We start from the raw sequence: 144,179 nt of genomic DNA, 5'->3' as shown, positions 1-144,179 counted from the left end.
CAGGATAGGAGTAATAGGAGAAATCTACTGGGTGATGATTTGGCAGCCCAAGGAAAGTTGTAAATTAGGCTGTCAGAAGGGAACTTTCTGGCAAACTCAATGAACAAACACAAGGTGTGAGGTGGCCAGAACTCATAATAAGGTAACTTTCTCTCTCACTGGTGGTTTCCTCTTGTTGGCCTTTTTGGTGAAGTGGTTAGACGTGTTAACTATCACCCAAACAGAATCTGAACTGCTTTGGGGTTGAGGATAGTGTGGTGGCCAACAGTGGTAAAGAGGGGAGTACAATGTACAGATTCATAGGCGGAACAGTGTTCCGTGGGCCTGGACATTGGTTGGTGGCATAACTCAGTGATTTTTAACTGGTGTGCCACGACACACTGGTGTGCTGCAAGAATTTTTAACACATGCAATACCTGACTATTTACTCAGGGGCACTGACCTCCTTTCCCTTAGGTTGTCAAATAAAAAAATGACAACAGCCAATACAACAAGAGCCACCTGGTGAGAATGAATCAAAATTATACTTTTTTTTGGGTCAGAATGGCAAACAAACAAACAAATAAACAAACAAACAAACCAAGGGGGGAAAACACCCCAATATATTTTTTTGATGTGTCACAGAATTGTAGTAATTAGTTTATGTGTGCCATGAATGAAAAAGGTTAAAAATTGCTGGCATAACCAAATCTATTTGTGGGCACTCTCCATGAGCAATGGCACACAAACTAAGTTTCCCTGTCATTTTAGTGATTTGAGTGGGATAGTTCCGAATACCCCACTTTCTCTGTTTCCAACTTCACAGGAGGGGAAGGCATATAATATAAAATTATGACATTGACATTATAGAAACTTTAAGAAGGATTTCTCTTTCTTCTCCCATTTAGTGGACAAAGAAGTCCTAGCTATGTATGGCCAATCCACTAGTATAAGTTAACCTCCCTATTGGAACCACCTTCTTCAGCCAGTATAACAGCAATTTACACTGATGTCTGACTTAGAGATGGGTCTGTCTTTCCCACAAAAGCATTTGTCGACATGGCCACACCTACTTTAACTAGGGTGACCAAACATTTTGGTTTGCCTAAGGCAGTCATAGTTTATTATGCCACTTGTCCCAAACAATACATTTTAATAGAACCCCACTTCATTCTCAGAAGTGTTCCAGTGAGGATAATAAATTGTATGCCCCTTCTCCCCCAACATGAATGAAATCAGGGAGGAGCCTTCCTATAGACAGGCCTACTTCCCTTTTCATATGGTTGCTTTGCTCAGAAAAATTTCCAATGCTTCTGTCTGTAAGACTCTTGGTCTGGGGTCATGATCTGACTTCATTTCTCCAGCAATATTCCTCCCAGACTCTTAGCATATTATTTTTCAAACTTTTTTGCTGCAGCAGAATCTGTTTTTTTCAGATGAGAAGTTAGAAGCTTCGATATTTAAAATAGATAAAGTGGAGCTTTTCCTGGTTGAAGTAGGGGTGGGAGCTCTATTGATCCTCAAGGCTTTGTTGAATGTGGATTTAAATCCCCTGTAGGAGCCTATGCTACCACCAATTTAAAGCGTTGCTATTTTATAGGATGAATATTCTTGTTACCTAGTAAAGTTAGGTTAGTAATACAGTATTTATTTAAGCTTGGCAAAGGGTAATAATTTGGTTCTTAAAAAAATATTACCCTGTGTTCAGCCTCTATTTTGTTAGGCTAATCCTGTGGCCTTGATTTTTCAAACCAATCGGCTAACTTTGTTGTTTTCCCACAGAACATGGTGGAGGAACAACCATGCCAACCACAGGTCCCCTGGGTCCTGGTCATGGTAATTCCCTGATCTCACCTTTCCCTTTGGGGCCCTTTAGCTTAATTCTGGATTTATGGCTTCTCCTCTGTAACCTGACCCTTTGTTTGTGATTTGAAATGCTATTCCAGCAGACTTACTTTTCTCTTTCTCCTCTCAACTCTTGAGCAGACCATCCTGTGCCCTCTCTTTTGTTGAATCCCCAGGCTATTTTAAAGTTCCTTATATCCTTTAAAATGCCTCCATAGACCCTACCATCACATCACTGCATTAAAATCCTTCATTCACTGAATCTCAGGAGTCTCTTCCAGTTTTATCGGCTCTATTACTTTAGACATCCTGGCCAAATACAACCTTTCATCAGAAATAGCCACATATTTCAACTACAGTTGACTCACCAGCCTGACGACCTCCATCAATTCTCAATGATTCTGGGGATATGGTTATTTTTCTTGGCAAAGACCCAAAAACATTGAGGCTAGAATTCAATATTACCCTGGGCTCCCTAGGATGTCATTAAGAGGATTTAATTACTGAAACACTAAAGGATATTGTCATAACATAGCAATTTCACTCAAAATGGCCTCATGCTCAAGACCATTGTGACAGTCACATTTTAAAGTTCTAGTGTCCTTGGGGAGGGTTGAATGGGGGGGGGGGGGGTGCAGAGGGCCCAATCAGCAATGGATGCCTTTACTTATTTGTTTTTGTTTTTTTTATTCAAAAATATTTGGAATGAAGTGGGATTTCTGACAGATAATTTGAAGTACTAGTCATTATTTCTAGATGTACAGAAATATTCAAACCAAGGTTTTCTTCAATCAACTATTACATGTTCAGGACATTTATGGAAAAAGAGCCATTCATACTTTAAAGAAAGTATGCGTTCATATCTATTGCACATGTATACAGAAAGTTGGCTTGAATTTAAAGAGAAGGTAATTTTCATATGTTTAATAAATTTGTATCATATAATTCCTCAGATTGAAATTTACACACTCTTATAGAAAAAAATCAAATAATTTCAAATAATAAAAAAGAGTCTTTCGACCTTGGCATTATTGACATTTTGGGCCGGATTAGTCTTTGTTATTGAGGGCTGATCTGTGCATTGTAGGGTTCTGTACCCACTAGATGCCAGTAACACCCCCCCCCCCGTTGTGACAACCAAAAATGTTTCCAGATATTGTCAAATGTCTTTTGCAAAGCAAAATCACTCCTGTTGAGAACCACTGCCTTTAAAATATGAGAAAAGATGCAAGAGAAAGAGTTGGAGATGGAATGGTCCATGTGCTACAGTGACTGCAGCTCCTGTCCCCATCCATCAGCAATGATGAGGATCAAGTGTTGGCTCACTTGCTGAATGGGGCAACATGGAGCTATGAAGGATTTCTTCCAACTGACCCTGGGACCTCTACTAAGTCTCGAATTTACTTCATATGGAAAACAGGCAGTTTAAAATACTAAGTAGCTGGTAATATTTTTCTTTGGGTAAAACTAATAATTCAGGAATGTGCTTATATCAGTTGGCTTTTGCTACTTAACAATTTGGTCCAGAGGTTGGTGGCTAAAACAAAACAAAACATTTATTATGGCTCACTCATTGGATTGGCTGGGGTTCAACTGGATCTGATGGGGCAGCTCTATTTCTCATGGTAGGTCTGTGGGTCAGCATCAGTTGGCCAACCTCTGCTCTCTGCCTGTATCCTCCTCCTCCTGGGAACAGTGGGCTACTCAGGGCATGCTCATCTCATGGTGACACCAGAGGTTCAAGAGGATGAGCAAAACACACGAGGACTCCTATGGCCTAGGCTCTGAAGGGGTACCATCACCTCTACTTCATTTTATAGGCCACTGTAAACCATGTGGCTGAACCCAAAGTCAAAGGGAGGGAAGAACGTATTCTGGGAAGAACATGGCAAAAGGCCTAGGGATATAGGGAGGGGTGAAGAATTGGGGCCAATGACACAATCCATTACAGTTCATATATATTTATTGATCTTAGAGAGAGAGAGGAAGGGAGAGGGAGAGACAGAAACATTGATGTGAGAAAGATCTATCAGTGCCTTCCGCAGAGCCTTGACCGGGATTGAACCGGCAACCTGGGCATGTGCCCTGACTGGGAATGGAACCAGCGACCTTTCAGTGCATGGGACGACACTCAATCAGCTGATCCACAATGGCCAGGGCTACAGCTCATATTTTTAGAGTGGTAGTTTTGCTTTTATATAATTTCAGAACTCAGCTCCTTTATTTTGCTGGACACCTCTGTAATGAGAGAATATAATCATAGGGCCATTTCAAGAATGGCCTCATCTAGTAGGGAAGAGTGAGCCAAACTATCTGAAAATTTATTTTAACTCCAGTTAACCCAGCCTTGCATGAATTAAAACACATTATAGCTCTGTGGTTTTAGAAAATGGAAAAGGCTGAATTTGCTTGACATGGAGGCAGAGAGGAAAGGTATTTTCAAAGATGTTTGTGAGATTAAGATGCAAAAACACCAATTTTTAAGGATTGGCAGATTGCAGATGTCTTAGCCAGAGGAATGTTGAGTGAAAATCTCTGGAATGTTTTAGCAACCTTTTAAATTTATTGCCAGGAAATGTGTGTTGCTTGCCTTCTCTGCATCCTCTCAAAAGCTCTCTTGTGAATCCAGTCCAGTCTAGTCCAGGTAGGGAGGTTTGGAAACGGTGATAAGTGAAAGGTGTTTTCTGCAGCTGTGCCTCAGCGCCAGCCTGACCCAGCACCGTTAATATGTAACCCGAGTCTGACCACTTCTTTTATGTTTACATTTGGTTTCAGTATTATTTTTAACTGGTGAAAGAGCAGTTCAAAGTCATCTTTCTTTCTTGGCACTTACCCATAATTTCTCAAGGTTCAGTAGCAGAATGGCAGTAAGCCACGTCAAGGGGATTTGAATCTGGTGGAATTAAAAATCACTTACTTTATGATACATGTGAGTGCACTGAGGATGGGTGGGTCAGTCTGTACAAGGATAAGACATTATACGAAAAATAATGTTGAATTGTTTTTGCTGATATCCTAGATTTAGAAGATGATCTTCATGCTTGGCATAATTCATAAAAAAATGGGTGTGTAGCCCTGGCCGAGTAGTTCAGTTGGTTAGATTGTTGTCCTAAAATGCCAAGGTTTCGGGTTTAATTCCCGGTCAGGGCACATACAAGAATCAACCAATGACGGCATAAATAAGTGGAACAACAAATTCATGTTTCTCTCTCTCTCTCTCCCCCTCACTTTTTCTACAAAATCAATTGAAACATTAAAAAAAAGAGAGAAGAAAAATTGTCTTAAAAAAATGGGTGTATAGTAGAAGGGCCAAAACAAAACAAAATAAAACAAAAACAAAATGCTGACAATGACAAGTGCTGGAGAGGAGACAGAGCAATGAGAGCTCTCAAATGTTGCTGTTGAGGATGCCAAATGGTTCGGTCACTTCCAAAAACAGTTTGGCAATTTCTTACTAAGCACATACGTCCCACAGGATTCAGACATCCCACCCCTAAATAGTTACCCATGAGAAATTAAAACTACTTTCACACTAAAACCTCTACATAAATGTTTATAGTCACTTTATTCACAATCACAAAATATTATTTAATTGGCAAATGGGTAAACAAATTGTGATTCATCCTACCATGAAGACGTACTCAGCAATAAAAAGAAACGAACTGCTGATATGTGTAATAACATGGTTAAATCTCAAATGCATTATGTTAAGTGAAAGAGGCCAGACTCAAAAGACTCTAAGCTGTATGATTCCATTTATGTATTATTCTGAAAAAGGTACTCCAACAGGGGCAGAGAACAGATTAGTGGTTGCCAGTGATAGGGGCTGGGGCTATCTACAAAGGGGCATGTGGGAATTTTTTAAAAAATATATATTTTATTGATTTTTTACAGAGAGGAAGGGAGAGGGATAGAGAGTTAGAAACATCGATCAGCTGCCTCCTGCGCACCCCCTACTGGGGATGTGCCCGCAACCAAGGTACATGCCCTTGACCAGAATCGAACCTGGGACTCTTCAGTCCACAAGCCGACGCTCTAGCCAATGAGCCAAACTGGTCAGGGCGCATGTGGGAAATTTTGAGGGTGATGGAATTGTTCCAATCTTGATGTGACAGTCATTACATGACCGTGTACATAGGTCAAAATCATAGAACCCTGCAATAAAAAGGGTGAACTTATACCCCAACTTTTAATAAAGTATGTGGTTTGCTGTCCCTCAGAATCTCCTAGTTTTGTATTTGTCAATGTAACATACATGTTGGGGTGGTGACCCAACTCACAGCTGTTTCTTTGGAAATGGCTCCCCGCTCCCCAATCCTGCTGAAAGGGGGGTAGGTCATGCTTCTTCCAGGTGATTCCACACCCTGACCCCACTTCATAGGACCAAGGGTGGATATCTACCCTGGATTAAAACAGAGACATGCTGTCTTTGAGACTTTGCTCTAAAAGACATGGAAACCACAGTTCAGAGGGTGTAGATTTTGGCTTCCAGATATGTTTTGCTTGGCCCGCACAATGTTTAAAGAACTGAATTAATGGCCATCGTTAAAAAAATGGGAGATTTCACATAAAAATCCAGATTTCCGGCTTCTCTTTAAGAAATGGGAGGTTTTGGTAAAATGGACCCAAATTCCCGCCTGGAGACAATGGCGGGAGCATCGACCCCTTCACACCAGCGTGCCCTCTCCATCTGCTAGCTCCCACCACTTCCTGGGGTGGCCACGCAGTGGCTGGGCTGTGCTATTAATGTGCTGATATGATAGTGTTTAGGAAAATATGAAATATTTCTTGTACCTTCTTTTTCTATCAAAAGATCATTTTTAATGAAAAACAAGAATGAGTATATTACATTGTGAAAGTGGCGATTATTTTAGTGGCTTACAATAGGCAAACCAAATGTGTCTGTACTGAAGAAACACAAATTAAGATTCTTTTCTGAAACAAACATGAATCTTTACACTCATCCATGTTACCTGCCTGGTCTCCATAGGCATTTGAGTTTGCACCACTCTCCCAAATGGTTGCATAAAATTAAATGGGGACCTCGGGACCTATATCTATGGGCAAACTGGTGTTATTGGGTAGGAGAAATGGAGAGCCTCTACAAAGAAGCAAGTCTGCAGAATTTTTTTAAAAAGAGAAAGCGAAAGAGAGAAATTGGGAAGGGGACAGATGTTCAGCAAAGAGGACGAGTGAATTTCCTTCAATCACAGTAAGGAAGTTGGGGGTAACCCAAGTCTCCAAACTGGTGCTTCTCAAACTTTAATGTGCACAGAAATCCTGGGAGAGCTCGTGTAAATGCCCTTTCTGACTCAGTAGGCCTGGAGTGAGGCCTGAGGATCTGCATTTCTAGCAGGATGCCAGATGATGTCCCTGCTGCTGATCAGCCGACCATGCTTTGAGGTACAAGGCACCAAGCCATACTGTCTACAAAGAAACAGTAAAACTTTACCAGCCTAAACTTTGTTTTCTAACCATCTGCTCTCCATGGAAGTACTCAGTAACATCAGTTTTTTTGCCACTTAACCAAAGAACATCACTCCTCTTGAACATGGGGCTATTTAAAAGGTAGTGCAGGCTAGCACTCTGGGAAGCAAGAATAATTGTGATGAAGTGGCTGGCATGAAGCAACTGGGGTGAGCAGTCCAGCTAAGTGACTGTGCATCTGGCCTTCTTAGTCTTGATGGCTTTGCTCTGTGGCTTTAGGCAAATCAGCAGGTCTCTGCCCTCTCACCAGTCAAAAGGAGGTGAGGTTTTGACCTGGCAGGCTAAGGAGGTGAGGTTTTGACCTTGCAGGCTATTGTGAAAGATGTAATTAGCATTTGTGAAAGCTTGCAAGATCTCTGGAGGAAAGGTACTTCAGAAGAACAAAGTAATTTATAGTCACTATCATCATTTCATTACCGGTTTAGCTGATATGCCAGGCAACTCAGTCCAAAAGAAGCCACTGCTCCACGATCTACAACTCCCTCCTAGTTGAGAATACTGCAGGGAGGATCATTACAGCTGTGCAAGGAGATAAATTGTGCTTCTTTTTCACAACCTTCATATTACTCGGGTGTCTACCATTTCAGGTTTTCATATAACAACTTTTCATGTAAAGAAGAAAGATTCAGCTTTCAATTGTCTCCTTCTACCATGGGCCATGGTGATGTCAGTCTAAAAATTACAGGCTCTGGTTTGAAAGAAATATGTTTTTTTCATTTTCTTCTCTAAATCAACAGTCTAGAGAAAATGTCCAAAAAAATATACTGTGGGCCACATATGCAACGAAAAAGTGTCTAGCAGCCACATCAAAGAGAAAAAGAAAAAAACTAATTTTAATAATGCATTTTATTTAGTCTAATATTTCTAAAATAGTTTTTTAATGTGTAATTAATAGAAAAATTATTAATGAGAAATTTTGCCTTTTGGGAGCACTGTCTTTGAAATTTGGTATATGTCACACTTGAAATGGGATGCTAAAGTTTCATGAAGAAATAATCCATGTTTAAACTTCCTAAAATTTACAGCTGAAAAAGTAATTCCACCTACCCAAGTTGTTCTAAACATACTTAAATTTTCCCCGAATAACTGTATTGAGTATCCGTTTTTAAATTTGAATGTCAATGATAGAATGAAATAACACTTACAAATCAGTTCCTTGGTCACACTGGCCACATTTCAAGGGCCACATGTGGCTAATGGCTTTATGGCATTGAACAGGGCAGTGTTGGCCTCTTGGGTGAGGACAGAAGGCCCATGCCCACCCCACCACTGGCCCTGTATGTGTGTCCTTTGTTGAGGGAGTGGCCTAAGAGCTGACTAGCCCTGTGAATGTGGTGAGAAAGCCTCCTTCCATCAGTACACATTATTTGCCCTCTACTCTTCAGAGTACTGCTGTTTATGGCCCATCTGTCTCTCAGAATGACCCACATTCCCCAGAGGGAACTTGCAGAGAGCCAAACTGGGCGCCACTAGACTAAAACAGCGTCTGTCCACCCAATACTCCACTTATCCATTCAACAAATATTTATGAAGCAAGTTTCTATGCCCAGCCCAGCTAAGCTCCAGGGACTGCTTCAGCCATGAGAAAGGACAACAAGGTCACTGCCCTTATGAGACTTAATGTCTAGAAGTGGTAGGCATTTAATGGAATCACACAAATAATGAGTTAAAAACAATATGATTTCTACAGAAAAAAAAGCAGAGATCTCCATGAGATTAGGAAACCTAATCCAATTTGGAGGTTCAGTAAATCTTCTTTAAGAAAATGACATTTCCATTGGGACCTGAAGGGGTTAGGCAGTGAAGATCGGGGAGAGGGGCCTATTCTTGGCAGAGGAGATAGCGTGTCAAGAAATTGGCAGAAGGTCAGGGTGGCTGGAGTCCGCGGAGCCCGGGAGGATGGAGAGAGGAGTAAGGGCCTGATCTGAAGGGTTTGGAAGGCTTTGAGAAGGAGCTCAGTTTTTGGTCTATGCCAGGCAACTCAGTCCAAAAGAAAAACTGGAAGGTCACTGAAGGGTTTTAAGAATGACCTATCAGATTTGGGTTCCCCTTTTGGATTTTACAAGATGCCATGTGGCTGCAGATCTTCTTTGGCATTGTCACCTTCCGTTCAGCCCCAGTTGAAACTGACTGTGGAGGCAAAATGACACCTTCATTTAATTGTCCTGTTGACTGGCAATGGGCCTCAGAACTCTCTGAGGAAGAACTAACCCATTGACACAGTGAGGGGAAAGGCAGTCTGATAGCTCTGAAACAAACAAACAGGAAATCCCGCACCAGGCAAAACCCTAGGTATTCCAATTCAAATTTAAATAGAATCTTCAGGGGCTAAGACGCATTATTATTATATTATCAACAGTGGCACTAATTGTGATGAGCACTGCTACTATTTACTAAGGGCTCATTGTTTGCCAGTAGTATTATCCATCCATCCATACATACATACATACATACATAAATGTATATAAAATATTACAAACATACATACAAATATGTACATACATAAATATACATATTAGTTCTAATCCACAAGAAAACCTGCTTGCAAGATAGATATTATTCCTATGTCATTTGCTATACACGGAAAAAGAGTTTCACGAAGTTTAAGCTACTTGTGAAGGCGTTAGTAAGGTGGAGACAGGATTAGAACACATATCTGTCTGACCTCAAAGCTATGTGTCCACATCATCAGGCTGACTTGGGCATTTGAGAAGCAATACGCAGGCGCTTAGATAGAAATAACACTGCTCACTTCTGTGACTAGCCAAGGAGTAGCAGTTAGTTTTAGGATATTTGCTACTTACTGAGAGTTTGCATAGAGACCAGTGATGGAGAACCTTTTGAGCTCGGCGTGTCAGCATTTTGAAAAACCCTAACTTAACTCTGGTGCCGTGTCACATATAGAAATATTTTGATATTTGCAACCATAGTAAAACAAAGACTTATATTTTTGATATTTATTTTGTATATTTAAATTCCATTTAACAAAGAAAAATCAACCGAAAAAATGAGTTCGCGTGTCACCTCTGACACGCGTTTGCTACTTACGGAGAGTTTGCATAGACTCACCCTCAAAATGTTCTTAGCAGCATGTGTCTTTTCCAAACGCTGTGTGTGTAGTTCTGCTTTTTCTCCTCCCCTCCAACTTTTTAACCTTTTCTTTCTCCCTCCTGCTGCTCCACAGGTCAATCTGCTTTTGTTGACTTGAGTTGGGCTTCCTTTCTGTAGTATGTGCATTAGCTCAGCCATCTCTGAACCTGGGCACAGCCTCCTTCGTCTGCTAGGGTGGTTGGTGTGGGCATCTCCAGACACAGGGTAGATACATGCTCTAGGCTCTAAGGCAGAACAGACAGAGCTGGCAGAGGGCACGAAGGAATGGCCCCTGAGCACCAGGAGCTGCTGAGTGCCTTTGTGCAACACCTCCTACCAGCAATGCAGAAAGCTGTGGCTCATTGATCCATTAATCTCGTAACATTGTTCTGGGGGGCGAGGGGAGGGTTTCCACCATATCCCCACAAAAGGAAAGTTGCTTGATCCAACAGTTAAAGATGTAAGTCAAAAGGCTTGTTCAAATCTCATTTACAGCACAAAACATTATTGAGCACCTAATATGGGCCAGAAATGGATCTTGGTGCTGGGCTATTGCAATAAATTAAACTGATTAAAAACAAACAAGCAAATAAGAGAGTAGATTGTAAATGTTCTCACCCCCAAAAAGAAATGGTAATGGTGATGGAGGTGTTAGGTAATGCTCTAGTGGTAATCATTTACAACACATAAGTGTATCAAATCAACAGATTGTACACCTTAAACTTACACAATGTGCTATGTCAATTCCATCTCAATCAAGCTTGGGAAAAAAACAAGCAAGCAAATAAACCAACCACAAAGAAACTCCATCTAAATGGAGCTTTTATTCTTCTGGGGGAGACAAAATAACAAACGATGGGGAAATCTGGGGAGAGAGCATTTCAGGCAGAGAAAATAGTAGGTGCAAAGATCTGGACAGGAGGGTGTCTGGTGCGTCCAAGGAACAGCAAAGAGGCCAGTGTGGCTGGAGATGGGGCGAGAGAACGGGAGGGTCATTGGGCCTCACAGTTACTCTAAGACCTTTGGCTTTCCCCCCAAATGACATGAAAAACCACTGGAAGTTTCTTAGCAGAGAGGGAGCATTTTTTAGGCCCAACAGTTTAGAAAAAAGCCTGGGCAAGCACAAGGGTGAAAGCAGGAGAATGGTCAGGAGGCCAGTGGTGAGTGATGGTGAAGCTTACACAAGGTGAGCGGGGGAGGTGGCCAGAAGCGGTGGAATTCTACACACATTTTGAGAAAGAGTTAAATGGATTTGCTGATGGGTTTGTCCAATGGTAAATAAATTGTTTGAAGTCATTTATTCCCCTCCTACCAAGGAGTGGTTTTGGCCATTTTCAGGCCTAGATGGGAAGCTACCTACGTCATTTATTACCCTTGTTTAGATACTTCTTATATGTTTTAAAAATAATGTTTCCATGTTAACAAATTATACAAGTAAGCCAATATTTTATTCTGATAAAACCATGTAGGGCAAATTGACCACTCCAATTACTTATCCAGAGTTCTCCTTTCCAAGAGATAATCTCCATTATGTTTGACTTTTTCTATGCATTTACATGTATAAAGATTTATAGTTTCCTTCTTCTGTAAAACGGAGATCCTGTTGTTGATATTGTTTTCTGTTTAAAATGCCTTAAGGATCTTCCCATAGTGGTACAGAGAGGGTGGCTTCATTCTTTTTAGTAGCTTAGAGAGTCCTCTAGAAATGTAGCAGACTCCTTTCGCTCCTCTCCGAGTGACTGTCTAAGTGAGGGGATCAGAGACAGGCATCCGCATGCGTGCCCCGGGAGAGTTTCTGCTTCCACAGAACATCCACAAGATGACATTTTAAGGTTGAGAGAGAGCCTAGCATGCATAGCCAATCGTTTGAAATGTCTTCCCGGCTCTCGGAGGCGATCAGAGTTGCCTTGAGTCATTTCAGTTGGAAAGTGCTTTTGCTGTGGAAAACTCCTGGGGCATTTCGTGCCCCTGGTTTCCCGGCATCTCACTCCCTAGCGTGCAAGGCTGGAGAAAGTTAAAGGGCCCAGGGCAGCAGGTTAGCCTGGCCTCATACGGTAAGCAGATTTCCCCAACCAAAATGAAAGCACCTGATTCAACAAGCGTAAACGATGTTATTGGCTGGAAAGAAGTCTCTATGTATGCCTGCTTTCCCCCCTAATTAGTACAATGTTGCATTTTGCTATATATTGAATTGAGTAGGTCCTGCACAAACAATGTAGGAAATTTAGGAAAAACACAGGAAAAGATTGAATAATAATCAGAAAGCTCCCACCTAAAAGCACCGTTTTGCTGTTTACAAGAGGATTGGAAATGGGATTTTTTGTGACATATCTGGGTTACACAGTCACCGAAGTACCACCACTAACTTTGCTTGTTCCTCTGCCTGTGCAGCAATGTCATGAGGGGGTGGGGGGGGGGGAGCACAAACATGGCCTATTGGAAAACCAACCCCAGCAGTCTGCTTTCCTATCTGGGGCCTCTTCATATAGAAAGCAATGATTTCGTGCTAGAGGTTCAATAAAACGATATGACCGGATGAGCCCTGGCTGGTGTGGTTCAGTTGGTTGGGCATTGATCATTCCACGCACCGAAGGGTTGCCGGTTTGATTCCCGGTCAGGGCACATGTCCAGGTTGCGGGCTCGATCCCCAGTGGAGGCCCTGCAGGAGGCAGCTGATCAATATTTCATTCTCATCTTGATGTTTCTCTCTCTCTTTCCCTCTCCCTTCCTCTCTCTCTAAAAAATCAATGAAAAATATACTCTTCTGAGATATCTATATCCACATCCATATTAAAAACAAAAACAAAAACAAAACCCCCCTGATATGACTGAATGAGATCTCCAGCAATGAGCAGGAGAGAAACCTGGTCTCAGTCTTGCTAGGAGGTGGAAGGAAGACGTGGACATAGCAAAAGACATGGGGTACTGGCCCATGTGACAACAGAAATGGAATCTCAAGAGAATCACTGTTTCCTTCTTGACTGCCACAGAGAAGCCAGGGATGAACCCTGGGAATGAGCCACTGAACGTGGCTGTTGAAGTCATGGGCAACTCGAGAGGGCCCCTCAGCTTGGTAGGTGTTTGGAGTGGGTGGTGATGAAATAACTATAGGGAGGGTAGACCGATGGTTTTTAAACTTGGCTGAACATCCTACTCACCTGGAGGGAACCTGGGAAATACAAATTTCTAGGCCCCAGGTTGGACCTTCTGAGTCAACTCTTCAGTGGTTGGTTGGCCTAGGAAACTGAGTTTTCATTGGGGGCTCAGATGAAGCCAGCCCACAGATCAGCATTCATGAACCCCATGTAGGCGATGAAAGGTGAGACTTAGGATATATTGGAAGGGAGAGTAGGGTTGAGGAGTTTCCTTGGTAGTTTTTCTTTTCCCCCTTTAATTTTGTTTTTAGAATAGAGGAGACTTGAGCTCTTTTTCCAGGCCATGGGGAAAATAATTTGATAGAGGATACAAGAGAAATGGGAGAGAGGAGGTCAAGTGCGCCCTTGGAGAGATCAGCTGTAGAAAATAGGAGAGGGAGCTCCACGGCAGGTGGGTGAGGAGCAGCTGGGAGGAGATGTAAGGTAGTAAGAGGTGGAGACTCAAGTGAAAATTTGAGGAAGTGGAAGGCAACGCCAGCGTTCTTAAACTGACTCCGAATCCGGCGTGGTGTATTCTCAACAACGGACTCAATTCACCTAAGAAACTTGTTGATTCCTTCTGAGGACTGTGAGTTGAGCAAATTGCATGGCACTTTCATCATGCCAGCTGTGCCCAGGAAATGCAGGTTATGAAAGTTTAGAATTATGAAGTGACACAGGTTGTGCGGTTAAACATGAGCTTATCTTTTGAAAGTTTCTATTTCACAGCTTCCGAGGAGATGCACTCTGCATGACACTTCATACCGGCGTTTTCAGGAGCCTGGAGCTCAGAGGAAGAATTCACCAACCACCTGTTTTAGCCCCAGGCAGCAAAGTCCAAGAGTTCAGCTTGAGGGTGGGAGGGGGGTGGGGTGTAGAAGAGGCACCCCGGGTGCTGTTCCCATGGAGCGTGTTGAAAATGGGTTCTCAGCATTGTGGCAGGAAGTATGGGGCCACAAATCACACCTCACACCTTTCTCTGGCTGTCAGTCTGGGCTCTGTGTGAAATCTGGGCCTTTAACCTTCTCTTTCTATCTTTTTCCTCCCTTCCACCCATTGTCTGCCCAGTCCCAACCGTCATTTGTGGATTATCTTTGCATCCTGTAAGCACATATCTGGTGTGTTCCTTATAATAGTAATGAACTTAGTGGTCCAGGTAGTGAGTAACAGCCACTATGCCCTTTTGAACTCTTATGTGCATTTTATCTAGCACTTCCCTTTGAACTGTGCTTTGGATCCATTTCTATTTTAACATCCTATTACAATTAAATAATTGCTTTTTATTTTAAAAGAGACAGTACTAATTTTATTACTAATAATGATGCTCCCTGTATACCAGACTAATTATTTTAGGTATCTTGTTGTCTTTAAATCTCACAACTCTATGATGTAGTTATTCTGATGCCCATTTTACAGATGAGGTCATCGAGGCTCACAGAGGTAAGTTATGTTGCTCCAAAATAACGTAGCTAATGAGTGGTGGCCAGGGATTCGAACTCACATCTGTCTGATACCAAAGCCAGAGCTCTAACCCATGGATGATTAAATAAATTGAAATGTAGTTAACTGTAAGGGGAAGTTGTCTTTGTGAGTTAAAACTACATGTGCTGGTTGCTTCCTGCTCTTTCAGCATCCTCTTGGCTAGACATTCTTCAAGTAATCTCAGCTGAAATGCCTGCTGAAAGGACTCAGGCACTTCATATTCATCTTCCCTGTGCTGCTCAGGTATAGAAAAGCAACGTGGATAAGCTTCTGAAAGCCTGTAGTACCTTCCATGAGCCCTTGAACGTGAGAGTGAGGCAGAGGTCAACCCTGACTCATATACTACCTCAGAGATTTGATAGATAGGGAGGCCACTCATTCATTTAAGAAACAGTCCACATATTGCATCCCTGTGCGTGCCATGCCCTGTGTCTGTGTTATGGAAACAGTCGCGGGAGCACATACTCACAGAGACAGAGAGGACCGCTGGGGTGACAGATGGCGGTACAGAGGAGGGCCCTGACCCAGACACTGTGAGGTGAGTGGGAGGTGTTAGTTCCTGTGAACTGACGTGTAGCCCATGAGTGACGTAGGGCGAAAACCACAGATGGCAGACTTTCAGGATTCAGGGCAGGAGTGTCGTATGTTCCCATGATGCCAGGCCACAGAGATTCGAGTGACTGCAATTTCTGCCTCACATCGGGGACAAGTGTGACGGATGAGGTCAGTTTCCCCAGCAGCCACCTCGTGAGAGCCTGGTTATCTGGCAACTCAGAAAGAGCTGGGGACAGAGAGCCAGGCTGACCTTGATTGGAAATCCTCCCCTTCATGTGCTGGCTGAGTGACTTTAGGTAAAGCGTTTATCCCTCTGAACCTCAGTTTCTTTCCTTACAAAGCTGGAGATAATATCTAGCTCCTGGGTGTGGGAGATTAAGGTGCTAATAAATGTCTTGTTCAACATTACTTTTCGCAAATGCTCAGGACACAGGGCTGTTCTATGTTGGTGGGTCTCAGAAGGGGGTAGATTTGCCCTCCAGAGGACATTTGACAATACTTGGAGACATTTTTGAGTGTCACCATTAGGGGGAGGGTCTACTGGCATCTTGTGGGTGGAGGCCGGGAATGCTGCCACATGACACACGCACAGGCCCCCGCAACAAAGAATTATCCTTCCCACCTGCCCACAGTGCCAAAGTTGCAAAACTTTATTCTGCATCTATATTAATGCACGTAATCCTCATAGGAACCTCATGAGGTAGTATTATTTTTATTCTCTTACTTTCGATCAGAGAATATTGGAGAGATCAAGTGACGTGGACATGAAATGACTTACCCAAATGCAGACGGCTAGTGAGTAAGGCTGGGATTTGAGCTCTGGCGTCCCAGCTCCAGAGTTCTCACATTACCCACTCTCCCTGGTTTGCCCTCTGCAGGAGTGGGTCCCAGGCAGTGTAGGTAGGGCTTCCTTCCCCCTGGGCCAGGGATTTTTAAACTCCAGTGAGCGTCAGAGTGATGTGAGACATGCAGATCCCAGCATCCCACTCTGGGCCGTCTGGATGCAGCTGTGCCCGGGGCCCAGGCTCTATACTCGATCTGGTGAAGACGTTCACATAGACTGGCAGCGTGACACAGACTTAGCATCTTTCAGGTGGTTGTCTCCATCTAGATTTTCAGGAAATACTGTGTGAAGAGCTTAATGTGATTTTAGCCTGTTGTCAAAAAAAAAAAATTAAATGCAAAAGCTTTTGAACATGGTCATGACTATCTCTCCTTAAGGAGGACCTGGCTCTGTTAATTCATTGCTAGACTCTTATCTCTAAATGAGGACACAGTGATTGCAATGGGCTGTCCTCCCATCACCTTCAATGCTCAAAACTGGACTTGTACTTTGCCCTCCCTCCCTTCACCTTTGCTCCTTATGATGTTGTCCTTATTGCTGTCCCAACCGATTACCCAAGCACTTTGGAATCTGCCTTCCTTCCACAATGCAGCTGATCGCCAAGTTCTTCAAGTTCCTCTGGCATCACCTTTCTCCTGGGGGTCACCAGCTCTTCATGGTCACCACTGAGCTCCTACTTCAGCTCTCCAGCCCCTCGGCTCGGACTTGCAGTACTTCCTACCTGATCTGCCAGCCTCAACTTTTTCTCCTCCAAAGCATCCAGCCAGATACATCTAAAAATGCCATTTTCTTTTCTTTACGGATTCACTGATTCACTCACAGGAATTAAGGAACACGACCCTGGGCCAGGCTCTGTCCTGTGGATACAAAGCTGAATATGACCCTGTCCGGTCCCTTTCTTATTCAGTGCTCCCAGCTCCTTATATCATCACAGCCTGACCTCCTACCCCCCCCCACATTTCCCCACACAGCCTCTCAGCTCTGTTCATTGCCCACTGTCCCCAGTTTGCTCGTTACTACCTCTGTAGCTTTGCCATGCTCTAACTACCCAAGACATCCTCTCTCTCTAATCCACCTCTCTCACTTCTATTCATCCTTCAAAACACGGATCAAATTGCATTTCCTTAGTGAATGCTTCTCTAACCATCCTACTTCACTGCCATGTCTCCTGTCCTGTGGTCTTGCAGTATCCAATGTCGCTGTTATTTTTGGAACTGCTACTTAACGTACACATATGGATTCATTTTTATGCCTGTCTGGTAAGGGAGAAAAGGTTGCAATCTGGAACAGTTTATTGTAAAGGATTTAGTCACTCTGGGCGGCATGGTAGATGCAGACACAAAATAGGCATCAGTCTGCCAAATGTAGTTTTAAATTCCTGTGGATGGATCTTAGAGCCCAGCTCTGCAGGCTGTATGCCTGGCTTACCCACTTGGACCAAGTGTTGCTGCTCAGAATGGCCAAACCCACAGAGGCCCTAGTTAGTATCTGTGTCTGGCAATAATTCCAAGAATTTCTGGATTTGTCCTTCAGTGATTCTTCCCAGAGTTCTGACAGCTAAAGAGAAAGAGGAATGCTTCAGCAATGGCTGATGTTTATTGAGTGCTTACTATGCGCCAGGCATTGTGTTAAGCGCTTTACATGCATTGTCTTATTCAACCATCAGAGTAACCAGCTAAGGTGGGGACGGTCAGCTCTCTTTTGCATGTGAAGAAACAGAGGCTGAGAGAGAATCAGTAACTGGTAGCAGCTGTGGTCAGGGGAATGCAGGGCTGTCTGCTTTTAGTCTTCACTTTTTTAACCCTTCTAGGCAATCCACGGTTGGGTATAAAAAATACTAAGGAATCCAAGGCTTTCCAATTTCTAAATGAACCCCGGGACGTATAGCCTTTGTCATCTGAAAAGCTTTGTATTGAATGAGGATTATATTAAAAATGATGTAGTTCCAGCTAAAAAGATGTTTTCTCAAATTCTATAAAAAAAAAGATTTTAAATAACTGCTGTTTGGTCATTATTCCATCACATCCTGAAAGCCCGGTTCTGGACAACTGGGAAGCTAGTGTGCGAAAGGACACATGCGTCACGATGTTTTCTAGGAAAACTGGTGGGTGAAAGGCTTCCTGAGAAAGCTCCCACTGGAAACGAATACTCCTGTGGGCTATATTTCAAGGCAGATAATGAAATCTTTTCTTCTGGGGACATGCTCCTTGCCCTGTGTTTATAGTTTCGCTAGTTCGGGTGGCCTGAAATACTCCTGCCGTGGTCATGCAGGGTGAGGAACGCCTCCTACTCTTAGAAAGAATAGAGTTCCACAACTTAGAGAGATGGACTTTGTACCCATTACCAGAGGTATAATTTTCATGTTTTTTTTTAAAAAATATATATTTTATTGATTTTTTTACAGAGAGGAAGGGAGAGGGATAGAGAATTAGAATCATCGATCAGCTGCCTCTTGCACACTTCCTACTGGGTTGCACACCCCCTACTGGGGATGTGCCCGCAACCAAGGTACATGCCCTTGACCGGAATCGAACCTGGGACCCTTCAGTTCGCGGGCTGACGCTCTATCCACTGAGCCAAACCGGTTAGGGCTAATTTTCATGTTTTTTAAGTGTCTATTTGAAGAGGCAGTCTTGATGAGGATAGTGGTCGCATAAGTTAATCTTTTTAAAAACATACTCACCCTGACTGGGGATTGAACCCACAACCAGGCATGTGCCCTGACTGGGGATCGAACTGGCGACCTTTCGGTGCACAGGACGATGCTCAACCAACTGAGTCACACCAGCCAGGGATTACTGCATGATTTTAAAAAATGTGCTTTTGCTGTGTTTTATAAAAATCTAGATTTTGAGAGGCTGTAGCTGAGGTGACATGCGCTAACATGTTGGTCCAGAAAGAAATACAGAAAAGAAAGAAGCTCTTGGTGATTCTGAATATTCTCTTTTCTTGGAGTCATAATTTTTGTATCAGTTCTTATTAAAGAAATAGCAGACACATTAATAATGACACTTTATTAAAGGTAGACAAGTCCCTGAGAGAATCACTAGCAGTAAGAGGAATAATTAAAAATGCTTCACTAAACCTGCTTTTAAAATCTCCGATGTTTAAATTCTCATCGTCTTTCAACATGCAGCTTCTCCCAGAAGAATGCCTCACATTTGAAATATTTAATAATGTGATGTAAGTCCAGTGACTCTGCAGTGTAGCTCCCCTCTTTGTGAAGACTGCTTCCTTGTACGGCCCCTCCTTCTCAGCAGGTGGCTTCTGGGATGCTGAGGTCAGGGAAGATGTAACTGGAGGGTCTCACATGGCCCTTTCACTACCTCAGCATGGAAGTGATACACATCACCTCTGCTTACAGTCATTTGGCCCAAAGAGGTCATAGAATCCTTTTCCATTATAATGGGGCTAGGAAGTACCATCTTCCTTATGCACCACTCAGTTCTATTCTCTAACTAAGCCAGTTGGATTCAATGGGTCCTAATGCAATGTAATAGCCTGTTTTTCAGCAACCATTTATCAAGTGATTACCATGTACCAAAACATGTTGTCAGATGCTCAGGGTATAACTATAAAAAAGACTCAAATCCCCTTTCAAGGAACTCATTGACTGATAAAGAAGATGTAAGCATGCCTGGAGAATAATACTGGCAATAATAAAAGTAAAAATCAGGTGCTTTTGGAATTAAAAGTTGGGAGAATTTCTTCTAGTTAAGGAAGATTTTTGGAGGAAGGGATATTTCAAAGAGTTGTTGACAGGTTAGTAGAATTAACCTCGGTAATGTGGTCCAATCAATACTCTTTCTCAAGGATTTTTTCTGGGATTAGTAGGAATGTTAGGTTATAATTTCAATACTGCCAGGGTCTAGCTATTTGATCCTGGACAAGTCTCTCCCTTCTGTAAGATGAGCGAGTTGTATAAAATGTCTCTGTTGCCTCTTTCACCTCTAATAGTCTGGGGTTCTCCAATTCCTAAACCAACATTCTAAAGCCTAATGATGTGGTTGTGGGACATACAGACAATAAAACTTTCAAAACAAGTACAGTCAATGCTCATGGAAGTCACTTGGAAAGTAGAAGAAAATAGAAAAGAGAAAAAAAAATCTATTAGGCAATATGCACAACCATTCTCTCATTTTAGTGCAGTTTCTTCCAGGTTTTTTCATGCACAGGTTTAAATATGTTGTTTGCTTTTTTTTCTTTTGAACATTGTTGCAAAATAGAGCATGGACTATATGATAGCATTCTTTATTCTCTTAGTTTACTACCATGGGCATTTATTCCATGTTTTTTCTAACTCTTTAGAAACATGAGACAATATGATATTCAGATCCATTTCCATGCCTCCTTTTGATGAACTATTTAAAGGCCAAGTTTCTCTCATGTGCTAGTGAAACTTAGTAAAATGAACTAATATTGTAGAAACTTTAATTTTGTGTGAGCAGGCATTGGGTTGCTTTTATTATAGTTTGTTTATTTAAAAAAATTACAGCCAGTACACGGCAGCAACTTGAACAAGTGCCTTGGATAGATAGGGACTCATTGGTCTCAGCAGCAGATATTATTGCTCCCATTTTGCAGATGAGAAAAATGCAACTTTGAGAGATTAAGGTCTCCTTCCCAGGAAGTGGCTGAGCCAGGATCCACCCTTCATTCCTGTGTTCTGAGAGTCGGCATGACTACTGCACAGTACTGTCTGTCTCATTGCAGAGGACAGAAACTGAACTTAAGCTGATGTGAACAAAAAGGTTGGATGTAACTAAAGCCCAGAGATGGATCTTGCTTCAGGTAGGGCAGGTTTCAGTTTCCCCCTGGGTCTTCCTGTTGCCTGTGCTATTCTTGCTGACCATCACCTGGCCTAGCTCTGCGTTGCCTTTATTTACAGGTAGGCTCTCCAGGTGGCAGCCTCTGGCGGCTCCTCGCAGCTGGCAACAGAAGTGGAAAGAGAGCTTTCTTTCCCCAAATGCACAAAGTCTGAGAGTAGAGTCTCACTGGACTGGTTTTTCCACGTGGCCGTCCTTGACACAATCACGGTTGTGGGGCATAAAATATGCTGACTGCTCAAGTCTCAGTCATATGACCACCCTTGATGTTGGTGGGGGGTGGGGGTGGGGTGGGGAAGGATGGTAAATTTGAGTTCTGTCCAGATTTCATGGGCTGAGAGGGGGTGGGTATTCCCCAAAGTAAAACTAGATCATTTTTATCAAAAGAAGGCAAAATGAGTGCTGTGCGGGCAAAACCAACCACTGCCCTCCATGTTGGCCTCTGCCTTTTCTCTTCATGAAGTTGTTCCCCCCACCCCCCCGCCTCCAAAAGAGCTTACACTTTGCCATGTGGTATTACCTCCCAAGAACACTTCACTTATGTCTTAGAAAAATAAATACACAGCCAATTTGCAGATTATACTTTCCTTAGTTCTGCTATAAATTATATGACTTGTTCTTGGCAAAGCCTGAAGTAAAAACTGGCTTCCCCCCTCCCACAACCCTCCCCTCCAACTTGAAGAATGAGTGGCATTCACTAGAGTTGTATGTCCAAGGATGAATTAGCCCACCTGAAGGGGAGAGCTAAATTTATGGGAAGAATTGCAGCTTTTCAAATAGTTCCAAGCATCAGTTCCAGGGTGAGGAGCCTATGGGCAAGTAGGAAATATTTTTTTTTCTATTGAATTTGGGCCAAACCTTCACTTAAGGTATTTATAAAATTCATGAATCTGGAGGAAACCCATTATGGTCACCTTAGCCACATTAAAATTCCAAAATTTTCTCGGTGTGTTCTGTATAGTTGGAGAACATGTATAGAATCTCTGTAGTGGAAAAGCACAAACTCAGAAATCAGGCAGTCTGGGTTCTAGGCTCAACTTGGACCCTAACCAGCAGGGTGGTCCCAGACTGGTCTCTTCGTGTCCCTGGTTCATGGTTTCCTCTTATATAAATGAAGGATTCAGTTTATATGAGTTACTAAGTGTAGGCAGATCCAAGCAGTCCCAGTTTGGGTATCAATTAGAAATACCGTTCACTGGGCTGTTGAAACTATTCATGAGAGTTGAACAAGTCTCAGGTGAGTCCTTTCAATATTGTTATTCCATATCGTTTTGGGGTTTCTACTCCTGGCTGTGATTAGCCTGCTTAGTACTATGCCCTACTCTACCTAAACGGGCTGTAGAGAATAGATTGACTTTAACCATTTAAGGAAGTGCAGTTCATTTTATTTGAGAACTTTTAGATTTCAAAATTTCACTTGCTCTAACTGAAGGCATCTCAAGGCTTGAAAATTCCTGGTTCAAATAATTCATCGAGTAAAACTCTTGTGGTTTCACACTATTCTTAGGACTTAAGAACCCCTAAGGCCAGGAAGCGGGTGCTTAGCCAGACTCTACCTTGGCCACTATCCTGGGATTTGTTGATTCTTTATGATTTTTGAAGCAAAGTCTGTCAGGCTTTCCTGCTGCCATAAAATGTATTTTTAAAAAACGTGTCTATTAAGAAATGGAACTTGGAGTCCTCATTTATATTCAGTCACTTGCCATTTATTGAGTGCATATTATCTACCAGGTGCTGTAAAAGGAATATGTTTATGTTTCCTGACACAAGTTTAGATAAATGGTTCTGGCAAGTGAAAGCTCATTTTAAAGTGGAGGAGGCATCACTGGAAACTAATTTCTTTAAGGCTGATTCAATAAAACATAATTCTACTTGTCACTCCTAACTTCCCTGCTTCTTACAGCCTTTCATATTTAAAATTTTTTTTACATTGAGATATAATTCACATACCATTAAAACCACCCCTTAAAGTGTGCACTTCAGTAGTTTTTAGTATATTCACCATGTTGTACAATCATCCCACTCTGTAATTCCAGAACGTTTTTGCCACCCAGACCCATACCAGTGAGTTATGGTCCTCACCTCCTGACCCTCTGACTTTGTTTCTATGGAATTGCCAACTCTGAACATTTTTTAAAATTTTATTTTTAAATTGTAGTTGATATAAATATTATATTTATTCTGGACATTTAATGTAACGAAAGCATCATACAGTATGTGGCCTGTCTTGTCTGACCTCTTTTACTTAGCATAAGGTTTTCAGGGTTCATCCATGGTATAGCATATAACAGTACTTCATGCCTTTTCCTTGCTGAATAATATTCCATTATAGGGCTATAGCACACTCACCAGCTGATGGACATTTGGGTTGTTTTCACTTTTTGGCTATTTGATATAATGCTGCTATGAATATCTGTGTACAGCCATTGGGTGGAAATATGTTCTCAGTTCTCTTGTGCACCTATCTAGGAGTGGACTGCTGGGTTATATGGAAATTCTGTTTCCCCTTTTAAGGAACTGTCAATCTGTTTTTCCAATGTGACTGTTCCATTTCACCTTCCCACCAGCAAGGTACCTCTTTGGTTGTTTTAATAGAAAATATTGTGTGTGTTTGTGTGTGGGGGTGCAATGGGGGGAGAAGGACACATATGTAATACCTTGATCAATAAAGAAAATAAATAAATAAATCAAGAAAATATTTGTAACCACCCCAGAGGTTGGGCTGATAGTTTTCTTCCCAGTTTATCCATGAGAATACTAGGACAATAAACTGAAAATGCTTTTCAGGGCCAAGACTGTAAGATTATTCATTTACTCAACGTTCTTTGAGCCCTTATTCTGTTCCTGGCTTTGTTATCACTTCTGTGGATACAGAGATGAATAAAATATGTTGCCAGTGAGGTGTTGAATCTTGAGACCCTGAAACTTCTTTTGGAATCTTTAAAAATGGGAAAGACTCCATCCTGTAACCTGGTTTCGGCAGAATCTGCCCAGAATCAAAGGATCAACTGAAACCAATGTCCTTCATACTGGACAAGTTTTGGATGGTGGTCCTTAAATGTAGCTCTAGCTTCCTAGTCTCCATGGCAAACTGTCCATTCATGTTTCATTTTTCTAATGGAGAAGATGTGTGAGCACCTGGCTTTTGCTGTTTCTCTGAAATGAACCATTTTATAGTACAATCATCTAATCCCAGGAGTTGGAAATAAGTACATAACTGCAGTTGAGAAAGAATAACAATCCTGAACATTTGTCTAATTCTTCACCTTTTCCAGAACCATTTTGTGTATGTTGCCATGTATCATTTGACCACGGTCGTGTGAGGTAGGGCAGGCGAGCACACATTATTTCCATTTCACAGATGATAAGGGAACCTCTAGGAAGTGGAGTAATTTGCCCCAGGTCACATGAGTGAGCCAGAAGGAGTCTCTTCACTGAAGCGGCCCTTCCCCGGACGAGAGCCAGTACAGGGCAGAGTTTTCACTGATGCAGGAGGAAATGAGAAAGTAAGGGCAAGGTAGTGTGGGTTTCACATTACTAAATTCATTCAATTTTAAGAACTGTCTTTTATTCCGAAATGAGGTATCTCTTATTTTTATGTTGGTAAAAGATCTCTTTCTTTATTGAAATGTGGTGATAGTAGATAGCAACTTTTCTTTTTTAAAAAATATATTTTTATTGATTTCAGAGAGGAAGGGAGAGGGAGAGGGAGATAGAAACATCAATGATGTGAGAATCATTGATCGGCTGCCTCCTGCATGCCCCCCACTGGGGATCAAGCCTGACTTGGCATGTGGCCTGACTGGGAATTGAACAGTGACCTCCTGGTTCATAGGTCAACACTCAACCACTGAGCCACGCCGGCCAGGTTATAGCAACTTTTCTTTTAATTTTTATTTAGAAAAAAAAAGTTAGCAACCTCAGTTCATTTTTTTTTACCTGTTTCATGAAATCTGCTTCAACATTGATCAGCCCTGGGCTAACCTTTCCTGATTAGTCACTTGGCTATTTTCTCCTGAGCATCTGTAAAGTAGAAAATATGTCCTCTTACAGATATGGCCCTATTTTCTATGTGTGTTTGTCACATGCAGCTTTAGTATCCAGTCTCCTGGTTTTCAGCTGAACCCTCGTAGGCTACCACGTTCACAAATCCACAGACTGGTGGGAAAACACACGATCATGCAGCAGAAAGACTTAATCAGTCTTTTGGTTTCCAGTTCTGAGTAAATATGTCTTATTGTTCAGTTTGTTAATTATTCTTGTGATTTTTGGGGGGAGGGGAGGGGGTTAGACATGACATTTCTAGCGAAGTGTAATTGGCTATATTTGAAAGGATGTAGCAATTATTCATTTTATGCATGGGTCTCCATCTGGTAGGAAGCAAGACTCAACCCAGACAGGTTAATTAACTTGCCCACAGTACATACCAATGAGAGGAACTAGAAGAGGAACGCGTTTCACTTCTAAATATTACTCATCAACTTTAAAATGTAATCGTGGGAATGACATGCAAATTACCCGTGGAAAAATCCACTTGACTTTAGGAACATGGAGCAAAAAGATGCAGTGGGATCAAAGCATTCTCAAGTGGCTCTTGGTGGTTGCTTCCACAGGGATTATGTGAGGGGAGGAGTTGCTGAGCGCCAGATGCCCCCTGCCCCAAAGCCGCCTTCCCCAAAGTAGGAACACTTGCTGCGGTCTTAAATGGAATAGGGGCACTGCACTCAAGTAAGTCTGGAGAAAGAGTAGGTAAATTTTAGTTCTGTGGAGTAGGATTTTGGATTTAATTTATTAAAGGTATGGTAAATGAGCTGCAACACTCCTCAACCTCTTTGATTAAAATCTACCTCCTTTTAGCCCTAGGTGGTTTAGCTCAGTGGATAGTGCATCAGCCTGCAGACTGAAGGGTCCTGGGTTCGATTCTGGTCAAGGGCACATGCCTGGGTTGCGGGCTCGATCCCCAGTAGAAGGGCGTGCAGGAGGCAGCCGATCAATGATTCTCTCTCAGCATTGATGATTCTGTCTCTCTCTTCCTCTCCCTTCCTCTCTGAAATCAATAAAAATATTTAAAAAAATCTACCTCCTTTCTCTTGCATCTCCCTCCCTCCTCTGGTGTCTCTCAGACCTAGTCTTCTGTAGAAGGTAGTGTTTTATGTGTGCTGTACTTATCTTCTTTTTTGATCCTCAGAGCAACTCTATGGGCAGCAATATTCTCATCCTCATTTTACAGATGGAGAGCCCAAGGCACAGAGAGGTGAATAAACTTGCCCAAGATCACACAGTGGCAGGGTGCCCTGTGAACACCTGTGTTGTGCTGCCTCTTATTGCTCAGTGGTTTTCTTTCTTGTCATCTTCCTTTCACTTAAGTACAGTGCATTTCCTCATGTAAATGAAGTTAATGATCTAAACTGGAAGCTATACTGAAAGTTTCCAATGTCCTTGGCTTGCTGGTAAGTCCATTCCAAATGTAATGAAGAGACTTTGGAGTGAAACATCTGAGCTCACCTGTTTTTGGTGCCATTTCAATTTTTAGAGCCTTAACTGACTCATTTGTACATGATGCTTTCTGTGAAGGAGTCAATCTGAGAATGTAAGAAAGGGCTCAGAAAGAGGACGGTGTCTGGCCTACTCCATGTGCTCAACAAGTGTATACCATTTTCCTCCTTTCTTCCTTCCCACCTCTCTTTCTCCTACTCAAATGCTCATGTATACTTGGTGTTTCCTCCAGTGGAGTGGATTTTGCTCTAGTTGACACTCATCTACAGTTTTATATGGACAGGGAGAAGGGTAAATCCCATGAGAAGCTGTATGGCATAGAACAATGAGTTCAACAAGGAGGCAAGTGTCAAATGTAATGTTTTCCTAGGAGATTAGAAACACCATTAAACCAGGAGAGACAACCCGGAAATTGTTCTCAATGAGCATTTATACTAAAGGGAAGTGAAATTTTGAGATTAAAGGACAGACACTGAAAACTAGATCCATTTCCTACATGCTATTGACTGAAGAAGTAGGAGAACTATGGGCTGGTGAGGCCACCCCAGGGGTACGATCTCACCACCCAGGCAGTATAGACCTCCAGAATCCATCCGGGGCCCTCTTCAGATAGCCTTAGGAATTTACCAAATACAAGGGGATACCCTTGCTTCTCCATTTTTGTTTTAAAGTATGTGAATATGGAGTATAATTCTTCCTATTACTAAAACATTTATCATTATAGGGAGAGACAGCCTTATATACTCAATACCTATATTTTCTTATGTCCCCTGGGCAAAAATGAATATGTTTAGTAGTAACTAAATAGAAAAGGTGATGATTCAGAAAACCCAGCATTTAAAAAATTCTTTAATGCTTTAATTCAAAGGATGAAGCAATAATATTAAAGACAATTTTGAAAATAGGATTAAGAAATCAACATTCCTATTATTATTTTTGTGTTTTAGATTTTAGTCTTTTCTTCTTCTACTTGCAGATATTTTGCATGATTTCAGTCAGAGTATATATGCCATTAGGTATATCATGGTCCTAGGAATTTGCATCTATGTTATTTATAATTGTTATTTTTTAAAATATGTTTTTATTGATTTTTTAGAGAGAGCGGGAGAGGGATAGAGAGATAGAAACATTGATGAGAGAGAAATAGCATTGATTGACTGCTTCCTGCATGTTCCCTACTAGGTATCGAGCCTGCAACCCAGGCATGTAACCCGACTGGGAATCGAACCAGCCACCTCTTGCTTCATGGGTCAATGTTCAATCAACCACTTGGTAACACAGGCCAGGCTTTAATTGTTATTTAAATGGCTTACATGGGAGAAGATAGTCCAGGTCCCTTTTAAGAATGAAGAGAGACTCCCAGGCACAATTTTAATGATGTGACATCATTTGTTAAACCATGCCCCTATTGATGATTGTTACCAGTTTTGTACAATTATAGATAAAGCTGTTTAGCAGCTCAGAATAGCTTATAGCCACTCAAAACAGAGACCCAACTCTAGTATCTTAAACACATTAAAAGGAAAAAAGCCAAAGGTAAGCTGTTCAGAGCTGGTCTGGTGTTGCAAGAAGGCATGAGTGGCCCCTAGGCTGCTTCTGTTTCTCTGCTTTGGCATCCTTCTTGCATGGTTCCAAGTTCAAAATTACAAAGTGGTTGCTTGAACTATAGCCCTAATGTCTGAATTTCAGGCAAGAAGTGGAAAGAAGAAAGAAAGGCAAAAGGTGGCCTTTCCCCACCTCCACTGTATTCCCTTTTAAAGAGCCGCCCTAGAGTTTCCATGTTAAAGCTGCTCATTAGCTGTGTGATCTTGGGCAAATAACACAGACTCTCTGAGGCTCCATTTCTTGGTCCCAGGTTCGATTCCGGTCGGGGGCATGTACCTTGGTTGCGGGCACATCCCCAGTTTGGGGTGTGTAGGAGGCAGCTGATCGATGTTTCTCTCTCATCGATGTTTCTAACTCTCTATCCCTCTCCCTTCCTCTCTGTAAAAAATCAATAAAATATTTTTTAAAAAAAGCTGCTCATTAGCTGTGTGATCTTGGGTAAATAACACAAACTCTCTGAGGCTCCATTTCTTGATCTATGAACTGACAGCAATAATTCTTCCATCACAGATTGTATTTGAAAGGATACTGTAAGTCCAAAAATGTTATGTGAATGCAAGGGTTAAATTCCAATAGCACTTGCAATCCAGTGCAAGTTGCAATAGCTGAGGTATCTCATGTCTGTGTTCTTCCCATGAAGGACCACATTATAATCATTTACCATCATGCTCTTGCCCCATCCTGAAGTACATTTGGGAAGGAGAGAAAGCAGAACTGGACCATGTTTGGTTCATGCCAAAGGGAAGTTTGAGAACAATGAGATTCCAGACAGTGGTTGAAGTGATCAAATCCCAAAGCTGCCTCCATATTCCTCCATGCCTTTGCTGTCTGGGAGGGGAATATTATGTTGCAGAAATGGGCGACCCTGAAACTCAGAGGCTGAAAAACTTGACACAGGTAGTTCCTCAAGAACTCACAGGCCTCCAGGCCAATGAACAAACTCTGTTATGAGTGGAGTGGACCTGACCACAGTAATCAAAATTGTAAGCTCCCTGAGAATAGGGTCCCAATCTCTATTGACTGTGGCATTTCAATGCCTGGCACCAGAAATTCCTCAGTAAAAATGTATTTATGACTTCTAGCCCCATCCTGAGAGTCTTTCTTAAGTGGGACTGACTTAAGCTTGTGCCTCTCAGCCTATTATTGTTGATTGAAGCTGTGAAAGACTACCTTGCGTTGAGGCATATTTTTGAATAAAAATAATTATGATGCCAGTTATAGGTAACCTCTTGGGAATTTACTCTGTGTAGGCACTTAGTACTTCACATGATTTAATGAATTTAATCCTTCTGATTATAGTAGGTATTATGCTTATTCTATGAAAAAAGAAACAGAAACTCAGAGAGGAAGAGTAATTTGCCCAAGGTCATAAGGTCATAAAGTTAAGAAAAGGAGAAACTGGCTAAAAATTACAAAATCTGAACATAGATATTCCTTAAAAATCACTGTTAAATTTCTCAATAGGTTATAAGTGTCCTTCAGGAACTTTTATTTCATCTAATCTATTTATTCATAAATGGACCACTTTAGGTAAATGACTTAGTTTCTTTAATACTTTTCCTCATCCAAAGAATGGGAAGCTAATGCTGACTACCTCATAGGGTTCCTGTGAGGATGGAATGAGATAATGTATACACAGGGCCTGACACGTAGAGAATGTCCACTATATTTTAACCACCATCATTACTACTAGTTTTGTTCATTTGATGAGCATTTATTAATTTTTCACGTAGGTCATAATGGTCAGTGGATGAATACTCTTCAAAATCTGGGTCCCCACTGGGATATTTTGAAAGAGTTCCCCAAGTGACTGATTCATATGCCCTTGAGAATCACTGCTGAATGTGACCAATATCCATAAAGGGACTATTTTGTTCAAGACACTGCATTATCTGCTAAGAGGGATATAAGATGTATAATAATAGTAAATGTCATATAAAAAAACTACATTAGATATTGGGGTGGTTTCCCCTCCAGCGGGGGCAATAGGAAGGCCTCATGGAGGTGATCACTATTGGGCTGGGCTTGAAGGCTCAGCAAAGTTAGCTTGCTAAGAATGGTGGCAGGTTAGTGAGTGAAGGCAAGGGGTAGAGATAGTGGTGACACTTTTGGCTGGAAGATAGGATCTTCTTTGAGGAGAGTTGGGAAATGAGGCCAGATGGTTGGTTGGAGTCAGAGAGTGGAGGATCAAGTGAACTCTTGAACAATTGGCTTTGGGCTAAATTTGGAGGACCAGGACAAGCCACTAGTGAAATGCTCAGAACTGTGCTCTCAGCAAATGCATCTGGTGCCCTAATGAATTAGAAAGTGAAGGAAGGTAAGAGATAAGCAAGGACAGAGGCATCTATTGCATCAGCCAGGTCTCAGACGTCTATTGCATCAGCCAGGTCTCAGTACCAGGCAGGGTACTGACAGGCAGTCAGGTGAAGAAACAGTTATACAAACCTAGAGACTGGTGGGGGAGGGGTGGTAGGGGAAGAAGAAGTGAACATGACTATGAGATTTGAGCCTGGGTGATGGGAAGAATGGTGGTGTGACCAGAAAAAGGGAAGTTGGGGTATGACCTGGATTGGGGGGAAGTAAGAATGTGCTGAATCTGAGATGCCCAGGGATGAGGTGCACTCATCTAGGAGTTAGGAGGAAATGTGTAATTCAAAGGAGAGGGTAGGGCTACACACAAACAAATAAACAAAACAAAATGAGTCATCTGAAGTGTGAGGTGTTGCTTGGAGCCTCAGCAATGGATGAATTCTGTGGGAAAGAGAATAGAATAGGGACTCTTAGCTTATGTCTGTGGATGGGCTCTTCGGGGTGAGGAGATGTCTGTGGACTCCTTAACATTTTAAGCAGAATATTATGTATATGAAAGAGTCCACAATTTCATTGGATTATTTATCCTAAACAAGGTTAAGAACCATTGGTATATATAGAAAGAGGTGGACTGAGATGGTGCTGTTAGAAGTTTTACACAGCAGATATTGTATAAAATATCCTAGCCAGTCTCTGCATTCCTGACTGCTATATCATGGGCTGTGGCGGTGTTTACTATGGCAGAGTGGTTGGTTAGGATTATCTTATAAATGTTTCTTCTAGATAAGACAATTCAATGGGGAAAGAATAATCTTAAACAATTGGTCCCGAGAGAACTAGACATCCACCTGTAAAAGAGCAAATCTGGACACTCTACCTCACACCATATACAAAAGTTAACTCAAAATTGATCAAAGGTCTAAATTTGTAAGAGATAAAACTATGAAATGCTCAAAAAGATTTACCTTCTATGATGTAAATCTTTGTAATCTTGGATTAAGCAGCAATTTCTTGAAGTTTTCCAGGGAAAGAGGAGGACCGAGCTGAGGAGAGTCTAATTTCCAGGCCAGTGGATCTGGACTGAATGTGTATGGTGGTCTTTACACTCACCATACAAGGCTCTTTGCAGTGCCAATCTTGCCCAAACATCCTGCACTGCCAGCAAAGCAGGAGCAGGAAGAACATTTCTTCAACAGCGACAGTTTGTGGGCCCTATTCCAAGGAGCTCCCTGTCGTACTTCATCCTTCCAGATGTTTCTGGAGAAGGACACGCGTGACCTGTCATGACAACATGAAGGACCAGCACAGCAGGCCTCTCTCCCTCCTCTGTGCTGAGGGCAATTAAACAGGGCCCTTCCTGGCTTTTTTTCTTTCCCTTTTTGGTCAGGCAGATAGAAAAATTATCATGCAGCTTCATGTTCTAAGGTCACTTCTTCCCCTTGAATTTGCCCCTTGAGTTGCAGAAATGTGTGTGTGTGTGTGTGTACCTGTGTCAGGGAGAGGTAGAGAACAAAATTGAAAACAATATTATCAAACAAATCTCCTTTTCCCTCCCCCCCGGCTCTGTGTGAGGTTCTGATGGGGGACACACAGATGAGGAAGACATGTGACTCTGGACACAGGGAGCAGCCCATCTAGTGAGGGACACAGGTCTGACACAACTATTACATGTACCAAGGACTGTGGGAGCTCAAGGAAGGGAGAGGCTAATTTTCAACACATAGAAAGGAAAAGTATTGCAGTGGGCAAGAATTCCCAGGTCAACTTCAGATCTTCAGCTCCTTAAAGACCGGGGCTCTATTTTCCCTTTCATCCTCAGAGCCTCTGAGAGGCCCCGTGGCTCCTCGATGAATTCGCTGACTCACTGACAAGTTCTGCAGACCTTTGCCTCCTAGCACTGCCTGCATGCTGGTCACCGAAGGCGCTTCTTTCACCCCAGACAACTGTTTCTAGGGACAGTGCTTGTTAGGTTATCTGGAGAAATTCTCGCCTTTATTAAAAAAAACAATAACACATCATTGCAAGGACATCTTGGTGAAAATAGCAAACACCCTGCCTGCTTTTTCATTCAGCTCCTCTTGCTTCTCCAGCCTCACATTCTCACCCACAACATCACCGAGGGTTTAAGTCAGTGGTTCTCAACCTTCCTAATGCCGCGACCCTTTAATACAGTTCCTCATGTTGTGGTGACCCCCAATTTCATTGTTACAAATTGAACATAATTAAAGCATAGTGATTAATCACAAAACAATATGTAATTATATATGTGTTTTCCGATGGTCTTAGGCGACCCCTGTGAAAGGGTTGTTTGACCCCCAAAGGGGTCACGACCCACAGGTTGAGAACCGCTGGTATAAGTTCTTGAAAGCCACTACTTCCTGGGCAAGTGGGCTCATTGGAGAGTTGGAATTTGGCCTGGGCTACTGGAATTCCTTTCTTCCTAGGATTGTCTGTTTGAAAAGGAGGGTGGGCAAGCCAGTTGGGTTGGACACAGTACTTTGAATAAGTGGGAGCTTGGGAATGGAGCTCTAGGACCACCTTGGCTAATGAGTTGCCTCTGTTAGCCATCAGGGTGCAAACATGTTAAGTCACATGACTGCCCTATTGTACTGGTTGCTATTGGTTCCTTTTTTTTTTTTTTAAGTAAAGTGGCTGTTTGCTAAAGAAGCTTTTGTTCAGTGTGGAAAAAGGGCTTCTACCTTGGAACAGGAAAGGCGTCAGCAATGGTAGGAGAAAGTGCTGGACAGTCTTGTTACAGAGCCACCTGGTGGCTCTTCACTGTCAGCGCTGCTCCTGGAGCCGCCTCCATGTGGGCTGGGCTCTCTCAGTGCTTCTCATCTAGGAGAAATGACTCCTCTCCACAGCAGTGCACCAGCTGGCTGCCCTCTTTGGTTTTCCTCACTGTGGCTTTCAAGGCACCGCAGGCCCGACTCCTGGGCTTCCTGCTCACTCTTCTCCCTCCATCCCCAGACGTGATTCTCCAGCTCCGGTCCCACTGGCCCTCCTGCCTGCCCCAGGGCCTTTGCATTTCCTTCCTTCTGCTCAGGAAGCCTTTCTCCAGCATCTTCTCAAGGCTGGCTCCTTCTCATTGCTCCCATTGCAGCTCCAATGAACTTTCTTCAGACAGACCTTCCTTGACTCCTCTCTCTATAGCAGTCTCTATACCAAGTTATTCTCCATTCTACTCATAGGCTATTTAATAACACCTAAAATCATCTCATTAATTCATGTACCTTTTCCTTGTTAAGTCTACAAGAGCAGGGCCTTGTCTGTTGGTTTCATCTTTGTATCCCTAGCATCAAACAAAGTGCCTAGCATGTATTTGGTGTTCAGTAAATATCAGGAAAATGAAGTAGAAGAGGTAGAAGCTAGAGAGCCCATATGGCTCTGTCTGAGACTTGCTGGACTCCTCATTCCTTATTTCTCTCCTAATACCAACTTATCAAAGGGCCTATTTCCAGGGCTAGTTCTATTTTTCTATGGGATTCTATTTTGGTTGCCAGGAATTTGGTTTTCTCACCATCCAACCCTGCTCTCTCCCTTTCTTGATTTACTTTTTCCTAATGTACATTCACACACTCTTGAATAGCTTCAACAAGGGCTGTATTTATAAGGAAAATCCATGTTCTAGCTGCCACAGTTTTCAGACATTTCCAAGTATTCGATGTAAAAGCATTGAACCATCAAGAGAAATCCATAACTCATCCGGTCAGTTTCCCTCACTGTAGAGAGAACCTGGAGTGCACATCCACACCCCTTTGCAGCTGCCTCTTCCTCTGATGGTGACTTTTCATTTCCTGGCCCGGCAGCCAAGACTCTACCAGCTCAGCTTCTTTAAGAAAAAGTTCTCAGGTCCCAGAGGCACCAGCTGATTGTTAGCCAGGCTTCCCCTGTGTCTGGGCCCAGAGCTGGCCAAATGTCCTTCTTCAACCTCTTCTTCACCCCCCCACCCCCAGTTGTGTGTGTTTGTGCGTGCATGTGTGTGTGTGTATGTGCGTGCACATGTGCACATGCACACATACACACACGGTATCTTCCTTCCCATTGACATGGAGAAAAGATGGGCTTAAAACCACCCATTCAATACACTGTGAATGTCTAGAGATTTCTCCAAATTTGGGGGGTATTTTCTTGTAATGACCCCTGGCTTCTAACTGTTGTTTTCTTTTTGGTGTGGCTCTGCTTTTTCTGTTATTCTAGTCTACATTTGACTCATACCTGAAATTGAGCCACCATCACAAACAAATAAACAGGCAAATAAACCGTCTCCCTCATGCATGGTGTTTTGTAGAGAAGATTTTATAGCAGATATGAAAGGAAGAGGGAGTAGCTTTTATTGTAATAGGGTACAACTACCTATTGAAAAATGACATCTAAGTCCTGGATTCCCACCTGGTATTTTTTTAATGGTCAGTCTACCCCACAGAGAGCCCCAGGCTCACCCATTTTTCTGGTCACATTTCTTCACTCACCTCTCTTTTTTTCTCATCCCCTCCTTCCTGAGTTCTCCCCACCAATTCCAATTCTTCTTATTAATTATGCAGAGCAACTCAATTCTACCCCAACCACTCTTCCCATACTTGCCTGGGCCCATTTTGCATGTCCAAACCCATCAAGATACTCAGCCGATCCAAAGGGTTTCCAATTTATTGAGAACCACTCTCCTTAGAAGGCAATTGGTTTAAACAGCATTTTCCCTCCTTTGCAAATGAGTTCTCCAAGGAAAGGCCAATGGGAATCAAGTACCGTGTGTGTCATCCAAAGAAAGGCTCCACAAAATACCAAAGCCGGCGTTGGCTTTTCTGAGGCCCACTCATGATCTACTTATTGCTCTATTCTGAGATGGTAAATGGCTTGTGGACCCATATGAACTGCTGAAATCAGACCACCAAAGTTTCTGGAGTAGCTTTATCTCCAAAGGCTAGCTGAGAATCTGCCCCCTGAGGGCTGTTTGCCTTTGACTGGGGATGTCTTCCCCCCAGTTCATCTTGGATGAACTAGCAGTTTTCATGGGCTTTTCTCAGCCTGGAATTTAATGAAAGGAAGAAAGCAAGCATCTTTCCACCTTTTATACCGGCAACCGAAGAGCTGGGCTGGTGGCAGAGGATTTATCGGGGCTGGAGAAGTGTGTGTTGAGCAGGCTGTGCTGTGGAGAGAGCCCAGGGATGACAAGGAAATCAGAGTCACAGCACTTGTGAGCTGAGGGTCTGTGGGGAACCTGAAGAGAAGCAGCCCTCCCTTTGCAGCTGTGGGCTCCTAAGCCCAGAGCAGTAAGTGACTTCTGTGCTCCAAGTCACACGTCTAGGCAGTGCCATTGGTGGTGCATTGTTCAGTTCTCTTAGGGAAGGAAGAATCCCCTTGGTCTGCCCCAGCTTCAGGATCAGGCCCACAGAAGGGGTACCGGCTCTGCTCTAGAGAACCCTCAACTCTTTGAATCAAGGAAAAATGAGTCAACTGTTCATTCTTTTCAGCTCTTGAACTTTAAAAATCTGAGTTGTGGTTTAGTATTTGAGGTGGTATATGCATTTGGTGAGGGGGTGGAAGATGACAGGGAGGATTCAGAAGATGGTGATTAGGTGCTTTGAGATGTCTGGCGGAGGAGGAAGAGCATAGAACAGAAGTAGGCTCTCTTGAGCTGCTGGAATAAAGAAATGTAAGTGGGTCAATTTGATGTCAGCTCTCTCCATCCTGGACTACAGTGCAAATTGTACCCAGTCAAGTTTCTCTTTGGCAGAGTGACTGCTATATAAACTGGAATCAGAGGGGGAAGATGCTACATAGGATTGCTTGTGACAGAGAATCTGTTATGACCATTTTAATTCAGTTCAACAAGTACTTCTCAAGCATCTAGTATATGCCCAATTTAAGGCCAGATGTGTTGTGAGAACAGGAAGAAAAGCTTTACTATATCCCAAAACAGATGATCTTAAGAAAGCAAGACCCATCTATGTGGAGCAAACAGAAAATGAAGTTGAGAAGCTTCAATGCCAAAAGTCCAGAAAATATATGTTCTGGAAAGTCATGAGAGAAAGAGGTCAGGAGGAGGGGGTGACAGGGAGGTAGAACTTGGGCACAAAATGAAAGCTGCTTGTTTGGGGGGCTGTGTCTTCCTCCTGAATGTAGTCCCTAGCATGAGGCTTTGCCCATAGCAGGTGCTCAATAAAACCCTCCTTAGTGATGGAGGGACTGGAGGGTGGATAAGAACAGAGGAGCAGCTGTGGAGATGATTAGAGGTTTTCAGGAACCAGGTCAATCTAGCAGAGCAGAGAGGGTGGATTTGCAAGGAGGGTGGGAGGGCAGGAATGTCACCAGATGCAGAATTTGCACTTGTTCTGAAACCAAGGGCACCATAGGAGAGGCAAGGGGCTATGCTTTGGAAAGCACGCTGGCCTGTAGGTTAGGAAGATATGCTGGCCTCTGCCTTTTCATTCTCTTGGCCTTAGCGTCTTAGCAATCCAAGTTCACAGTTGTGCATTCTCTTTCAAGTCAACATTCTAGAGAATGCAGCTAAGGGTGATATGCAGGCAGAGAAACCTTTTGGTTCCAGGAATTCAGGGACTGAAGTGGTGACAGAGGGAACAACAAGGAAAGGGAGGATTCAGGAGATTTGGAAGTGACTCTTAGGATGCTTTTAGGTGACTCAGTGGAGTTTGAGTTAGCACAGTTGGTTTAAGGGGAAGAGATATTTTTTGAGGGAATGGTGGTCTTTGGGATGTGAGATGTCTGTGAGATGTCTTAGGAGCAGACAGAAAAAGGATAAGAGGTTGGTGGGCAAGGCAGAGTAGGTAAGAGTGGGGGCCTTGAAGTTAGACAGGGGGTGGCTTTGAACCCCATCTCTAATGTATACCAGTTGTGTGACCTTGGGCATGTGACTATGTAGAGTGACAAAATCATCCAGTTTGCATGGGAATTTCCCATTTTAGTATTCAAAGTCCCATGACCCAGGAACTCCCCAGTCGCTGGCAGACTTGGACAGCTTGCCTGGGACTGTCCTGGTAAAAGAACTGCAAGTTCCATGTCCTGGGAACTCCTCAGAGGTGTGCAGTGGGGTGGCTGGTAAACCAAGTTTACCTCAGTTTCCTCATCTGAAAAGTAGTGATAATGATTCAGAATGTTGTGTGGATTAAATGAGATAGTACATGTAGAGTACTCAGCATAAAGATGGGCACCAAAAGTATAAAATCAATATTTATTGAACGGGTGAGTGAGGTGAATCCAGCAGGTGAACAAGTTGGGTGCAAAGGGGATGAGTAAGTGTACGATGTCACCACGGGACGGCGGCAGATTCAGTGCTTTGTGTACACAACTTGCATATTGGTATTCTACTTGTATGTATAAAAGGGGGTTTGCCAATAAAATTAGCAATGTAAACAAGGAAAACGTTAGCCCCATTGAGGAGGGCAAACCTTAACAGCAGCATTTACATTTGAATAACGCTTATGCTAATTATTAAGTGAAAATGTACCTTCACTAGGGATTGCTGAGGTTCTCAAAAGACCAGCACCTCTGCTCACTGGCTCAGTTGACACTGTGGCTGTTTGTGCTCAATGAAATAAAACCACATTTTGTTTCAGTATTCATTCATTCATTCATTCCCTTGTTCAACAAAACTTTTTTTAGTTTTAGGTGTTTTTTTTTTTTTGGTGCATGTGTGTTAGGCACAATGCTAGACTACCAAAAATATGAGAAGTAGTCTGTATTCTTAGAAAACTGTATAATTAAAAGCATTATTTAAACTTCAACTACCATCTCCCCTCCTTTATTCTTTCCCCACCAGCAGGCCCGCCTTTTGATAGCCACACACAAGACTTCCTTTAAAGTCCTAGAAGCCACAGAGAAATCAGAAGGCCCCAGTGCATCTTGAAGAGGTGGGCTGGAAACAGAAAGCTAGGATAGGAGAGAAGGTGAGAGGATGAGGGAAACTGAGAGAGGAGGGGAGCAGAGAGGAGAGGGGCAGAGGAAGGGGGAGCAGAGGGGAGTGGGGCAGAGGAGGAGTTTCGAGTGAAGGGGTCTGAGAGGGGGCAAGCAGAGGGAGCAGCAGGAAGACAAGGACAGGAGACAGGAAGGACCAGTGCACAGGGAGCAGCTGGGGAGAAAGGAGAACCAGAAGAGAGAGCAAGAGGAGACTCAAGGGAAGTGCTCGCCAAGCTCTAGTCACCCCCAATTGAATAAAATGTTGAAATTACACACGTGAGGAGTTTTTTTGTTTTAATTGTGATTTTGTTTTTTCTTTAACCACAGCTAAGAGGAACCAGGGTAAAGACCAGATGGGGTCCACTACCCCTCCATCCCCCCACCCCCCCTCCCTGTGTCAGTTTTGTCTCTTCTCCATGTGGCCTGAGGTTGTATCTCCTACTCCAGCCCTCACTGCCTACAGCCCCGTTTGATACCAAAGGAGCAGGACCCTGTGCCCTCCTGCCCCCCTCTGGCCAGTAGAGACAGCCTCCCCTGATGGGATGCCACCTCCTCTAGGAGTTGACAGCTCCCCTGAGCTTTGCAACCGCTGCTTCCCCAAACTGCTTCCTCCTCGGAGCCGCTCTGGTGCAACCTTGACGCCACCCTTCCTCTTCCTTCACCTGAGGAGGCCAAGCAGGGGCAGCGAGAACATTTGCTTCCTCCTCCTTTCTTTCATCTGCTCTGTCAGACTCATTCCCCTGTTCCATTTTCTGTGTTATATGTCCCCGAGGCTCTCATCAAATAAGAGATTCAAGATGAAAGTGCATCACACACCCCAGGCCTCAGAGGCCAAGAAGGAAGGGTTGTGTGCAAATAATCAGTTCTCTTGGCCTTGGAGAAGGACCAGGCTGGAAGGGCCTGCAGAGAGCGTCACTGTTAGCCAAGAGCTGCGGACCAGAAGGTTGAAAAATTCCATGATCTGAGCCAAGTGATCAGATTGCTGGCTGCCTCCATCAGCAAAACCCGAAGGCGAGGTCTGGCCAGCCCAAGAACGGCTGCCCTGGTGGTGCGTCTCAGCCACCCCACATAATCGCCTGGATTATGGTTTCAAGGGACAAAACCATTATAGACGCTAGGCCTGAGAGGAAGCTGTGCTATTGCATATTGATTGAGGCCATTGAAGAAATATATAACCAATCTATTTGAAAGATGCTAGGCTATTAAGTACAATCCGTCAGGCAATTCCTTTCTGAACACAGCTCTGCAGTACATCTCAGACCCTTTTGAGTTCAGCTTTACACATTTCTGTGCCGCATTTTTGCTTTGTATCATTAGACTCTTAGGATGCTTTTAGGCATTAATCGGCTGCCGGGACAGTCTGTATTCCGAACAAACTCGCAGAGATGACATCTGCCTAGAGTTTCCAGAGGCTTAGGGCTAGCTGGGAGATGATTACATTAAATTATGCTTGCATATCACGTAATAGTTTGCAAGCACTTCCCCCAAGCAGTAGTTCACTGAAGCCTGAAGCAACGCTGCCAGATGGGTATGATTATCCCCAATTTGTCGGTGATGGAATAGAGGTCCAGAGAGGCGAACTGACTACCCCAAAGTCTTAGAGCTAGCGGCAGATCCAGGTTTCCTGACTGAAATTGTGTGCTTTTCCACCAAACCTGCTGCCTGTCAATGACATAAAAATAAAGACATTAACTAATATGAATGGAGCTTTTATGTTCGCCAGGCACCATTCTAAGTACTTTAATGTGCATTATCTCATTTAGTTTTCCCAGCAGACACATGAGAAAGCTGATGTTATTATCTCCATTTTGCAGAGGAGGAAACTGAGGCTTAGAGGGATGAAGTAATTGCTCACTGTCATCTGAAGAGGGAGTAGTAGAGTAGGGACCTAAATCCAGCTAGATTGATCCCAGAGCTGGTGTTCTTAACCCTGGGCCACTCACTGGCAGGCCAGGGCAGGGCATCCAATCAAACTTGGGCCCTTGTATTTAATCACTTAATCAGTGTCTTTGTCTCCTGTTTAAAATTTTCAATGCTTTGCCCTGGCTGGGTAGCTCAGTTGGTTAGAACATTATCCTAAAATGCCAAGGTTTCGGGTACAATCCCCAGTCAGGGCATATACAAGAGTCAACCAATGAATGCATAAATAAGTGGAACAACAAATCAATGTTTCTCTCTCTCTCAAGTAAAAAAAAAATATTTTTCTAAATTTTCAATGCTTTGGGATTCCAAAAGCCCTGTTAGCCAAATAATTTGCAGACAAACACAATTAAATTGGCTGAAGGTCTCCTGGGGTGAGAGACATAGGAGGACCAGAGGTTTGGGGGGCGGGGGGACATAGGGGAGCATAAAGCTGGGATGGAGAAGGAGGAGGGATTTCCCATTCCACTATGGCCAGAGTGACAGGGACCGAAGGGCAGGATGTGTCAGGCATGTGCGGGGACAGTGCCATCTCTTCTTTCCAGCCATATGTGCTGTTGCAGCCTTTTTTTAGTGCCACATATGGTACTTTCTTAATTGAATTTTTCATAATAATTATCTGACCTGTATCATTCTGTTAGCTTTAGCAAAACAAATCCTGACAGGTTTTGATATTAGAACTAAAAATATGTTTCCAACTAGCTGAGGAGCCATAAAGCAGGCTGAAATCACACTAATGATAATGTACAATCTGTTCGCTACCATAACATTTTTCTTATTTACACGTAGCAAACCATCCACACATGATGTGAGCCTTGAGTCTCCTTCCAGCTTTTACTGATATCCTCTAATTTACCAAACAGGGGCCGGGAGGGCTGCAAGCGGCTCCCCAGGTGTGCCCTTGAGGCGCCCTTTTTGATGCCTCAGTGTGTCACGTGGAGTCTTCCCGGTGCTGCTGCTTGCGAATCTCTGGGACACCATCCCCAGTGGGGTTGGAGGGCCGTTTCCGTTAAAAAGCCTCCAATGGAGGGAGCGGAGATGCATACTCATTTTCTCAGGTGTTTCTTTTCATGCATCTTCCCTGAAACAACCCTGGCGTTCTGAGGGGCTGAGCGAGCTGCTTGGCCTTCGCATGGGCCCCTCCTTCAGGGCAACGATTCTGCAGCGCTGAGGGAATACGTCCACTCGGAGCACACGCCCCTCCATACTTCAGGTACCTAGAATCCCCCATTTTTGCCCAAAATAGCCCTGAACTCACCTCCACACACAAACCTCTCCTCAGGGTCTGACTTCCTGAGAGTTCTCCAGGCTGTTGGTAACGCACTCTGAGCTCTGAGTTCTGGGGAAGCAGCCAGAGGTAGCTGTGGCAGGGGCTGTGGAAGGAGCCCGGACACTGTGGCCAGAGGGGTCGATATACATGTAAACAAGGACCCTCCCAGGGTCGGACAGAGCCAGGGGCGGGAAGGGCTAGGAAAAGACCGGGCTTGGCCTCAGGCGAGGGGCCTCATTTTCCTCCTATGTCATGTTCATGGAGGAACTCTAAGCGGTTCAGCGTTTGAACCTGGCCTTCCAGGTCATTGTGAAGGCTCGTTTGCCAAGGCAGGAGAGTAGAACACATTTCCTTTAGCAGCTTGTGAGCTTGACTTGTACCTGTCATGTACTTAGACATAGACTGTATGGGTCTCCATTTGTCTTCTTGCTCTAGCCCAGGAAAAGGTAACAATGGGCCTGAGAGGGTGGACTAAATGGTGGAATGTGGGGTGGGCAGAGCATAGGACTTCTTTCCACATCTCCAAGGAGACTAAGTAATGAGGTAGCAGGGGAAATGTGGGTTCTTCATTTTGAGATCAGGTAACTGTATGTCCTGAGCCAGTTCTCTTTGGCAACATTGCATCAGCAGCACTAGTGATTTAAGCTTGGTTTTCCTTTAACTTATGGTTCTGACACCTTCCTGCCTGGTCTGTAAAAGAGAAAGGGGATAGAATAGCATTTCCTATGTGTATCTGGACAACTGGACCTGCCAGATGACCTTTGGAAAAGGGTTCCACGGTCAATTACATTTGGGACACAAATTCTTTCTTCTTTGAGAGTCTTTTTTTTAAAAAAGAGGTTGCCTTTATTTATTTATTTATTTGTTTGTTTGTTTATTTATTTATTATTTTAGAGAGGGAGGAAGGGAGAAAGAGAGAGAGAGAAACATCAGTGTGAGAAAGATACATTGATTGGTTGTGCCATGACCTGAAATCAAACTCACGACCTTCCAGTGCACAGGACTATGCTCCAACCAAATGAGCCACACCAGCTCGGGCTTCTTTGGGAGTCTTACTGTACATTTACATGATAAAGTCTTCTAGAAGTCCTAGCATTAAAAAAAAAAGATGAATTTTAATTAACCTAGTTTCCTACACCAAACATTTATTGAGTGTCTACTGTGTGCTAGGAGCTATGCTTTATGTGCACATTTTACTTAATTATCACACCAGCTCTGGAATGTAGGTATTATTAGTGATGAGTGACTTGCCTAAAGTCAGGACCGAAGCCTTGCCACTTAACCTGGTGCTGAAGTCCTCACTCATCCCTAAAGCCAGGCTCATGAACTCATTTTTTCTTGTATGTCATTAAGACATCTTTTTGTGCTTTTCTCTTTTGGTGGCTATTACCACAGGCTCAGTGTGAACTCCTATATACTTAATATTTATTAGAAAGACACTATTTCTCTTTCTCATTCTAAACATTTTTCTAAATTGAGAAAAGATCAATATCAAATATACAAATGGGCCAAAAAGCACATAAAAGGATGCTCAAGGGTTTACCATTTGCTACTTAAATGGGCTGTGCTAATTGATACTCTCTTTATTAGTGCAAGATAAGTAGGAACATTTCTTTATTTTTCTGCCTTCCTTTTTTTTGGTTAAGGGAACTTCTTTCTGTGCATATTATTTGTCTAAATTCACTAGCTAAGCTGTCGGAAGGCTAAACTATTCATCATATCTTAAGTATGACATATCAAAAAGAAAGAAAACCACATAGAGTGTGAGACTATTAGTCAGGAGTGGAATCTTTGAAGAAGGAAGGTGTCAGAACCATAAGTTAAAGGAAAACCAAGCTTAAATCACTAGTGCTGTTGATGCAATTTTGCCAAACCAACCTACCCTATACTTTTCTGTTGGAATTTAATCCTCCCCCCAGATCCATAGTTGCTTATAATTTTTTTTTCTATTTTGGAGCCTTTTGTCCATCAAGAGAACCCAACAGGGAAAGGCATTTGTCTTCACATAATAAAAGTCTATCTAAATAGAATGTGACATTAATGCCCTTCTCTGTCAAAATAAAAATGACATGTAAACATCCTTGCTACTACAGCACATACAAAGAGAATTATCTCTTATTCTATGGAGCCCTGCAAGTAATACCATTTTTATAGCAGGGGTAGCAGTTACTTTAGCTGGGTTCTTGTTTGTCTTTAGCAGGAGTACTTGCTACTCTACTCCTGCCGGTAATTACTTCATTTAGTATCTTTAGGGCCTCGGGCAAGAAACTTTTTGAGTCTCCTGATAAAGTCCACATGGATTTAGGGTAGGAGAATAAGAGATAGTTTAGTACTTACATGAAAAATGATGTTAAATTCTTCCTCTTGATTGTCTAAACTGTTGGCTGAAACGTGTCAGCAGTGCCTGGGGCCTCCCGTGCTAGGCCAGCCTGCTCGGGAGGCTGAGGGATCCAATAATGGAAATGCTTGATGAGATGTAGTGTGGAGCAGTAGAAAGAACATAATGTGGGCATTAGGAGACTTAAGTGCTGGCATGGTTGGTCTTCCCCGTTATTAGAGCTGAAACATTTCAAATATCTTCTCTGACTTTTAGGGAAATATTCTCAATCACCAAGTTAGCTGGTTTTGTTGACTTCCTTCCAGCTTGGGCACTTGGTGGTTCTATGATTTCTTTCTGAGGAAGTTCTAGCCTCTACATTTATTTCCACATGTAACTTTCATGGCCTTCAATGGACCAATTCCTAGAATCTCATCCCAAACACTGTCTAAATGTCTGTTGAGTTGAGGAGACTCCCCGGTGCTGTTTAGATGTACCCTGAAGTGCAGTTGTGATGGCATATGTTATCATTTGTTGTCAAGTGGAAACTACTTTTAGAAACAGAAAGAAAATGACCACATTCATATTTCATTCAGCTTTCTACATGGGGATACAAGCAGTCCAATGACTGGAGGGCTTGGAGAACTAAAGATAATTGTGTAGTGGCAGAATGACCTGTTTTGTGACATAAACAGGGTATCAATAGGGTATTCAAAGATTGGTGGTTGGAGCTGAGGAAATGTTTCAGGTGGTTCTGGGGGAAGACCTATGCTCTCTACTTTGTTGAAAAAGAGAGACTTCAATTAGTGTCTCCTCCGGACAGGATACAGGAGATTTCAGGTCATATGAGCACAAATTACTTTTGAGACATCATGTTCATTATTTGACTCCCGTGCTTTGTCTTGGTGAGTATGTACTATGTAAATATTGTCTAACCAGCCCCTTCCTGATGCATGAGCTGGTTATAGGTGCTCTGTACTTGCTGGTGGCATGATTGAACCAATATAATGGAAACTGTCCTTTCATTATATTCTTTATTGCCATTATGATTTCCTTTTGCATATAATTAGATTTTATTCAAATGTCATGGTTGTTTTGGAAAGGAAATGTCTGGGGCTTTACAACCAGCTTTGTTTTGGGAGGATGATAATGGAAGAGGGATAGGGAAGTGAGGAAGGGTCATTTTGTCCCAGCTAGATCCTTCTCCTTAAAGAAAATTTAGATGTAGAATTAAAGATTTGAGCAGAACCTGTACATCTTCTTCCCTTGTTTTCTATTCTCTGTTTCTATGAAACCAACTCACTAGTTTTAAACTCCAGCTCTAAGATTTGAAGCTTAGTGTTGAATTTGTAAAAAAATTTCATCTTGAATATATTCTAGGTTGACAGAGCTCAGGTCAACAAAGAGCACAACTTTCAAACAGCTTCTCTGGGTTCTCATGGTTTTGCAATGTGGAGTTTGTGTTCAGACACTGAACCTTCTGCACAGGTTTAGGGTGGCAGGTCACATTATTTCTTGGCCAAGGCAGGAGGTTCTTCCTATCATTAGTACAGCTAAACCGTAATAGTAGGAGGCTTAGATAATGTATTTCATGTACCTGTGGTTTGTCTTTCTGAAGGTGGTTAGCATCGGGGAATCCCTGGGATTTACCAAATATTTTCTCTATGCAGAAGTCAGTCGCTGATTCAGGGGAATGAAGATTACACATGATGGTGATTAGTTTTACATGTCAGCTCATCTAGGCTAAGGGATATTCAGCTGATAAACATTTCTGGGTGTGTCTGTGTGGGTGTTTTTTGGGATAAATTCACAATTGAATCAGTAGACTGAGTAAAGAGAATCCCTCCCACCAATGTGGCTGGGTGTCATCAATCTTTTGAGGGTCAGAATAGAACAGAAAGGTAGAGGAGGGGAAAATTTGCTTTCTGCTGGAGCTGGGACATCCAACCTCTCCCATCCTTGGGCATTATTGTATTGCTTCTGGTTCTCAGGTCTTCAGACTCAGTCTGGGACTTACACCATTAGCTCTCCTGGTTCTTAGGTCTTTGGGTTTGGACTGGAGTTATACCAGCAGCTTTCCTGGGCCTCTAGCATGCAGGTGGCAGATTGTGGGACTTCTCAACCTCCATAATCAAGTGAGCCAATCCCTCACAATAAATCTCATTCTATGTATTTTTCAGTATCCTACTGGTTCTGTTTCTCTGGAGAACTCTGACTAATATAAACATGAATATACACACCAGACTCTTCAAATTATTATTACATCATTACTTTAATTAATGCACAAACATTTATTTTCTGAGCACCTAAAATGTCTCAGGCATTGATGATACCTACAAATCAGATACAGCCCTGAACCTCAAGGCACTCTCTCTCTCTGGTGGGGAGATCAATGAGCAACTCCCAAAGTGCATTAGTGTAATGGGAGCAGAGAGGGTTACTTTTACTCAAAGGGATCAGGGTGGACCCCCCACCTCCTCAGAGGAAGTCAGAGTTGAGCAGCCCCTTGAGGAACCTGTAGGTGTCAGTAGGGGAAAGACCTGGAAAAGGCATCCAAGCTCAGGGACAACGTTTGTGAAAGGGCAGCCGTACAAAGAACATACCTTTCTAGGAACCATACACCATATGGGATGGTTAAAATACAGGCTGTACATGCAATATTTTGGGGTCAGGTAGAAAGGATGAGGGGTGAGAGATGAAGCTGGAGAAGGAAGCTGAGACTGAGTCATAAAGGCTCTGCCTTGTGTACCATTTGAAGGCGTTTCACCTTTATTCTTTGCTAATATCACAGGGAAGCATCCAAAGATTTAAAGCATGAGAATGACCCTCACTCAGTAATTCAACAAATATTATTTGGTACCTACCTTGTGCCAGTGTGGTTTTAGATTCTGAGGTTACAGCCATAGTTAAGACTGCTGGGTTCCCGTCAGACACGGTCTGGTGTGCATTTTAGGAGCTGTGTGGCAGCAATGGGGAGATAGGTTGGCTTTAGGAACAGGTGAGAATTCTAACCTCTAACTTTTTTTTTTACTTGCATTGAGACTGTTGGGATGTGTCAATCATTATTTTCAGCAGTTCACAGAGCAGAACAGTAGCTTATTTGCGGTATTTAATTTTTTTTTTCACCTGAGTAAATACTAGTGAGAAGCCTGATAAGTCAGCAAGGAGGACATTTATAGACATAAAAGTCTCAGTTTTTGTATGTTAGGTTACTCAAGGAGAGAAACCCAGGAAAGATAAAGGAAGTTGTGCAAAATGTTTGGGAAATGATCCTAGGAAATACCCATGGGGGAACAGGAAAGTGAGGGTAGGGAAGGGCTGTGTTATACAGTCGGCTACCACTGTAGGCGATGGAGTTTGATCTCACTGGGGGATTCTAGTATACACCTCAGGACTGTCTCAACTAATTGGCTAGGAAGCTGGGGTGTTTACCCTCCAACTTCTCGTCTATCCACTGATAGGGGTGCTTCCAAGGGCAAGTTCCAATTTGCCCTGTTCATAGACTAACCATATTCTTAAGGCCAGGGAGTCCCAGGTGTTAATGGGAAGTGGCCATCAATGTGTTGAGGTGGATGCTGAGGGGATGTGGGGCGGTGAAGGGGGGGGGGGGAAGGGTGAAGGGGGGGAGGGGCAGTGATAGCATCTGCTAACAGAGGTGAGGGAGCTTTTTTCTGCCAAGGGCCATTTGGATATTTATAACATCATTCGTGGGCCACACAAAATTACCAACTTAAAAATTAGCCTGCTCTATATGGTAAAAATTTAATTAATTCGCCCCTAATACATCGGCAGGGCCAGACCAAATGATTTTGTGGGCCTTATATGGCCAGCAGGCTGGATGTTCCCTACCCTTGTGCTACAGGAATGAATAATTCTTGGGTCTTTTAATTCATCCATTCACAGGTACCAGACTCTCTAAATTTGCAATAACATGTATAAAACAACAATCCTAAGAATTATGTTAAATCACTGGTTCTCAACTGGGGATGATTTAGCCCCCCAGGGAACATTAGCCAGTGTCTGGAATTATTTTTGGCTGTCACAGTTGGATGGGGAGAGTGGCACTGGCATCTAGTGGGTAGGCTGGGATGCTGTTAAACATTCAATAATACATAGGACAGCTCACCCCCTTCCCTCTGCCCCCCTGCCCCGCCATCCCTGCTCCAATGCCATAGAAAAGGACCCAGTCCAAAGTGTCTGTGCTGAGATTGAGAAACTCTTAGATGAATGCTATTTCAGAAATAAGAACCCCAGGTCCAGAGAAGTTGTATAATCTTTTGGGGCTTATAAACCTAGTCCGTGGCCCAGCCAGAATTTGAATCAAGGTTTATGGGCTTCCAAAGTCCATGCTTTTTGATTTATGTTGGTCTGCCTTCCAGAGAGAGAAAGAAAGAACCCAAATCCCAGAGGCCCACTGAAATAAACCTCAGCATCAGTACTGGCCATGCCTTCTGGCCCAGGACTTCAAAGGCCTGCAGCTGGCTGGAACCGGAAGGGGGTGAAGAGTGAACACCTTTCCCATCTTTCCCTGGCCTCCCTCACTCTCCTGGGCAAGTTGGGGCAGGCTCAGCGGGCACAGATCCCGGATCTGCATACCAGGGCTGGCGAAGCGCCCTTAGCTGGAAGCCCTGACTCCCTCCCAATGCACAAGGACGCCCTTCTCTGCCAAAGCTGGCTGTTGGTTCTTTCTAGAATGGCAACTCTCCCCATCCCCCCAGGCTTGGGACGATCTTCTGGCAAGCATATGCACTGAAGAGTTACAGGTGGTGCAGACACGGTTTGGAAAGAATCCCAGCTGGGCCTCCTCCCAGGAGCCTTCTGATCACTCACCAGATAACTCTAGCTGCTTGCAACATCCCAGGAATCTTAGCTGCTCCAGGAAACCAGCTTCAAGGGCAACAAGAGCTTCTGAGAAGCTGGAATAATTTTGGAAGCTGAAACGGCTCTGTCCTTTTGCCTCCTTAGGGTAGACATATTTTTGCAATGCCACCGGATTCTCCATTTCTCTCTTCTTACGATGAGGAGTGAATACCAGCATAGAAGAGGGGTGGGAAATAGGAGGGGAAGAAGGACAGGTTCAAAATCTGCGGACTTGATCCAGACACCTTTGGGTTTCTGAACTTGAGTTGTTTCTTTTTCAGAGGTGAAGTGTATGTCATTTTTCTTTGGGGCTAGTTCATCGGCTCTTTGGGAGAACTTTTAGCTCTGCAGTGTCAAGTCTTCTGGTTTCCAGACCAACATCCTGCCCCGGGGGAATTCCCATCTATCACACATGCTGTTCTTGGTCTGTTTAATCAAATTTTCATTTGATGTTGGTTATAATTTCACATGTGGACCAGATATAGAAAAATTAAGTGATTCCAGCAGCTTAGGTCTAAAGGGAAGCATTAACCTTTGGTATTAAATAAATTAAGACAGTACTTTTTGGTACTATATTTCTGGAGGCAATGCTGCGTAGTAGCTGGTTTACTTGTTTATTCATTTTCTTTCACTCATTTAACAAGCAGTTAGCAAGTACTTACCCTGGTTAAGGCTTTTCTAGGTGCTAGAGGGGTATTGAGGTAATTATGATAAGTTCTTACCCTTGAGAAGCTTAAAATCTGATGGGAAAGGAGAAATAAATAGCTCTCCCACAATGCAGGGTATAAATATTACAGAAGTATAAGAAAGTACAGTGATTTTCTGTCCTATGCAATAAAACATAGTGACGAGGCAGCAAATATGGGTTACATTTTTAAGAAAATAGGTCCTAAAAAGGAAGAGAAAAGTAGTCCTTTACTGTGAGGGGTTGATAAGATTTGGGGAAAATATATCAACTGAGTAGGCATGGTTCCTGAATAATTTCTTTCCTTAAAAACTTCTTGTCCTGTTCTCTCATTATTGTCTTCATTAAAGCAACTAACTTATTGTATTACATATCAGCACTACTCAAAATGCGGCCTGTGCACCACTGCTGGCCTGCACACTGTTACTGTTCTGTGAGCCAAGTACAGAAACTGATGGTATTTAGAAATAGTCACAGTAATTTGACAATAATTTTAAGTCAGTTGTCTCTAGTAATTATAAAAAATTGGGGATTGTATTTTATATATCTTTAAAATTTTTCATTTTCTGGTAGGTTCCTTTTATTATGCTTTTCAAAAGTATCAGTCTGTGACATATTGGAAATAAAATAATTAAAAATCTTATTCCTTATCATCGATGAAGGTTGAATGAATAAGGGCTTGCAGCTTTCTTCCCGCTGCGCAAGCATCCTCAGGGCAGGAGCTGTGTTTTCCATGCCTATATTTCAGTCCTGAGCCCGTGGGTAGGTGCTCCTGAATTAGCTGTTGAAGTAGATGGGAGCGTCATCATCGGTGAGTTCTTTTCAGCCGTTGGAAAGCCTATTGGTATTTTTCTTCTTGCATTAGCTCTTGGATTCATACACTCATTCCTGATAGAAGTAGTACTTGATTTTATTGTCCTAGTAATGCGTTTAAGCTTTAAAGTTGTTGCCTGAGTTTTAATTTTGTGTTATTTTGTAAATGTGCACTTGCTCACCTTATCCGTGTTCTCCAGGAGCCTAATGATTGAAGTCTTACCATCCCTCTTTTTCTCCCTTATCTTCAAAATTTAGTACATTGGACCTTTTACTGCCTTTGTGCTATTGGTGGGCATTTTAAGTTTTGCCTTTTAGGTTATGTATTAAAATGTTTAACAAGATTATTCAAAGAACAAATCTCTAGAAAACCCCAAAGTGAGCAATTTTTGACACAATGAAGTGTGATCATCCCAGTCTGTTGGTTCCTACTTTAAAACCCATTTCAGAACCTTGAGATAGTCAGTACCTGATGCTATGTGACCTAATAGGACTACAGGAATGGAATTTTATTAAGGATTGTTGAAACTCTCAAAGCATTATATGCTATCAGTTATGCTTTATTCACATACTTATATCAAATATTAAAGTGAATCAGTGATAGAAGTGAGGATTGTGTCCTTGAGTATTTATTAAGTATCAAAAACTGTGCCAAACACTTAATATGCATTATCTTGTTGAATTTTCTCAACCAATACCCCCATTTTTCAGATGAAAATATTGAGGCTCAGGTTGAATTAAGTTGCTATAGGTCCTACCTACAGTAAGTAGAGCAGCAGGGATTTTTTTTAAATATATTTTATTGATTTTTTTACAGAGAGGAAGGGAGAGAGAGATAGTTAGAAACATCGATGAGAGAGAAACATCGACCAGCTGCCTCCTGTACATCTCCTACTGGGGATGTGCCCGCAACCCAGGTACATGCCCTTGACCGGAATCGAACCTGGGACCTTTCAGTCCGCAGGCCGACGCTCTATCCACTGAGCCAAACCGGTTTCGGCATGAGCAGCAGGGATTTGATCACTGCTCTGGGCGCCCACTGAGCCTGCATGTTGATGCCATTATGCTTAGAAACAGGACTCAAAAATAAGAGAGTGGAAATTTAGAGAAAATGTCAACTTTGCAAATGGCCCTACCTTCCTGAAGTGTTTATTGTATTTGGGCCTAGCTTTCAACCGCCTGTAGAGACAAGGCAGGGGAAACACCCAGAAACATTTCCCATGCCCGAGAGTCTCCGAGCCTCTCGGGGTGGTGCCGGCTATCGTCCCTGTGGTTTCATAATGCACTTTCCCTCTCCCAGCCCACATTCAGACACTGCTCCAAACAAACAGCATGTCTCTTGTCCTGCCATTAATGGGTGAAGTCGTCGGCTTACTCTATCTTGACAATTAGTGTTTGAAAGAAACTTCTAAAAGTTTAATCATTGGGAGTGCTTAGTCACTGCATATAATTTTTAAGGGACTTTAAAAAACAATCCTGCCTGACCTCATGAGACCAAATGAGATGATGTCTTAGTTTTTGAAAACTATATGCCTTTGTTCAAATAAATGTAGGAGACGTTATTAGAACTTGACTTCTGTGCCTTATAAGCAAGAACCCTTTGGTGCAGTCATTCGGAAAGAAGATAAATAGTCAGGGTAGGGATGGTGCGGAGGAGGGACAGACAGTGGGTATGTTGTTACTCAGACATGGCAGCTTTCTAGTTCTGTGACCTTGGGTTAATTTTCTAAAATCTTGAAGTCTCAGTTTCTTTATTTGAAGGATAGAGATCTAATAAAAGCTCCTCCTAGCCTTAATGAGACTATTAAATAAGCTAATATGTGAAAAGTACTTAGCACAGGAACTGCCACAGCGTCGCAGCAGCAGAAATGATAACTAGTCTATTATTTTTCTTAATCACTGTCTTGATGTATCTGATACTCCCATCTACCCAGACCAGGTGGGCGAGCCCCAGGTTGAGGACTACTCTTTAGCATCACTGTTCTGAGAGAAGCCTAGAAGGCTGGCTGGTTGCTGACCAGGGGTTTTCTTTTGCCATCAAAGTGCTACCCTTTTCTCTGAGCACACTGTAAACACAATGGCAGGAAAGAGGGCCCGCACCCAGTAGGTCTCCACGAGTGTGGTTCCCTGCAGCAGGAGCTCAGGACGCAGAGGTGTGGTTTCACCTTATTTAGAGAGAAAAGATTCTACTGGTTTTGTAAGTTGGGAATTCTGCAAATTGGTCAGAGTGCTGTCCCTTTCATCACCCATGTTCTCAGGTAAAAAAGAAAAAGGAAAACTAAACATGGAGAGGGGAAAAACTCAGCTTCTCTTTTTCCCCAGATTGCTTCTTGAATCGGTAGGTTTAAATGTGTCCCTTTATCCAGTGGTTGCATTAGGGTTAATGACTTGGTCAGTTGTTTGCACTAGCACTTGTCCAAGTTATTCGATACCTTTTGCTGTAGGTCACAGTGACTAGACATTCTGGTTTTGCAGGGACTGTCCCCAGTGACATGGCTCAAAGTGTTTCTTTTTAGCCACCGGATGATGTAATGTGGCCTTTTCTTATTCCCTGAGCCTCACACACACTGGAGACATAAAGTGATTGCTCTTGCAAAATGTTAATTGTAAGGATTAAATATCACCCCCCCTTTTTTCTTTCTTTAAATGGAGTCTGGAATTAAAATAGAGAAGGTCCAGGGTAGCCAGTAATTGCAATTGAAAAGGCTGGGGGTTCTGAAAAATCTGACCGCAATGAATTTCTACAGAAGGAAGAGGCACGGATTTGGTCAAACTAGTTTGGAGAGACAGGAGAGAGCTTATTAGGACAAGTTGGAAATTAAGAAAATTAATGAGAGGAAAGCATTCAGATCAGGGCAAAGAAAGTGGCTGTGTAAGGGGCAGCTCCAGCCTCGGCACTCACTGCAAAGTTTTGAGTCAACACTCTAACTGGATTTTGCTTGATTATTTTCCATGTGGATTTTGGCATTTTAAATGTGTGATTAGCCAATGAGATTCTAACATTCTAGGATTAGAAGGGATGAGGGCAGTCATCTAGACTCCCAGATGCGGGTATTTTGAAAGCATTTGTATAGGCCAGGCTGTAGCTATGTCGCTATTCATGTTTGTTATAACAAAATCTAGAGGATTGTACTGGAAATTTGTTGCCCATTTGCAAAGTTTTAATTCTCCCTGATTAGATTTCTTTCCAGAGCACTTTTTATATCATTAGAATAAGATAAACTGTGGTAGAGGAAGGTTCTTTAAGGTTATCATTGAATAAACTATCTGCCTTTGAGACGTGGCAGTTTAAATGGTTCAGTTTGGACAAAGTGAGCACCTGGGATTGTAGAAAATGGTGCATAATGTTGTGCTTGTGTGTGTGGGGGGGGGGGGGGGCATCTGGCTCAGCCTAGATAGTCATGGTCAGCAGAAGCTCATGAAATGTTGAATTAACTGGTAACCATTGTATAACTTGTGATACACTTTCTTGGGCTGGACTTTTGATTCTCATATCATAGGAGGAAAGAATAACAGTCTAATAATAGCAATAATAAAAATTATTATCATGGCAGCTTACCAAGTGCCAGACTGCATACCAAACACACACACAAATATACACGTACTTTCATATGTATATACAATTACTCACTTAATCTTTATAACATTTAATCTTTATATCATCTTTTGAGGAAGAAACTATTATGCTCAATTTACAAATAAGGAAATTAAGGCACAGAAAGATTGAGTGACTTGGTCAAGGCCATTCAAGTTAGATGAGACCATATAAAAAGAATTGTTTAAGCCTCCATTCACAAGTAGGAAAATTGGGATCACAAGGAGGTAAAGTGGTTTTCTCAATAGTAGAGAAATGTTTAACACAAAATTCTGGAAAAGTGGTTATTCTTACTGTATGTGAATGGCTTGTTTGTGTATGACTATCCTCTTAAGTATCTTTCAAGGTAAAACTGTGCCTTTCAGTGTTGTTACCTCCATTCTTAGTAGAAGTGCCTAACTCATACTATTCACTCAATAACCGACTGTTGATTGAATCAATTAATCCAAGTCATTAGGCCACTCTGCTTTCTGAGGGATGGAAGGGCTGTAGTCAGGGCTAAGCTTTTGGTGTATACCTAATTTGTATTGTGCTAAACTTTCTCTTAAAGAACACTTCTGCCTGCCACAAAGAAACTAAAGATTCTAGGCATCCTGCTTCGACTAGCTGGTTTATTCCTGAAGGTTTTTTTCCCTGCAGAGCTTTGGGGAGAGAGTCTGTTATTGTGATGAGGTTACAAGATATATATATTTTTCTATTTCAAAAAAGGAACATTCATCTGACACTAGAGTCTGGTTTGGGCCAAGGCCTGGCCTTTGGCCTCTGGATCTCTCAGGAAGGACCTCTGCATACCTTATCCCTAGAGACTGAATTACTCATCTCTTTCTCCCTTCAGAGTTAAGGCCACACTTTGGGATGAGGGTGATTCTCAAGAATTTTCAGCATTTCTTGGGGATCTAAAACTTATAGTGGTATCTTCTTGGTGGAAATGGTTAGGCAGGTGTTTTTACTTGCAGACTCTGAAAATCCAGATTATCTGACAGGTAACATAAAGTCCTTCCTTCTCTCATACATTCTCTTTTCAAACTGGTGACAGCTTTCTGATTTGGGGTCCAAATGAAACACAAAACAAAACAAACAAAAGCAACAACAAAAAACAAGGATTCAACAATGAAAGAGATCTTGGCAGTTATTGGGTCTGGTCATTTTCTTTTTTCTCCCTTCTTTAATCTTTTAAAATTATAAAATATAACACACATACAGAAAAGTGCACAAAAAGATGTACAATATTGTGAATTATTATAAAGCAACACCCACGTTTTACCATCTAGATCAAGAAATAGAAAATTGCCAACATTCCAGTTTCATATAATCATCTTCTGCTCTTCCATGTTAGTTGACTATCAAATGGGCATCTCTAGCATTTTCTTTATATTTATTTTTGCTTATTTATTTATTTATTTATTTTGAGAGAGAAGGGAGAGGGAGAGAGACACATCGATGTGAGAAAAATATATTAATCGTCTGCCTTCTGCATGCACCCCAATGGATGCTTTTATATAAAGCATTTCTTTATATAAATAGGATTATATGACTTATTATTTTGTGTCAGCATATTTGTAAGATTCATTCAGGTTTTTGTATGTACCTATCATTTTCTGACTTCCATTTCTCTTTAATTTTCCAGTGAAGTAATATACCATAATTTATGTATGCATTATACTGCCAATGCATGCTTGGACTGCCCCTTTTTGGTTATTAAACCATGCTGTATAAGCATCATTTTCATCCATCCTGGTGTAATTGCACACAAGTTTCTCTAGTTCAGAGCATATGCCCAGCAGTGGGAATACTGGGTCATGGGGATGTGTATATAATGTCAAACTATTAGCTAAAGAGGGCGTATCATTTTTCACTCCCATCACATTTTGGCCAACTTTTGGGCTTAGCAGACCTTTGAATCTTTTGCCAATCTGATGGGTATATATGAGTCTACTGTGGTTTTGATTTTCATTTCTCTGATTAGTAATGATGTTGAACACTTTCCCACATGTTTATTGACTATTTGGAGTCACTCTTTGTGAAGTGTCTGTTTATGAATGTCATTTGCCCTTTTGCAGTTTGGTTTTCTGTCTTTTTACACTTGATTTGTAGGGCTTTCTTACCTATCTTGTAGCTTACATGTCTTTTAAAGAATGTCTATCCTTCTGTGGCTTGGTCTTTTCACTTGAAATATGATCTTATGATAAGTTTAAGTTCTTAATTTTAATGTAGTCACATTTATCAATCATTTCTAATCTGGGGATTGCCTTTCATATCTTATTCAAGGAAGCATTCTCTACCTCGAAGTCATAAAAATTTCTGGTATTTATAGTTTTTCCATTCACATTTCACTCTTTAATTCTCCTGGAGTTTATTTTTATATATAATGTAAATTAAGGATCCATTGGCATTTTTTCTCCATTAATACCCAATTTTCCCATTACAATTTATTGAAAGTCAGTCCTTCCCCCGCCCCTAGTCCATATGCCACCTCTCAGACACAAAATTCATATAGTGTGTTTCTGAATTCTACTGTTTTATTCATCTATTCTTGGGCCAATACTACGCTGTCTTAATTACTATAGCTTTAAAATAAGGCTTGGTATCTGGCAGAGCTAATTCTCTCACTTTGTCTTTCTTTTTCAAGAGAGGTTTGCTCTCTGCCCCTTTTCATTTCCATGTACATATTAGAATCAACCAGTCAAAAGACACAAAGATGACTTGTTGAGATTTTGATTGGAATTATAATGACTTTTAGGACAATGTGGGAACTGATATTTTTGCAATATTAAGTTTTCTCATCCATGGGCATGGAATATATCTTTCTTTAATGATTTAAATGCAGTTTCTTTTGGGTTTCCTATGTTGAAAATAATATCATAAGTTGTTTTTATATTTTGGCTAGTATAAATAATACTCCTGCAATGAACATGGGAATACAGTTATCTCTTCAAAATAGTGATTTCATTGCCTTTGGATAGATATTCAGTAGAGGGATTGCTGGATCATATGGCAGTTCTATTTAGAATTTTTTGAGGACTATTCCATACATAGTGGCTGACTGAATTTACATTTCCACCAATAGTGTAAAAGGAAGACTCTACACTTTGAGTGTTATCTAACTTACTCACAAATCCACCACAACTAACGTTTAGATTTATAGCTTTTACTTTATATTAGCAAATACCCTTAGGACAAAGCAACTTTGAAGGTTGGACTTTTAGCTCTCTGGGTTTCGCCTTTTCCTGAATGTTAACCTAGAAATTCCTTACTATTTTGTTTGTTCTTAACACTTAAATATTTTTTTAACTTTTCAATTATAGTTGACATTCAAAATTATATTAGTTTGTTCTTAATACTTTTAATATAATGTTTTATTTTATATTCTATCGAGTTTTTAAAATTAATCTTAAAAAGAAGGTTGTTCTGTTATAATGGTATTCATCTAGTATTTAAAAAAAATATTTTTTTCAAATGCAATGTTAGGTAGAGTAATGATATGTAAAACATGTAAAAAAGACAGCCATGCTTAAAGTTATTCAGGAACCATCCATTTCTCCCCAGAGCCATTTTTCTTCTGGGGTCAGGAACTACTTCCTGTTTCCTGTTTGGCTCCTGACCGGTCTATACTCATTTGGAACCATTATACCTCCAATTTCCACCTTAATGGCATATAACCATGGCCACTCAGAAGTCCAGTTATACTATAATATAAACAAGGAATTGAAAAGGAAATCCCAAATATAATGACTTACTGAAATTGCTTATCTAACAAATTAACTCTTTGGTAAAAATGTCAAATGTTAATTCTCCTCCTAAACACTAGGCCTGTCTAATGCTCCCCACCTGCATGGATATGTCCTGTCTTAACCTGATCACTTACTATAGTCTTTTGCTGGTATGAACCCTGCTCATTGCCCATTGCCTTCAGAAAGATGAATTTCATACCTTGCCAGCCATGTGACCTTTTCTCCCTCCCTCCCTCCCTTCCTTCCTTTCTTCTTTCCTTCCTTCTAGCCAATTATTAATTTTTGCCATTAGTCTTACAAGCTAGTTTTAAACCACTTTAGTATCAAATTTCTCTGAGGCTTTGCTCTAAAAGAACTGGTGAATAAGAATTTTTAAAGATGATGAATTGGGGAAGGAGGAAGGAGAGTGGACAGTGGCAGGGAAGAAGGCATATGTGTAGTTGATGGCTAGGACCTATTTTCATTTACATGAAATCAGAGGTAGATGTACCAGACATTCCTGCTTTATTAAATGGGTGTGTCCTATGCTTTTTGCTTCCCAAGTTGAGTGGAACCAGGTGGTCATGTAGGAATCTTTAACAACCCATTAGAACATAATTTATTCATATTTTCTCTCTCCCAGGCCATTTAGGGAGAAAACTTTGGTTTATTTCCCCTTTAAGTGAGGAAGATGAAAAATGAAACAAAACTAAACATCAGAAATCCAGTCACTAAAATAATGACTTCAAGTTTGTAAACAGTACAAGTCTTTGCATGGATTTGAGAACTTGGCGATGGAATTGAGGCTGAGGGGTAAGCCAGTATATCCCCAGTCCTCTCATATATATGTAGCAGCATTTCTTTTTTATGCTAGTGATCCACCAGCAAAGAAGTTGTCAAGCTTTACCTTCAAAACTTGTGTTATGAAGGCAATGCATTTTATTTTCTAAATATAACATCATATTTTAATATTGAGTGCTTTTTCAAAATACTGTTTCTTGTCCTCTACCCCAATATAGTCCCCTTCTACCCTTCACCCTCTGCTCGAGGATCACTGAACAACACAATTTAACTGACCTACTCATGATACTATGAATTTACAGCCAATTCTGGCATTGGTGCTCAGGGTATTCTTTATAGGAAGTCCAACAGGAATCTTTGTAATGTTAAGTAAAGTAGGGGAAGGTTTGGTATTTATTTAAAAATATAATGCACATGCAATGGCTCAAATTTCTTGATGAGACACTTGTAAAAATTGTCACTGACATAAATTATGTTGTTTGGGATCTATGAGAGTTAAAAAGGCAATTAATATTGTTATGATTTTTGACTGAACAAGATCTTTCATTTAGCTCTTCCCTAAGCCTTAAAAAGAAGCTTCCCATTTCTGTATTATGTCCAGTAGCTAAAGAAATAGGTCATTGGCAAATGTGGGAACAGAACACAAAGAGGCAAATTTTTCCCAAGTTAAGAAATAAGCCAAAACCAAGAATTCTTCTTCACAATTCCTCAGTGTTTAATATAGTGCTGGGTGTGTAGGTGATAATTAACAAATATGTTTAGACCAACAATGGAGGTTTCCTGTACAGACATACCTCCTTGAGGGCTAGTCTTGTTGCTTTGGGGGAAGATGTTGGATGAAGTATAAGAGATACCGAGGAAATAGGAATAAGACATTAGTTTTGGTTTTATTTTATTTTATTAAATATATTTTATTGATTTTTCACAGAGAGGAAGGGAGAGGGATAGAGAGTTAGAAACATCAATGAGAGAGAAACATTGATCAGCTGCCTCCTGCACACCCCCTACTGGGGATATGCCCACAACCAAGGTACATGCCCTTGACCGGAATCGAACCTGGGACCCTTCAGTCCGCAGGCCAATGCTCTATCCACTGAGCCAAACCAGTTAGGGCTAGTTTTGGTTTTAAATGTCATCTCTGCCTCTCATTATGTGACCTTTCTGAGAAAAATTCGTTTCTGAGCTTCAGTTGCGTTATATGTAAAATATGAATTGTGATACCTGGCAGCATTATTATTTGTAAGGATTAGAAATAGTGTACATAAAGTGCTCAGCACATTCTTGTCCTCATTAAGTGGTAGCCACTATTATTATCTATACTAATAAAAGGGTAATATGCAAATTGGTCAGGATGCCCTCACAGTAATGACTGAACAGCACGGCTGTGTGGGGTGACAAGGTCAGCAGGGGGGTTAGTGAGGGACAACCAAACGACTGAACAGCAGGCTGTGTGGGGCGACCAGGCCGGCAGGGGCGGGGCAGTGAGGGGCAACCAAACGACCAAACAGCAGGCTGCATGGGGTGACCAGGTTGGCGGGGGGGGGGGGGCAGTGAGAGGTGACCAGGCTGGCAAAGGGGGGCAGTGAGGGGCAACCAGGCCAGCAGCGGGGGCAGTTGGGGGCGACCAGGTTGGCAGGCAGGGCCGTGAGGGGTGACCAGGCTGGTGGGGGGGGGAAGTTGGGGGTCACCAGGCCAGTGGGGGGGCAGTTGGGTGTGACCAGGCCGGCAGAGGGGGGCAGTTGAGGGCAGCTAGGCTGGCAGGGGGGCAGTTAGGGGTGATCAGGCTGGCAGGCAGAGGCGGTTAGGGGTGATCAGCCTGGCAGGGGGGACAGGTAGGGGTGGTCAGGCAGGTGAGCAGTTAGGTGCCAGCGGTCCCGGGGATCGGGCCTAAACTGACAGTCGGACATCCCCCAATGGGGTCCCAGATTGGAGAGGGTGCAGGCTGGGCTGAGGGGACCCCACCCCCATGCACAAATTTCATGCATTGGGCCTCTAGTTGGTAATAAAAGAACAACAGTGACTTCAGAATTCTTTTATTTAGGAAAAAGCTTCCCTAAGCTAACTCTCTCCTAAATCCCTGTTGCAGAGTCTGGCTTTACTCCAAGTTTCTGAAACATGTAGCGTTGGCGTGAACTCTGCACCCAGTCCCTTTTCTGTAATCCCTGTAGACCCCAAATTCAGCTGACCCCAAAGTGCCTTCATCAGAAGGGAATTAATGGGACATTTGGCCAAAAACTTTGAATGGAGATCTTCCAAGGACAGAACATTCTGAAACCCACAGTGTTTTATATCTTCTTCTCACAGTGGCTGGGGTCAAAGCAAAGCTAGACGGAAAGATGTCCTAGGAGACCCAGACCCCCAAAAATCTAGGACTTTTATTTTTAATTTGTGTATTATAAATAATATGTATTGGCATCATTTTTAGATTCCTTTTGGCAAACGGGCTGGTCTTATTAGCAGTGAAGTTAATTTGAAAAATGAGACAATTTTTAGCAGTTGAAAAGTAAGTCTTCTGAAAAACTTATTTTCGTTATTTTAATATTATTTTTTAATGTTAATTTTATATGCTATGGCTCAAGTGAGAGCAGTTGTCCCATTTTAAATTTGATCATCTCATTTACAAATACACGTTTTAAAAACATCTAGAGCCATATAATTGGTAAAGTATTTTCTATTAGATTCCCTGTTGGGGTGTGGGGGGGGATGTTTTCTTAAATTATCTTGGTTACAGGGCAAGTACCCTCTTTCATTCATCTTTGGATCAGTAGAACTATTTAGCGTAGTGACTGCTATACAAAGGGTAATAAATAAATGTTTGTTGAATACATGGAAGCACAAACTAACGAAGGTGCAGCATGATATTGTGGAAAGGATACTCTACAGAAAACCAGAAGACCTCTATTTTGGCTGTGTGACCTCTCTGAGGCAGACTTCGGACTGGGAGGCAAAGCAGTGTCCTAATACGTAAGGAATTGTTCTACTTGCCTCACAAGACTGGAATGGGTGCAAATGAGATCATGAGTATGCTTGTAAATGGAAATACATGGTACAAATGAGAATTTAGAAAGAAATAAAACTCCCCGCTGTGTCTTAAGTACTTAATCAGGATGCCCACAAGTTTTGGAGAGGTCAACCAAGTTGGGAATAACTGATATTCTTACTTAGGCTATGCTGTATAATGACGTACATAATAGTAATATTAATAATGACTATCATTTATTGAACAATTTTTGTAAGTTAGAGCCTATACTAGACATTGTACATTATTTCTAATTTTCACAACAACCTAGTCCATCCAGTAAGACAGGACTTATTATCATCTTTATTTTACAGACAAGAAATGGGGGCTCAAGTTATCTCCATCACTTGGCCTCTCCAGACCCTCAGGCTCTGACAGCACCATTTTGTATGTTGCCCAGTTGTGCCATCGCTTCCCAGTTTCCAATTAGAAAACAAGGTCTCAATCTGAGCCGATGTGAGTGCTGAGTTTTAGTGTTGATAGGGCTAGCGTTAGCGCTGTGATTTAAGGAGGAATGAGGCCAGCAAAGAATAGCCATTTAATAACAATGAGATCCTTACTTCAAGTATAACTGGGTACTCTTTACTGTGGGAGATAAGCCTATTCACTAGAAATACTGTATTTGCTGGACGGCATGAGTGGCAGAGCCTGCCCCTCACGGCTATGCAAAAAGGAATGGGTCCTCTCAGGTTAGGCCTTTGAAGATATAGTCCCTCCACCTGGATTGACTACCTTTCTGGCTGGAACACCCTACTCATCATCCATCATCTTGCTTAAATGGCACTGTCTCTGGGAAGTCTTCTCTGCTATACCTACTGAGCAAAATACCAGAGACTTTGTGGAATCCATCAAAGCATCTAGAACTATTGTTGATAGTCAGCACTTAGTAATTGCTTGTTGAATACATGAGCTAAGGCCAAGAAAGAAAGGGTTTGAAGAGACTCGTTCTCTGATTGTCTCAAAGAAACCATTCTGCTCTTTCCTTGCATCATTGTCTCAATCTCCACCTGTTAGGCCTTGGGGACACAGCCATATGTCCTGCTTTGGAAGCTTAGATTTCAATTTCCCATCATATCTTTTTTTTTTCCTGGCAGAACATTCCCAGGATTGTGGAAGATGAAGTCATGCTAGATGCCAGTAGTGGCCCGGTGGGAGACTGTGTGTATGCGTTGGGAAGATTGCCGAACTGTCCTTCCCTCTATGTCCCACCTCACCAGGCACCCCTCCATATCGCATATGATAGTTAATTTGTTTATATTTCAGGGCCAGGGCAATGTTGCCTTCTAGGAAGCTGTGGAGAAGAACCTATACTCTAGAATGCACTGAGCCCAAGTGAAGCATGCCACAGCACAACCAGGGGTAAACCCAGGAGCAAAGTTCTGGTCAATTTGGCTTGGAATTAGGCAAAGCCCCTTTCTGCTTCCACTTCTGGGGCGCCTCTAGGAAACAGGGGTTGCCCCATGGCTATGTTGGGTAGTCTTTTCTTCCTGACATCCCTGGGGTGTAGACTGCGAAGGAGACCACAGTGGACACAGCCTGTACAAGCACTCGGCTCATTGTTTAGGCTCAGTAATAGCAACCACATGGTGCTACAGAGGCCTTGTCATGCCTCGAGGGCTGGGACCCTGTTCTTATCCGACAAGATCTGTGACTAAAGCCAGGCTGAAAGTGACATGGCCTGCTTAGAAACCCTAAATATCCTCTTACAGGATTCTCTGACTCAGAAGTCACAGACAGGATGTGATCTCAGTTCCTCGCAAATCTTCGTGCACATGGGCACGGTTGCTTATTTCCTCTAGTTTTAATTGGGGTGGGAATTATACCGTTGTAATGAACTAGTTATGAATAATAGGAAAGGGGCAAAAGGGAGGCCAGACATTATAAACATGGCCATTTGGGCAGCTTCACCAGGAAGCTGCAATTTCACACTACCCAGGGAACCACTGGCCCATTCCCCACAGGTCACTGGGGATAGGGGTCCAGCAAAGGGGAGATAGATGCATGTGCAGTGAAGTTGGGTGACTAGGGAAGATGCCTGTTAGTCAAACCTGGGAACAGAGATCATTGGCCAGAATGAAGGGGGCCACTGCAAGCCTGCAAACATTTGGGGATAAATAATTCCCCAAAGGAGTTTGCTCTCTCTCTTAGCTTCCTTGCATTTGCCCGTGTTCCCTCCAAGCTATGTGGCCCTGCAGACCCCACATGCAATGGACTGATGGACTGCAGCAGGGAACACAAGCCTGATGCTGGACTGAACTCTGCTCCAACATGGAAAGGAAATTCTCAACATGGCTTTGATTCTAGCTCTTCTGAAGCCACAGCTACACTTCTTCCTTTGGGAGATGAAGGGAAATGGGACCTTGGAAACTCAGGGGTTTGATTCCACAGAAATAAAGCTTTCTACAATACCTCATCCTCCCATGGGGAGTCTCAGAAAATTCCTTTTCTCGGAGTGTAGCAGGAAGCCCACTCCCACAAGCAACAGGTGGGGACGTAGACCTCTCCCCACTGATAACAGAAATACTAAACAGTCATGTTTGCAGGAGATCAAGAGGAGTTTCTTAGGGGAGAATTTTGAATAGATCCTTGAGAAGCTCCAGAGGACTTTTTTCTTCCTGACTTTTTGTCCAGCTCTCAGCATTTTACCCAGGAGTGACTACCCAGTAGGTTCCTAGCTGGTTTTCCTTCCTTCAGTCTCTCAGTTCCTTATCACTTGCACAGAGATACCAGAGCCACTGTACTTAAGCTTCCTTATGTTCAAGTCTTTCTGTCAAACCAAGTTGTCCCTTCTCCATCAAGTTTGGTCAACACAGTTATTCAACAACTTACCTGTATTCCCATCTTCCCTACCTCTTACCATTCCTTCCTTCTGCTCCTCTGCTACTAGCTGGTCAGTTTCATTGTAGTTTATCTCATATATCCTGTTTGTTCCTCCAACTTAGAGTTGAAGTTTATCCTTACTGGAAAGGCCTGTGTGTTCCCCAGAGACCTTCCTGAAGGTACCACCACCACCATCTCAACACCATCATCACACCATCAACATCATCTATTTAGCACATCCTTTACATCAGGCACTGTGCTTAGGGCTTTACATGAATTATTCCATTTACTCCTGATGATTCTGAGATAGGTACTATTAATATCCCACTTTACAAATGAGAAAACCAAGGGTCAAAGAGATTAAGTGACTCATCAAAGGCCTCAGGGTTACTTAGCTTATACTACAATGAGATCTGAACGTAGATTTGTCTCCTTTTTTTTTTTTATTTTGGCATTTTTTTTTTTATTGCTTAAAGCATTACAAAGGGTATTACATATGTGTCCTTTTTTTCCCCCCCGCCCTTGACAATACCCCGGCTTCCCCTACCCCCCAGTGTCTTATGTCCATTGGTTATGCTCATATGCATGCATACAAGCCCTTCAGTTGATCTCTTAACCCCCTCCCTCCTGCCCCCCAACCCTCCCCGGCCTTCCCCCTGCAGTTTGACAATCTGTGTGAGGCAGCTCTGCCTCTGTATCTATTATTGTTCAAAAGTTTATAATGGTCTCTATTATCCATGAATGAGTGAGATCATGTGGTATTTTTCCTTCATTGACTGGCTTATTTCACTTAGCATAATGCTCTCCAGCTCCATCCATGCCGTTGCAAATGGTAAGAGTACCTTCTTTCTTACAGCAGCATAGTATTCCATCGTGTAGATGTACCACAGTTTTCTAATCCATTCATCTACTGATGGGCATTTAGGCTGTTTCCAGATCTTAGCTATGGTGAATTGTGCTGCTATGAACATATAGGTGCATATATCCTTTCTGATTGGTGTTTCTGGTTTCTTGGGATAAATTCCAAGAAGTGGGATCACAGGGTCAAATGGGAGTTCCATTTCCAGTTTTTTGAGGAAACTCCATACTGTCTTCCATAGTGGCTGCACCAGTCTACATTCCCACCAGCAGTGCACAAGTGTTCCTTTTTCTCCACATCCTCTCCAGCACTTGTTGTTTGTTGATTTGTTGATGATAGCCATTCTGACAGGTGTGAGATGGTACCTCATTGTTGTTTTGATTTGCATTTCTCGATGATTAGTGACTTTGAGCATGTTTTCATATGTCTCCTTCTTAATCATAGTAATATACAGTCTCCCTAATGAACCGTATGCTGCTCATTTTCTTTCCTTGAATCTCATCAGAATTTTTGTATGTAGTTTAGGATCCATTCTTGGGCATTTGGGTATTGGACACAAGGAGGTATCTTTTAGATTAGATAGTTCAACAGCTTTTAAAGAATAATTAATTTTTTTCAATAGTTTAGGACATTGTACAGGGGCAAAAGGGCTTGTCTAGGAGTGTAGGTTTACAGAGGAACCAGAACTGGTCCCAGATCTCCTGACTCGTGCACATCCAGTGCTCGTTCTAGTATAGCACATATCGTCCCTGTGTGGTCTTGGAAATTAGTTCTCCAGCTACTTCAAAATGATATATCTTGCCTTCTCAATTATAGTATTAGTTTTTGGGTTTTTTTAAAGAATGGAAGTCATATTTTGTACTTTAAAAATACGTTTCCAGGCTTATATAGGTTGTAAAAACTAAGTGTTAAAGGAAAACAAGCAAGCAAGCGGGTTGACATGGGAGGGATGCAAATGTTTACATGGTGGTCGCTGAATAGAAAATGCGGAAGATAGTAAGCACTCAGTACGCACTTTTTAAGTAAATGAATGGATAAATGAAATGGTGTCTGAAAGACTAGAGCTGAACTTGAGCTGGGGGTGGAGGCGAGTGTTTCCAGAAATATGGAAGTTTTGCAACAAAGGAAAAATACCCAGCTTTGAATGCTGCTGAAAAGCTGGTCTTTAAAGAAAATTACAACACATGTGTATGAAGAGATGAGTCACTAGAGAAGAGTTATTGAACCTGACAGGCGAGTGAAGAGAACAGCAGTGGTCTCTGGCTGCTCAACGAATATGCTGAACATCTGCTCGGCATCATCATGATCATCTCTGCCTGCTGACCAGTGGGATGTGCCTCTGTGTCAAACAGTGGCCTCTTGTGTTTGGCATCATTCACCTACGGGCTCTGAAAAATATGATTACTGCAGTGGGTAAAGTGCCAGGTGTTTCAGGGATGCTTGCGTGCAATATTATGTAGCTCAGTGCTTTTCAAACTTTAATGAGCATAAGAATCACTTGAGCAACTTTTTTTAAAAAAAGGCTGAGTGTAATTTAATAGGTCTTGGGTGGAGCCCAAGGTTTTTTATTTCTAACAAGCTACCATGTGATACTGACGCCGCTGGTCTGAGCAACCACACGTTGAGTAACAAGGTTCTAGATGCTCCATGGAGAAGTGCTAGAGGCTGCAACTACGGAAAGCAGCTATGTTCACATCTCAGCATTCTTCTCTGATCAAGGATCCCCACTCCATGGGCTAGCTTTCCAGCAATGGGCTGGTCTTCCAGTGGTTGGTTATGATGCTTCCCTGGAGACTGACTGGATTTGGAGTCATGGAGCTATTATGGGAACACAAATCAAGGAAGCATAAAAACTCAAACTAAAATCCACACAAGATTTACACCTAAAATCCACACAAGAAAGTCCTGACTCACTTAAAGATTCAAGTTTATTTCTAGGGTCTAGCACATAGTAGGCCATCCAAAGACGCCAAGTGAATAAACAAAGGATAAGGAAGGAGGCTTTAATCAAAGACTCTACAGTCATACTACATCTTACTAAAATTAACTTCACTCACAGGATTAAGAACTAAGCAAAAAAAAAGTCAAGTAAACAAAAATAGATGTTTCAAAGACCACACCTTAACCCTTGGGCATATTCCCAATGGAAGAATTCTAAGTCTTTACTGAGAGCTTTTTAATTTTTAAATAAAAGAGTGAAATAGTTTAGCATCAAAATAAACAGAGTGATGTGATATCTCTTCTTTTTTGTAAGTTTTCTAGTCTGCACTGAACTTAAAAATAACTTTATTGAGATACAATTCATGTAACATAAAATTAACATCTAAAAGTGTTATTTGTACTTATTTTACAACCTATTTTACAAGTGAGAAAAAGCAAGTTAAATGGGTTTGGAGAGAAAAAGAAACGGCTAGAGGCAGGCAAGGGGGAAACAACAAAGATAGTGCTCATGGTAAGAGAAGAGACTAAAATAATAGTAAGAGAGGCACAGAGAAGTACTAAGAAGTGCTGGTAATCTGCATCTATTTAGTTCAGTGGAAACTGCTTTCTAACATGCTTCAAAACACTGCAGGAGGATGACTGTATACAACCCAGTGTGGAGTGGATGCTCGTGAAGATGTCCTTGAGTTGTCAAGGAAAGGCTGAGTTATACTCAATGTACTCTGCTTAAAAAGCCAGGGAGAGCTGTGATCCATTAACACATTTTCATTTCAATAGTAATATATTTTTTAAAAGTTTTGTGTGCCTGAAGGAGTAAGTCCTCAGCTCTCTCCACAATAAGTCAGCCCATGGGATTCCAGAAAGTCGATGTTTTACAGTCTGAGCTGAGAGATGTGACCAGAGGGCAGCCACATTCGCTGGGCCCTGCCAGCTCATGGGAGGGAGTCCTCACCAAGCACCGTGTGCGTGAGTGAGGCGTCCAGGCTTCCCGGCACATCTTTCTCCCATCGGCAACATCCTTCCTTTCCCCCTCTGGGCCTTGCTGTCTCCCGAGATCTTCCTGACCTTAGAACTTAAGTCTTTCTGAGTGGGAATCAGCATGGATCTGCTTTTGAGATGCAAAGTGAACACTGGAAAATTTTCTGTCAAATTTTCCTTTGGTTTGAAAATCTGAAACTCATTTGCTCCCCTGACCTTCTCCAGCTGCGGCGGGGTGCAAACACATGGAGACACAACACCAGGATGCCACTGTTCAGCGTGCTCTTGTTTCTGATTGGGCAATACAATTTCTAGCGTCTTTCTCTGAGGCCCTACCCCCTGGCCACACCAGGCAAGTCACTTTCTGAGCTTTACTTTCCTCTCCTGTAACAAGAAGCTGGTAATACCTACCCTGAGCACCTCACAGGGTTAGTGTGGGGTTTACTAATAATTTTAAAGAGTAGATAATGACTATTGATGCTTACTACTTTCTAGGGCACCATATGGACGGCTTTGTAAATACTGTCTTTTAATCCTTACATGAATGCTTGGAAGTCAGTAGTTTTATTATCCCCATTTCGCAGATGAGGGCACTTCAGCTCACTGAGGTGACTGGCCAAAGATCACCACAGCTAAGAATTGGTGAAGCCTGAAGTTGGAGCCAGGCCCTCCAATTCCCGAAATTAAATGGGATAATGCCTACAAAAGTGTGTTGGAAGCTGCGAAGGTCTCAGGAATGTATGAGATTAATACTATGTCTAGGATTATTTTACAGACCACATTAGAATTCACCTCCTGCCTGCATCTCCCTATTTGGCCTTCCTGGCTGACCCCCTTTCCAGCTAACATGGACTCTAGACCTTCACAGCTACATATGCTGCTTTTCCTGGGAGCTTTTCTCCCGATTTGGGAGATCACTGCTGGGATTTGAGTCTTTGACATCACTGGTATTTATACATATTTTTGGTATTGGCTTGATTCCTCACTGGGAGAAATGTTTCCCCCTAATCCTATATAATAAAAGCCTAATATGCTAAGTGTCCAGTCATCTGGTTGGCCATTCAACCAATCAAAACATAATATGCTAATGATAGGCCATTCAGCTGCTCACTATGATGTGCATTGACCACCAAGGGGCAGACACTCTGACCAGTAGGTTAGCTTGCTGCTGGGTTTCGGCTGATCAGGACTGAGTGAGATGGGCCGGACACGCCCTGGAGCCCTCCCTCTGTCCCTCCCTGGCTGGCCAATCTCCTTCATTCCTCCCTGGCCCCTATCATGCACCGGTGGGGTCCCTCGGCCTGGCCTGCACCCTCTCACAATCCAGGACCTCTCGGGGGATGTTGGAGAGTGGGTTTCAGCCTGATCCTGCAGGCTGAGGGACCCCAATGGTGCATGAATTCATGCATCGGGCCTCTAGTATTTGATAAGGAAGCTTATCCAAACTGTTTTCTCCTTTATTTCACATCAATAGGAAATGCATCTGCTTTGCTTCTGGGGTCAAAATGACCTTGATGACACCTTGCCCAGATCCCCAAGGGCTGCTGTTTTTCTTTCCTCCCCTGGGCACCATCTCAGATGGAAGACTTTTCCTGGCAGGGAACATGCTGCCCATGTCTAATCCCTGGCGCTCTGAGGTAGGACGTACTATGCTGATGGGGCTTCTCTGTGCTATTTGAATAGTTTCAGAATTTACAAATATTTCATTTCATTTTGGACTGCCCCTTTAATGTAAAAAGTCTGTTTTGTTGGGTAAGCTCACTCTACATCAAGGAAAATATCCTCAGCCTCAGGTTTCTTTCTGGCTACTTCCTGTTTCTTTCCAGTGGTCAGTTCTAGTCATCTTTGCCCTAGTATGTGACTCAGTCTAAGAGTGTCTCAGATTCATCTAAGTTTATCCAGCTTATAACATCAGTGACATTTTTCTATAATACTTCATACAGCCACAGTGTTTATAGACAAACTAGTGACCTGGTGCATGGATTCATGCACATTGAAAGAAAATTGATTAGAAGGTGGCTGGTGGGGCAGGATTGGGTGAGATGCGCTGGACACGCCCTGGAGCCAACCTCCCACAGTCCCTCTCCTGTGTCTGTGGAGTGAGTGGGGTCCCTCTGGCAGGTGGGGTCCCTCGGCCTGGCCTGTGTGGATCGGGCCAAAACCAGCTCTCCAACATCCCCCAAGGGATCCCAGAGTGCGAGAGGGCACTCTACAAAATTGCCATTGTACAGGGTGTGGAATACAAATGCAAGTGTGCAGTAAACCAGATTCGGCGCCAACAGTGCCCCAGCAACAACATAAACCATGGCTGAGGAATCGGGCTCCCTCCTCTCTGGTTTTGGGGTGCATCACCTGAGAACCACCACTGCCAAGTCACTGTAGCTCAGCAGTTCCTGCATTGAGTGTCTGCCCCCTGGTGGTCAGTGTGCATCATAGCAATTGGTTGGGCGGGCAGAGAGACACTTAGCATATTAGCCTTTTATATGTATAGATTTGTGCTTTGATATCTCTTTTAGCCCTTTTTGACTTCCACCAATCAAAACCTCTGATGATATTCATCCTTTGCCAGCTACCACTGACATTAGAGAATCTTTCTGACTGCCACAGCCGATTCCTCTTGCGACACCATCTCTATAGGTGCCATCAGCTCTATATCTTTACCATGTTCCTTCCATCCCATCACTCCAACTTTTATTTCTTCCTGCCTTTGACTTGATGCATTTGCTTTTCAGAAGAAGGTTAGGAAGAGCAGGTGGTGAGCACACAGCTGGAACCAAGAAAGCAAACAAGGCACCCAGACGATAGCTTTACTCTTTCTCTAATCAATAATTCATTTTGAACCAGAGGAAATGGAGACTCAGCCTGACATAGCTCTTCACAAACGAAAGAAAATGAGCAGGAGTCTCAAACAAAATACAATTTGGGACATGGACCAAACAAAATGAAAACATCCTGCTGAGTGATAAAGGCTGTGTAAACTTCTTTATGTTTCCATAGGATTGCTTGTGCAAAATGCAAGGGCAGGACTTATATTTTGTTTATGGCTTTTACTTAAACACCATAACTGTGGCTTTTGACTTGTCCTTGTATGAGTGAAAGTAGCCTAAAATATTCCATAATTTTAATGCTGCAGTTAAATGAAAGACAAAGGCTTGAGGGGCTGCAGCACAGCAAATAAAATGCCCTGCAAGGGTGGCTATCACCCACACAGAGGAGAGCAGGTCCTGTCTTCCTCTGGAGAAGGCCACCAGGAGTTTCAGAAATGATAAAATGGCTCCAGGTGTCCACGGTGCCCCCAGTGAGAATACTTGAGCCCTTCTTCCCAAATGTACCTTTTGTTCCCCACTAGGCCTATTTCCTGCTTTTTCTGTCTCTTGCCCTTATTTTAGTCCATTCATGCTCACAGGGGCTCACAGTTGCTTGGTAAACCTTGGCCTTTCTCTATTCTTTCCATGACAGGTAAACAGTCAGCAGTCCCCATGGCCCCTCCCAAGTGAGTCTGTCCACCAGTTTCCCCACAGAACAGCCCACTGCCCATTCCCATTTTACCAGCTTCACTCCTGTGCCCTGTGTCATCATTGCCTGGCCTGCTCTTTGAAATCTGAGAGCCCGAGGTCTGAGAACTTGCTTCAAGTTCCTCCTGCTCAACCCATCTCAGCTGGATGCCCATCTCTGCTGTGGAGGTTCATTCCCTTCATTACCCCCCAATTTTTTTTTAATTTAGAAGGGTTTTCCAGAACTATTGGCAGGTTTCTCACTGCACTTCCTCTCTGACCTGAGAGAGAGAGAGAGAGAGAGAGAGAGAGAGAGTGTGTGTGTGACTCATAAAGTCCCACACATGTGTGTACCTTATATGAAATATCTGCTATGAAGTAGTATTGTCACTTTATAGTAATTTAAAAATTTTCTGTGAATATTGAAAGGGACCAGAGCTTGAAATTCAGGAAATACCTAGAATCTGAGGATGTAGAATGTAGTTCAAATGGGCAAGGAGATGTGGAAGAACACAAGAACGTGGTTTGGACCTAATCCCCCTCTCACTTCTCTCCTTACCTTGCTCTCCTCCATTATACCTATTATTTCAACCTATAGTTTTTATTTTCAAATTTTATTTATTTATATTTATTTAGTTATTTAGTTACTTAGTTATTTATTTATTTAATTTTCCCATCACCATTTATTCCCTTTATGCCCTCTTCCACTTTTACCTCCCTCCCCCAACCTATAGTTTTTAAAAAGCCCCATCTCCACCCCTCTAGGCAGTACACACTCTGCCCCAGGCCCAGCACAAATCAAAGCCCTTTCTAAAAAGCAAACACAGACTGACTTTCACAGCAGGACAGAAGAATTTAAGAAGTTAATTATGCTTCTATTGACATTTCTACTTCCAAGGGTAAACATTTCTTTAATTATGGCCGTTGAGAAAGTCTTTGCTAAGACAGGCTCCTGTTTATGGAACACGAGGCTTGTAGATCACAAAGACCAATATTCTCCTCTGATGACTATAAGAATGGCAGGATGGCAGGGAGTGTAATTTAAGAAACACAAAATAAAAATTTTTTTTGAATGTATTTGGAGGTAGAGACATATATTGACGTAGTTTGCTACTTGGTCTTCCCTACTACAGATGTGCCATGGTCTAATCTAAAGTGTGTTTTACATATATGCCTACACATAAACACTCAGGTATCATTCCTTTTTGTGGATATTAGATTCACTGGCCTTGGATTCTCTCTGACAACTATTTGGCAATATAATTTGGGGGAGGAGATTGTAGTATTTTCTTGCAGGGAGAAAAAGATTCTACATCAAAGATGGTACGGTCTAAGTTTTAAATTGTCTTTACTAGAAGTGACACACTTCTGACAGTTTGGATGACTTTAAAGAACTTTGACAGGGCTGTTATAAATATGTTTTTAGTCGCATTCATCATGAATATTCCCATACCTAGAATAGATTTGAAACAAAGAAAAGTACTTTGCTATGATGGGGTCTTAGTGACACTCACTTTTCATTCTTGACCAGGTTTGTCTGTCTTGTACACGTCTTATCTCTTGGTCTCAACTTTTCTTTGTGTTTAGATTTAGCTGTTGGCTCTGCAGATCCTAATGATAATTTTTAGTGTATTTCATTATTGTATATCTAGGAACTGCTAAGAAAAAAAAACCCCAGCCCATTAATAACAAGATCCTCCCACAAGATTGTATATCTAAATAGCATTTCATTTGCCACCACTTCTCTCGATATACAGTGATGTCTAAAGGCGCCATGGTTCACCCCAGGTGACACATGCCTTTCAAATTCCAGTTTGACAAAGAAATCTATTTTTTAAAATAGAAAAGCAACCCAAACCATAAATTCAATAGCTCAGTGCTGTTTCTTGCAGTGTTATCATTTTAGAAGTGATTGAACAGATATTGTTCAAATTGAGGTTGTTTGATTTGTTTCCTGCCTAGGATCTCTGTCAGTCATTACAGATTTTTTGGCCTTATTTGTCATAGTTCTATGGTCTATCAAAAGAGAAATTTATGATGAAAATAATGGTGGAGTTTTAGAAAGATATTTTATTGTATCTCTTAGAGTGCACAAAAAAATGATTTTTGAATTACAGATGATGGAAAAAGGAAAATTAGCAAAATGAAAATAAATAGACATGTTGTTCCTAAATAGAAGATTATTGAACAGGAATGTTCCTGAGTAGAATATTGAACTCTCTCAGAAGGACTCAGGGTACTATACTGAAGGCCACAGCCATGAACAACCTAGCTGTGGTTTTTGAAGAAATAATCAATTTTGCCTAAGGCAGTGACCTTCTATCGCAGCATTATCAAGTTATATCTGTACAACATTAAGTCCTACAAGGTGAGTAAAGTTTCTATGGTCAAAGGTATTTGAGACACAAATTCATAAACTTATTAGCATCAGGAATCAATTAAAACATTGGTTACTAGTAACCCCATATTTCTCAAAGTTAACCTGTTATCCCTCCTTTCCCATATCATGCCTATTGTTATCCCAAAAAAGTAGAGTCCCAAAGGTCAAGCTTTGGGAAATGGTTGTCCTGCATCGCTACCTGGTTGTGTTTATGAAGAGGGGTGTTCTTAATGCCAGGCAACTTTCTGACAATTTAGATTCTTCCACGCCTGGCAACATGGCATTTATAAATTTTAACTGAAAAAAAAGGGAAGAAAAGTTATGATGCCCTGATGTTATTCACGAATTATGAAATCCTCATTGAATCACTGAGCTCTCCATTTTCTCCTTCTTCAACGGTAATTAAGAAGGCTGAACACCAGATTCTTTCCTTTCCCAAGGATTCTCCCAGCTCCAATCTCCTGTGATTCAGAGGTATTGTTTCAGGCTCCTCCTCCCTCCCAGCAGCCCCTGCCCCATAGCTTCATACCTGAAAATCATCTCCAGGATTAACAGTCTGGCCAACCTTTTCTTCTCCTTGGACTCTCCAGCAACTGCTTAGAGGAGGTCAATGGGCCCTCGCCATGTCTTTGGAGACCCTCAAGTGCAGTATTCTTGCTGATTTCTAGCCCTTAGCCTGCAATATTCTGAACCTCTTTTTTCTCTGAGCCTGAGGCCTAAAGTTCACTTGTGATATAAATGGGCCACCAATCGAGGTGTGGTGCATCCGATGTTAAGGTGGATTTTCTTTCCTTTTCTTTCATTTGTTTGTTTTATTTGAAATATAACCCTGAATAATTACTTAAAAAAATTTTTATTTTAAATATGTTATGTACTTGAAGAAAATGTGAAAAATTATATATCTACACACACACAAACACACACACACTTCTATATATTTATGGAAGGAGATAGAAATCAGCCATAATTTCACCACCCAGGAACAACAACTGTTGACCTAGGGCAGTGATGGCGAACCTTTTGAGCTCAGCGTGTCAGCATTTTGAAAAACCCTAACTTAACTGGTGCCGTGTCACATATAGAAATTTTTTGATATTTGCAACCATAGTAAAACAAAGATTTATATTTTTGATATTTATTTTATATATTTAAATGCCATTTAACAAAGAAAAATCAACCAAAAAAATGAGTTCACGTGTCACCTCTGACACACGTGTCATAGGTTCACCATCACTGACCTAGGGTCTTGACCCTCTGTATGATCTGAGGACCAGATGCAGTTAGTGCTAAAAACATGCTCCCACCTCTCTCTTCCCTTGGACTCTATTTGAACATTATAATACAAAGAGGGTTTTGTTATATTGATGGATGAGAGGAGAGTTTGGATTGATGGGGAGAGGAGAAGAGCTGGTATGAATAGTATAATGTCTTACCCCTGCCCAAGCCTTTTACTGGATTTGAACATTTATGATCAGAGGCATGAGGGCCCCAAATCACCACTCTGGGTTATGCAGAGCTGCTTTGGGTCCTAGTGACAAAGTGTGGTCCCGAATTGGAGAGGGGAACATTTTTCCAACCTTGGAATCAAACTCAGTGTTTTGAAACTCCCAAGGACTGGAAGTGAACCCTTGACAGGGTTTTGACTGTAGGCAATAGTAATAGTGATGTTTCATGATCAGAGAACATGGATAAGTGGACCAGGTGAAACAAGTGGGAGGATGCTGAAGCTGACCAGGTGGGAATACCTGAGACACACCTTTGGAGATATCCCTGATTTACTGGGGAATATTTTGAGAGGGCCCGATTTCTAGGAATTATCCTAATAAGAGTCTGGGTTGCAACAGCCATCTATTTATCTGATAAATATTTATTGAATACACTAGAGGGCCAATGCATGTAATTCGTGCAAGGGGCTCGGCCCTCACAGCTCCGTCTTTGTCCGGAAGGTCGTCTGGAAGGTCATTTAGCTGTTGGGTCTAATTAGCATATTACGCCTTTATTATTATAGATACCACAAGCCAGATATTCTCCTTGGTTTTCAAATATGAAGGTGAACAAGATAGATAAAGTTCTTTTCTCCTAAGGAACGTAGACTCTAATAGGGGAGCTAGGGAGGTAAATTTGATGATGATGATAATTACTTTCATTGGTCTGGGACATCTGTGTATGTCTATATGTGTGACATTTATACACATATATGAATAAATGTGTATGAATACATATATACACACATGCATTACACACTTTTTAATAAACTCAAATATATCTTAATCATTTTTTGTAAATAATGTACTAATGCAACATTTTAAATGCCTATATAATATTTCCTGAGATGGCTACTCCCTTCTATAAACCATCTCTATGTTGGACATTTGATATATGATATTATAAACTGTGATGTTTAATCCCAATCACCTGACTCTAGCCCCACTTCTCAAGTCTCCCAAGATTTTTTCTGCATCCCTAGAATCTGATTCACCTGTGTCCCCCTGTCCCTGCCTTCTCTGATGCTCAGCTGCGGTGGCCTCTCTTCATGGCTTGAGCAGAACTACAGCCACTCCCACTGCTCCAAGAACAGAATTGCTTAGCCCGTGGCTGCCTGGGGCTGTCATGGCGCCAAAGCTGGGCAGGATCTCCTGGCAAAGTGAGAACAGCTCTCTCATTCACATGACTTGCCTTTTCCCAAAAGGTGGCCAAGGCAATATCTAGAGTGTTGCATAGTTCAGTGAAATGACTCTTTCAGTTTTCCATAGCCCCCTCTTCCTAATCTTCAAATATGCCTCTGGGGCATGGGAGGGGACAGGTGCTAGGTAATCACTTTTATTCTGCTTTAACATCTCTACACCCCTCCAGGGCCAAGCCTTTATTCCTAGGCTAACCTTGCTATGCCTGATTTCCTCCCTCTGGTTGAGCTGCTTCCTAGAATGCTTTTCAGTCCTGCCCTCACCTCTCTCAGCACCCCCAACCTGGAGGTGGGTGCCTGTACCACTCTCCCAGGGCTCCAGACAAGCCCTGCTCTTTCTAGACGCCATACAGCTCAAGATCTCTTGCAGCCAGTCTTACCACTGCTCCAAACCTCCCTGAACCCCTGGAAATAAGTGAACAATGATGGCAAGATGATAGGCCTGGTACAATGAACGTATTGTTATTCATATTAATCTATGTATCCTGCTTGTTTTCTTAAGCTAAAATTCCTTAAAGAAAATTTCTGGGTTCAAGAATATGAAGATTTTTAAGGTTTTTGATACATATTACTGCATTTGGCCTGGTGTACAGGGAATGGACCAGGCTTGCTTTCACATTGAAAGCACAGAGAATAGAGGCCCTGTTTTGTTTGGAGCAGGAAGGCACAGAAGTTATGTAAAAATGTCAGCCTCAGACCTCTCTTTGGTGGAGTAACTCAATCATCCAAACGAACAACCCCCAAGAGCTCAAGGTCATGGGGGGTGGGTGGGTGGGTCACAAACAAGTTTTTTATTTTTCAACTTGTTACTCAACCCGCCCCCCTCCCAGTGGTCACACAGTCCAGCCAGGTGGGAGGACTGTTCTCCGCCTGGGAAAGATGGTTTCCGACGTATGGGTGCTGGGCACACTCTGAGGAGCAGAGCCACTGTTTCTTTAGGACCATAGGACAGGGCTGCTGAAGGGTTCCTGCGTGCCCCATGAAAAGATCAGGCCCTTCGATGCCTTCATCTTTCTGGAAGCATTTGCTATGGGTGCCTTCTGGAAAGAGTGCCCATTGCTTAGATGTGGTGTAAGCTGGCTGAAGGGGAGCGTGGTTAGAATAGGCCCCATTGCCCTGGAAGTCCTCTCAGTTGTAGCACTGAGAGTCCCAGGCATAGGGGAATGGTTGGTCGCCCTTTCCCCCAAAAGTGCCAGGCCTAAAAGTCCCACCTTTGAGAGTCCAAACAAGTTAGACAACCAGAAGTTGAAGAGGGTGAGTCTGGAGGGTCTGGTTAACATGTGGTGGCATTTGGGGGCGGGACACCAGAAGCCCTGGTTGAGCTCCTCTCTTCCTCTTGTAATGAGCTCCGAGACCTTGAGAGTGAACCCTCCTTGCTGGGTTTCATTTTGCTGGTCTGGAAAGCCTTAGTAGTAAACTGCCCTGCCTGCGTCTGGGGATGGCTGCAAGGAACAAACACGACATTGCTGAAGAAAGCACTCTGTAAAGGGTCAGAACCTGGTCAGTGTCAGGTGGGTTTCTTATTCTAAGGCCTTTATGGTCAATGATACGTGAGTTTCAGTGGTGATTGATTCTCTTTATTCTGAATTTCATTACTCAGCCTCACATTTAGTTCACGGTAAATAGACACACATGTCAAATGCCGTAGACTGTGACTGGGGCAGAATCTGAGATGGGGGCTGAGGAGGTGGGCTTCCGGCAGAGCGGGTGTGAGCCTCAGAAAGCGGCTTCAATGCCTTTCTGTGAAAAGGCAGAGTCATTACTTTCCTGCTACACCATCTGAGTGTCTTCTCCCCGCTGCTGTCTCAGAGGAGGAAGGATGAGTTAGGGTGAAGGTAGCCTGAAGATTAATTCAATTCTGTCAGTCATGGAACAAGCTTCTCCAAAGAGCAATTGGTAAATGACTCAAGAATGACAAAAAATAAAATAAATTAATAAAAAATAGGCTGCTTTTTCCCCTTCTCTTCTCTTTTTTTTTCTTTTCCATTGTGTAAGAGCCCAATTTAGTGAAATGGGCCTGTAGTGGGATGTGTTTTAAATAAGACACTCTCTGGAACACAAAACATGAGGGGCCATGTGAATTGCTTTTTGTGTTCAGAGTTTTTGGTGCCCACATTTGCCTGACTGTAGTTCGCTACTTGAGAGAGAGGAGTAGAATGGAAAATGCTGTAGGCACTACAGAGGGCCCATTATCTCAGAATAATTCTTCCCTTTTAGAAAGTCACCGCAGCAAGGCTGGGGGCAGAGAACAGATGTGGCTCGGACTCAAGAATACTTAGAACCCAAACCAGAAATCCAACTATGGGAATAGCTGACATCCAGGACGAAAGGCCATCCTTGGCTTAGTCCTCACTGAGCCATAGTGTCTCTAGCCCCTCAAAATGCAAATGCTGTTGTTTGCAGCACAAAAGCCCTGACTTTCCCTTCAACAGAGCTTGTACTATTTAAATAGCTCATCTTGTGTGTAGTTGCTGCACATTCTTTCCTCTTTTTTTTAATTTTTTTTTTTGGTGTGAGTCAGAGTGCAGATTCTCGACAAGACGGAAAAGAAAGCCATCTAATTTACATGGGCATGGAGTCGCCACATCTGGATAGAGTTAGAGCGAGCGGGAATGACTCGCAGCATTTAAATAGAGGCGTGCAGAGCTTCTTTCTCTTGACCATATGAGGCATTCACATATCCTTCCATGAAAGCAAAGCCTAAAAGTCTACTTCTTATTAAAAGGGACTGTGACTAGTATGATTCAGCCATTACAGGAACTCACCCAACTTACAGGAACTGACCCAAACCTGAGGGCTGACAATGGGTGGCATCAGGCCACCAGGCACTCACCACCCTTCAGATACCCAGAGTTACATGCACATCACGGTTGGAACCCACTGTGTCAGTGCCAGGATGCTGGCAGGATCTGAAATCTGTCCCACTTGGAACTTCCAAGCACAGTGGTGAGATGCAGATGCTGGGGAAACCAGATGGAAATCACGGATGGTATCAGGCCTCGGGTGGAGGGATTTTGTGCATGTTAATGCCGGCATTGACAGACATGTTTTCAATTCAAATAAAATGTGAAGAAAGAATATGAAGAGCAGATACCCAGACATGAAAAGAGACTATGTATTGGTGGTAGAAGCACTAGGAAGATGAGGGGAAAGAGAAATGGCTACCTTCTAAAGCTCATTGATACCAAATCACTGGCATCTAAGGAAAAACTATGTGGATTTTACAACTGAACAGGTATCCTCATGGATGTCTGGTTGGTGGTAATATTGTTAAAGACCTCAGTGAGTAAGCAGGTAGACAAATATAGAAAATGATATTGTTAAAGGGCTAACGAGGCAGAAAATAAGTATCATTTTATGGGCCTCTTCTCAAGATGACTCACAAAGTGTTAAGACAATGCTCAGTTTGTCGGATTTGCTGAATCCCAGTCTCTGCAGGTTAGATGTCTGTCAGGTGACAGCTGGTAGAATTTTAGGCATCTGGCCTTGACTTCTAGATCCTTCTCTGGGTCCCCTGACAGTCTTCAGAAGCAGCATAATAATATTATTGTCCTTACAGTTGACTCCATCAAAATTCCTTTTATGCTGTCTTGTTTAAGCCACTGCAGTTGGGTTTTGTTGTGATAGCAGCTTATGCTATATCTTACCCAACACAGACTTTGCTGTTAGAAGTGGGGTGCTGCTGTGACAAAACCAAAATAAGGGGCTTAGTGGTTGGGTAGCAAGAGGCAAAGAAAAACATTGCAAATTGGAAATCTGGTGATTGCTGTTAAGAATGGCAAAATATTTGAAAACATTGTCTGTAATGAAACCCCAGAAGACAAAATGCATGGTGCCAGATCCAGAAACTTTAGTGAAGCTGGTTAAGAAAACTCAGAATGTTGATTTGTTCTAGAAACTTCTTGCCACTTAAAGATTGATGACCTCTGGCTAATTTTAAAAGGTTTCATATTCTAAAGGAAACACTTAGCAGGTGATAATATTATAGCCTCAAGACCTCCCCAATAAGACTTCTGGTCCAGAGAATGGAACCACATAGCCAGAAACCTGTAATTCTTCCATCCCTAATCCCCCAAATACATCCCAAGCAAGAAGTGCATTCCCAAAGCTGCACAGCTCCCAAGGAAAGCTTGTTCTTCCACACTCGCTTCAGATGTGACAAGTGAGAATAATGGAGAGGGAAGAATATCTCAGCGGGCAGAGCAGGATCAAATCAAGGAAATTTATTCAGTCAGGGGAGGAAAACTTTGGTAATTGCTATGGACAAGTGACTGCTGTGTTTCGCCATTTTCCCTTTTCCTAATGGGAGTTTTAAATTGCAGTTTGTTCGTTTCTACTCCATCATTGTATAATAGGGAGTGTGTGTGCATGTGAAAGGGGCAGTAGCATTCTACCAGACCCCAAGAAGCTGCATCTAAATGATGGAAAAGAGTGCTCCTCTTTTTAGAGAGCTTGATACAATAACTAGATGGGACATTGGGTTGTATCCCACAGAGATCGGGCGAGCTATTTGTGGGAAGAAAGATGCAAAGAGATACTTGAGTGGCTGAAGAGGGGGACTATGCTGGTTGTCTGCCATCATCCATTATTTTCTCATTTTACTGATAGATGTTCATTTTTGTAGCTAGACCTGTGACAACCAGGTAACAACTCCAATTCCAAGCTGCTTTTGAAGCTAGTTGTGCAAACGTTATAGGTTCTAGACATTGAAACGGGAGCAGACATGGTATGTGCTTTGTGCCTTTATACGGTGTGGGCTTGAGCTCTGCATGCGATTTTTCTCCACCTGCTGCCTGGCATGCAGAGGTGATGGCAGGACCTGGACCATTCAGTCACCTTGAACTCAGCCATGTGCATTGAAGATGGCAGAGTGACTTTACCTTTCTCTGGACCATGACAGGAGAGAGATAAACTATCGTATTTAAGCTGTTTTGAGTCCCTTTATTATAGCAGCTTAGATTGGACTCTAAATAATATAAGTGGTAGCCAAAAGCATGCCCACCCCATGAATTCATAGAAATCTGGTGGAGGGCTTCTGCATTAGGGATTAAAAAGCCAAATCTTATCTATATTTCAAGGGACAGAGGAGGAGAAAAGATAAGATTCAGATCTCCTGTGGACCTCCCATTTCCCAGAACAGACCAGATAATCTAGACAGGAAGTGGAAATGCTAATATTGCCACAGCAGCAGAGAGCTGGCCAGGAGGCAATGCAAATCTCATTCTCTGCCCAAAGATGTGGGTGATTTCCATATGCCAAGCGTCATTGGCCCCCTTCTGACACCATTGCTTATAAACCAACACTTTACTTCTCCCTGGGAGAGGAAGAGCGGCAAAACATTTTTTTTCCCCCAGCAGAAAAATGCATCCAATAGATTTTAAACAAAGAGAAATGCAAAAGATGTTTTATTTCTAAACTTGTCCATCATTGCACTAAACCTAGAAAGTTCTGTTATGAGTTTTTTGAGAGATCTTATATGAAACAATAATTAACATTTCTCGGGATTCTTGGGGAGCAATCTTTCTATATAAGGCACAGGGCTGCTCTTGCCACAAGTAAAATGGAAAATTTAACTTGCTTTGCTGCCTCCAGCCAGGCTCTGGCAGAAGCCTTGCTAAGGGCAACTGAAGCAGTCTGAGTCCATGGGCATCAAATAAATGCTGACCCAATTGCTTTTCTCCCCATTCTACTCACAGAAACAGTTGGTTTTATATCCTACGGAGCCTTGACCAAGCACCTGGTTCTTGTTTTAGATTCAAGGAAAGTTGAAGTGACTTGACAGTTAAGGGCAGCAATGGAACTTCAGCATGGTCTCCGGCATCCAGCCACTGTTCCATCTCACCTGCTCTTTACAACTTCCATTGGGGACCTTGCCAGGGGAGAGGCTCACATGATGTAGGACTCCATTGCATTCTCAGCAGGTTACTTAAGGAGCTCTGTGCTCAAGCTTTGCAATACCCACTCCTCCTCTTTAGATGAATCCTCCACTCTTTAAAAATTTTTTTTATGAATTTATTGGATGACATTGATTAATAAAATTATATAGGTTTCCAGTGTGCAATTCTATAATACATCATCTGCATACTGTATTGTGTGTTCACCACTCAAAACCAAGTCTCTTTCCCTCACCATTTATTCCCCCTTTACCCTCTCTACCTCCCTCCACCCCCCTTTTCCTCTGATAATTACCATACTGTTGTCTGTCTATGAGTTGTTGTTGGTTTTTTGTTTTTTTTTTTGCTTAGTCTCGTCACCTTTTTCACCCAGCCCCCCAAACACCCTCCCTCCTGACAGCTGTCAGTTTGTTCTCTATATCTATGAGTCTGTTTCTATTTTGTTTGTTAGTTTATTTTGTTCATTAGATTCCACATAGAAGTGGAATCATATGGTACTTGTCTTTCTCTGACTGGAAGCCTCTACTCTTGAAAGTAGGTGGCCATCCATGCATCAAGCAAATATTTACAGACTAGTAACTACAAGTTTGGTGCTATTGTAGGTGTTGAGGATACAGCAGCAAGAAACACTAAATTCTTTGCCCTCCGGGGACTCACATAACAGTAAACAGAATAACTAAATTATATAAAATGTTAAAAACGTAGGAGAAGAAAATTAGTAAGGGGGATAGGGAGTGTCACACTAGCGGTGGTGATATGATTTTATATGGGTGATCAGGGTGGGCTGCACTGAGAAGTTACTATTATTGCAAAATCCTGAAGGAAGTAGGACAATGGACTCGGGGATATTTCAATGAGGAAGCATCTGATCAAGAGAAAAGCCAATTTAAAAGCTCTGAGGCATGAGGGTGCCTGGATAGTTAGCATAACTTGAGCTTGTTACACTCTTTGTAAGTGATCATGATTCTCTGAGAGATTTCTGTGTGTATGTATATGTGTGTGTGTGTTAAATGCTTTATATGTTTAATTCATTGAAACCTCACAACAGTCCTAAGATGTAGGTAATATTATTATATTCAATTTTACAAATTAGGGCACAGAGACTAAATCCTTGGCCCCTGATAACACACGTATTAAGATCAGAAAGAAGATTTGGACCCAAGGATGTGTCACCCCAGGATTTTTGTAGGAAAGCCTATACTTTTTAACCATAATGCTATAAGGTACCCACCAATCCGCTACTAATAGGACAGAGTGTGCAGTCTAGTCATAGGTAGGGGTCAAAGTCTTTGCTGGGTCTTCTGAGAATTAAACCCACATTTGGTGACTGATTCTAAGTGGGATCCCCAGGGTAGAAGTGCATCTTCCATAAACAGAAATGCTTGCTGAAGGGGGAGGTGGGTGGGGACCTGTTTTCTTTAGAAAAAGAACATCCAAGTTGCATGGGAATGCACCACATGATTTTTGTGAATTGAAGTCAATTTGGCACCAACAGAAATAACCTTAGGAACAAAGTTTGTATACAGTATGTTCTTACGGAAACCACAGTTAGAATGTAGAGTAAACTGTTAAAGATAGACCCTTCTTTCTGGAGTTGCATTAGCTGTCTTTGGGTGGAGACAGCAAATTGTTTCGTTTATAAGCTTTGTACATCAAAAGCTAGATCTGCTTACACTTTAAAACCAAAAGGAGGAGAAAGACTTATTTTTAGCTATCTGAAATTTAAACCAAACCCAACACTGACATATGGATGTTTCAGGCTGCACAATGTCAGGACATTTCTCAGCGATGACATTAAACAACAATACATTACTGCAGCTGTAAGAAAGTCCGTGTTATAAGGTTATAAAGTCATAAGGTTCTTCCCCTATAACTTGACTCAATAGCTACTGGGCCACTGGGCTAAAAATATTGGATTTCTCAGAATTAGGAAAGGCTGTCTGGGATTGGGGTTGTCACGTGGAAACTGAGTGCAGTCCCATGAGAATGAGAACATCACTGTCTCTAGTAGAAACAGCTTTTGGTATTTGGGTTGGGTCAATTGGCTGGCCAAAGGGCTATTTATTGCATTCAACTTGTAAGAGAAAGGTTTAATTTTTAAATTTTATGTGTGCGTGTATTGTAGATGATATACTTATTTGCTTAGGTTAGTTAAAAATTGTATATTAATCTGCAACTTAAATCACCACTCAACATTTTTGGGTAGACCTTTCTATGTAGATATATAAATTCTGAATAGATATAGATACTTAGACATATGAAACTATAGATTACTTTTACTCTATAAAAATGGGATGAGACTATCCATATTCTTGGGTGCCATATTTTTTAAAAATTCTTATTTTAATGTTTTTCAGTGTGACATTTCACTTAACATTTTTCCATACTATTAAATATTTCCTCACACCATTACTTTTATTTATATTCCATTTAAGTTTATTGTGGTAGACCCGCAAACATCAACATGCCCTAATCCTTGGAATCTGTGACTATTAAGTGATTAAGGAATTAAGGTTGCTGACTTTCAGATAGGGAGAATATCTTGATTATTGGCTGGGCCCAATGGAATCACATGGAACCTTCATAGTGCAAGAGGGAGGCAGGAACACAGGTACAGAGATGTGGCCTGAGAATGACTGGCCCACTCTTGCTGGCTTTGAAGATGAAGGGTGGGAGCCATGAACCAAGATATGTGGGTGGTCTTTAGTATCTGGGAATGGCCCTCAGCTGAGAGCCAGCAAGAAAATGGGTACCTTAGTGCTACTACTACAAGGAAACAGGGACCTATGCTCCCCAACAGCCTCCATAAGGGGATGCAGCCCTGGTGACACCTTGATTTGAACTCAGTGAGATTCAAAGCAGAGAACCAGTCTAGCCCCCAGACCTACCAAACTGTGAGATATGAATTTGTGTTGTTTTAGCCACTGAGTCTGTTGTATTGCGTCAGAACAGGAGTAGAAAACCAATATACCGATTGTTCTATTTCTAGGTAATTTTTTTTTAAATCTTCACCCAAGGATATTTTTCCATTGATTTTTAGAGTGAGTGGAAGAGAGAGGGAGAGACAGAGAGAAACACTGATGTGAGAAAAACTCATTGATTGATTGCCTCCCACATGTCCCTGAGCAGGGCCGGGAGCCTGCAACTGAGGTACGTGCCCTTGATCAGAATCAGACTTGGGACTCTTCAGTCCGCAGGCCGACGACGCTCTATCCGCTGAGCCAAACCGGCTAGGGCTAGGTAATTTTTAATTAATGAAATAATGTTGCAGTGAACATCCTTGTAGCTAAGCCTTGATGTAGCTAAATCAAATATCTTTGATTATTTCTTTGCAATAAGATCATTAAAGGGGAACTCCTGGGTAAGTGGTATAGGACATTTTCAGACTTTCGATGTGCAGTACGTTGTCAAATCTAAAGAGTATGCTTTTCTGATTGGCAGTAGGGCAAAGGGATAAAGAAAGGCCACCATTCCTTTCTTTGGGTTATTGGTTTCCTCAGTGTGTACAGTATCTCTTTCCTCTTCTGAGCTTAGCCACAGCAGCCTTTGCATTTTCTGTGTAGACTGGAATAATTGCTGCATTAGTGGAATAATGGCCAGCTTGAGAACTGCTTGAGAGATCTCTATGGTGAAGCGGCTCCTTAAAATTTGGAACGTTACTCGAAGAGCATCAGACCAAGTGTTGGAAGCAAAATGGAATGTGCTTTGCTCTTCAAATAACACTTGTGCTGGCATTAGGGAAGGGTGGGGGATAGGTCAAATATCCATTACTAGGCAAGCAGCTTGAAGTATGTTTATTTTATGGGGTTCTCTCCATATATATTAGTCAGAGGTGGTCAGAGGCTAACTGCCTCCTCTATGAGCCTCAAGAGTAGCTGTTCTCAAATACATTCAACCACATTAGAACTCAGAGTTGTCAATTGGAAGGCTGCTGATGTGGATGAAGAATTTAGAAAAAAAATCTCACCCTGGTGACCGGATGTACCTCAGCTATGTGCCCTCATCTTTAAGCTAGCACTCTAAGCTAGCACTCATCTTTCATGTTTACGATGGCTTAAACTTTAAAACAGCATTAGGTTTCAGATAACATAGTTAACATTTGGGCAGTTTATTATTTTTCTGGAGCCACACACTGATCACACTTTTTAAAAATTCAAAATGCATGGGGACAAAGCTTTAGGACTATTCATCTATATTCTTATGTGAAATAATGAACAATAAATAATAAAGTAGCCACATTAAAAAACTTCACTTTACAAAGGGACTCACTGCGGTATTCTTTTAAATAATGAAAGTCTCTGGGGAAGCTAACATCACACTTAATTAAAACCAAAATGGTATGTAAGTAGGATACATTGGGGGTCTCTCTCTCTCTCTCTCTCTCTCCTCATTTTAAGTTCTCATAATGTACAACAACTATTGCTTTTGCAACCCAGAAACTCATTCCTGACAAGTAACTTCATCAATAGTGAAACCAGTAAAACATTTTAAAAAAATTGGAACTCTAGTCAGAGTCTTGGAAATGATACAGTTCAGTTGAGGAAAGGCAGCCTGGAATAGTGGAAAGAACATAGCCTTGGATTTGGACAGACTGGCTTTGAACCCTATATGCCAAACACTTACTATATGTCTCTTGGGGACATTTTCTTTAAATACTTTGAACTTCACTTTACTCCTCTATAATATTCACCTTGCAGAGTGTAAACATCTCTTAGCACACTACTTGACATCAATTTGGTGTTTGATGAAGAAGGGTATTAGTCATCTGTTATTCCACGGTATTATTCAGATTCAGAGAGCAAAATCCATATTTCCCTTTGGATACAAGGGTTTTAATGTCTTGCATACAGAAGGAGGAACACATAAATAAATAAATAAATAAATAAATAAATAAATAAATAAATAAGTGTTTCTTTACTTAACCTCACCTTACATTCATGTCAGATAATATGTGAATTAAATCTAGTAGAATTAACTTGTCAACAGACCTTCATTTGCATATATTTTCATAGATATTTAGAGAATTTACTTGTTGGTATATAAATACTCTCAATTAAACATGACTTTTCCATAAATATGTAACCTTAGTGCATTTAATAAATTTTCTTCTCTGTGAAAGAGCATTTTTAGTTGGATATTTGAAATTAAAGTGTCATTTGAACTCAAAGGCCATTGCTCTGTTAAAAAATCTTCAAGTTATTTCCCATGTTTTACAGTATTATTATTCATCTATTTCATTACTTCCTCTTACTATATTTTTCATGATTCCAATAAGATATTTTTTGTTGACCTCAAATTGATCTATACAATATCTGGATGCATTAATGCTATAATGGCCACCTTTTTTTTGTCTTTTTAATAATAACATATAACAGCCAGTTATGTTTGGCCCCAGTCCCTGGATCTACGATAAACACATAATCCAGGCTTGGTTAGTCAGTATATTTTATCCTCCTGACCACAGGGATTGGTTCAAGGGTGGGCAGCTAATCCAAGACAGTCCAATCAGAGGCAATCCTGAAATTTTTTGATGGATCAACTGCAGAGAAGTCATATTTTTTACTGCTCTATTGGGATGGCCAAAAAGTGAGGACTGAGCCTCCAGCCAATGTCAGCATTTTTTTTTTTTTGCAACATATTGAGAATCTTCTTGAATGTAAAGTCAATACAGGAAAAAGTTGAACGAAGAGATGGAGAAAGATGCCAGTGATGGAATTTTAAGTCCTTCAAGATGAACCCTTGTAACTTTTCAGTGATATGAGCCAGTAAACTCCCTGCCTTAAGTCAGTTCAGTTAGATGTTTGCCTGACCAACACAAATACTTTCTTGCTTAAATTCATGCTTTTCACTTCCCAAATACTGTCTCTTTTTCTTTAGTCACTTAAAAGCTACCATTACTCGAAGTCCTTGTTTCAGCTTCAGATCCTTGATCAGACCTTATTCAACTACCCAGGCCCTGGGACACTCTCTTCCTGTAACCCACTGACAATGCGAGCATGTTTCCTTGAATAGTCATTTAGCTTTGAGTATATATTCTGCTTTCTGATCTCAGCAGTATCTTCCATGTTCTTCCATGGGTGTCTACTGGGGAGACAGGAGAAGGGAATAGTTGGAATATGTCTCTTAAATTTGGTTGAATAATCATGCTGGAGGACAGACAGAGATCCTTTTCTTTATTTTCCTTCTCTCAGCCAAATGCCTGAGAAACAATACTGAATTTAGTTACAAAGTCTTTCTACACATTCATAAGAACACTTATGTCTGTGACTTTAGTCCACTGAGTTATGATGACCCAATTTTATTACTTAAGGGACCCCTCTCTGTCCTGAGCAACAGCCCAAGAAGATTGCTCAATAATTGCTTGTAATTGAAGATAAACTCTAATGTTCTTATTATTTATGAATGTCATGCTAAACTAATCCAGTTTAGTAATCAATAGTAATAGTAACCAATAATGTATCCAGGTTCATCTCTATAGCTCAACATTCGGGAATGCTTTGTTGCAACCATACATCTGCCTCTGTGGTCCTGAGGCACTCCAGGTCTTAGGTGTGTAGGTAGCTCTTTGGTCACCAAGGTACCAATGCTCAGAGGCCGTGGAGAAGAGTCAGAGTGTTTTCAATAACACCATGTTCTTCTTGTATTGATGCCCTGCCCTTGTTCAGTCTTGAGGCTATTGAGATAATGGTGTAACTAGATTTTAAAAATCTCTTATTGCTCTGCCTTTCCATCAGCATCAATTAATTAAAAATATAGTTACTAAAGTCAAGGTTACATGCAGATCCTTTTCTCTTTATTCTATTCTACCATTCTGTTCATTCATTCATGTCTAGCTCTTTCTCTTCATTCTCACTTTCACTGGACTAGCTTTGGTCTCATTTAGAATACTGCCCCCTTAACTGGTCTTTCCTCTTTTATATTATTTTTTCAATCCATTCTTCATATCAGAAAGGTTATTTTGTTAAAATACGGATGAAATAATTTACTATCTGTCTTGAAGCTTCTAAAAGAGCTCCATCGTCTACTTAACACATTTCAAACTCTTCACCATGGTATTTAGTATCTTCCATGATGTGATTCCAACTTACCTTTTACATCTTATTTGGTCAACTTTGCCACATAAGGACATAGTATAAATTAAATCCAAAAGTAAATAAATAAATTTTAAATCAGCTTTTAAAATGTGTTGTTTTCTTTATTCAGTGGAGCCATATAAACCAGTAAAATATTTGTGCTATCTGAGATATTTCAAGACCTGGATATGGAGAGGAGTTAGAGAAAAAAAAAAGAATGTCAGGCTTAAGGTAACGTAGAAAGGTAATCTAAAAAATACAGTATTAAATCTGCATCATTGGGTTACAAAAACCAATGCAAATCTAGTCAGCATCCTTTGAAATAAAACATTACTAAGCACAATGAAAAACATTGCCAAAAGCATCTCCTGGTCTTGATTTTACTAATTTTAATGGAAAAGTCTTTTCTCACCAAAGGTCTGTTGATATTTCCAGGAAGCAGGTCCCCACACTCTTCTTTCTTGGAAAGTATTGCTCAACTTTGTATTTTTAATATAATGAGAGAGCCCAGAGATGACGAGTAAAGACCAGAGAAGATAAGGAAAGTCACAATTTGAGGAATCCCTAAGTAAATAAATAAAATTTAAATCATCTGTTACTAGTAAAATAAAATAAGAACATTTTCCAGCTTGGTTAAAAACCACAAGGCAGAGGGTTTGAGCAGTTTTGAAGCAAACCCATAATTCTTTAATAAATGAGCAAAGACTAGGAAGTAAAGTAAGGATTCTGGGGATTGGAGCTGATGGAAGAAGGTATGTTAGAAGACCATTCTTTTTTTTTTCCTAAATATATTTTTATTGACTTCAGAGAGGAAGGGAGAGGAAGGGAGAGATAGAAACATCAATGATGAGAGAGTATCATTGATCACCTTCCTCCTGCAGGCTCTAGACTAGGGATCGAGCCTACAACCCTGGCATGTGCCCTCACTGGGAAGCAAACGGTGACCTCCTAGTTCATAGATTGATGCTCAACCACTGAACCACACTGGCCAGGCTAGAAGACCAATCTTATTTCATGTATCTTTTTAATAAAAAAAGAGTTTTTTTTAATTGATTTTAGAGAGAAAGGAAGAGAAAGGGGGAGAGAGAAAAACATTGATGTGAGAGTGAAACATGGATCTGCCTCCTGCATGCCCCCTATGGGGATTGAGCCCACAATCTGGGCATGTGCCCTGACCGGAATTGAACCAGCAACCTTTTGGTGCATAGGATGTTGCCCAACCAAATGAGCCACACTGGCCAGGGCTATTTCATGTATCTTAACAGAATAGTCAGAGTAAAATCTGCTAATCCCATCTTTTTTAAACCATCAGGATGGAGTTAACATCTCCCATAAATGATATATAACATATAAATGCATAGCCAACTACTCATGTCTCACTATTAAATTCACACAACACCCTCCCTTTTCTCAAAGAACATGTATTTTACACATGTCATCTCTGTTCATGTCTCACCTCTCTGTGGAAACCCAGAGGAAAAATGTTGAGTGACTCAGTCAAGGTCACAGTGTGATGAAAGTGCTTGAGAGCTGGAAAGGAACCCACGACACCCCATCCAGTGCCATACGCCCGGGTTCACACTGCTGGGTAAAACTCATCGCAACTGCGTGCGTGTTTAAGTGATATATCAGTGCTAAATGGTAACACATGTAACACTTCCCACTTAGGATCTGATCTTGGCTAACTCTGCTGGAAAATATTATATAGAGATTTCTCCACGGTAAAAAGAAAAATTTTTTGAGCAAAATTTCAACAAAAAAGAACAAGATCTGAAGTTCAGAATATTCCCATTTTTCCAAGGATGGCAGTGGCTCCAGCAACCTCATTTCACTAAGTGTAAAGTTAAGCATGAAGGCAGAATTGCACAGATCAGGTATTCTTTGTAGAGAATCATCAACTGAACGAAAGCAAAACCATGTTTTGCAGTGGAAAATAATGCTGCAAAGCAAACTCTGCGTGGAAAAATACAAAACCCTTTTTACAATATCGCACACTCGAGTCTCATAACTGCTTAAGCAGGGTGTCCTCAGGCTGGGAAATGTGTTGGCACCAAAGGAGTTGACAGTTAGCCAGCACATTGGACCCCAATCCTTTTGCAGGCTGAGAAGCACTGAGGTCTGCTAAGAAGACGTTTTTAAAAAGAGATGGGACTTGAGTATCTCATGAAGGTAAAGAGATTACTGAGTAATCTGTTGTGGATATGGACTAATCAGTTCCTAGCATTCATGTAAGAATTAATCAAAGTCTAACAAATTAAAAAAGGGCTGGAGAAAACCTCCCGAGGAGAATTATTGGGATTAACCTTCAACTTCTTCTAGAATACATTTTGTTGGAGGGAGATTAGGGTCATGTGGTAGGACAGACATTTATTCCTCACTGAATATCCATACGTTCTCTACATCTCTCAGCCCTTTTATAGGCAGGTGGCCAATGAACCGAAGCATTTAAAAGCTGATGCAGTACCTTGAGCTTTCTCATCTGCAGCCATGGTGACCTTAAAACTATGTGTTCCAAGTTTCATAGCTATAAAATGCAACCAGATTGAGTTCCTGAGCTGCCCTGAAGGACCCCTGCACAGGCAGAGGTTCTTGTGGGATTAAGAAATAAGCCTTTTTGTGTGAAACCACTGAGATTTAGAAAAGTGTTTGTTAATACAGCACAACCTCGCTTATTCAGACTAATGCACACAGGGACCAATAACTTTCTTGTCAAAAGCGAATTTGACTAATTGTGATTACTGTCTCACTTTTTTTCTGATTCAGCTTGTTTCTCAGTTTCTTGCTCTTAGAACTGGGGATTACGATTGTGAAATCTTAGTCAATCCTTTCCCATGGACAGTAAGACCATGCATTTGGAATTAAATTTGCATAAAAACACTCAACCTTGCAATATTGGCCCTGAAATATTGGTGTGTCTCTATTCGACACATGCCTTGTTCTTTACTTGAAAATAAATCATCAGCTTTTTACCATAGGCAGCCATCAGTCAGAGCACAGGCCTGACTGGCCACTTGGGAGGGGCAGGCCTTCCGGGGGCTGCACAGAGGACAGGGGCTCCCCCGGATGTATGGGCACTGTGTTCAGTGCTGGGAGGTGGACTGACGACTGCAGCATTTCCCGGCTCCCTGACATCAGGTCCTGCAGGCCTCCCTCTCCTGATGACTGCAGACAGTCAGGGAGCACCCAGGAGTTTCCCCATTGGCTAAGAGGGTGCAGAGGGAGGTTCTTACACCCAGTGACCAAAAGCTAGAGAGATGAATGGACAGGGCCCCAGAAGCCCAAAGCTAGCAAGATAATTGGGTAGAAAAAAAGCCCTCCCCTTGCTATCCCTGTAAGAACTGTGGGCTTGAGCAGGGAGGGGAGATGGTCTTTGAGACCATTCTTCCGGGTCTTGGGGCACCTGAATAAACCTCTTTCCTTTTGGCCTAGCATCTGTCTCACAAATTTGGCTTTTGCTGCGGCAGGCAGCTGAACCTACTTGTTTGGTTACAAGCTGTTTCTCTATCTTAAAATCTTTAAAAATGCACTTTGATTTACTTGACATTCACTCTTTCTTTTTGATAAACTATTCATCCATGGTATCTTTGAATACATCCCTTCTTACCATGGAAGCACTGAGGAATATTTTTTACTAAGCTGTTAATATGACATTTCTAATGTCAGATGTATCTCCTTACAAAAGCTATTTTTAAAAGTCAAGCTTTACAAGCAGAGTATTATACCATAGGTGATATAAAACAGAGATTGTGGCTACATGGCTTTCCCTTTGGAACAAACCCCAAAAGCACTAGAGCTACAAGGATGCACTGTGTTAAAGGCCAGACAATGTAACCAGTAGCTGAAGTCTCACATAATTACAGTTCAAACACTAATTTGTATGTCTTTTTGGGTTTATTTTAACATGAATTATTTAGCTTTTTAAAAAGCCAGCTCCATTTTTTAAAAAAGAAAATGTACAATAGAGACAATTATTACTACAACTACCAGCTGAACTGTATAAGTAGAATATTTTAGAATTCATTGTTCATTTGACCTTTATTTTACTAGTTAAAATTATTATACTTTTGGAGTCTCTTCTTAATTGCTCTGTGAAAGTTCTGTACCTTTTCTCTGTGCCAGAGTTTTACTTTTAAATTTGATGAAACCCCTAAAATCATGTCGATAGAAACATAACTTTGCTAGTACCTAAAATGAGTGATTGTGACCAAGTGATTATCTGGAATTTAATTTCATCATCTCAAAAATTTCCTTAGAGCCCATCAAGTTTTAACATTCTATGCTTCCATGATATTGACATGTGTTTGAAGGACACAAAGAAAACCACCTGTATGTATATCTATCTATCTATCTAGATCAATGTATGTGTATAGATAGATAGATAGATAAATAAAAGCACACACAATTTCTTAACATTGGAGGTATGACTTTAAAAGCTCACATTTGAATATCATTTTCCTAGGTTATTCATTTTGTAATTACTTCCATTTTTCCTTTTGTGATTTAGAAGTGTCAATAACATACCCTTTCACTCTATGTATTTTAGGTTGAGCAATAAAGCAGAGTAACAAGTTGAATCTTTACAAGATACAGTAATAATTTTGCTATATAAAAACTTGTATTGAGATTGTGGAGATAAATAAACAGGAACCTCATTTAAATTGGAGTTAAGAGGTGATATCACCTATCGCCACTTACCCCAAACAGGAAGAGATGTATTTTCCATCTCCAACAGGAAGATGTTTTCTGCTCTCCTGCTCCACAGGAGGAGGTAGGAGGATCTTCTCCTCACCCAGCAACCACTCAGCGAATGAATGACAGCCAATAAAAAGCCACTACACTTTGAAATCCCAGTTTCCTCCAATGGACTCTTTGTTTACAACAGCCCCTCTGAACTCTCTCTTTTTTTTACTTTGTTCTGTGGACTTGCATGTGGTTCACCATTAGATTGCATGTCCCAAATTTCAATTCTTTGTTGTCCCTGAATAAATCCATTTTGCTGGAGAAATATCTGGGTGTCGATTGGTTTAAGGTCAACAAGATTTAACCTTTAACGATGAAAATTATTCTCTCAAGACAATAAAAAACATACCAAGGAAGGAAGGAGGAAAGGAAGAAAGAAGGGAGGCAGATAGGCATGTGGTAGGCTGGATGGGAAACTTGATATTCTGGGGACTGGTTGTTGGTCCTATTTCCCACATATTCATGGGGACTTGCACTGTACCTGGTGAATAGTAGGCAGTCAATAAATATTTGTTGACTAAGTGACAGTTTTAGAATGGTCAACTGCAACAAAAGTTTTAGCATTTAAACCATGAATGATTGATTTTAAATTACTTTATTTAAATTTTCAAAAAAATATATTTTACTGATTTTTTTACAGAGAGGAAGGGAGAGGGATAGAGGGTTAGAAACATTGATGAGAGAGAAACATTGATCAGCTGCCTCCTGCACATTGCCTACTGGGGATGTGCCCACAACCAAGGTACATGCCCTTGACCGGAATTGAACCTGGGACTCTTCGGTCCGCAGGCCAATGCTCTATCCACTAAGTCAAACCGGTTAGGGCTAAATTACTTTTTAAACAAATATTTGACCAGGCACACAAGGCAGCAAAACACTGGGAGATAGAAGTTTATGACATCTATGTTGTTCTCAGGTTTTAAAAAAAATGATTTTCTGTCTATTCTTTGCACACTATAGGTGTCCCAATCAAGAGTGGTGGACAGATTGAAAATACTGACTGGCTGCCCTATCAACTCCCCAATCCCCTCACTTTTCAAAATATCATACCAAACCAGTGTCTCCTGAAGGCCAGGGATGACTAAATGATAGCAGGAAGTGTGATCATAAACAAGGGCAGAGAGATAAGGGCCTCCTCCCCTAAATTTGGGGTTCCCACTCTTGGAGACTCTTTCTTCAACTTCTCTGACCTGCTGTGCTCTGGATCTTTCCTGCCTTCATCTTAGATATTTGTCTAAATCCTTATATATTTATCACTCTAAGTTTTCAATCTGCTCTGATATAAAGGAACTGTCTTATTCTTTCTCTGACCTGGACTTCTCATTCCCCATCTGTTCTAATCTTGGCAACTTGATTGAGATTTGAGCCATGTCTGAATCCTTGGCTGTACTCTTTTGCTGCCTACATCCTGGCCTGACCCAAGGAGATAGAACAAGCAGGCAAATCAATTAGAGATCATGGCACAGAAAGGAGAGGTCTGTGTGGATTGCAGAGATTAGGAAAGATTTTTTAGGGAAGGTGAGATTTAAAGGGTAGATGAACTCTGTCTTTCCTGTTACTGTTGGTTAAAATGTTGCATTAGTAAAAATGGAATTTTTTTTAGTGTGCTATGATATGGAGGCTCTTCATTAATTCACACCTTTTCTAGTTTCCATATATTATAAGATCTTTCTGTTTCCCTTGTTGCTATAAACTCTTTGTGATTTGAGTTGGTTGGCATAGGATTCTGTCTATGTGTCCTCCCCCACCCCCTTCCTATTTTGCTCATGCACATCTGTGCTTGCTTATTTTCCATCTTCTCAGATCATAGGTCACGGTCCGGAAAGCTCATCTCAGAGTTGGGTTTCCTCATGGGGAACAATCGAGTCGGTCACGTCTGCCATAGTGTGTGCAGCCATCCATGTTACATACTGAACAGGCCTCTCTTAGCAGTGAGGTCCAGGGTGGGTCTGGTCCAGGGCAGAGGCAAGCTCGCAGGGCTGCCCTGGCTCTGCTTGGCCTGATTTGGGGCTTGGAAGGGGAGGCACAGAACTGTGCCAGGAGCTTTCTCTAAGGGCTCCTGTTCTTAGACCCAGCAGGCTTGGCTCAGTGACAGTGACATGTGTGGGGGCAGGACATGCGCTCCTTTACCAGGAACTTTGGCAGCTCCTGCAGCTGAGGGGGTGGCTCCCTAGTCTTCCCACCCACATCAACCTTCAAAGGGGGCTCATCTCTTGCCTCTCATTGACACAGCAATTCCCTTCCTCTGAGGAGCATTGTGTAGTGTGTCTACCTCCTGTGGCAAGTAGGAGAGTTTTGGAGAAAGTAAGAAGTTAGAGCCAGAGCTCTATAGGGTGCTGAGTATTTTGTCTTTAATTAAGGCATGTTAGATCACTTGATCCCCCCCCCCCCTCATTTAAGGAAACCAGATACAGAGGTGGGGGGCAAAGAGGTAAGTTAGCTGGGCCGTGCTCCTGGGCTGAGGCATCCCCTGCTAACTCCATGTCAGCAGAGATTAATTTTTGATTGCTTCTGTCATCAGAGTGGTTCTGCCTAAGCTACTCTCAACCTTTAAAATTAGCAGCAATGTAGTTATGTGTAGGAAAAAGTCCTAGACCAGGAAACAGGTGCCCAGCTGTAACCACGAGCCCTTGGGCAAGACACACACTCTCTCAGGTCCAGTTTTTTTTCACTTGTGTGTAAAATGAGACACAGAGATGATACGTCTGAAAGTCCCCTGGGGACTCTGGCTTCAGTGTGCCTCTGAGTTCACACTGTTCTCTGATTTGTACATTCTGTTCACACTTTCCACTGTGGCACTGTCAGCCTGGGTTGGCCAACTTGTCTCCTTGCCCACCTTTGCTTCTAGCCCATTATGAAAGAGAGCATTTGTTCAATCAAAACACAGATACTCATGGGGTACCTAGAAGTATTCACAAGTAGATGAGGGGGACTCTGCAACAAAAGAGCCAGGTCCCCTCCACATTCTTTCCCAAGACAGCCTCTGTAGGACACTGTATTTTTCACACCATGTTCCATATATTGGTTAAACATTGTGCACTGTGTAGTCTTACTTCCTGTTGACACAGACAACATGACCTCCTTGCCCCCAGCTGTCCCTGATTGTGTATCTGAGTTTTCTTATCTATAAAATAAACCCATACTATCTGCCTTGTAGGTGCATTATGAAGATTAAATGAGCTAATGTTTTTTAAAGTGTTTACAACAGACCCCAGGACATGGTAAGTACTTGTTAAATATCCACGAAATGTTGGTAGGAATGAATGAATGAATGAATGAATAAGTCCCCAAATAAAATAAGTTCATTTGGAAAATCTGGGTTGATCAAAGTCAACTACATTTTCTTTTCTTTAGTCCTCTGAACCAGGGAATTTTGAAACTTTGCGACTATGGAAAGCATAGGGTATGATTTGGAATTTTCCAGGCTTACTTGACTATGGGGTGAGTTTTATGAAACACCTAATATTATTTCAGGGAACTCAAGTGCATCTCATGGAACACATTTTGAGAAATGCAGCTCCAGGTACATGGAAGCTGCTCTCCAGGGCGTTCAACTTTCATCAAAGGTCTCTTCTGCGGCAAAGTTCTCTAGAGCAGTGGTTCTCAACCTTCTGGCCCTTTAAATACAGTTCCTCATGTTGTGACCCAACCATAAAATTATTTTCGTTTCTACTTCATAACTGTAATGTTGCTACTGTTATGAATCATAATGTAAATATCTGATATGCAGGATGGTCTTATGTGACCCCTGTGAAAGGGTCATTCGACCGCCAAAGGGGTCGCGACCCACAGGTTGAGAACCGCTGCTCTAGAGGAATGTTGGTTACTCATTGTGCTGTTTTCTATTTATACTTTTCATATTTATATGAATTTCTTATTTGAACAATTACTTTCTAATTTTAATGATTGAAGATAGCTTAGATGGAGCCACCCTATTGAAGAAGCAACCAAAAATTAGTCTCTACTGAAATGGAGTTAGCATGAGCTTCCAGAGCCCAAGAGCCTGGCCCCACTAACTTATCTCTACCTATCCCTGACCTGAGGGGATGCCTTTGTTAAGAAATAGAGGTTGTCTGTGAGCTCCTGGGGTATATGAGAACCAGGAGCCTGGCTCCATGGTGCTTAGGATGGTGTTGTTTTTCTAAATCCTTCTTCTCATCTTCCTGGATAGAACCTGCAAACAACCAAATGCTCTTACCTGTCACCCAGCTCAATATTCAACAGGCTGCCCAGAGAGCCAGTCTGCAGCTGAAAAATGGATACTGAGCAAGGGAACGTATAGGGCTAGACCTCTGGGGCAAATATGTGCCCTATGTCCATTGACTCTGCCCAAGAACTAGAGCAACAGGGATTGGATTAGGGATTAGAGCCTCTTGTCACCAAGGACCTGGTGGTAGCCCTTTGTTACAGGATAAAGCCCAACACATTGGCTAAGCAGTCAAAACCTTCCCAAACGGGGCCAACCTCGCTTTTCTCCTTCACATAAGCAATGAAAACTTCTTCTTTTTCCCCCCCAAAGTTTATTGGATCAAAAGGATTGACAGTTATTCCTGTATTATGGCAATAAAGTCACTCTTAATCACCTACCTGCCAAGATGAAAACTTCTTGTTCACTCTTCTGGGACCACCCATCCCCTACCAATGCCACCTGCATTTCTTGTGCCTCTGAATCTTTGCTTGAATAACCTTGTTTTCATGTCTTCTGTAAGAATCACACCTATCTTTAAGACCAAACTAAAAAAATATCACACTTCTCTCCCCAATGCCCACCTGCCCCATCTCATTGAAGCGATTCAGAATTCCCCTCTTCTGTTAACAATGGTCTCATATGCTCTATTTTGATTCCACATCTCTCTATGTTATGGCTCTTGGAATAGATATAATATACACTCACAAAAAAATAATTTATTTGAAGTCAGGGACTGTGCTGCTTTCATCCATGTCCCCAGCTTTTGTGTCAATATTCAACATACACATGTCTACTAAGAGCTATTTATTTTGCAGGGTTATCATGACTTAGTTTCCTCTGGGCTAATTGGTTGGCAGGTAATTTTCCTTATTCTTCTAAGTTTTCTAAATATGAAATAGTGTGTACATGCCTAAGAATGGCATTCAAGATCCTCCACCATCTGGGATCAATATACCTTTGAGCACATGGAGAAGGAGTGTAAACCGTCCAAGTTTTCTTTGAAGAACAGCTGGGTCGAAATCATGGTTTCTCACACCGGCACGGCTAACATTGTGTGCTGGATAATTCTTTATTGTGGATGCCCGTCCTGTGCATTGCAGGATGTTCAGTGGCATTCCTGTCTCTCCCCACCAGACTCAGAAGCACCCTTCTTACTGCTCTTTCCACCCCGAGATTGTGATAAACAAAAGCATCTCCAGACATTGTTAAGTGAGGGTTGGGGGTAAAATCACTCCTGGTTGAGAACCACTGATCTAGAGGTTTCCAGTGTTTTGTTCTGAGTCTTGCAATAAAGAGACCATGTCTTCCTGTCTGACATCTCAGGTGGTATCTCCCTCATCTGGAAACTACAACAGATAAGTGTAGGCAGGGTTAGGCAAAAGCTTGAGCAGGAATAGGCAATGCTCCGTAATGTTCCATGGTTCACTGGTGCAGTCAGGAACAGATGGTGACCCAAGTGACCTGGGGTAAACCAAAGAAAGCCAGACAGGTGGTTAGATGAGTGCTTTGCAAAGTCTTGTTCATGAACCACATCTTTTGGAGAGAAGATGAAAGATTCCTCGACTATTCTCTGTGCCTACTATATTGAAATTTAGATTTTTAACAACTCCCAAGGAGATTCTTATGCATCCAAGTGTTTGAAAACCACTGTAGTGCTTATTTATTTACTTATTTAGAAATCATTAATTTTAAATAACCTGGGACTGTGTATTAATAGCACACACAAAAACTGGAACTTAGCCTTGATATAACAAAAAGTACTATCTATACCTTAACTTTGTTTTCTCTTTTTCTTTCTTAACTTAACTGCCTCCTAAGCACTAACACCATCCGTATGTTCATGGGAACAACAAACCCTCACCAGAATATGAGACCAGTCAGGCACACTTGAATGAATCTATCCAACCCTGAGACCTGGCGGGTGCTGGATACAAATTCCCTCTTCAGCGCGATGTGGGCACCCAGTACACTCACCACTCCCTTCTCGGATCGGCTTGGTCTGTGCTGCTGCTTTTTTCCTGACCCAGGAGGAGATATTTTTTGTGACTTAGAAGGAAAAGTAAAAAGAAAAGCAAGCTGAGATAAGATGCTCTTTGGCAAAAGAATAGGATAAAGTGCATTGTAATTAGTTCCAAGTTAGGTATCTGATTTGCGTCTGTGTACTTACAAACAGAGCCTAAAACTCAACCCACAATTCCCCAGTTGTAATGCAGCTAAAGTCACAAGGTGCACACCTAGTGAATGGATAGATAGTAACGACTTTCTGTTCTGAGAATATAGTCTTTTCTTCCTTTGCTACCTTCCATTGCCCGGCAACAGTGCTAGGAACACTGTAGGACATCTGTAACACCTTGCTGACTGGAATTCAGGGCTGCACAACCCTGTAGGACCTATAGGTTGGCGCAAAAAGGCATCTGGATATTGACCTATGCACTAAGCTACATGGATGGTCTTATAGCCCATACGAGTCTGGGAGCAGAAGAGACCCAGATACGGACTGCATGGACCCCTAGAAAGAGCTCATTCAGTGTCCTTGCTTCTTGGAAATTGAAATCTTGACACCGTGGAACTTGTCTGGATAAGAGAGAAGACAGAAAATGATGCCAGGGGGAATCTCTACTGAAAAGACAGAGCAATCCAGGTTTCCATTGGAACTGTGTGTCCCACTTCAAAAACACCCCCATTGTCAGAACTGCTGAGCCAACACAATGAAATGTAAATACAGCTATATCAGTAACGTGATACCGCTAGAGGCCTACCCGGACTTGCTGCCATAAAATCTGGCCCCAGTTCTTTCAGATTTATGTTTCTAGGGGCTTTCCTTTTTTTGTTTTATTAGCATGCTTGCTCCTATTTGTCAAGCAGTTAGGCTGGTGTCTTCGCGTTTGCAGATTACAGGGGTGGAGATAAAACACCGAATGGGGACTCTGAGACCTCAAAGCAGAGGCGCGCATTTTCCACAGATATTTGCCAGAAGCTTAGAGATGGTTGAAACTTGAGACTACAGGGATCTCTCTTTTTAGCCAGGCTTGCCTAATATTCTGGCATCCTACAATTTTTGTGTACTTTTTAAGGAAAAGGAAAAGGAAAGTGGGAGGGTGGGAGGGTTTGTCTTTCATTATCTCCATTGGAGAAATAAGGAAATGTGGTGTTTTATTCATAGGCAAAGTTCTTCCGGCAAATGTTTTGAAAGTCAGTGGGATTTGATAGATCCTCTCTACCCACTCCACCCAGTTTATGTTAGCCACTCCCACCCCAAATCAGAAAATGTCTTTGGTAGATGGAATTATTGGCCTCAATTCCTTATCCACAACTTTTGCCAGGTGACTTTGCAGCCTCTCCCACAAAAGGCAAAGGGAACTTCCTCATTGGTTTGAGGCTTGCCTTGGCCAATGAAGTGTGGGTGGCAGTGGCCCTAAGAGGCATCACTACTCCCATCTCTATGAAGAGAGATTTTCCCATGTAGCCTGGGGCCTAGATGAATACATGGGGAACCTCAGCATGGAGCCAAGTGCAGCCAGATCTATATCTTGATGCAGAGCCACCTGGCTGAGCCCAGCCTTGATGAGCAATGCCCAGATGGCCTGCAGACCTGTGAGCAAGTATAAACAATTATTGTTTTAATCTACTGGATTTTGGAATGAATTACTTGTTATACAGTAATAAGGTATAGCCAATTGATAGGATGTCCCGAATCCCTTTCTTTTTCCAATTCATATATTAATTATTAGCTCAATATGTTTTGGGACAAATGGATGATTTTTCTAGCCCTTTCCAAGTGCTGCAAGTAGAGACTAGCTCATCTTTCCAATTAATAATGACTCTGGGGAAGAAACTACATCTTCCGGTCCTTTGTGTCCACAGCCCTGAGCTCCTGCATCAAACAGTCCAGCCTGGGAGGAAAGGACCTGACTTTGGGATTCAAATAGTCTTGGAACAAGTCAAACTCTTGCCACTTAATAACTGAAATTTTGGCGAGGCCCTTTAACTTCTCCAAATCTCAGTTTCCCCATATGTTGAGGTTGTTGGGAGATAGTAGAGATAAGTTACATAAAGTGCTCAGCACATAGTAAGTGTTAAATAAATGGCAGTTGTTATTAAGTTTGTGGCATAAATCAATAAATGCTGTTTTCTGTCAGTGTTGGGGACTGGTCTTCCTCGAGAGGCTCCTACCTCTTTCCTTCTGCCAAATATGGCGCCTTCCCTGGGTTCTTTCTGGCGCCCGTCTGTCTAGGTCTGACACTGCAGGTTAGCACATGGCTTCCTTCACTGGTCCCTACTCAGTAAACTCCTTTCATATTGGTTGTCAAGCTGTAGACCTGCCTGTCCTGGTCAGGTGGTGCTCTATACTCTTAACAACAATAGCAGCAACTATAATAATTATAGACATTATTGAGGGCTTACTGGGTTCAAATAGTTTACATGGATGATGATGATGATCTCATTGAATCTTTAAAGAAATTCTGTGCTATGGACTGAATTGTGTCTTCCCCCAGCACCATTCATAGGTTGACACCCTAACCTCCAATGTGACTGTATTTGGAGATAGGGCCTTGAGGTAATTAGGTTAAATGAGATCATAAAGGTGGGGTCCTACTCTGATAGGACTGGTGTCCTTATAGAAATAGGGGAGACACAAGAAAGCCCTTCCCACACCCCTCTTTGTGTTCACATAGAGGAAAGGCCAGGTAAAGACACAGTGAGAAGGTGACTGTCGAGGAGCCAGGGAGGGAGCCCTCATTAGAAACCAGCCTTGCTAGCACCTTGATCTCAAGCTTCCAGCCTCCAGAACTGTGAGAAAATAAGTTTCTGTTGTGTAAGCCACTCAGTCTGTGGTGTTTTGTTATGGCAGCTGGAGCTGACGAAAACTGCCTGCATAGTTGTTATTATCACTTTCAACATTTAGTGAAAAGGAGGTTCAGAGGATGAAGTAACTTCCCCCTTGTCCCACCTGCAGCAAACGCTAGAGCCAGCACTCCCACCTCCGCAGCCCTACTCCAGAGCCCATGCATGGAATCATTCTGGGTCTGAGATTGCATGTTAGCACATGTCTTCCATCGCTCGCCCCTACTCAGTAAACTCCTTTCAGAGTGGGTGTCAAGCTGTAGGCACCTGTTGAATTACTTGTTCTGCTGCTGTTGTCATGATCAGCTCTGGACCACCTCAGTACTGCAGGAGGCTTTCAGGCCTGAGACAGTGCCTGCAGCCACCAACATGAGAAGGTGGGATGCTTAGAGGACTGAGGTGGGCCCTCAGCTCAGGTTCCACAGGTGGGAGAAGCAAGAATTGATCTACAAAGAGGGCTTCTTTGGTCACAGAAAAACTTCAGACAGCAGCCCAACACTATCGAAGGGAGGCCACCTAGGAAAAAAGACTCCCCCTCCCTCCAAAATTTTTTTTGATTTTTTAGGTAGTAATAAATACTTTATAGTATAAATTATTCCATTCAATGCATATTTTATCAAGTTACTGCCTGACGTTCAGAAAAGTAGCTGATTGTATAATATTTATAAATATTAATAAACCAACAATGAAGCCATTTTGAAATCCCTCTCAGTTTATCTTCCCTCAGTGAGAAGTCAGCTTCTCTGTCGGTACTCACTTCACCCTTTTGGCCCAAAGGAGGCTCAAGGGCAGATGACATCTAGGAAAGGCAGAAGAAATGACATGGGGAAATCTCTGTCACCAGGAAGGTTCGCGAAAGCCTGCTGTTTCACCCCCAGGCAGGGTGGAGAGACAGGCGGAACAAGGTGGTGAGGTACCCATGTCCCTACCTCCCTACTAACCCCAATCTCAGAGTACAACTCCCGGCTAATGGAAGAGGGAGGCAGTGCAGTGTGGTAGAAACATCTCCATGGTTTTAAAGAGACCTGAGAATCTTGAATCTAGTGGCCTGCTTTCCTCATTGTGGCCTGGGGGTGCTGGGAGCCTCTACGACAGATTTTCTCACCTTTGGCACTGTAGACATTTTGGGTAAGCTATTTTTTAATTTTTTTTTGTCTTGAGGGGCTGTGCCATGCACTGTAAGATGTTTAGCCTCTACCTACTAGAGGCCCTAGTATTTCCCTAGTTGTGGCCATCAAAAATGTCTCCAGATGTTGCCAATGTCAGATGTTGCCAATGTCTCCTGGAGGTAAACTTGTGCCCTCCCCCAAAGGCTCAACATTTGCCCCCATGTTGGAGTGACAGTGATAGGGTGGTTCAGGTTGGGAAGAGGTCATGGGTAGATGAGCCTGAGGCAGGGCTCCTGGCTCCCTAGGGCTTGTATGTGGTGAGCAGGAAATCCAAAAATTCCAGTTTTCCCTGAAGACAGGATTCAGGGGTGCTGGAGGCCAGTGACACTGCAGAGATCTGGAAGCAGATGGCTGGTTCTGTGGTTGTCAGCATAGGCAATGTCCCTCCAGGACAAGACATATCCCACTGCAGAGACAAGCAAGAACCGAAGAGATATGTTGAAAATCTTCCCTCCCCAACTACCCAGGAATATGATATCAGTAATGAATAACATTAAGAAGCCACATTTCCTTTGCATATCTAAAGAGCAATGTGAATATGTGTGGATCCATAATGTGGCAATAATAGTAATAATAACAGCACAAACATGTATCAAGAGCTTACTGTGTGTTGACTACTTAGCAGGAATCATCTCATTTAACCCTCAGAAGCAGCCTTCAGAGGTAGATGTTTCTCTTGTGGTCTTTTCTTTACCTCTGAGAAAAGTGAGGTGTAGCTAAGCTCCGTTATTGGTCCGAAGGGTGGGAAGTGATAAGGCGTGGATGCAAACCCAGGCAGGATGACTCCAGAGCCCAGGTGCCTCACTGCTCCACCATGCTGCCTCATGGCTGTAGCACTTTGTGTCTACATAACCAAAGTCACCCAGTTATTCCTTTTACCAGACATGTCAAACAAATGGTGGCATTTCATTTCTTTTCCATAGCAATGCTTCAAGAAAGCATTTCTAGCATTTAGTTCCTATTGAGCAATAATTTCTTTCTCTTGGGAGCTCAAATACTCTCAGAACTGAGAGGGAACTAAAGGGAGCATTTGTTGTAGTAGATTATTCATGGTAAAGAATTTGCTGCACCCAGAGCAACAAAGATCTGTCTGTGTGTGGACTGCCAGGGTGGCATCTGTGCCGCACTGAGAGCAGAAGCAGAGCACTAAGCAATGAGCTTGTCCCCTGGCCCCATGAAGTGGCCCTGTCACAAGGCTTTGGAGATAGAGTTAGTGGGGACTTAGCAACCCCCATGCCATTCTTTCTGAAAGAGCCAGGGACTGAGGATTATCAAAGATAAAAGTCAATTACATTAAAATGAGTCTTTTTTTTCTTGTTTGTTTTTTTAACAGCAATCAGTTATTATTTAATCGTACCTTTTTTGGTCTGTGAACAATGTCTTCATGAACCTGACCTTCCTCTGCAATCAGCTTCTTATCTGGATAGAAAGAGGCTATAGAACAATCACTGAATACCCCAAACAGCCTTCTTGTTTAAGAAAGCGAAGTCTTTAGAGTTTTGTGAAAGAACAAACATTTTTTTGAGTCATTGCCTTTGGGTAGACTTCATCATGTTGGAAAATAATTTCTATAAAATGCTGACTGTTGCTGATAGAAGATAGCTTGACATTTTCTGATACTCTTCCCATTGAGGGTTCTGGTTCTACACTTGATTCTGGGTTGGCCTGGGTGTTTATTGGCAACACAAGCCCATCTGTGTTTTGCCCAGTAGAATACAGTGAAAGTGATGCTACAGCAGCTCTGGGCTTGCCTTCAAGAGGACCAGCAGCTTCTGACTTGGTCTATGGGGGACACCAAGGCTCCCAGTGAGAAGTATGACCAACCTGAGGTTGCCATGCCATCCTGAGAAGCATGAGTCACATGGAGGGGCCCTGGAGGATGAGTTGCCAAGTAGAGACAGTGTGTCAGAGAGGGAGAGAGAGAGAGAGAGAGAGAGAGAGAGAGAGAGAGAGAGAGACCGGAGCATCAGATAGGTGATGGGTCCTCCTGCCCCAGCTGGAAACAGAGGTGACTTATCCAGCTGAGCTCTTCCTAAATTCTTGACCTACAAAATCATGAGCAGAATTAAATGGTTCCTTTAAGCCCCTAAATTTTGGAGAAGTTTGTAAAACAGTCATAGATAACCAACTTTTCAACTACTCAAGAGCATTGTAGCTAATCCTAAGAAATTCCTCAGGTTAGAGCTGGAGAGGGTCACAGAATCATCAGCTCCAATACTTTTATTTCACAGAGGAAACTGAATCCATAGATGTTAAAACAGCAGGACTCACAGCTGCTTTGTCGAAGAGCAAATAGTTAACTTTTGTTCTAATAGCTTTGTGACAGCTTTCCCAGAGAAGAATATTTCTTGGTCTTCAAATGTCTTATGAGGATTTTTACTGCTGCCACTAAGTTCATAATCATCCTCACCCCCTTGCCCCACCCAGTGCCTGCATTCCATGGCAGGGGCCGGTCTGCTCCTGGGACTCAAGAGCCTTCCTTTGTCCCTCCTTCATCTCATCCATGAGCAGAGTTGATCCAACTTCAAATGCAGCTGGACACAAAGGATATTGTGATTCATGTTGCCAAGTTGCCTTCCTTCAGAACAGGCTCCATTGGAAGCCATTAAAGGGCAAATCCCAGGACGGCAGGATTAGGGCAGGCTCCCGTGTTATCTGCCTCTGGGCGGGCCCCTCTGGTTTGCCTCACACTTGCGCACAGCTGCTCACGCACAGCAAACCATCGCCCTGGGTTCCCCATGGCATGCAAGGCTGAGTTTCTGTGGCCATGTGCTCTGTGCAGAAGTTGACCACATAGCTTTTAAGTTAACAGGGAAGAGACAACTCACAGAGCCCTTAGTTCAGCTGACTTTCCTCTGTTGCAACTGCTCTTGGTAGAAAACCCTTGGAGAGAAAATCTTTCTGGTAGTCTTTGTCATTGTCCAGCTGAGGTTCAGAATAAAGCTGTCTCCACTCCATTTGCCCCAGCCCTACTCAATGCAAAAGCACTTTAGCTTTCAGACACTAAATAGTTTCCAAAAAAAAAAACACCAAAAAAAGAATCTACCTGAGCCAATGATGATAATCTTATGCTTAGTGAGAAAATTGGGGAAAATAGTTAAAAGTTATTCTCAAATGAATATGAGAGCAGAAAAAATTATGAAGATAAAAACATCAAGCTTAGACTAGCATTTTTCAGAGTGGTTCAAGTACCATTTGCATCGGATTACATGGGATGCTTGTTAAAAGTATAGATTCCATACTATGGGCTGTAAAAAGGAAGGAGCTCTTACCCTTTGCAACAGCTTAAATGGACCTGGAGAGCATTATGCTAAGCAAAATAAGCCAGTTAGAGAAAGACACATATCACATAATCTCACTTATATGTGGAATCTAATGAACAAAATAAACTGATGAACAAAATAGGTCCAGACGCATGGATGCATGGAACAGACTGACAGATCTCAGAGGGGAGGTATGTGGAGGGGATGGGAAGAGATTAACCAAAGAACATATATGCATATATGCATAATCCATGGACACAGACCATGGTACGGTGAAGGCCTGGGGTGGGGCAGGGGCTAGGTGGAAGCAGGGAATGATGGGGGCGGCGTGTGTGTGAAAATGGGAGACGTCTCTAATACTGTCAATAATAAATAAAATAAAATAAAGTACAATAAGATACAATAAAATAAAAATAAAGGTTCCAGATTTCCATCCTGGGCCTACTGAATCAGGCTCTCGGGGGCTGGAAATAGAAATTTCCAGCAGCTCTCTAGGTGGTTCTTGTGCTCATTGAAGTTTGAGACGGGCTGTCTTACATTTATTTTTACAAACAAATTTCACGAAACATTTTCTGCGAAGTCAATATCAATCTCAGCTCTGACTTATTGCGCCCTTCCTAATGCCTGCATGTGCACGTGTGTGTATCAACACACACAGACACACACAGATGTACACACATCACACTGCTTAATAAGCTTCTAATGGGAATGGGGAGAGGGAGGCAGGCTAATTTAAATCTTTATGTGTGGTTTTTAGACCTCAAGAAACGCCCCCCCCCCGCTTTGCCTTATCTTCTCCCTGTAACATTTCTTTTATGCATGAAACGTTTCCCCTTCTGGTTTTCTGGCCACAAGGGAAATTCCCAGGTGCAAGAACATTCAGTCCTCAGCCTCAGGAAAGACTCTGATGTGGATCTTTGAAGATGGGGGAACTTAATTATTAAAGGATCCACCAGGTGCCAATAGAGTTGAGCAGGAGTCCCAAAGGGGAGTTTGTTTTCAACATAAATACTAATAATCTAGTAATTGTGAAGCGAATATTTATAGTGTGTGGCGGACTCTGATCTGCATCGGCCTTGCTCTCCTGTGGGATGTCAGGGTGGGGAAAGCAGGCAAATGTGGGAAAGCACTGACCTGGAGAATTTCTGCTGAGCATGCATCCCCTCCTCCTCCACCCCTGATACTAGCTGATAATAATAAGAGCTACAACAATAATGGCCAGGGTGTATTGAGCATGTGTCAGGCATTATGTCCAGCTACAAGTATGATCTCACTTAATGCTTACCACCATTCCGTGCAGGGAGGACTCTAGGTGCTTTCACTTTGTATATGAGGAAATGAGGTTCCTCTCAGCCAGAAAATAGTAAGACAGTGACTTGAACCCAGAGCCCACTTCCTCCTCACTCACCCCCTCGGGTCCAGACCATGCTCTGCACTTTGGCTGGAGTACTTGGTCACCACCTGCCCTTCCTTCCTTCCTTCCTTCCTTCCTTCCTTCCTTCCTTCCTTCCTTCCTTCCTTCCTTCCTTCCTTCCATCCTTCTTCCTTTCCTCCCTCCCTCCCTTCCTCCCTCCTTCTTCCTTTTTTCTCTTTCTTTCTTTCTCTCTTTCTTTCTCTCTTTCTTTCTTTCTTTCTTTCTTTCTTTCTTTCTTTCTTTCTTTCTTTCTTTCTTTTAAAATATGTTTTCATTGATTTCAGAGATTTACATGGATTACATGGAAATTCCATGGAGAGGAAGAGAGGGATAGAAACATCAATGATGAGAGAGAACCATTGATCAGTTGCCTCTTGCATGCCCTCCACTGGGGATTGAGCCCACAACCCAAGCATGTGCTCTGGTCTGGAATTAAACTATGACCTCCTGGTTCATGGGTCAGTGCTCAACTACTGAGCCACACTGGCTAGGCCACCTGCCTTTTCTTAAAGTGATATCTGAGTTGTGGCTCCAGTAGTGCAGGATGTGACTTATGTCTGAATGCCTAAGAACCCTTAGCCCTGTGCCTTGAATATACAGATAGGCACCGTTCAAACCCCTCCCTGAATTGGTTAAAATTCCATATACTTCCCACAGGGTCAGGCTTGCTGATGACGAGGGTAGCCCATCTCCTCCAGCATACAGTTCCAAGATAAGTGCTGATTGCTTATTTCTAGTAATAGCAGAAGGTAATTTCTGCATGATTTCCACACCCGTTTCATCCAGCAAGGACCAAGGCAATTATTAATCAGATTTAAGATGAGTTCCATTAAACTATATAGTAATAATGAGAACAGTGATCACTGAGCGCTTCCTACCTGCTGAGAACAATGCTAACCCTTTTACAAAATTAATCTCACAATCCTATCACACTTCTTTAAGGTGGATATCACTATTGCTTTTCCATAGATGAAAGTTGAATAACTTGCCCAAAGTCACCCAGCTAGTCAGGGTTTGGATTTGAAATTTAGTTTGACTCCAAATCTGTGCTTTTAATCACTTCATTACTATTCTGATGAACCTCTTCTTCCCTACCTTCCCTCTTTCTTTCCTTCCAAAAATGTTTATTGAAAGCTTCCTCTGTACTCGGCCTGCGTCAGGTGGATAATGCAAAGGCGAGCAAGCAAGCCATGGCCCTTGCCCTAGCGGGGTCTTGGGGCAAGTCAGAGATGACATAAGCAATTAGGAAGCACGGTGGTGAACGCTACCATAGAAGCTACAGTGCGGTGAGAGCAGACGCAGAACAGCCGCAGCTCCCGGGTGCCTTGCTCAGCTCCTTGAAATGCAGAATCCCCACAGCAGCCCTCTGGTCTGCGTGTCAGTAGCCGCGCGCGCGCGTGTGCGTGTGTGTGTGTGTGTGTGTGTGTGTGTGTGTGGCGATGCTGAGTTTCAGAGAAGTCAGAACACTCGCTCAGGGCCACACAGACAGCAGTGGCAGGACTGCTATTCAAACGCCGGTTTATAAAACCCATGGCTGTGCTTTCCTTACTAGACCAAACCCCTTGGGCCTAATATAAACTAAAAGGGACCGGCTGCCTTTCTCTGTGACGGGCAATGTGTTTTGTACTAAATAATATGGAATTAAAATTTCTCCTAACCCAACTATCATTCCTCCACACACTTCTTAGGGGGAAAAAAAGTCTAAAATTCCTACTTTTTGATGATTCTCTCTGTGAGGGACAAGAGGAAACCCTTAAGATAAAAGATTCCATAGAGTTATTTACAGTTCTGCTATAATGGAGTTTGCTAGGAAAGTTTCACCTCAGTTCATGTTTGTTTGTTTATTATTATTATTATTATTATTATTATTATTATTATTATTTTGTTAATCCTCATCCAAGGATATTTTTCCAATGATTTTTAGAAAGAGTGGAAGACAGAGGGAAAGACAGAGAGAAACATTGATATAAGAGAAACACATCGATTGGTTGCCTCCTACTCGAGCCCTGACCAGGGCCTGGGCCAGGAAAGAGCCTGCAACCAAGGTACATGCCCTTGACTGGAATCGAACCCAGGACCCTTTGGCCCACAGGCTGACTCTATCCACTGAGCCAAACCAGCTAGGACAGTTCATGTTTATTTATATTTCAAATCTACCCTAGCTTGGATTGATAGCACGAATCAGTGACTTCATTTTGGGCTACGAGGAACTGATAAGGGACTAGTAAGCACTACACGCTGAAAGAAGTACAAAGAGGCCAAGGCACTTGATTGCTGGTGCAAAATGAAGGATATGAAGTTCCACGGGGCCCTCAAGCCTCAACAGTGGACTCAGTGGGAGTTTCAGGCATGTAACCCCTTGTTGGTCCTCTGAATTTCCTTTATCTTTTGGTAAAATAACCACAATAGCAGGAAATGGCTTCAGAGGAAGGATAAACTCTTCTGTTGCTTTGGGAATCCCAGATACAGCCAAGAAGAGGAGATAAAGGGGGTTCCAAAGCTATATTCTCCTTTACAGGCAACGGACAGCTTTCACTTCTCTGAAAATGCTTCTTACTGGAGTTCAGTACTGAAACCATTGCCGAAACCATCAACAGAATGGAAACATCTCCAATGTCAAGTTTATGCTCCTTGATCCAGACCAGGATTTCAGCTGCCAGAACAGTTGTATGCGTTTATGGAGCACTGGGGCTCAATAGCTGCCCTTGCTCCTTTTGAGTTCCTGAAGTTTGATGCTGCAGTGGTTTCAGAGGGACCAGCAAAGCTTTCTCCCCATAAAAGACTCTGCTCAACTCCCACTGCCCCTCGCCTGTGTGCTGCCCATGCACCCAGGGACACCCTTAGGCCTCCACGCTCTCAGGACACCTCGCACATTCTGAACTGCGCCCTACATTTCATGGGGTCTGATTACATTTTTAAAAACTGTTCTTGTGAACAGTGTTTGGACATGAGATAATGAATTTCATATATCACGTGTGGATTTCCAGAACAATGCCAGAGGGGCTAAGAACACTCATTCTCTATTGACTACACAAACATGTTTTTATCCTATGCCCCAGGCCAGAATTTTGTCTCCCCTAGTATATTAAAAACACTATCTTGGAGAGTCCATGTTAAAGGAATAACATTTAATTAGTCAAGTGCTTTTGAAATCATCTTTTGGAGGTCTGAGATAGCACTGAAGAGCAAAGGGCCCCAACTGGCATCGACCCTAATTACCTGAAAGCAAAATTTAAACAGAAAAATCTGCTTTCCCTCTGCCTCTTCCCCTGAACCCAATCCCCTCCACAATTTTCTCATTATTTAAAGTTAAGCAATAGTTGGTTAATATATTGTGATAGTGAATGTCATTTTTATCTGACCAGAACTCCAAGCAAGTTCAGACTCAGGAGAATGAAGATCATTTATTCTTTTTCTCAACACTCAATAAAAGTATTGACATCTCAATACTTTTTAAAAAAATCAATTGGCATTGATTTTCTGTGTAAATCATGGAAAAGATGACCCTGAGTAAGACTTGTAACAGTTTCTTGCAAAACATGATGTGCTGTGAAAAATTTAAGAAAGGGACTTGTTAGCCTTGTATGATACAAAAGTAGGGATATGAGGGGTCGTGCTATAAGTAAAGGTAGAAAAAGGTGACTCACAGAGAACTTCCATAGAATTTAAAATTATTTCTGGCCCTTTAAAATGGGAAGGAAAGAAAATATCTTTATGATCTTGGGTTAGGCAAAAATTTCTTAGAACACCAAAATCATGATCCATGAAAGAAAAGAAAAAAACCCCCCACAAGATAAATGGGACTTTGGCAAAATTAAAAACCTATAGTTTTGAAAGGCACTATTAGGTGAATGAAAGACAAAGTCATGGATTGAGAGAGCATACTAGTATTTGAAAAATCGCATATCTGATAAAGGACATGTATAGAGATTACATAAAGAACTCTCAAAACTCCATAATGAGGAAATAACTAACCCAATTAGAATGGGCAGATTTCAATAGAAGCTCCACCGAAGATTCCCTGCCTGACTCTGCAGGCATGGACGTTGTGACCCCTCAGCTCGCCACGCCTCTCACAGGCATTTCAGCTTTCAAGTGTTCTCCTTGCTTCCCAGATTAAATTCTCTTGAGAGAAGTTTTTCAAGTGTAAGGCTGCTGTCAAAGATCGCTGTGACAGAAGGGAATTAGGGAACTTCATGAGGGTGAAACGCTTTTTGGCTTTCACCCACAACCTGAGACAATTGTTCCCTTGCCTGCTCAGGAGGCTGATTTCAGGTCTTCAACTCGAATAACAACGGTTAGCAGGATGCAGAGGAATTCTTTATTAAAAGAGAAGGAGAGTTGATAAGACTTCTGGAATCTTTCATAGCTAAAATCTTGGGGCTCAATAGTTGATGGGACGTTCCCCCTGTGTGACACTCCGTCAAGTCTTCTGATGAAGAGTCTCTCTCTTCATGCTGGGACTGCGTTGGCCGGCCTCTGTCCCATGGTCCCCTGATGCTGCTTCTAGTCTCCTTGCCCCGCCCCCCAGATTTTGGCACGGGAAGTCCAGGGATCACTAATCGTGGTGATAATTATAAGCCTTCTAAGATACCCAGAATCAGGTTAGGACTTCCCTCCTTTTGAGTTCTCTGCCTTCTGTGTATGGCTCTCCTGCCTCATCAGACATGGAGACCCTAGAATGGGGCCATCGTGTCTGCTCAGCCCAATCCAGCCCAGAGCTTGGCTCACAGCACAAGTGACTGAAAACTCCTTCTTGCCATCTCTCAATAGGGGAATTCTTTAACACTTCCTCAAGGAAGTCTTTGTTAAGCATCTGTCTCCATCTAAAATCTGCCTTCCTCCAGGGAGGGGTTTCACTGAGACTCAAGAACATCTTTAACTTTCTGTTTGCATCAAAAGATGTATAAATGCTGCCTGTCTGTTGAAATTTATGCTATTTATACAAACGCAGACTGTATAATTACACAAAGCTTCGAGACTGGAGATGAAAAGGGAATAACTAACTCAGCTTGAATCAGTTTCTGGCCAGATCAAATTTAGAGGAAGATGCCACAATGATAATAATGGTGGTGGTGATGATGATGATGATGATGATGATGATGATGATGATGATTTATTAGAATAACTCTTCTAGTCTCTTTGAGTTGAGTATCAGTTGGTAAGCCTAGGCATGCATGAGTATATTCTCCATTCTATGTTCATGGAGGGACAGAATGATGGTTTAACTGAAGTTCTAAAATAATGAGAATATATACACAGTCAGATATGATAGCTTTAAATTAATGACAATGGTAGCCAAGCCAAGCTTTCCAAAAAAACTGCCAGGTGCCACTGTCTGAAATATATCTAGGAATCTTCTTTTTTGTTAGCTTTTGTAAAACATGCATTCGATAATTTTGGATGTCCTTAAAAATATAATACATGGGTTTTTTTTAAAGAGATTGATTTTGGTGACTGCTCTGTGTTGAATAGTGGTCACCCCCATAGAATCTTTGCAGGTATAATTAGTTATGTTGAGATAAAGTAACACTGGATTGTGGAGGGCCCTGCATCCTATCTAACTGGTGTCCTTATAAGGAGGAGACAAGAGACATAGGGACAGACATGCAGAGGAATGATATGTGATGATGAAGGCAGATATTGGAGTGCTAAGTGTACAACCCAAGAAACTTCAAGGATAGCTAGGGACCACCAGAGCTAGGAAAAGTAATGAAAGGACCCTCCACTACAGCCTTTAGAGAGAGAGAGAGAGTATGGCCCTGCTGATACCTCGATTTTGAACTTCTAGCCTTCAGAACTGAGAGATAATACATCTCTGTTTTTCAAGCTACCCAATGTGTAGTACTTTCTGACGTCAGCCCTACGAGAATAATACAGGGACTAAGTTGCTTGTCTGAAGGAGTGATCAAGCTGAGTAATTCTGCTGTTCATCAAAATATTCTATGATTACCTAACAAGATTGATTTTATCCTATTCATCTAAAACCGAACTTAAAGGACATGAAAAGTAATGGCTGCCTCTTAAGACTGGTACTTTTTAGCATTATCTCAGTAATCCTGGGGGGGCGGGGCGGAGGAGTGTGGTATCTTATCTCCATTTTACAAGAGAATTTAAGGAGCTGGTAGGTTAGGAAACTTGCCTATGGCCATGCAGCTGGTAAAGGTCAGAATTCAAAGTTCATGCTTCTTCCACTACACCACACTGCGCCTCCGTGTCTAAAGATACCTTCGAAAAATGTCTGAGCAGCAGATATATCTCTGAACTAATTATACCATGCCCCACGGTGATAGGCTTGCAGAGCAGCCCTCTTGAATAGTAAGTCCTGGTATTTGCGTTTAAAAAATTTCCTGTTATTACTTTACAGTCATACCTTATCTATATTATGTAGGAGTCTTTGCCTGCCTAACTTATGTTATCACTCCCTGAGGAGGAACTGGGACTTCTTTTCTATCTTGTACAAAACTGAAGAAGCTGTCAACGCTTTAGTAAATAATCAGTATCCAAGCCAGCACAGTGATCCCTACAAATTATGACCCTCAGGCTTTGAAGACTAAGAAAAATGTTCCGTTGTGCAATTTTCCACTCTTTTAATAATCTTAAGCATATGGGTCATGTTATTCCTAGTTTAATATTATTATCCAAACAACATTTGACTGAATGCAGAGCGAGGCTTAGGAACCATCCAGGCCAGTGTATTCTAAGACAACTCATGGTAGTTGGTTGGGCTATTTGACCTTCACAGTTTCTGCAAACTACCTGGGCTTTTTGTTCCCCCTCTACTTATGTGGCATTTACTGTTAGGGGCAAAAATAGAATATCGGGGACTAGCTATGGTTATGGGAAATATTAATCATGCTCTGTTAACCATGATTGCCTTGTGTTGGTTAAAGAAAGGACATTCTGACCTGGCTGGGAGTTGTATGCCCCCAGAACCTGGGAGTCAACTTTGGAACCATTTTCATTCAAGAACTGCCTATTATAGTGGAAAAATTAACAACCTAGTTACCCAAACAATGGAGTTCCACCCCAGCCAGCCTCCTACGTCCCCATGCCTGTAATCTCTACTTACTCATGTAATCCTTCTCGGACCCTATGTACGCAGCCGGTCTATGGGGGCTGCAGAGAAGATTTTTGTGGATGACCTGCTGCTCTCCCATACTGCTGGCAGTATTGGAATAAATGCTCGTATATGATTCAACCCTGTCTCTGCTTAATTGGCTCAAGTAGTGACAGGCAGCACGGATCCTTTGATTGTTTGGTTATATTATCAGAAATGCAATACCAGAAAAATGATAACATTATAAGTGTGTGTGTGTGTGTGTGTGTGTGTGTGTGTGTGTGTGTTTAATTTTGTGAAGAAGGACCAGTTCAGCCTTGTGGGTTGGGTAAGTTGAGGACCAGCTTGCATGTCTGCTAACACCCCAGTTCAAGTGGGGCATCCATCTCCTCCACTCAACTTTAAATCTTTATCATTCTCTGTCCCCAATCAAAGAAATGTGGTTCACCCCATGTGGAAAGGGTTATTTACAAACCGTCTCTGAGACTTTACATTCCTCCTTTTGTATGTGTGAGTGTCTGGGTGAGGCACTTACCAGTGTTTATGACATGGCACGAAGGGAGGATGGCCTATGCTTAGTTCCGAGGACCAACTTTGGGTTCAACCCAAATCTTAAAAGTCCCCAAATATCAGTAATTGATCTAAGAAACATTCTAGACTGTGCACATGATTTCATGCCTCCTTCTTTTAAATCCTTTATTTTTGTGAAATGAAATCTTTGGCTTCCCTTTTTTCATTCTCCAACCTGCCATTCTTATAAAATCAGTTATATATATATTTTTGTCTTTTGAATACCAATTTAATCACTTCTTTTGTCACACTTTGCACTCAAAATTGTTTAATAATTAGGTGCTTTTAATGTAAAATTCAGAATCCTTGGCTTATCATTCAAGGCCCACTGCAATCCTCAATCCCTTCCCAATTTGTTTGAACAACAATCATTCATTTATTCATTCATTCAGTCATCTACCCATTCAACAAAACTTTATTGGATATCTAACAAGTTTCAGACACTATTGTTTGTGTTGAGAACAGAGTGGTGACACAGACAATCCTGGTCCCTTTTCTCATGGAGCTTACAGTCTGGTGGAAAAATGAAACACTAAACATGATCATGAAATGTGACAAGCTCTATCAGCAGGAAGTGTAAGGAGCTCAGAGAGAACACAGGAGGGACAGGTAACCTGGGCCCCGAGGCCGAGGGACTCTTTCAGAGGAAGTGCTATTTAGGATGAAATCTGACCTGTGAATAGGAATTAGCCAGGTGAAATATGAGGCAAAAGTTTTCTTGGTGGATGGAGCCCAGGAGAGACAGCGTTGCATTCTTGGGAATTGAAAGAAGTTCAGTGTAGCTGGAGGGCAGAGTGGGGCAGGGCTGGGAAGGTGGGATTGGGGTCAGAAAACAGGCCAGATCCTGCTGGACTTGAAAACCTAGTGAGCTAGAACTTTGTCCTAAGGTCAGTGAGGAACCCTGGTAGGTTTTAAGCAGGGGAGGAAACAGACAGGATTTATCTTTTAAAAAGATTATTCTTGCTGCTTTTAGGACAGTGAGTCAGAAGAGTACCAGAAAAAGTGACTGGGAAACCCAATTGGAGGCTGTAATTCAGATATGAGATGATGGCAGAAACCTGGAGCCCGGCAGAGAGGACAAGAGCTGTGGACAGATTACAGATATTTAGCTGCCAGGCTGGTCCCAAATATGTCCCATGATTGCATTCACATCAGACATTTCCTTGACAGGCAAGCCTTGCTCCTTCTCTCCACAGACTCAAATTCTACTTACATTGATGCTATCTCTACTCGAAGCCTTCTCTGACCTTCAACCCCCAGAACCTACACAAATGCTTGTAAGACTTTTTTCTCTGTGTTCCTTATTTCACAAAGAGAATTAATTTATAATTTCAGTCCTTGTTTTACTAGTGTATTCATTTTCTCAGGTGGATGGCAAGCAAAATTGAGCAGAAACCATGTTGATAACATCTTCCGGTCTCCCTCCCCTGCAGTATTTTCCACTTCACCTTGTGCAAGATGGATGAGCCATAAATATTTGTCCTGTTGACCAATTGTGATCTCGCTCCACTTCCAAGAATTTCCCAGCTGGCTCTCTTTCAGGTCTCATTTTAAATGGCTCAACCAATGATTCATTCATTTATTCACTTGCTTATGCCTTTATTCACCCATTCAACATATGCTTATAAGTGCCTACGATGTCCTAGCCACTATTCTAAGGCCGATTCCCTGCTTTTTACTGAACTATTCATTTCATTTTGGATACTACGTTTTTCATCACAGAACCAGATTCCTTTGCCTGTTTGCCATATAAAACGAGGCTTGAAGGTACTGGAAATGTTTTTCTTCCATAAATGCAACTTAGCACATGGTCCCCAGATGAGCCATCGTATGGCATGGGAGGAACTAAGGTGTGGAATGATTCTCTTGGCTTCCTAGGTAGAGCACTAGCCTTCTGTAGTTGGCAAACGTCTGTACTAAGGGACTCAAACCTTGGTTTTGAACGTGTACAGGGTTGCGTCAATTCTGTCCTGTTTTTTAAACAGTTCCTGATGTTTACCCAGTAGAAGCAGAATTAAATAGGGCCAGATACTCCAAAAACATGAATCAGGAGAATGTCAGGGTCCTCATACAAAGTTCTTTTTAAAAAATATATTTTTATTGATTTCAGAGAGGAAAAGAGAGGGAGAGAGAGATAGAAGAAAGAATGATGAGATAGAATCATTGATTGGCTACCTCCTGCATGTCCCGCACTGGCGATCAAGCCCACAACCTGGGCATGTCCCCTGACTGGGTATTGAACCGTGACCTCCTAGTTCATAGGTCGATGCTCAACTACTGAGCCACACTGTCAGGGCAGAAGTTCTTAATGTAAAGAAAAATGCTGCGTTTTGCCCCTGCCGTCGCTGCACTTCACCCTGCCAGGAACAGGCACTGGACTAGCTGTGGTTTGGAAGGGGAGCTCCTGAGTTCCAACATTTTTCTGAGCTGCGCTGGCTTTAAGTGATTTTTATGCTAGCATTGCATCAAAGCTCTTTTCTGGCAAAGAAGTTGCCATATAAGATTAAAAATAATTTGGGGGGCAGGATTTCTACCAGGAATTGAACAAACAATGTACTGTCTTAAGCTGGTTCCAAATTCCTACTGCATCTGCTTTGTACAGTCCCCATTTCATAAAACTACAATTCCTCATTTGTCTGAGTGCTTTCTGCTGGTGTGCTGGAGGAGTCACTCCCCTTTATTTGTGGCCCTAAAGGCACCTTCCCAAGTTTGGGAAAGCCTCTTTGTTTTTTAAAGTATATTTTTATTGATTTCAGAGAGGAAGGGAGAGGGGGAGAGAGATAGAAACATCAATGATGAGAGAGAATCATTGGTCGGCTGCCTCCTGCACACCCGCTTCTGGGGATTGAGCCTGCAACTGGGTATATGCCCTGACCGGGAATCAAACCTTGACCTTCTGGTTCATAGGTCAATGCTCAACCACTGAGCATGCTGCTGGGCTGGGGAGGCCTCTTAATGTGAAGTCACAGAAGCCCTAAATAATGCAAGCATCCCAGTGCCATATTTAGCAAGCCACGCCATTGCTTCTCCTGATCAGGGCAGTTGTAACACCGCTGGCTCCTTAGCTAACTTCCCAAAGAGACCGCCCAAGCCCTGATCAATTTCCTGATTTTTCTCTTGAAACTCTCCACTTGAACAGATATGCTTTATTTGTTTTTTTAAAATGATTATTACCTAAAGGTGCAACATGAATCTGTGGATCAACTTGTCGAAATTTCTAGGTCCAACGGGCTGTTGTGCTGGGTCTTAATCTCTCAGCTGTGATCACTGAACTGATTTGCTTATGCCTGATTTAAACTTAAGATATGTCTTGATTTTGTTTGTTTTTGTTACCGGATCTCCATATCATGAAGTCACTTTAATTCGCAAGTAGCTAAACTGGCTTAAACAAAAAGGCAATGCATGGGCTTACGTAAACTGGAAAGCCCAGGGAGCAGGGTTAGGCAGAGCTGGATTTGGGGCTCGAAGGGGATTCTCAGCACTTAGTTTCTCCCCGTTTCCTGGTCTGCTTTCTGCTAGTGTTGGCTCCCGTCTCCTGTTTCGAGAGCAATAGTAGTGACAGTTGGCAGTAGGAGGAGTACATCCCCTCATTTTCAGGTCCTGTGAAAAAAGTGAGTTTCTCTCCCCAAGATGTTCCGTTCAACAAAATTCTGAACCTGGTCAGAATTCATTGGCTAGAATTTTTTCATATACCCATCCCTGAACCGATCACTCTGGCTAGTGGAGTGCTGGTTGGTATAGGGCAGTGGTCGGCAAACTGTGGCTCATGAGCCACATGTGGCTCTTTGGCCCCTTGAGTGTGGCCACGAAGCTTCAATCGCACTGTACGTGCGTGCCCGCATGTGGTATTTTGTGGAAGAGCCACACTCAAGGGACCGAAGTTTGCTGACCACTGGTATAGGATATCTCTGATGTGGGGAGAGGGGACTGGGAGTCAGAGCAAAGAGCCCTAAACACAACAAAATGGAAGAGATACCGACCTCACTTCCTAAGTCAGGAGTGATTGTGAATCTCTTATCGCTTTCCTTTACCTACCGCTGGACAGGGTTGGGTTGAAAGGAAACCCAACCTGTAAAACCATTTAAAACTCACCTATCAGGGTCTGAATAAACCATACTCATATCCATGTGTATGGTATTTTGACGGTTATTGTGGCATTGTTTTATTTTCAGTTTTTAGCTTCAGTTTTCTTTCCTTTTTATGCCATATTTTTTCAATGGGGTACATTTTCAAAATCTTCTCTTAAAAAGTTAATATGTCATTTTGAAGCCATTTGTAGAGACTGAACAAATAAATGGAAGGTATTAGCTTTTATCTTTTAATAGAGTTGATATAACTCAACTATTAAAAGAGATCTGTTAGCATTATCTTAAATGGAACGTTTTACCTGAATTGAAAATAAGCAGAGATTAGCATAATAAATCCTTTAAGTGTTTGAGAAATTTGGCTTAGTCAAGGTACATACTTTGTACTGACCTCGACAAAACTGATCAAAAATGTGCTTTCATCTCTTTGCTCTCCTAATCCTTACACACCAGGCTAAGAGGACACTAAGGCCTATCTAATGGTAATCCTTCCTTCCTTCCTTCCTTCCTTCCTTCCTTCCTTCCTTCCTTCCTTCCTTCCTTCCTTCCTTCCTTCCTTCCTTCTTTCCTTCCTTCTTTTTTTCCTTCCTTTCATCCTCACCCAAAGATATGCTGTTGTTTTTTTAATTGTTTTGAGAGAGAGAGAGAGGAAGGGAGATGGAGAGGGAGAGAGAAACATTGATTAGCTGCCTCCCCTACACTCCCCCACCAGGGAGAGACCAGGGATCAAACTCACATATCAAACTGGATATGTGCCCTGATCAGGAATCAAACCTGAGACACTTTGGTGCACCAGATGACGCTCCAACCAACTGGTGCACCACTGGTCAGGACATGGAAATTATTCTTAATGCTGTTTTATGTCCTAAAGTTCCAGTTCTACCACACACATAAAATTTAAGTAGAAGTGAGCAAATTCCTACTGCCTCTGTTTATTATCGTTATAATTACTATTACTAATAATTATACTAATGATGGCTACCAACTATTGAGTGCTTACTATGTGCCAGTGACTAGATGACGTATTTAAATTTATAATTTTATTGAATATCCTCAAAATTTAATAATTTCATTGAATATCCTCTTGTGTTGTTGCTCCTTACATTTAGACCTTTCACTATCTGTCAGCCCTTACACAAGTAAGCCATCTGTAAATTTTGCTACTTGATCATTACTCTGTCATGTTGAGGAAAGAAGAGATTAAGAATGCTAAGATGAGTTGGAAATGACTGCAGTGTTAATAAAGCTACGAGTTTCTATCTTATGTCTTAATCAGTGCATAAACAGGAATTAGTGAATCCATTCCTGGGCCTTAGCACATCAATAAGGGCAGGAAGACCCTCCATCAACACTAGGCTCTAAGGTGAGAAAGCCCCTTCCTTCAAGGTAAGCCCCTTCCTTCAAGGTGAGTAGCCTTGCTCAACCTGCTTTAAGCAAGACAGGGAATGCTTTTGGCCAGCCTCGTTGAAAAGCTCAGGCATAGTTAGCTTCAGGCGCAACTAAGTCCAGGGGCTCAAATAATGTCACCAAACAGCTGTGTCTCATCGCTTCTTATCTCTGCATTCCTCTCTTGGCTTAGTCCTCCAGAAGGTTCCCAGCTTACGGTGACAGGATGGCCACCAGAGCATCATGCTTATGTCTGTCAGCTTTCCAACGCAGTAGGAAGACACTATCTCTTTCCCAAGAGTTCTAGCACAAATCCTGAGAATGTCACTTTGGCTTGGCTTGGGCTACACACCCACCTCCTGAATCAATCACCGAAATCAGGAAAGAGAACTGGCCAGGCCGGGTTGTGTGCTGTCCTCTAGGGCAGCGATTTTCAGCTGGTATGCAGCAATAATTTTTAAAGCATGAGATACCTGACTATTTAGTCAGGGGCACTGACCTCTTTTCCCTTAGATTGTCAAAAAAAAATGAAAAATGACAACAGCCAACTCAATAGCTGTTTGGTATGAATGAATAAAAATTAGACCTTTTTGGCTGTTGTTAGATTGGCAAAATACATATATTTTTGGTGTGTTGCAGAATTTTAGTGATTAGATTATGTGTGTCATGGGCTGAAAAATGTTAAAATTGCTGCCCTGGGGCACAGGAGTGGGATGAAACTCTCCAGAACCATACATGCTAGAAATGTGTAGAAAGATGGTTTACCAATAGAAAATCAGAAAGAAGGGGATCAAACACACACACACACACACACACACACACACACACACACACACCAAATTAAAAAATCCCCAGGTGCCCACCATCCTTTTTCAGAACTGAATTTCTCTATCAGAAAATAAATACTCCTCTAGAACACTATGTTCCTGGGTCCCCTCTGCCTAGGGAGCAAGCAGAGAAAGGTGTGGGTTGTGGCCAGGTGCCCAGGCATAGGTTAGGGTAACCGAGATGGCCTCTGGGCATGCTAGTATGGTCCAGTAGGCCTGGAGGCTACAGTAATTAAGACAAGAGTGGTCCCAGTTAGGGGGATGGGTGGGAGAGAGCAAGATCAGTTCTGGGGGAAAACAGATTGATTTTTAAACATCCATTTGGGGTGGTTATTAAACAAGCCCTTTAGAACACTTCTAAGGCCAGCTTTGTGCTACACCCTGCTGGGCTGCCCTCTGAAGATGTGACATTAAGAGATAACACCCACTGTTCCCAGTGACTAGGAAATAAGGATGAAGTGGCAAACTGCATCAAACAATGCAGAACAGTCAGGAACAGGAGTGACATGCGTGGGTGGCGCTGAGCTTATTAGAGGTCTTCTGAAAGGGTATGGATTCATATATTTTGCAGGTGTCACTTTTTCATCAGTTGGGTAAAAATATTAAGAAGATCTAGGATTTATGTTCCAACACTTTTAAAAAAATATATATCTTTATTGATTTCAGAGAGGAAGAAAGAGGGTGTGCGCGAGAGAGAAACATCGGTGATGAGGGAGAATCATCAATCAGCTGCTCCCCAACCCCCGCACATCCCCCCACCGGGATTGAGCCCGTAACCCAGGCATGTGCCCTGACCAGGAATTGAACCGTGACCTCCTGGTTCATAGGTTGACACTCAATCACTGAGCCACACCAGCTGGACTGTTCCAACATTTTTAATAAAAAAGAAAGATAACAAAACCCAAAGAAATATCTTGTCTTCCTAAAGATGTAAAATGATCCTCATTCTACAAGTGTTACTAGATACTAGAGGCCCGGTGCATGAAATTCATGCATGGGTAGGGTCCCTAGGCCTGGCCGGCGATCAGGGCTGATTGGAGCCTTCTGGCTGCCATCCTGGGCCTTCCTTTGTTCCTCGCCACCCCCTGGTGGTCAGCGCACATCATAGCGAGTGATCGAACTCCAGTCGAACTCCCGAGGGGACACTTTGCATATTAGCCTTTTATAGATATAAGGAACCTTTGATTCTGAGCAGGGGATCCTGGTACTCATAACTGGATAATAGAATTAGTTACAGGTGATCCAGGAAAATAAAACAGAGGACCTCAGCTAGAAAAAGAAACCCAAGTTGTGGAGCAGCTGGGGGTGGGGGCGTGTAGAGCACTTAGAGATCAAATAAAAATTCTTGTGACTTTTCTAAACTCAGAAATTTAGTCCCGTTTGATGTTAGAGAAGAACTCATTGCATTCAAATTAAAAAATAAAAAGAGGAGAAAAAAAGAAAAAAGATACCCTATTTTCTGATTTCCTGAACTGTGATTCTTGCCAGATAGCTGGGATCCGGGGGCTAATTGATGCCACCTGAAATGGCTGCCCCGGACCACGTGTGGCCAGCTCTCAGCACAGACTGAGGGCAACACCTTCTCCATCCTGAAGCGGATGTTGGCCAAAGCCACCAGCCCTGTGCCTGTGAAAATATAAGTTAAGTATGGCATATGGGATTAGTGAGGAATCACAGAACCTCAGGCATTTCCAAGAAAAATGAACACTAGAAGGCCGGGCCTTGGATGCTCTGCATCTCGTTAAGCCTCCTTTTCCACAATGGTGGGCCGGCTGCCGGGGCCGTGGGCTGCAGATGGGAAGCATGCTTTCCCAGGTTTCTGTTCTATTCTCCAGGCTCCTCTTAGGCACCAGAAGTGCTCCTTTCCTGGCATGAGCAGGGATTTGGAACTCAGGTGTCCCATTCGCTCTTTGGACAGTTTGGACACCTGCCTGGGCCCTGGGATATTTGAAAAGGTCCATGGGAACCAACTGTTAAGATAGGCTATGCCCGACCCAGGCTCTCAGTCCCATCTCTGCCCCTGGGTCGCTGGTGTGGCCCCAATTGACCTCTCCCTCTTCAACTCTCCCACTCTGCCCTCTCTGAACATGGCTGCCAGATTCATTCATCTTCTTAAATTACCATTTAATGTGGTAAACTCTGGTCTTGAAAGTCAGCAAAGACTCCCTTTTGTTTCCAGGAGAGCTTTTGAATATCTCCATCTCAGGCATACCAGTGTCCTTCAGATACACTGCTTGCGCCACACTCCAAACCTTTGCCAACATTTTCCCCTAGTCTGGAATGTTCCCTTTGCACCAGCTCCTGCTCCCCTCTCCCCCACCTGTTCCTCTCAAACCACTCCAGCTCTTAGGGAGTTCTCTGTCAACAGACTGATTATGTCCTAGAGCAGTGATGGCAAACCTTTTGAGCTCGGCGTGCCAGCATTTTAAAAAACCTTAACTTAACTCTGGTGCCGTGTCACATATAGAAATTTTTTGGTATTTGCAACCATAGTAAAACAAAGATTTATATTTTTGATATTTATTTTATATATTTAAATGCCATTTAACAAAGAAAAATCAACCAAAAAAATGAGTTCGCGTGTCATAGGTTCGCTATCACTGTCCTAGAGCATCTGTCCTTGGACAGTTAATTGTGTCCTTTTTCTCTTTTTGATTTTAGCACATTTTTATACACATCTGTTGATGCGACTATCAATGTATTTCTCTCTTGTATCTCCCAGAGGAATGATCACATCGTAGATATTTAATAATTATTTATTGAATAAATGAATACATAACTAAATGATATTGTAGCACTAAAAACATTCTTGTTATTTGAGTAAGACATAGGTTTGAAAAATTACAAACTAGCCCCATCTTTTCTATTTCCAAATCTGAATTTCAACTACTAGTTGGTTGGTGTGTCCTCTCTACCAGTTGTTTTAATCTGCGACAAGAAAAGATACTAGAAACATCTTTCATCAGCAGAATATTCCTACAGTCTGTCCTCTGCTTGGAGACCTGTAACAATTTCCTATTGATACTACATTAATAACAAACTGGCCCCCGGACTTCTCTGGTTCCCTGGCTCCTGCTTTTATCAGCTGGTTCCCATCGCATTGTACTTCCTAGTTCCAACCTCATTTTCAGGGAGGACTGATGAGCCAGCCTTTGTAGCTTCCTTCTCCCTGTCTGATGGCTGTTTTCCCTGCCTTTTGGGCACAGAGCTAGGGCCTTCTGAAGTTTTATCTTTAAAGCCACGTAAAAGCTCCTCTTAAGCTGGAGTCCCAAAAGTGGGGGGAAACAGAAATCTGATTTACCATGCAGTGCTTGTGACTTGTTGAGATTAAAAAAATAAACAAAAGCAGGCATATTTGAAGCACAAAAGACACATCAATTACTTCCAGCTTGTGCTATTTCCTTTTGAACTCTCATCTTGTGAATGTTGCTGTCTCCCTGCCTCTGAGCGCCTTTGCCCCCTCCTGGGTCTGAGCCCACACCACCAGGGGATCTCCGCCAGGGAACAGGAAGCCAGGGAAAGTACGGCCTTCCCTGAGCCCAGCTGGTGCCCTGATGGTTCAGCAAACCCAGCTTGCCATTCCCTCTCTGCTGAACAAGCTGGCATCCCGCCTGAATGTGGCAGGCAGATCAGGGTCAAGGGTGGATGGAGTGTCCTGACCTTTCATGGTGGCCAAGCAGCAAAAGCCCTAATTCACAGGTGAGAGGCTGAAAGCCCAGGAAGAGAACAGTGCTGTGACAGCAATTCATATGCATGAGCAGAGGCTGGGACGCCCCCCCCCCCCCCAGGTCTCATTCACCCTGAGCTATCCCTTGTTTTAAAATCTGCTTTCCTTTGCTTGGAGTCAGTCAACTCCAAGGTGAAGTGGAGCATTATGGGATCTCTGGGTAGTTGGGGTCAAATCTTCAGGTGTGACTCAGCCCAGGGACTGCTGAGGTCAAGCGCTGCATTCTATGAACTTTCCTGGGACTTTAGTCTCATGGTCAGGACGGTGCCCAACTCACAGTGGAGTTGACCATCTGTGAGAAATATAGAGATCAAAAGAATGTTATGTTAAAAGGGATCTGAGAAATCAGTCTTCCTTAGATAGATGTGAAATCCTTCTTGAATTTTCTCATTCATTCATCCTGCAAATATTTATTTAATGCTTACTATGTCCAAGCATCCGAGGTCCCAGTGTTGGCTTGTAGCAGAGCTGGGACCAGAACCCAAAGCTTCTCATGCCTGGTCCAGAATTGCTTTCCCTACAAAATATAATAAGCCAGCATTTTAATGAATTACTTGACTATTTGTCGAGCATTAACTAAATTCCAAGAACTGTGTACAAGTGTTTGACATTATTATCTCAGCCATTTTTTTTATACCATACTAGAGGCCTGGTCCATGAAATTCATGCATGGGTAGGGTCCCTAGGCTTGGCCAGCAATCAGGGCCGATCGGGGCCTTCCAGCTGCCAGCCTGGGCCTCCCTTTGCCAGCTGCCAGCAAGGGCCTTCCTTCGTTCTGCGCCATCCCCTGGTGGTCAGCGCACGTCATAGCGAGCAATCGAACTCCTGGTCTCCCGGTTGAACTCCTGAGGGGACACTTTGCATGTTAGCCTTTTATATAGATAGATTGAAGGACATATAATGAAGAACTGAGACGCAGAGAAGTTGCACACAGTGCTGGGATCCTGCAGCTGGTAAGTGGCAGAGTTAGGATTGAGTTGGAAGTCCATCTGACTGCAAAGTCCAGGCTCTTCTCACCGTGTACATTTGCTTCTCAATTGCTCCAAGTCTGATCTTACTCCCCACCGAGGGGCTCCACTCCTTTTTACCACCAAACCTTTGTAAATGCAGTTCCCCTGCTAGGTATGTCCTCCTTTCTTCCTCTCTACTTATGAATTCCCACTAGTCCCTCAGGGCTCACTCCTTGATTAGCTCGTACCTCAGGAATGCTGAGAGATGATGAAATCTGGCCACCAGAGTTTAACTTAGCTGAGCTCGCTGTTTAGAGAGCCACCATTCCTTCAAATGCATTTCATTTTATCAGGTTTAACTGACATCTCAGGCCAGACTGGCGAACAGTCCAACTACACAAATGCTTATCACTGGCTCTTTAGAAAAAGAACGGAGACCTTGACCTGTCTTCTTTTCTCTTGTCTGGAATAAATTGCCCCTTGCCTGGGGGATGGTTATTGGCCATTATCCAGCCAAGTCAGGGAATGATCTGAATAATCAGATATTCTGATGAATAGAGTTACATTACATGGATCATCAGCTTTCAAGGAATTAGAATGAAATACACTTAACACAGATACTGTACTAAGCATAATGTCATCTGCTTGCTGGGCTTTGCTGCTGATCTGTGAGCACCAATTATTCCTTGACAGGAGCTGAGGTGTTATGGGAAGAGCACTAGAAACCAGGCAACTCTCCACTAACCTGCTAAGTGATTTTGAGGCATCCAACCTTTCCTATTTCCTCCTCTACAAAACAAACATGTTGGATTAGATTACGTCTGGTATGCATATTGCATATATGCCATGTTTTTCTACTCCCGGGCCCATGTCATACATCACTAATCAATTGAGGCATTTTTCCCTTTGATCCCTGACAGCCTCAGGATCCTCCTAAACCCAGTGTTCCAGCAGCAACCCTCAGTGGATTGGAGCTGGCACACGAAATGAAATCTATCTGCTATTATTGAGCCAGATGATCTCCAGGGCCTCAGCTTTTATAAGTTGCCTGAAGCAAGCACACACTAGATAGAAAATGGGGTGATGGGTAGTTTGTAGTATTACCAAGCACTGAGCATTTGACCCCTCAACTGAGGTTTTTCCCCCACCCTCTCCGCCTTCAATTCACTGACACCCAGGCTAATGTGGCTACTGGAATCTCTGGCAGGAATCATATCTAAAATCCTGGGTGGGTAAGTCCAAGTGAATGGTGACAAGGGAGATCTGGTCAGCTTGGCTCTATGCCTAAACCCAACTCAGCTGTGAACTTCTTTGAAGCCCTCCTGATAGAAAAGAGGAGGAAATAAGCCCACATTTGAGTTTCCTTAGCCCACAGCATTAGGCTTGGGTGTGTCATTCTATGTTGTGGTTAGTGGAATGTGAAATATAACCTCCTAGTGGATTATAAGCCCCTTGGGGTCAGGGAGGAAGTTCTAGTGATCTTTTGGATTCACAGCCTGATTCCACAGCTAACAGTCTGTTTAACATCTGACAAATTACTTCACCTCTCCTGCCTCAGTTCTTAATTTATTAAGCAAGGGTTTGTCCTGCACATCAAATGACATCATTGATATAAGTGCTTAAAAGACCACCTGGTATGTTGTTATTGTTTTATCAGTATTATAAAGTCACAGCCTAGCACCATGCTTGATGCGAATGTACTTTGATTTAGTTTTTACCAGTAAATGACTCTCAGATATGAGCATCCACTTTGGAGGAACTGATCCAAGAACCATCAGGGAGATGAATAGATGAATGTGATGGGATCGGTCCACAAGATGGTGGGGAACTGGACAGGGCAGAGTTAGTACAAAGGGTCTGGACCCATCTGCCTCTAAAGACACCAGAAACTGCTGATGGGAGTCACATGGCAAGGGAGGAAGTTCCACTCAGTTTTCTGGGCTCAGGAAATTTCTATTCTTTTAACTAGTCTTCCATTTTTTGAAGCATATTCGCAAATCATGAAAGTATTTTTGTGAGAGCATATTATTTTACTCTCAATGTGTTCTCAAGGTCAAGGCAGTATCACCCCTATGACTAATGAGAAGAGGGTAAGTCCCAGAAAGGTTATGAGACTTGCCTAAGGACTCACAGCTTGGGAGGGGTGAAGCCTGGGCTAAGACTTCCAAATCCACGATCTCACCCACTCCCTGTCCTTCCTGTCCTCTCCAGAAATATATTCCAGCTTTAGGTTTCCCTGCAGTTTTGTTTTTTTTAAACAGCATCAAGAAAAAAACAATTTTTATTAACTTGTTAATATAAACAACAAGCTGATAAGATACTTTTATCTTCCTCAAATCCTCCAACCCTATGTTAAATGTTAGATTTATTTTGTGGTATAAGAAATCATAAATGTAGAAATGAGCAAAATATTCCCACAAAAGGCGTCTGTAAAGCATGCCTGGACGTGACTGTGGAACAAGAGACAGGAAGAGCATATAATGCTTAATGAAACGTGTAAGGGGACAGATCTGTGCTTTTATTCGAAACACGATCTTTATTTTGCTGCCAAATAAAAGAAAACAAGTATGAAACAGGCACAAACCACTGCTGGACGTGTTTCCCTAAAGACTTGGACATAATGTAAAACCAGGAGTTTATAGGTTGCCCTTTGGAAAAAAAACAGGAATGTGTACCTTCTGAATAGACACGACTTTTGGTTTTCTTTTTCATGGTGTGGGGGGGGGGGGGGCGTGGGGAAGATAAATTTGCAAGGAACCATTATCAATTCATCCCTCTTTCCTCCCGGAGACCAGGGCATGCAATAAACCCATTTTCCAAAATTGCCCCCCACCTTGACCAGAAATGAGTGGGCCTGAGTCACCATGCTTGCACACTGGAGAACCCCTACGATGGCTTCAGCTAAATAAGGTGATCTGACCTCAAGGGGAACCATGGGATGGCTAAGCCAGCCAGACCCCTTCTCTAGATGCTTTAAATCTCAGAGAGGAGGATTCAGTTGGTACATGAGTGGGGAGAACATGGAGATTGGGCCTAAGAACTGATCTGGGCCGTGCCCAAACTGAACACTCAGAGAAAAAAGGCAAGGCGAGAAAGAGAAAAATGAAGTAGATACAAAAAAGGTAGTGAAGGCATAAGAAGATATAAGAAAGACCACATAGGTCTTGAAAAATAGAGGGCCTGCTTTATAAACCCCAGATTCCACCACTAGTCCGTGAGGTCTGGCTGGACTCCTCACCCTAAGATGCTATAAGATACCACCAGGTCTTGAGAGAGTGTGAGCACTCTATTTGTTGGATAAATGATTGATTAAGTAATCCTCCTTCCTTGGCTACTGCAAGTGGATTTTTGTTCCTTATATCCAAAGGGGCTTTGATCAGTATCATACAACTTTCTCTAGCTGACATATTATGGGTTGGTGGCTCATTTCAGTGATCAGGCAAGGTTTTTATTAATCCTCCCCCAAGAATATGTTTTGTTGATTTGAGAAAGAAAGAGAGACAGAAAGAGAAACATTGATGTGAGAGAGAAACATCAATCGGACCTCCTGTACACACTCCCACTGGGGATCAAAACTGCAACGTAGGTATGTGCCCTGACCGGGAATCAAACCCAAAACCTGTTGGTGTATGGGATGACTCTCCAACCAACTGAGCCACCTGGCCAGGGCTATCATCCTTTTTGATTATCATCCCCTCATTCCTCACATGCTTAGTAGGAAAGTCTCAGAGGAAAGGCTTCCAACCATTTGACTGGCTTTATTTGATAAATATCTAGCAATTATATTTTCTATTTTAGCTTCAAAATTTGGGAAAGTAATTCCATGATTAAAATCAGCCCTTTTTGTCTCTTTTTAACATATAATCCAAATAACACAAAACATTTATTGAGCACGTATTTTATGCAAGTAACTAAACTAGTGTGTTCCATGCATTATCTCTAATTCCCAACCAACCCCATGAGATTGGACATATTATTATCCCTATTTATAGATTAAAAAGCCAAGCCTTGGATACCTGATAGGTATCTTACTGGAAACTTCAATTACTAAATTGTCATTGGTTTGCTTTATGCTACAAAAGGAAGTGTGTGCTATATGAGTGAAATGCCATCTGTGGGAACATTCAGGTTTAATTTTCATCTCTCTCACAGTTAGAAAAATCAATTCTGTTTCTTCACCCGACAAATCAGGTATCCCAATATCTGCCTCCTACTACATCAATGATGACACCTCCTCCTGAGTATACACACATGCTCCCAAAAGATAAAACATTATTCACCTTAGTTTTTACATTCCAGATTCTTAGGGGTCAGCCAGTAAGGACAGAGCCTCCAAACCTTGTAGAGAAGAAAATATCCAAATTTTTTACTCTTTATCGAGCCAGCAAATGTTAGTAATTAAAAGTTCAATAATACTCTTCTATCTTCTCAGTTCCCTACTCATTAAATAGTAGAAGTGTTCTATTAGCCCTCTTGGCCTGGCATAACAAAATACCATAGGCTGGGTGGCTCAGACAATAGACATTTATTTCTCACCATGCTGAAGGCTAGAAAGTTTAAGATCAAAGCACCAGCTGATTTGATTCCTGGTAAAGGCCTTCTTCCTGGCCTGCAGATGGCCACCTTCTTGTGTCTTCATGGTGGAGAGCGAGAAATCTCTCTCCCTTCCTCTTCTTATAAAGCCATGATCCATCAAGAGGGTCCCAACTTCATGACCTCATTTAACTGTAGTTACCTCCCAAAGACCCCCTAAATAACATCTCTAAATACTATCACATTGGGAATTAGGTGTTAAACATATGAGTTGCAGAGGGCATAACTAAGTCCATAGCAATTGTAGTTTAAAACAACCAGGACCAATATAGGGTTGCTAACATCATTTTATTAAATAATAATTAAGTAAAATTAATTAAAGTTGATTGTTTTACAAAAAATAGAGAGACTAAAGAAAGGTTCTTTAAATAAAATGCACTTCACTATGTAAAATACTTACACCAGTATCTTAATTATTTTCATCCCATTATGGACTGATAAAACTTTGTGATGAAATGAATTTTGTAAACCATTGCTATTGAAAGGTTTGTATGAGTTTATAATTAAAGAGACAGAAAATGTGCTTTGTTTTTAAAAAATGTTTTTGGGTTGTACACAAATTACTAAAACATTTTGTTGGACATTTTTTTTCTGCAGACAACAGTATGGCATTTTCCACCTTCTAATATATTGCATCTTAAGTTTTGAGATTCTTTTCCCCCAAAGCAAGTTGAGGAGAGCAGTAGAATTGTACACAAGTGTTCCTAGTTTTTGAAATGTTGGGGTTCTGCTCTGGGACGTTGCTTAGAGTCAAGGAAATTGGGAACATCCAATCATTGATGAACATTACAATTTAAACGTGTTTCTTCAACCTAATGTCAAGGACATCAAAGTGGTCAATCTTAGCTCTTTATTTGTGAACGGTTCATACAGTCCTTTGTTTACCAGTGTACAATGTTAATTTCAATATTTGATGAACAACTAGGCTCAGCAGTGCGAACCCTTGCAATGAATGTCTACCCCAACTAACCATGTGCCTCTGGAGGTAGTTGAAGAGGAATTTCAGCTATCTGAGCCTCATGTGGTCTCAGCTCCAGCTGGGACTTCAAATCATGTCTCCAGAACACAAAGAACACTTGATAAAGTCGGAGAGAAATATTTTTCAAAAATATGTCACCAGGCTGCTTGGGAGTGATTTAACCGAACCATCCTAAGGGTATGAATTTAACCTTTGATCTCTGAAATGAAGGTCAGCAAATTTGTTTTTACTGTACATCTCTTATAATCAACTCAATGTCTGGGTAATCAGTTTTTAAAGAAGACACTGTGTTTGCAGATAAGTGATACTTTCATCCCCCAGTTTTTAGCCACATAATGTTCTCTTTTCTGAATTAAATTCTACTGCTCATCGCAACTTTTTGTGTGTGGGGGGGAGAAGAATCTCAAAATTTAAGTTGCACTATATGCATGGAAAGAAGAAAAATCCCATACTGTTATCCGCAGAAAAAATAAAACGTCCAACAAAATGTTTTAGTTATTTTTTCCTTCTAGGAGATGAACAGGAAAAGATATTGATTTTTGTCTCTCAGTTCACCTGAAGCCTTCTTACTAACTCATACTTTAAACCAGAGTTGGCAAAGTACAACCCACGGGCTAAATCCCACCCACTGTTTTATTTTTGTAAATAAAGTTTTATTGGAAGACAACCATCCTTATTCATGTAGCTATTCTCTCTGGCTGTCTTAGATGCTCCAAGGACAGAATTGAGTACAGTAGTTATAACAGAAATTGTATGTCCCACAAAGCCTAAAGTATTTACTATCTGGGTCTTTACACAAAACGTTTGCCAACTACTTTAAATCCAAATAAGCTTGGAGTGGTGACATTGTGAAAATATATCCAGGGCCGAAACTGGTTTGGCTCAAGTGGATAGAGCGTCAGCCTGCGGACTGAAAGGTCCCAGGTTCGATTCCGGTCAAGGGCATGTACCTGGGTTGTGGGCACATCCCCAGTGGGAGATGTGCAGGAGGCAGCTGATCGATGTTTCTCTCTCATTGATGTTTCTAACTCTCTATCCCTCTCCCTTCCTCTCTGTAAAAAATCAATAAAATATATTAAAAAAATATATATCCAGGGTCCAGATACAAACATGAGGGTAAATAAGGAGGGAAAATGGTTGTAATCCAAATATTCAAGTTGCAGAAACAGAGTCTTACAATAACATCAAGCTGATGAAAAGAACAATAGTTGGGGGTGCATTGTAATGAGATCTGGACAAAGTAACTGAATTTATTCCTGATTCTCCAGCAGCCCATCTAATACAAATAGGCTACGGTGAAGATGAACCCAGCATCTTCAGCGAATGTCAGCCGTTTGGGAATAAGAGTTCCTTCTCTGCAGCAGATGTGTGGCTCAAAGTTCATGGTGAGTGCACTCCCAGGGAGAGCACAGCATGTGTTGTTCTGTGAGGGGACCAGCCCTGGCCTGTCAATGGAATAGCTAATTTCATTAAAGGACATGGGGACACAGTGGGGGTGGAGGGCTAGGCTAGAACTTGGAAAAACCAGTTTTAACTCTTTCTGGGCATGGCTTCATTTACTTTTTACATATTAATGATTCTGTTTAAAAAATGCCTATAAAATTTAAACCAAAAGAATGAAATGCAGTCTGTAGCAGGCCTTGCCAGTCATCCCTCATGGACGGCTGCCAGAGGCTGATACACAACGGAGATCATTGCATGCGTGGTTATTTCAGTCGTGGACACACGTCATCCCTTGAAATTGCTCTACTCCAAGGATTCCAAATTCCAACCTCCATGTTCCTGTCTCAGAAGTCAAGTGCATAGGCTGGTGAGGGTAGGCTCCCTCAACTCCCATCTCCAACCCCACTGCCTGGTATTCATTCATCTTGGGTCTGGATTTTTCATCTCTCTTGGGAGAAAAGTATAAAACCACCTCTGGGCCTGTGCATTGTCATATTTCCTGCTTTCTTTGGGACACTGCTTTGTCATCTTAGATTATTCCTCTCTACCAACTCTTTCCATTTTCCTAACAAGCATGCTTGGGTCTCACTTGTCCTAAAATGATGAAAACTCAAAAAATAGAAATACAAACATCCTTTCTTTGACTTTGCCCTTCTCTTTTGCTACTTTCCTAGCTTTTTTTCCAGTTCACTATCCATTAGCAGGGATAAGGCAAGGCTATGAGAACATACCACTTCTACATCTCAGCAGCTTGACAAGCATTTATTTCTTCCTGATGCAGTGGCCACAGAAGAGCAGGTGAGCCTCTTCGAGAGCAGTTATTCTCTTAGACAGCGACTCAGCAATAAGGGGCTTCAACCTGTGATCGTGTCATCTGAGTAAAGAGGCCTTTTCCATGACCACCGTAGCGGGGAGAGAGAGATGGAAAAATCAGGCAGGGGCTTTTCACGGCCTCTGTCCAGAAGTGACCCACTTCACATTCCACTATAAAACCATCACCGGCCTCCTCCCAAGTTCAAGGACACTGAGGAGTACCGTCTTCCACATGCTAGGAAGGGCAGCAGAACCAGACATTGGTGAATATAGTAATGCTTTTCACAGCAACCAAACTTCTGTGCAGAGGTTCCCACACTGCTGTCTCCACCTCCTCTGTGCTGGCTCACGGTCCATATCCAACCCATATCTTCTAAAAGCTGGCCTTTATTGCCATCCGTCCACAAAAATTCCTGTTGGTTTTTTTAAAACATTTTTTTTCTTACAAGGGCCTTCTAGTCTGTCTAACCGTATTTTGTCTGTTATTACCTCCTTGGTTTCTTTGTAAAATTGACCTACACTTCAATCTCTTCTTCCTGATGCTCTTTTTTGTTTGCATGACAGCATTTTCTAGTTTTTTCCATGCACCTTTTCTCAGCCTCCTTCCCTAATTTCTCTTCCTCTTCCTCCTGCTCCGTGTAGGGAGTCCAGGCAGCTCAGGCTCTGCTCTGCTCTCTCTCCGTGGTCCTCCTTGGGCTAACAACCCGCTGTGTACCCCGCTCTTTTGATCATGTCCTTCCCGCCCTCCAGTTCATTTTACACGTTTGTGAGAGCAACCTTTTCACAGCGTATCTCTACCAGTAATAATATCACAAACCCACTTCAGAAGTCTTCCATAGCTCCTTGCCTATAAAACCAAGTCCAAATTCATCATTCACACATTTAAGGTCAGCTTCATTATAACTTTAATTATTTATTATTTTCAGTTATAAATTTCTTTTTCCAGTTATGAAAATCCTACCCATTCTTTGAGACATCCCAGATAATAATAGCTAGCATTTATTAAGCTGCTATTATATGCCAGCACTGTTCTAATACTTTTTGAGATTATTCCATTGATTTCTCATGAGAAGTCTGTGAGATCCATACAAATATTATTATCCCTATTTAAAAAGTACGGTTATTTATTTCAGAGAGGAAGGAGAGGGAGAGATAGAAACATCAATGATGAGAGAGAATCATTAATCGGCTGCCTCCTGCATGCCCCATACTGGGGATTGAGCCCGCAACCCTGGCATGTGCCCTGACTGGGAATCGAACTGCAACCTCCTGGTTCATAAGTTGACACTCAACCACTGAGCCATGCCAGCAGGCTTATTATTTCTATTTTAAAGATGAGCAAATTGAGGCTAAGTACGTTGCCCAAGATCATAAAACCAGTAGGTGATAGAGCTAGGATTCACATCTGGGCAGTTTAATTCCTATGTGTTCCAAGAATTCTTTTTCCCTTAACTATCATCTCCTTCCTGAGGTCTTTTCTGATCCTAGCTCCTTTTCCTCCATTTTCTGCCCCACTTCTACCCCACCTTCACTGACTGCAATCTCTCCCTGCTTTGTACCATATAGTATTTTCCTTATAACTTTCAGTCACTTCTTGTATGTTGATATAGATCTTGTTATGATGAGAAGGTACTTAGTATTTATTGAAATTTACTATTAATTTTATAATTATTCATGTGCTTGTTTTTACTTTTCTCTCTTGTCTCTATGGGATCATACACTGGAGGGTGGGTGTATAATTCCTCTTTTTGTATTTCTGGCGGCACCCATCACAGCAAGTGATAGTGGCAGTGGATGGAGGGCCTTGACCACTGGCAAATAAGCAGGTTGAGATGAATCCTAGTAGCTACAAATGGGCAGATTCCAAAATCAAGTCCTGGGAAGACAGGAATGGACTGGGAGCCAGGAGACCGGCTGTAGCTGTGTCTGCAAGTAACAGAAAGTGTGTCTCAAACAGAATTAAAGAATAAATAGGTTGTATTTCGACCTGCCTGTAAGCGGCTCCGGGATGGATGCAGGAGCTTGAAGGATGTCACAGGATTTTTTCCCTTTCCTCTCTCAGCGGCTGATCTGGTTCTTCCACGGCCTTCACATTTGTAAGATGTAAATCTTCATCTGTATCCTTGGTTGTAAGTTGTCTTCGGAGGTTCTATACCTTCACTTCCTTTCAGTGTCAAAGACTAGGAGGGAAAAGTTGACTCTGCTTTTAATCACTCAGCCCAGGGCTCAGGGCCAGGTGTCTGTGGATTTGGTTAGCTTGACCTGAGTCACGTGCCCATCTCCATGTGCCTGGACTGAACCTGAACCTCCAGAGAAGGTCTAAGAGAAGCATAGCCACTAGAGAGCTGCCTCAAACAGATGACCACCATACCCATGTGCACAGAGAGGTGGCTTTTAACAATCAAATTCTCTGCTTCCCACCCTCTCCCTTCATTTCCTTCCTGTTCACTCTCCCTCCTTCCTCTTCTCTCCTTGTCATTCCTACTTCTCAAAGTAGACTTCTCACTCCCAGTACATTTTTGTGGTGATCTAATTCATGTCCACTTGGTGACCTGATCACTGACTTCAGAGGTGGCCAGTGTGCCGGCTGCTGCAAGACTGAATGGGGCAGGGCTCTTAGGAAGAGCGGTTGGGTCACTTTTCAATCCAGTTATCCCTTCCTGGTGTATAAGGGCTTCACGGCCTTCTGAATCCGTGTTCCAGCATTTCTAAGTCTCAGACTTGAGTAGACTCTATTCCAGGTGTCACTGTCATGTATGACATGCCGAAGATATACAATAGTCATTACAATGGCTAATATGAAAGGAGCACCTACTATGTGTCAGGCACTGTGACCAGCACTGTAGATGCTCCAGTTTCATGTCCCCCTCACTGGGGTCCAGAGAGGGTAAGCCACGTGCCCGGTGCGTCACTGGCAGGCACTGGCAGAGCCAGATTTCCAGCTGAGGTCTGCCTGGCCGCAAGCCCCTTGCTCTTTACCTCTCAGCCCCTCCACGCCACCTCCACAGCTGACAGGCTCGGTGGGACTGCAGCCTGCAAGCAATTAGCAAAAGCAGCTCTCCAGCAAATCCAAGAAACAATCCAATCTGTGAAAGGGGAGGGGAGAGCCATCTTAAAAGAGAAGCCTTTTTCCTCCACAGCTGGTTGAGGGGGAGCAGTTTGCCACAGGCTGCTGAGGGCAAGGAAGGGGCGGAATGCTCACTGACTGTTCATTCTCCCAATTGTTTTTCTATGACATTGAGCTCACACTCCGGGGAAAACGCAGGGCCTGCCCTGAAATGTCGTCCAAAGCCATTCAGCCAGGGCTTTGAAAGAAGCTTTGTTGGTGAAAACCTCTTCGCTGTCCTGACTCTCCCCGGGCTGAGGGCTGTCTGATAAAATACAGGAGAGCCCGTTCCATTTGAATTTCAGATAAACAGCGACTATTATTTCAGTATAAGTGTGTCCCATGCAATATTTGGGACATGCTTACACTAAAACATGATTCGTTGTTTATCTGAAATTCAAATGGAACCGGGCGTCCTGTATCTTTATTGCACGGAATCTGGCAACTCTGTCTGGGCTTCGGGGAGCAGCCCGACCCCTTCTGCCTTGCTGCCCAACCGGACTCCAGCCGGTCATGCCACTCTTGTCAAGGAAGCAGAATCAGAGGGTGCATTCTGCAAGCTGCATGCTTATGCCTACTCCATCTTGTTCCTTCAAGAAAACCTTGTTTTCGAAACGATGTGGGCTTTGTAAATACTAATAACCACAATCATTGTAATCCCTTCAGGATCTGGGGAAAGTCTTGAGGGTTTTGGGGGCAATTGACTTTCCACTAAAGTTCCTGGAAACTGATCACTGCAATTTGTATTTAACACAGAGCAGCGAGAGCCACTGCCAGTGAGAGCACCCCACGGAGGAAGTGGGGCAGGGCCCTGACCTCCCTGGAGGGGAGGCCTCCCCTTGGGGATTTGGGTTGAATTCCAAGCTCCTCAGGACCAAGTGGCAGAAGAGGACAGGGTGCGGGGGAGGGAAGCGGGAGGATGGAGAAGGAAAAGAGGGCAGGAGGGGGAGGAGGCTTCGGGGCAAATTCAACATCGTTTCTCCCTTGCAGGGTGCCCTGCTTCCCTCTGGGTCTGAGAGCACATTCTTGGCATTGACACTCTCCTACTTGGACCCTGCTCTTTCCTTGGTCCCTGGCACGGTGAACTTGGCCATGTGCTGCAGTAATGGGCCATGCCTGGGAGGGCCCCATTGAATCAGCAGCAGGCCAGCTGTCTCCTCAAAAGGGAAGACACCCTGGGAGGGAGAGTATTTGCCAAGCAACTAAGTGTCCCCATGTTTCCAGGTGTTTAGTATATGTTTGTGGGTGTGCACAGCTGGGAATACAAGACCCTATTGTGTTCTGGACTCTAAAGCTGGCCCAGGGCCTAGTAGCCAGGGTGGGTCACAATTCATTCCAACTCACCACATTTTTATTGAGCTTCTCAGTCCAAGGCCCTCTGCTCTGCTTATAGGAAATGTGAAGATAAGTCTGATCCCTGCTCTGAAGGGACTTCAAATCTAATAGGAGACAAGGAAAAGAGACAGCAACATAATATGCAGGGCAGGGGAAGTCTCCTCTGAGGGGTGAAAGCCAAGTTTTGGGGGTGTTCATGAGAGAGTGAGAACACTGGCTTAGAGGAAAAATCAGAAAAGATGTAATAGAGAAGGTGGCATTCAAGATGAAACTTGTAGGATGAGTGAGGTTTCATTCAGGACCTATTTGACCACTGGTGTTTTATTGTGTTTGACATAGAAAGAAATCCATTCCTAACAGATCCAAAATGAATTCCATTGATGGTCACACCAGGGGTAATATTCAAAGCAGACAAGCATGGCCAGTTTTACAATAATGCCTCCTTACCTTGGAGTGGCCTCGGTTTTATCAATGACTGCCATGGACAGCTAAAGCAACACACAAACACCAGATTCTGTGTTGTGTGGTTTACATTTAACATCTTATTCAATTCAAATGAATGGCAGCTTCCTGGATAATATTATCATCTCAATTGCAAGATTAACAATATAGGAGAAGATTAACAATATAGGAGAGTCAATTTATACAAGATTCAAGCATCCTTCCGCTGGGGTCATAAAGCAATTAGTCTACTTTTTCTTTTTTCTGCTCATTTTTTAAATTGATATATGCTTGTTATCAATACGTACATCCAGTAAAAATGATTAATGTGGACTAATATATCACCAATGTTGATCTTTAAGTAGTATATTTATGTGATTCTTGCTACTGAACACTTGTATTACGTTAAATGCTTAACTAGATATGGCAAGGTTTCTTGTGCAAACTGTGGTATAAGAGTGTTTGAAAATGGCTGGCTTTTGCTTAGTTGTGTCATAAAGTTCTGGAGAAGAAGAGGCCCCGGCTCCCTTAAGAAAGAGGTGGTGGGCTTGGCAGCTTGTACATACTGTTGGCATAGTCCTTGGCATAGAAACTTCTTTCCAAGTCAAGGAAGTCTTAATAAAAGAGGAAGAGGCAGAGCTCTGAGCTGACTTTATGAGGGCCTGAGTAACCATTTCCTGATTCTTTAAACAAAAAGGGCCACAGGAAAACACTATTATATAGGCCCTGATAGTTCAGCTTTCTTTTTGGCCAATCTTCAAGGGATTAGAAGAGGTTTTTTTAACCTAGCCACAAAAGGAAGTGATGTCCCTGGAAGTAGCTCTCTGGGCACTCAGAGGAGGAGGTACCTCGGTAAACAGTTGCCTTCTCTCAGGAGGGCTCAGCACAGATGCTGGTCAGAGAGATAGTGGTGCAAGTGGGGGCTCCACCAAGAGCTCAGGCAACTTACTTCCCATTTCCATTTCCCCTTCCAGCAAATACCTCATGCTGCTCTTTCAGAGGGCTGATGGGAAAATTCATTATTCCACTAATAAGCAGTGAGCACCTCCCATGTGCCAGCCCTCCGCAAATAAAACAGACAGCCCCGCCTCGATGGAGTGATAACTGAGAGGATGTCTGCAGAGTCAACCACAAGGAGTCAATACATGCCGGGAGGGAGGCTTTTGTCCCAAGTACGAGAAGTTCCAGCTTCTATAAACACCCATGTCCCAGGCTTCTTTCGGAAGGGCCTCTACAGCTGAAGCACTGCTAAGTAGGGTACCACTTAGGAGTTCTAAAGTTTAGGTCCACTCCTAGAGCCTGAGGGAAAGCTCATCCTGAAAGTAAGATGGAGTGGGGCAGAGTGGTCACTGATAATGTTTTATGAGGGAAATGTCCTCAAATTAAATTTTCTAAGGGCAGAAATCTTTTTTCCCCCCTTTCCTATGTTGATATACTTGTTATGTGTACAAATATGTCAGTAGCTTACAAGTGGTTAAGTCATGTATGTGGATACTTTAACAAAGAGCTTTTTACTTTTGTTCTTTCTTTGGCCTTCCGGCCTTCCTTCCTTCCTTCCTTCCTTCCTTCCTTCCTCTCTCTCTTTCTCTCTTTCTTTCTTTCTTTCTTTCTTTCTTTCTTTCTTTCTTTCTTTCTTTCTTTCTTTCTTTCTTTCTTCCTTCCTTTCTTTCTTTCTTTCTTTCTTTCTTTCTTTCTTTCTTTCTTTCTTTCTTTCTTTCTTTCTTTCTTTCTTTCTTTCTTCCTTTCTTTCTTTCTTCCTTCCTTCCTTCCTTCCTTCCTTCCTTTACTGCTCTCTCTCTGTCTCCCCCTTTCCCTCTCCCTCCCTCCCTTCCTTAATACAAAAAGCATAAAAAATATATCTTGTACTCTGAAAAGCCCAACTAGTTTATCTATAAAGGATCTGTCATAACTAAGACTCCTCTATCTACTACAGAAATGGCTGTCATGAGCCTATTAGAAATTAACCAACGTCTCAGTCAATCAACAGAAAGTGTCACTGTAGTGTTGCATTATTTGTGGTGATGATGTTTATGTAGTTGCTCTCTGATTTTACTCCATAAAACACATTATTTCCCCTTAAATACTGGTGTCCAAAGTTACCTTGAGACTTCAGAAAGGATCTTTTAAGACAACATTTCTCCCAAGTGTGGGCTATAAAAAAGTAGCAGAGAATGATGCTTTTTGTGTATTGCAAATTTAGCTGCCATATGGCATAAATCAGATGGTATTTCTAATATCTATCAACAAACAAATTGATCAGTCAACAAACAGTTATTGAATATATGCTTTGTGCAGGAATCCATGTTGAATCCTGAGGGAGTTACTCTCCCAAATTTAAGTAAACAAATATTGGATAGAATTTTTCCCTTTGGGAACCACGAGGTTGAGGAGATGACAAAAATTTAATTAAAAATTCAAAGCCAAGTGACAGCTCTTCCCCTGAAAAATGCCAAAGGGGAGCATATAAGGAAGGCTTTGTGAGGAAAGTGGCTTTTCAAACACAGGTAGGGTTAGGTAATTCATTTTCTAAAACGTGTATAATGACAAACTAGGGAGAAATGTCTTCCTAGCAGTTTCAGCTGCTATGTGGTACAAAGCAAACTGCATTTCTCGTATTTATCAGCTAACAAATTCATCAGTCAACAAACATTCCTTGAATATGTGCTTTGTAGAAGAACCAAAGCTGGATGTTTTAAAGTTGTGTTTTTAATTTTGGAACTTAATGAATCTCAGAACATATGTGCTAAATATTTGAGGATAGATTTTTCGACCTCTGTAATGTTCTGGGAAAAGTTGAGCCCAACTTCCAAGAGCCTCAGACTCTGCATTTGGCATCCCCCAGGGCTAGATTCGAAAGTCCAAAGTATAAGAATCATGGCATTCTGATGAGCCCTTCTCCACTGATGAGAACTTTGCCTCTGAGTAAAAGAGAAGGTGAACCCTGGCCAGGGTGGCTCAGTTGGTTGGGCGTTGTCCCCTGACCAAAAGGTTGTCGAGGTTGCAGGTTCGATTCCCAGTCAAGGCATATGCCCAGTAGGGGGTGTGCAGGATGCAGCCAATCTCACATCTATGTTTCTCTCTCTCTCTCTCTCTCTCTCTCTCTCTCTCTCTCTCTCTCTCTCTCCTTCTCCCCCATTCTCTCTCTAAAAATCAATAAAAAAATATTTTTTTAAAAAGTTGAGGCTAGGCTGATGAATCTTTCAGGGACTACTTTCTTAAACTTTAAAGCAAGTCAAGTAAGTCCCCTGCATCTGACAGTAGGATTACTTTGGTTCAGAAGGAACTCCTGTACCTGGCAATTCCCAAAGTGAACACATGAACTTGCTCCTTGTTCACTTCCAGGTCCGCTGGACCCGGGCCATGACAGAGTTGTGGCTCATTAGGAAGAACAGATGATTGGGCTCGCTGTGGAGCCACCCATGTTTTATGAGGCTGGGAGTGGGTTACACAAAGTGCCACAGAGTGAGAAAGGAAGATGTTTGGAAATATTTTTCTGCTTCAAGCTCGGAGACTGTAAGGGTTTTCTTAGCCCTGTGGCATTCCTCTAGCTGCCTGGGGATTTCTA

The sequence above is a fragment of the Myotis lucifugus genome, unplaced genomic scaffold (assembly GCF_000147115.1).
Source record: "Myotis lucifugus unplaced genomic scaffold, Myoluc2.0 scaffold_184, whole genome shotgun sequence".
Classification (NCBI taxonomy): Eukaryota; Metazoa; Chordata; class Mammalia; order Chiroptera; family Vespertilionidae; genus Myotis; species Myotis lucifugus.
Note: the sequence above shows the minus strand (reverse complement) of the source record.